The sequence below is a fragment of the Nyctereutes procyonoides genome, unplaced genomic scaffold, assembly GCF_905146905.1.
Source record: "Nyctereutes procyonoides isolate TBG_1078 unplaced genomic scaffold, NYPRO_anot_genome, whole genome shotgun sequence".
Taxonomy (NCBI): domain Eukaryota; kingdom Metazoa; phylum Chordata; class Mammalia; order Carnivora; family Canidae; genus Nyctereutes; species Nyctereutes procyonoides.
The window spans coordinates 16,563,370-16,707,548 of record NW_026575147.1 but is presented as its reverse complement, the minus strand read 5'-3'; the positions used below and the strand labels follow the sequence as shown (position 1 = coordinate 16,707,548).

At 42.5% G+C, this 144,179-nt stretch overlaps 3 protein-coding genes and 1 long non-coding RNA gene across 9 annotated transcripts in view; 2 read left to right on the top strand and 2 right to left on the bottom strand.

The window, feature by feature from the left end:
• The window catches only part of ZNF697 (zinc finger protein 697), a 27,029-nt gene extending 13,000 nt beyond the window's left edge, over positions 1-14,029 (top strand). The window contains exons 1-3 of one of the 3 annotated variants that reach the window (XM_055312712.1): positions 5,506-5,765; positions 10,861-11,140; positions 12,537-14,029. In XM_055312712.1, the coding sequence (XP_055168687.1) occupies positions 10,897-11,140; positions 12,537-13,954 (1,662 nt within the window). In that variant the 5' untranslated portion in view covers positions 5,506-5,765; positions 10,861-10,896 and the 3' untranslated portion in view covers positions 13,955-14,029. Of the gene's footprint in view, positions 1-5,505; positions 5,766-10,860; positions 11,141-12,504 lie in introns of those variants that run through there. The other 2 variants (XM_055312713.1, XM_055312714.1) reach the window with 2 other exon arrangements.
• Positions 14,030-27,097: 13,068 nt separating this feature from the next.
• On the top strand, positions 27,098-139,281 carry LOC129501298 (uncharacterized). 2 transcript variants are annotated; one of them, XR_008662706.1, is made up of 6 exons: positions 27,098-27,159; positions 112,762-112,959; positions 114,577-114,651; positions 116,205-116,386; positions 137,441-137,666; positions 138,403-139,281. It is a non-coding gene; the product is annotated as an uncharacterized LOC129501298 (long non-coding RNA). The 2 variants fall into 2 exon arrangements; XR_008662705.1 differs by lacking the exon at positions 27,098-27,159 and adding an exon at positions 77,173-77,442.
• Positions 30,251-38,798, bottom strand: LOC129501295 (3 beta-hydroxysteroid dehydrogenase/Delta 5-->4-isomerase). The gene is made up of 4 exons (XM_055312304.1): positions 38,659-38,798; positions 38,314-38,533; positions 34,159-34,323; positions 30,251-31,473 (listed from the first exon to the last, which is right to left on the bottom strand). Exons 2-4 carry the CDS (start codon positions 38,456-38,458, stop codon positions 30,662-30,664), a joined length of 1,122 nt encoding a protein of 373 aa, XP_055168279.1. The 5' UTR covers positions 38,459-38,533; positions 38,659-38,798; the 3' UTR covers positions 30,251-30,661.
• Positions 62,054-86,082, bottom strand: HAO2 (hydroxyacid oxidase 2). Of its 3 annotated transcripts, none has more exons than XM_055312306.1 (8): positions 85,962-86,082; positions 76,808-76,955; positions 74,775-74,926; positions 72,469-72,752; positions 71,038-71,247; positions 66,951-67,109; positions 66,537-66,609; positions 62,054-62,740 (listed from the first exon to the last, which is right to left on the bottom strand). In XM_055312306.1, the coding sequence occupies exons 2-8, from the start codon at positions 76,936-76,938 to the stop codon at positions 62,685-62,687; spliced, it is 1,065 nt and encodes a 354-aa protein (XP_055168281.1). In that variant the 5' UTR covers positions 76,939-76,955; positions 85,962-86,082; the 3' UTR covers positions 62,054-62,684. The 3 variants fall into 3 exon arrangements, with proteins under 3 accessions (XP_055168281.1, XP_055168283.1, XP_055168284.1); XM_055312308.1 differs by having other exon boundaries at positions 66,537-66,606; positions 85,962-86,081; XM_055312309.1 differs by lacking the exon at positions 66,537-66,609.
• Positions 139,282-144,179: the final 4,898 nt, after the last annotated feature.

Sequence of the window (144,179 nt, the reverse complement as noted above, 5' to 3'; positions counted from 1 at the left end):
ATCCTTTAAAGACATCTTCGACCAAAAAAAAAAAAAAATCATGAGATAGTCTCATTATCTGTGGATAGTGTCTCTTCAGCAAAATTTAGCTTGTGGTTGGCCTGCTCCCACCACCTGGCCTGCTTCTGCATCACCTCCCACACAGAGAATGCAGAGCTGTTACAGCAGGAGCAAAAAGATGTAATAAAAAAGAGGGTGAATCTGAGAAATTGTATTTGTAGTAATAGGTCCTGTTGGGTGAGTATGGGTGGTACATTTTTTTACTTGCCATTAGGGGTGGTGAATCAGGGCTCCTTATATTGCAGAGTTCTAGGATACTCCCCGAACGCCCCTTTCACCTGGGTATTTCCAGGTTTTCAATTGCAGGCAGGATGACTTTGTGAACACTTTGAAGATTTGTTTGGAATGAGTTGGCGACTTTGGTCTGATTTTAGTTCTTTTTCCTTGGAGAAAAGGAGGATTAGCTAACAAAGCATTTTGTGTCCTTGGTAGGTAATGGCTTGATTAATGTGCTTTGACTCACTGCCCAAGTAAGCAGCTGATGGGAGCCATAAACCCATGGTTAAACTTGTATAAATTAGCTACATCCCAGAGAGGCTGTGTGTTAGAGGCTTGAAGAGCTACTTAAGGCCCTCTTAGTGCACCTGCCGTGTAACACAAGTGATTAGGAAGTGAAAAGCAGGTGAGCTAATATGATAGGGGGCCGCAAGTCATCAGTGTGTTTCAGCCAAGCGCCAACAGGCTGCGTGGGGATGAACAGAAAGCGGGTTGGAACAAAAGTTGTAATGTCCGTGTTTTAAGCTAGTGTCTGCCCCTAACTAGTACCTTCATAGGTAATTCACGTCACCTTTCTGAGTTTCTGTTACCTGATGCATCTGTAAAATAGGGTACTGGACCAGACCAGCAAACCAATCAGGCAGGTTGCCCTCTTGCTGCATCCCTCATTCTGCTCTAGCCCTTATTTGAAATTAACCAGTGTTTTTTATCTCCGCCTACCACCTGATTTTGGATCTACTGTCAGTATCTTCTCTTCCCCACCAACCCACCAAAAGATTTCGTGCTGCAATGGGCTCTTCTTATCCCTCTTCCCCAAAACCACTGAGGATTTCTGAAATACTCTGATAGGAACGTATCGTGCGTCCTCTGTAGGACTGGTTTACTGCAGGGTTTTCGTTTTGTTTGTGGGCCACGAATCCTTTCAGAGTCCAAGGGATAGCTGTGTGTCTCCTCATCAGAAAAAAGTTTCTGCAGACACATTTACATAAGATTTCAGAGAGTTCATGGACTCTGAAGGTCCTCAGGCTAAGAACCCACGCAAAAGAAAAATACCATTATTCTGTTTCTAAGCTTGTGTAGGACTGCTGATCTTTCCAGGAAATGCTGGAGGTAAAGGGGACAGAAGGAACCCAAAGGGCTTGAGCCTCATGAACGGCTTGGGAACCATGGTATGCAAACAGTGAATGAGCCTGGGACCCTACAGTCTTCTGGAGACAAGTGTGCCAGTTCCTGAATGAAAGCCGTGGCCTGTGACAAGTTCTGTACACCCTTTGCTAAAATCGATATCTGTGAGCTTTTTTCCAACCTAAAGTGGGAACACAATACCTTCTCCCTGTGCCCTTTGCAATGTGGTGTGAATAAATTTGGATGGCATTTCTGAGAAGGACACTGTCTAAATTTAAAAGTTCTCAGGGCTGGTAAAGTAGTTCTGTCTCTGCCAGAGTTCATCTCTTAGAGATCACTTTTTCATAAATCACTAGTGTATTAGCTTCCTTTTCACTGACACACACCCTGACATTTATCATGCCCTTACAAGATCATTCTGGGGATGACCAATTATTGACGTACTCAATCTGCTGGATACTCACATCATTTCGTCAGTTTGACTTTCCTGGGGATAAAGCATTCTTCTCACAGACTCATCAGGACCATGACGTCTCACCAGGTTTACTTCCTCTTAGTCTGGGGTGTAAAGTTGCTGAACTAATGGTGGAAATAAATAAGCACTGGCTGTGTGGCAAGATCCTTTTTTGAGTTCTCCAGAAATACAAAAGTAGATGAAAGTGGAAACAGTTTTCTGTTTCTATTTTGCATATCACAGCTATTCTTCTATCTCATAGAAAGAAAAAAAAAGTCTCAAAAGCATCAAAGTTCAGGTCCTTCAGTCTCTACCCCACTGCCTCTGCCCCCAATTCTCATGGGCTCTACTTGCTATTGAGCATTTTAATGAGTCCTGATTTGGCATACTTTGTAAAAGCAAGCTAATTCTTTTGTGGAAGTCACTGACCTTTTATTACAGTCTGTTCAGGATTTAAATGAATATAATCAACCTTCAGTTTCAAAACAAAAATGTATGTTTTCTATTTTAAGACCTTTTATTAGTAACTTTTTTAGCAAACAGGAAAGTAGGTAGAGTTGTATAGTAAAACCACATTCTCCACTCAGCTTCAGCAGTGTTCAGCAAATGGCCATCTTTTTTCATCTACCTCCCTGCTTACTCCCCTTTGTCCTGGAATTCCAGACATTTCATTTCAAATGAAGGAAATTCCAGATGTATCATTTCACCTAGAAATATTTCATTATGTATATACCTTAAAGACATAAGAACTCGTTGGAAATCTATTCCCCACACCAATGCCTTAAAAAATGAACAAGTTTCTTACTGTCAGGTACCTAATCAGCATTCACGATTTTCCAGTTGTCATATAATTTGTTTTTGTACTTTAGTTGAATTGGGTTTCAAATAAGGTCTGAAATTGATGTTGGTGGATCCATCTCAAGTTTTTTTGACATACAGTTTCCTTCCTTTCGATTTATCATTCTTGCTATTTTTATCATTGTTATTGATGTGTCTCCTGTAGTCCTCCTATAGTTCCTATGATCTGAGTTTTGCTGATAATGTTAGTTTTAAGGAAATAAGAGTAACACAAGCATGTCATTTTTAGAAAGGTGGTTTTCAGTGTATATAAATGTTTCACTTTGTGCTGGAAACAGTCTAGCTCTAGAGTTTACAATTTAATTAGGCAGGGAAACGGAAGCATCAGGAGACGTCTCTACATTTTTATCCCTGCTTTCTCTTTGTTGGAAGACACCTTGGCAGATTATATGCAGAGGTGTCACTTAGCTGCTGCTGAAATGAACTGGGCTGGAACACCAGCCATTCTTCAGCAACAATGCCAAACGGTTATTTTGGGCAGAGAATTGGAAGAGAAGTTTTGCCTGTTGAATCTGTAGTGGGAAATTGGGGTGACTGAATGTATGAATCAAACCCTTTGGTCCCAACACTCCTCGCTCCCGTTTGCTGTGGTGAGCATTCTCTTGAGGATTGTTCATTCCAGTGGAAATATGATCACAGAATCATTTGGGGGAAAACACTTCCTGAGGACACCTGGCCTCATCTGGCAACCTTACCAAGGATTTCCAGCATCAACTCTCCAGAATGAAGCTGTTTGTTAACAATTTCCATATCCCACATATACCTTCTGGGCATTCTGAGTTTGCTTTCTCTCTTGTCCTCAAGAGATTGTTAAATTGCATCTCTCTCTGCAATGGGAGTGTCTGCCTCCACACTTATATGTGTCTTTGAAGCTCTTCGGCTAAGATTAATTTTGAGTCTTCCCTGCTGTCCTTTTCAGTACATACGTACGTACCGCATTCAACTACTCATATATAAGAAGACGTTTTTAATGAGTAAATTTTGACTTATGATGGGATTATTGTAGACTTTTTTGTTGTGTGTAATGCTTAATTTTATGCATCAGTTTGGCTGGGCCAAGAGGTACACAAATACTTGATCTAACTTTCTGGGTGTTTCTGTGGCAGAGTTTTGGGATGAGATTAATATTGAAATTGGTAGACTTTGAGTAAAGCAGATTGCTCTCCATAATATGGGTGGGCCACATCCAATCAGTTGAAGGCCTAAATAGAACAAGACTGATTTCCCTAAGTTAGGAGGAATTCTCCAGCTGACAGCCCTTTGGATTGGAACTATAGTATCCACTTTTCTGCATCTCCAACCTGCTGGCCCACCCTGTAGATTTTGGACTTGTCAGTCTCCATAATCACATGGGCCAATCTTCCTATATGCACATCCCGTTGGTTTTGTTTCTCTGGAGAATGCTGACAAATGGTATGGGAGGAAAGAAAGGCAAGTAAGTATATGCCCTGGATTTATCTGGCTGGCTGTTTTTAAAGTGTGTTCTTTTTTTTTTAAGATTTTATTTATTCATAGAGATGGAGAGAGAGAGAGAGAGAGAGAGAGACAGGCAGAGAGAGAAGCAGGCTCCATGCAGAGAGCCTGACGTGGGACTCGATCCCGGGACTGCAGGATCATGCCCTGGGCTGCAGGCGGCACTAAACCGCTGCGCCACCGGGGCTGCCCCCAGTGGTGTGTTCTTTTAAAGAGATGGAAGGATCATTGGAGAGGCCATCAGTAAACTGAGATTCTGGCCATAACCCTTCTAGCAAGCTGTCTTTTGGTTTCTGACCTGCTCATTTTCCCTTTCTAAGCCTCACTTCCCTGTCGTAGAAGCAATTTGAGCTAAGGAATTTCCAACTTGATGAGTCCATGAAATAACAAATGTTGAACATGTGAGCCAGCTGCCAAAGAGGACTGCCCAAGTGCTAGATAAGAAAAAAAGTCGAGGATGTATAATAGGTAGTGGTGGTAGTACAATGCCAAGCACAGTGAAGGAAAAAAAATCATGAATGGAGGGGATGATACTCTGTGCATCAGGTGACATTCTAATCAGTTCAGTGTAGAACATGGATGAGTACATGCCTGTGTGAGAACCTGTAGCTTTTGTGCTTTTCCTTTAAGTTCAGGTGATCTTGCTTTGAGGGCACTTAGAATCTGTCTCTGAATTGCAGTAATTCTTATTTTTTTGCAGCAGGAGTAGGGTGGTGGTGAAGGCTTGACAGCTGTGACAAGCTGAGGCCCTCTGGCCAAACTGAGGGGCCCCAGCCTAACCAACAGACAGGAAATGCCTGACCCCAAGGACATTTGTGCTATTCTTGACCAAAGAGATTGGAAGGCGTCTCAGGCTAGCTCTGGCCAATGGGATTGTAAATGGATTTTTCTGTTGCCTTGGTTGAGCCTTTCTATTCCTTCAACTTGGGCTTTCCCCTCCAGGTAAAAAAGCAGTAACCACAAGGAGGAAACCATACTATTTTAGCTTCTCCTATCTGGTGAGTACTCAGTACTTAGCTGCAGCAATCTTTTGGCTTTTTGTGGGAAATTAATGTTCACCTCCTGTGGCAGCCTGCCACTTGGGAAGTTGGCATTTTGGGTCAGACAGTCTGGGTGTGTGACCGGGGAAGTCAGCTGCCCCCTTTGGATGGAGACACATTCTCCTTGATCACTGGAGGCATCCAAATATGGTAAGAGACAAATATGGTGAGGTAGATTTCTTTGCCCTTGGGGTTCTTTATGACCACAGGCTCACCATGAGGAGGCAGGACCCTGATGGCCATATCCCCAGAGAGGCTAGCGCTAGCTGACTGTTTACACAGTTGGTGCTGAGGACTGACAAATGATTAACCCCCTGGAATCCCTGATTAGCCCCCAGTTATGGTCATGAGTTCAGCCTTTTGAACTGCAGCCTTAAATTGTTTTTCCAGCATTCTCCCCAGTCGGGTGTCTCTGCCTGGCCTGTGCTATGGAAACCCTCCCCAGGGAGCAAGTGGTGTGCAGGGGGCGTGGGAAGTGAAGCCTGGAGGCCTCAGACCAGCTTCAGGGGAGGCGGGGAGGCTGGCCTGCCCATGCTGAGGTAAGGAAGGCACCCTTGAGAGGACAGGGAGACAGGAAAGGCACTGCAGCCTGGAGGAGGTGGAGTGGGAGCCACTCCTGGCCCTCTGCCTGGCCACTTCCTTCCCCTGACATGACAGCCTCGCCGGCCTGGCTCTCGGCCACCTGGCAGTGGCCATGGCACATGACTCCCCCACCAGCTCAGCGTGCTGGCCAGGAGCTGGGCGGTGGGGGGGGGGGGGAGGTCTGCATGGGGCCAGGGCCCTCTGCCTGCCCAAGGCCCTGGGTGGGCCTCGCTCTGCTTCCTGGGCTCCCCAGGCTCAGCATGTCCTGGCCAGCACCCCCTTCCCGGGCAGCAATGCCAAGGCAAGGGGTTAGGACATGCTGGCCAGACTCCTTACTATACCTCGGAGCGGAGCTATGTTACCGGGAGCTCAGATGAGGTGCATCACCCAGTGGGAGATCATCTCACAGCAGGGGCCTGGGAGCACCTCTTGCTACTTCACCCACCCTGGCCAGAGGTAGCATGACCGTGTGGGGTCCTGTGCCAGATGCCCTGGAGAAAGATGGCCAGTGCTTTATCTTTCAGGAAGGTGAGGGAGAGGTGAGGCACGCTTATCTGCCCCAGCCTGCTCCGAGGAAGTGCTGTTGACTCCATAAAGTGGCGGGGCTCTGGCTTTTGGAAAGGGCTAGGTTTTGCAAAGAGCTGGAGAGGGGGCCACTGTGAAAATGTGCCAATAAATTCTAACTCGGGCTTCACTTTCTCTTCCCTCATCTCATTTCCTCTCTCTCTCACCCCCATATCTCCTTCCAACATACTTTATCCCATTTACTTCCACTCTGTGGCATTATCTTTAAATTGATCTGACTAATCTTTCAACTGGGGTCAAATTTATCTAGAAGGCACTTGAGCATTTTCCTAGTGACTTCATAGGGTAATGAACATTACTCTTTTTGAATTAGGTGGGCATGGGGTAGGAGGAAAGGACATGAAAAATATTGCAGATTCTAGAATGGTCTTGGCAAAGTTGACAGATCCCACCCTGAAATCACCTGCACCCAAGAGAAAGCTGTGGTGGTGATGGCGGGCATTTGGGATGTCAGCAACTTGCTGTGCAAGTTGAGTAAACAAGCTGCAGCTGAAAATGTCTAATGACACTGACAGTGATGCCTCCTTGAATTAACTCTCTCCTGCATGTCATATGACAAGCTAGAAGAGGACTCAGGTACATTTAGACCTAACCTCCTCATTGAACAGAACCCCAAAGGAGGCAAGTACTCAAAAGTTACACAGCACAGGGCTCTGCTGGCCAAAAACATGGGCTCTTCCCCATCTCTGCTAGTTCAGTGATTAGAACTAGACCCAGAATTAATCTGGTCCACCTGACTGCTCCCACCATTACCTGTTTGGTTTACTTCCTGCCTTATACTTCTCTTTCTTCTGTGGCGATGTGCAGGGGGCTGTCCCTTACAGTACAGCCAGGGTTTCTTGTACATACACCTCATTCAGCTTGCTTATGCTTTTTGAATACAGGATGTATTATCAACATCTCTGAACCAATATGGAACTGCATCTTCTTCCCTTACCCTAAGTCCCTTCCCTGGTTCTTGTGTCCACAGGGCAGGACTGTTGGTTGTAGAACCTTAATAGCCAGGCCACAGGAAGCTCTGCTCGTTCTTGCCACAAGCCATTCTTGGTGAATATAGTGTGACCTTCAATTTAGGAGGGTATGTGTGCATGTACATAGTTTTTTAAGTCAAGAAGTTGGCTTAAGTTTCATAATATTATAACTACTGCTTATTGTGTCTCTACTGTATGCCTGCTACTTTTACAAATCTTATAGGATATAAGGAACAAATCTTATAGGCAGTAGCATACTTGTTTCTATTGATGCAGAATCTGAAGATGAGCCAGGTTTAGTACCTTGCACACAGTAAAGTAGCTGACAGAGCAGAGGATTTGAACCTAGGTCAGTGTAGCCGCAAATCTATCACAGTGCCCTGCCACCCAGTCATTATCCAGCCCTAGCCTTACCGAAAAAAACATGTTGCTAGTTTTTATTCTGAGAATGAATGGGCAAGAAGTTGGCACAAATGTGCTTACAGATCTACTGACTGACACTTCAGTTATACCACACTGTTTAGATAACGTTTTTGAAAATTAAGTCTTCCATAGATTGAGATAAGCACAACATCTGCCCTTGTCTTTTTGTTGTTTCTAAAATAATTGTAGTTTTTTTCTTCAATGTATCCTATCACATTAAAAACAAAGTTGGCTTTTTTTTTTCCTGATAAAAATATATCTTTATTATAGAAAATATAGATGTTCACCAAAAGGAAAAGTGATTCCAAGCAGCATACTAGCTTTGGGCTAAGAATGTGGACAGTGGAGCTGTAGTGTAGGGGTTTGAATCCCCACTGTGTTACTAATGATTTGTAGGACCTTGAGCTAGTTACAACTCTGAAGTGGAAAATAATACCCTTCATCATTGAGTTGTTTAGGTTAAATGATGCAAAACCATTAGAAGTGACCAAGAGATATTTAACACTTCAATAATGTTCTGATTTTTCTCTCTGAACCGGTATATACATGTGTAAATATATATGTGTGTGCGCATGTATATATCTACAAAGTATGCATATAGTAATAAATAAAATGAGATAAAAAAAAACAGCTAGTTTTTATCTAACAATATATCATGACTGCCTTTCCTTACTTCTAAATAGCCTTCCCTGTTCCCTGATAGCTGCCTGCTACCTCATGCTGTGATGGCGTGAATGGAACTGAATCTATATTGTGGGGCATGTAGATTTCCAGGTTTGCTCTAACATGGTGCACTTTTAAATAAATCTGAGTAGATGTTGTGCCCACGAGTGGTGTCCCTCTGGGTGACAGGAGCTTCCCACTCTTTTTAGAGCATACCTAATCCTCCCTCCTCTCAGGTGAATGAGGTTCTGCGCATGTTCCCTTTGGGAGCTCAGAACCTTCTGAGCTGTGAACTTTCATACTCCAGCCTCAACTGGGGAACTTGGCCTTGGCCTCTTTTCCTTTCTCCCCTTAAATCTATAAAAGCTATGTTTCTTGGTTTAATATCTCTGGTATGAATTCTCTCTTGGCCCCTGAGAAATCACAAGTCAGAAAGTACTGTTGCTATGCCTCAGGTACTAAGAAAGTGCTGTGTCCTTTTTAAAAGGGATTAGAGGTGAAACCCTAAGCTTCTCTGCTTTCCAGGGTGGACCCCTAATGCCCACCCTTCTGTGTGGAGAGCTATAGTCATTTCTGTGCCATTCCAGGACCACAACTGGCCATTTTAGTTTTATGAATTTCTGGTGACACACTTATTTGATTATTTTATTGATGTAGAATTCTACATGCTGGCCTTAGATTAGGTCCCCCATAGGCTTCCACCTCTTCTTTGCTTTCAGCCATTAGCAAACCAGTAGGTCACATGTTTGAAAATCCTACTCTTGCTTCTCCACACCTGGCCTTCTGGGGTGTGTTATAGATGCAGACTCAAGGGATGTACTTTCTATGGCTTCTGAGTACCAGAAGGCTGAGATTTATGGGTAGAAGTGATTTAGGGTCAATAGTCTCTTGTGTAATACTCCTCTTAAAAAGTTTATAGCTTTAATGAGATTTTTCTCATCCCGAGTCTTTGAAACCTGTCATTTTAATCTATGTATATTCTAAGGAAACTGAGTTCCAGGACTCTGTTGACCCAATAGCCACAGACACAGGCATTTTCTTATAATGTTTAAGGGATAAGCTTCATTTTTCATTCTAATCTGGGGAATAGATTTTCATCTCTGAGAAAGGGTACAATATGCTATTTAGGGTAATGTGTCTGCCGAAATTATGGTGGTGCTGGTATGTCTGAGATGTGCTGGAATGTCATCGGGACTTAAAAAGAGAAATAATGTGTATTCCATATGGGAAAGAGAAATGACACATGCATTCCATGTTTGTAAAACTCAGGATCAATTCCTCTTTACAGTGTTTTCCAAAGCCCATTTTAATGTTTCCTCTGACATCCTTCCTGGGAGAAGGGTTAATAAGTATCATTGTCCTCCTGGCACTGAGGAGGACACTGAGACAGTGAGAGGCGAACTGACTTGCCTTAAGCCCTGGAGTAAGGCTGGCAGGAGTCTGCAGAGCCAGGGCTGCCCTGGGGAAAGTCCTCTCAACAGAGGCAGGGAAAGCTCCCAGACAAGGAGAGAACATCTTGCTCAGCTGTATTGGTGTAAGTCCTGTTTGGGGGCTGCTGAGGCAGAGAGTACTGGACATTTCAAAGTCTTAGTTCAAGATCCTTAACCAATAATCTGCTTTGCTGCCTTGAGCTAAGCTGTAAGAATGATGGATGGCAGAAGTCGATTATTTTTGGCTCAACTGCTCAGTCTTGGCAAGGGGCCTTTACATGTAAATATGACCTCTACAAAAGGTTTAGGAATCTGAGGTCATTTTCTTCCTACAATTCACATGTTGGCCTCTTCTGCAGAGGGGTTACCAGTTATGTGGGGGTCACGTTCCTCTTCAGGGTTCCCTACAATTAAAGGATATAGTAAGGCCAAATATGTAGTAAGGCTAAAGTGATGACTTCTATCATAGAGGATCCCTGCATCCTCTTCCACCCCCAGCAGACCTGCTAAAGCTTGAATTCTTTTCACTCACTGCTTGCAGGAAGGCAGCAGGTGCTCATTGGTTTAATCCCCACCTTACCGCTTACAAGTTAGTCTAAGGCTATAGGGGTCTTCTTTTTGAACTTTGCGGTTTTCTCAGCTGAAAAATGGGAACAGCCACACTAAGGCTAAAAAGTCATGGTAATAGAAGAATCCACTTCAGAGATGGAAGCAGATTAAACTGTATCCAATCCTGGGAGACTTGGCATGTGGTCTCAGAATGAGTTGCCACTGTTCCCACACCACCCAGACCAGCCTCTTTTGTGCTTGGTTCTGTGCATCTTAAAATGTGGGGTGTAGCAGCGATTTGTCATCTGAGGCTTGGAACTCTACACATTTTCTAGGACTGTGCCACTGATTTTCATGGAAATCGAGGCCAGATATGGTGAGGACATGAGGCCAAACTGACCTGACCTTTATCTGTGTTTTGTCTGGAACAGGGGTCCCGGTCATCTCCCTTGTCCAGTTCTTCCTGGATGGAACAAGAAAATAAACAGGGTGTGTATGAAGCCCAGGACTCAGAAGACAAAGGGATGGGCTCTGATTTTGAGAACTCTGAAGACAGGGAACGGAACCCAGAAGAAAGAGGAATGGGCTCTAATCCACAGGATGCAGACAAGAGAGAAGACCACCCAGAGCAGGAGCTGGGCTCCAACCCACAGGATGAAGCTCTAGGAAGGGACCCAGAGGAGAGGGAACTGGTGTCTGACATCTGCCCAGGTGAGGAAAAGCTGTCATTTTCATTGGAAGTTGCCCCACTCAATTATTTCTAGCTCCTCTAGAGTTAGAACCAGCCTCAGCATTCTTTGTGGGAGAGCCTTCTAGTGGAGACCATTAAGCGGATTCTGTATCACCTTAAGCCTGAGAAACATCCTTTTCTTCAGTCCAGTCTGAAGTGGGCTCTTCTGGTAAGCATGGGTGCAGAGGGTAACTCACTAGCGCAGCACTTTACAGCATATAGAACACTGCTATACATTAACAGTCTCACAACAACACAAGAGGAGACACGGCTCGTGTATCAGAACCTACCTCATCAGGTTGTTGGGGGAGTTCAGATGAGTTGCTGCAGGTGAAGACTTAGCATAGTACTGAGCAAACAAAGTCTCCAGGTGTTTACAGTTACAGTCATCATCTCTGCGGATAAGTAAGCTCAGTGGTAAGTGACCTGCCCTGGTTCATGCGAATAATGCCCAAAGTGCTCAAATCTTCTGCTAAACCCCTTGCTATTCCTGACCTGGAAAGAGGAAGTGCTGGTCCTCCACCTACTTCCTTGGTTCCATCTCCCGGCATTCATTGCTTTATACTGCTCTGTGCATGACTTGGGGACAGAAAAGAGCTGAAATACCTTATGGCCAAGACTATGAGGTACATTTCTTCCCCCCATGACATGTCCCAGACTTCCTGCTGCTCTCCCCTGCAGTGCACACAAGCGCCTGGTCTTTCACGTTTTCTTAACGTTCTGGAGTGCCCTCTGCTTGGAATCAAGCAGCCAGAGAGAGACAGGTGTGTGTTCTGGGATGGTCTCTGAGTTGTGATCACCAGCTCTAGGTCCTGTGCTCAGTCCCCCTGCCCGACTTGCAGAGTGAAGCCCCTAAGTTGGGATGTGTTTGGTTTGTTGTCCTACCCCAACAAATTATATTCTAAAAATCAGCCTGTTACCTGGTTAGGACAGGTGGTCTTGTCTTTGCGGCCAGGGCCTTGAAAGGCATTGGTAGCTGTTAGAGTGAGCTAATCTCTTCCAAGATCCCACAAAGTCCCACCTGGCCCATTTTAAGCTGTCAGGCCTGCGGGTGGCTCTGTGGAGCAGAGCCTCGGTACAGTGGGTGGGGCTTGGACCTCGAGATAGTTGCTAGAAGAACTGGCCGGCCAAGGGGGCAGGTGAGTGGGCTTCGCGCAGGTTTCAGAGCACAGTGTCCTGTAGGCCTTCCCCAGGAGGCACCCGGTGGAAAAGAGGCTAGAATCGTGGGGGCCTCGGAGAGAGAGAGGTTGGGAGTAGGAGGTGTGTGGGGGGGGGACTACTCCGTGCTCCATACTCTTAACTGAGACTGGCTTCCTCTGGGTTTTCCCCTTTGAACACCACGTAGAGTCACCCCCACTGCCGCCTTTGCTGTTGCAGATGGGCTGCTGAGCGAGGAAGAAGGGGCTGTTCTCCGCGAGGAGGATTACCCGTCCGGCGTAGCTGAGGTGGCGATGTTCCCGGGACTGGGACTGTCGGAGTCGGAAAGCCTTTCCCGGAGCCCCCGGGAAGAAGAGGAGAGCGCTGGCGAGAATCGGCTCGACGAGGAGGCGCAGCAGCCGCCCCCTCCCATGCTTCCCTGGAGGCGGCACCTCTCCCTGGGGAGTCGGCACCGGAGCGACAAGCCCGCCCAGCGCCGCTTCCGCCGCCTCCACCATCCCGTGGCCGTGGACCTCGGGGAGCTCGACAGCCTGATGGCCAGCATCATGGACGCGCCCACCATCTGCCCCGACTGCGGGGAGAGCTTCAGCCCGGGCGCTGCTTTCCTGCAGCACCAGCGCATCCACCGCCTGGCCGAGGCCGCCGCCGCCGCCAGCCTGGAGCCCTTCGGCTTGGCGGGCGAGTGCGGCGGGGTGGTGGGGCTGGTGGGCGTGGGCGTGGGCGTGGCGGGGGGCCTGGGCGCGGGGCCCGCGCTGGCCCAGCCCGCGCGCGAGAAGCCCTTCCGCTGCGGCGAGTGTGGCAAGGGCTTCAGCCGCAACACCTACCTGACCAACCACCTGCGCCTGCACACGGGCGAGCGGCCCAACCTGTGCGCCGACTGCGGCAAGAGCTTCAGCTGGCGCGCCGACCTGCTCAAGCACCGGCGCCTGCACACGGGCGAGAAGCCCTACCCGTGCCCCGAGTGTGGCGAGGCCTTCAGCCTCAGCTCGCACCTGCTGAGCCACCGGCGCGCGCACGCGGCGGCCAGCGGCGCGGGGGCGGCGGCGCTGCGGCCCTTCGCCTGCGGCGAGTGCGGCAAGGGCTTCGTGCGCCGCTCGCACCTGGCCAACCACCAGCGCATCCACACGGGCGAGAAGCCGCACGGCTGCGGCGAGTGCGGCAAGCGCTTCAGCTGGCGCTCGGACCTGGTGAAGCACCAGCGTGTGCACACGGGCGAGAAGCCCTACATGTGCTCCGAGTGCGGCGAGACCTTCAGCGTCAGCTCGCACCTCTTCACGCACAAGCGCACGCACTCGGGCGAGCGGCCCTACGTGTGCCGCGAGTGCGGCAAGGGCTTCGGGCGCAACTCGCACCTGGTGAACCACCTGCGCGTGCACACCGGCGAGAAGCCCTTCCACTGCGGCCAGTGCGAGAAGCGCTTCAGCGACTTCTCGACGCTCACGCAGCACCAGCGCACGCACACGGGCGAGAAGCCCTACACGTGCATCGAGTGCGGCAAGAGCTTCATCCAGAGCTCGCACCTGATCCGCCACCGCCGCATCCACACCGGCAACAAGCCGCACAAGTGCACGGGCTGCGGCAAGGGCTTCCGCTACAAAACGCACCTGGCGCAGCACCAGAAGCTGCATCTGTGCTAGGGCTGGGCCGCTGGGGGGCTGCCCTCGGGGAGCATGTGGGGGAGTAGACGTCCTGGGACTAGACTGTGTAGAAGGAAATGGGTGTGGGGCGGGAGGGACAATCTGAGTAACCGGGGAGTCTCTTGGTGTTAGGGGGTCTCGAAGGGGAGGGTGGAGTAAGTATTGCTCTTTAGGGATGTGATCATTTGCCTGCCTCCTTCCCCAACGAGGACATGCATGCTTGGGACACAGTGCCTGAGCGGTGACTTCTTCAGATAACGCACACAGCAGGGCGTGAAGAGCGGGTGGGAGTGCAGGCATTTTGAGGACCTTGAAGAAGGGGAGTTGGGGGGATAGGGGAGTGAACAGGATGGCAGGCGATAGAGTAGTGGGGCTCTGAGGGCCTGTGGGAATCAGGGAAGGGGAGGACGTGGTTATGGGGTAAAATAAAAGGCAGGTATGAATAGTTCAGTCCTGGTCTCACCAACTGTTAAGCCACTGTTCGCCCTGTCCCCCCACATCGGCTGCAGTCTCATGAAAAGTAGAGGAACCTTGTCGATCCTATTGGAGAGGATATTTTGTATATTCTTCCCTTCCTTTCTCTGAGCCACAGTTCGCTGCTATTTTGAGGCATCCAGGGGAAACTGGGCATGAAAGCTTACACACTGATCTCAAGGGCAAAACTGAAGTTTAGACACTCATTCATAACTAGTTTTTAAGGTCACCTGGGAAATCTTGGTCCTGCCCCCTGGTTCTTTGCTACTTCCTTTAAAGTAGTCTAGCTTCATGCTGGGTGAAGGTGGTCTATGTGGATGTCAGGGGTTAGGGGTGTGCGAAGCCCAGTATTTCAGGTCTCCCTTGTGATCTTCTAAGTGCAGGGAAATGAAACAATCCTAGCTATGTGTGACTTTTCGCTTTCCCAGAACAGCACGATGCTTGTTTCCAGTGAATCTCAGATCAGCAACAGTTGCCCCAGTGACCTGCTACAAAAGTCAACTAGCTCAGAGTTTTGCCAGCCTTATGTGAGAAATCCAGGAGAGCAAATGTTCACATGTTGGGGTACAAGGCTTCTTTGTCTCATCTGCCTTCACTCTGTATCCAGTGCACCCCTCCCCCTTGGTAGTAACGGGGGAGATCTGGAGATCGACAAACAGCCACTGTCATCCACGTTGTAATGGACTTTTGGTCTGAGTAGAAATAAATGTCTTTTACTTACACGGGGAGGCACAGTAGAAAGCTCAAGGCTTTGCACAAGGAAGGCACGAGCAGGGAGAGGTGTAAGTGCAAAATTGCCAAATAGCACAAGCAATGAATGTTTTCTGGTCGTTCTATAAATGCCAAAATAGCACTTTTATATTTGTAAAGTGCTTTATGATTTTTAATGATTGTTAGTTGTTTCTCACATCTTTGTGAAGTTAGATCAGTATTATGACCCCTATCATAGGGAAGACTTGGCGACAGGAGTACAGTAGGCTGTTCTTGAAGAGAGGCAGATGACCGTGTGGGTAGGTACGGTCTGACCTTTTGTGCTCTCCAGCTCAGCTGCTAGAAAGACTTACCTGTCATGATTTATATAATAAAGACACTGAAGATTCTAATGCTTCATGGAAAACTTAAGGCTAGTCTAGAAAGGCCAAAGATGTCCTTGTTGACAAAGCTGGTCTTTGTCATGTATTTAGGGTGTCTTAGGTTTGTTCTGTCTAGTAGAGGGCTGTAGTTAGACGACTCTTGTACAGGTTTCAGTCACCTATGCTGAAAATCCCTCCCCTAGGTTAGCCTTTAGAAGTTAGAGTTGTGGAAAGCAGTCTTGTTTCCTTCACTAGTGATTGTTAGTTGCTCTGTACTTTTCATGGAAGCATCTTCACAAACTGTTGGACACACTCGAAGGAAAAGAAGAAAAACTGCAAGATTGTTTTTATAGTTCTAGCGAACTTTTTCTGTGGATGCTGGTAATTTATACTTGATCAGTTGTATTTTAGCAAAGAACCTCTTTGGGGACTGTAGGAAAGCATGTTTTTGTCCTTATAAAAACACCTTCAAAAAAAAAATCCCGAGAATTCTGGGCTTGTATAATATAGCCTGTTGATCTTGCCCTCTTAATCAGTTTATTATTATTTGCAAATGCAAATAGATTTTCAAAAGATAGATAATTTTGCAAGATACTAATTATTTTCTTTTAGTTGAGTAATATGAACAAAGTAAACATCCATTATTTATTCTCTTTCCTCTGAATACTAAGTATTTAGGACTCTTTTGAAAATAATATAACCAGTTTGTAGGTAATCCTATTCCTTTGTGTTTGTTTGTTTTTTTTTTGTTATGCACATCTACCTCTTCCAGCCGTTTTAAGTTCTCTCCAGTCTGTGCCTATGAAATCTCATCCAACTTTTGATTGTTCATGGATTAATTATCCACTTTATGGGTTATGTGGCCTTTTGCTGTCATTGTACTCTGTTGTACAGTCTCATCTGCATCAGCTATGTTACATATGGGCAGCTTTCAAGAGACAGTTCAGCAGGGAAAGGGGATTGAAGCTTATATAGAATAATTTGGTGGCAGTGGAAATCTTTGGATTTCATTGACCTCTCTTCTTTCAAGTACGAGAGATAAGAGAGTCAGCCACCACCTCAGTATCCCTTTTATGAGCAAATCCCTTAGCAGAAGAAAACAGTCCAATCACCAACAGCCCCACTCTCATGGTGCATTTAAAATGTGATTCCATTTTTCTTACAATTCTTCAGGGAACATAGCTGCATTAAGTGAATTTAAATGCAGTCAGGAGGTCATTTCTTATATCTAGTTTGAAAGTAATAGGGTTTTTTTTTTTTCCAGCAAACTCTATTAACCGTGGTTCACCCTTCAAAATGTTCATTTGAAGATTCCATCCATCAGCTCATTAATGATGGTGGAGGCAAGTGTATCATTTGTTTCCTGGAATTTGGTCAGGTGCAGGCTGCTCTTTCCTTAGCAAAACCTGGAGCAGTTTCGGTAGGTTAAATGGCTTGATTAAATCTTGAGCTCTGAGTTGGAAAGAGAAGATGAGAAGTTAACCCCTTGAGCCATGTGGTCTCTTCAGGATCAAGAGGCTGTACATGTGTGAAAAAGTACGGACTAAGAACCTGTGTTCATAGACAATCCGAACTGTGTTTCTGAAGTTTGTGCACATTTTCCTTCACTGTAATATTATTTTACAGCTGTTTGTTAAAATAGTGAATAATTTAATGGTTTTAAAAGTAACAGGTTTTGTGTGTGTACTTGTATATGTGAGAATTGCCTTATTTTCAGATTGTTTTATTTAATGATGGTTCCTTGGACAGCGTTCTAATGTTCAGCAACCATGGAATATTTGTCATTAAATCCATATCAGTCTTTTTCCATGTTATTCTTTCTTCTTTGTCATCCATTTAATATAACTGAGATCAGTATATGGAAGCTATTGTCTCGTAGAACAGGGGTCAGCAAACTAATCTAACCTGTCTCTTTTGGCAAGTAAAATGTTTTGGATTACAGTCATATCCATACAACCGTACTTACATTTTGTCTGTGGCTGCTTTTGCTCTGCACAGCAAGGCTGAGTCTTTGTGATAGAGGTTATATGGTCCACAGTCCTAAGATATTTACTCTCTGGATCTCTGCAAACAACATTTGCTGACTCCTGTGTTAAAAATGTTCAGGTGGATCCTAGATCATCCTGGAACTGGCTAGTATCTAAATAACTTTGCCCATTTTAACCAATACTTCTGCAGGAATGTAGCTTTAGGATATTGGGAATGTGTTAATGCTATGCCACTCATATTGATTTCTTCATTCCTTATATGAACCTTACATGAGTCTGTGGGGCATTTTGATAGCAGGCAGGGGAAAGTTGATATGGGGAAGGGAGGCATTAAATCTATTTTAAAAAGATATATTCCTGAATCACATAACAAAGCATTTTCTTTCCCTCAGCTCTCAGAAATGTAACTTAACAGCTACTGATAACACTGAATGGAACTTATCAGCTAGACTGGCCTTTTACTTAAAATACTTTTTAGCTGGTCTCTGCCCCACCTCGTAGAAACAAGATAGCAGTTTGTAAGGAAGGGATTCAGATTCACAAGAAATAGAAAACACAAAGCATGAAAAGCACTTTGTTTCCTTGTAATGATCACAACTACCTCCCTGCGTGAATATCCACCAGCCCTTTCCTGCCTGGCAGGGCCAGGTCTTGGAAGGAGGCACCCAGTTGTGGGATTACAACATTCTTCCCTAAGCCTGACTATTCTGGTTTAAAGCAACCACCAGTCTAGTTCCTGGTCCCTAGGAAAACTGTTAAACCAAGTATTTGGAGCATTTGTTCAGTGCTCTGTGGGGACATAGTAGTGAACCTGGACTTCTGGGCTCTGCTGGGAAGGGATGCTGAGCTGAACTTGCTGTTAGAGCAGGGCTCTGCCCGAGTTGAGGTGGCAAAGATGTATCTGGTCAACTTGGAATTCTTTGGGCTGAATTAGTTTAAGATCAAGATTTTGTAATTTAATCTTACCTACAGAGTAGAATTACCTGGAGAGCTTTAAAAACAACCCCTCCCCTCCAAAAAAAAAAAAACAAAAAAAAAACAAAACAAACAAACAAAAACTCCCTCAGGGCACCAGGGCAGTTAAGTGTCCAACTCTTGATTTCAGCTTAGGTCACGATATCAGGGTGGTGAGATAGAGCCCAACATTGGCTCTGCGCTGGGAGTAGAACCTACATAAGATTTTCTCTCTGTCCCTCTGTCCCTTCCTGTCCCTAAAACAACAACAGCAAACCTGACAACAACCAGAAAATTGTTCCAGACATTGGCTGGCTGATCTGGGGTGAAGTCCAAGTACCTATAATTTTACGTAGACCTCCTAGGCAACTTTAATGTGTAACCAGGATTGAAAAGTCTATAGAATCAATCAGGCTTGCTTTCTTGGGGATTGCAGTAAGTAAAGCTGATGAGCCTCATATCCTCTCCTCTATCAGGGAGTACGGAGGCAAAGGGCATTGTCATATGCAGCAGGCTTTGCTGCCTGTCCACTCCTGCTAGGCCTACCTTTCACGTACATCTTCCCCACATAGATAATAAGGGCCAGAAGAAGTGCCTGTATTCGCCCTTCATCAGATAATGCCAGATGGGCGTCACTGGCTGCTGCTGGCCTCTCTTTATCTTTGCGGGTCATAGACTGCCTGCCTTCCCTTCTTTCTGATCTTCATTCTGTCTCAGTTCACTTAACAAAGCAAAATTCCATGCATTACTCCTTTTCTGAGCTGCCCTTGGCAATAGAGTTGTTTCCTGAATTTTGCTCCTGGAGGGAAAAAGGAGGAGCTCACCCATCGGGTCTCCAGCTTGAACAGACTAGCGTTGGGCTCTTCTCTCTCCTTGTCAGAGCCTCAGGTGTCTGCAGACTTCAGTTCCTTGCTGCCCGCCTGTGTTTTCAAGGTCTCTGCTCACCCAAAGCCCGTTCCAGGGGTTTTCAATTTCAAGGCTCAGATTTCAATTTCCAACTGGGACCCAGATGACTGTTCCCAGACTTGTCTGCATCCACCAGGTGACCGGCCTCATCACAGCAACATAGATGCTGAGTTCTGGAAACCAAAGAGTTGGGTGGCAAGATGTTTCCTGTACCAAGCCACCATGTGCTTAGGAAAGCTTAAAAAAGGCATCAGTGTGTATGCAGTTCTCGAGCTGGCCTCCGCACATCTATATTTGGAGAGATTTTGTGCTAAGTGAAAGGACTCAACAGTCCTGGGCCTCACCAGTTGCTGGAAACTGGGGATTCCCTGGAAGTAGTTTGATGTCATCATTTATTCACAGAAGCAGCTCCCCTGAGATGCCTTCCCTGACCCATGAGGTCTGGAGTGGTTCTTCTGCAGAGATGTTCCCATGAGGTCCTGGACACATTTCCTGTGTATGGGAGGCCTCCCCGGTACCCGGAGGCTGTGGCTCGTTAAAAGCAGAGACCCCGAGATCAGGCTGAGTGCCCATGTGCTGGGAGTGGTGCTTGATGCTGGGGCTATAGGTATGAGTGGGAGAGGCTCATGTGTTCTAGTGCTCCAGAACAGAGAAGGGGAAGACTGGCTTTGTTCTCTGCCTAACACCAACCCCAGCTTCCTTAGGGTGAATTATTTTGCAAACTTGAAGTGTGACTTTTGGGATTTGGCTCCTAGTGGGGGAATTAAGAACTTCATGATACCAAGGCATCAGGTGTTAATACCTGGGTAAGATGGTGCCTCCGGCAAAGACTCAGGGTAAAGCAGACTCTCTGCTGAAGACTAGTGGCAGGGTCACTGCAGCTACAAATCAGGCAGCGTCCATTTTATCGGACTCTGGTGGGTGGAGGAAAGAGGCAGTGTGACCTTGGAGAGGCTAGTGAAGGAAAGGGCCGCTAAGGGACCTGGCCAGACATTTCTTTCAGGTCTAGTGTTAGCAGGTGCCTGCGTAAAGCCGGAACTTTGATACACAAGGACCACCTCCAGGCTTCCACTGAAGTGTCTCTACTCCTGTCTGGTTTAGTGTCAATGGATACAGTAGGGGTCATGGACATGACTTCATAGTCAGAAGGCTGCTGGACTGAGAGAGCTGCTGCTTAACGTTGTGGCGGTCTAGGCTGGGCACCCACAGATGGACTTGATCTTGGCCATGTCTGTCTAGTGGAAGGATGCAGGTGTGAGGTGTGGGGAGATCAAGCAAAATCACAAATGTGAAGGTTTAGGGGCTGTACAAATGTTAGGAAATAAGACAGTTGCAGCATGGTTGTCTCGTTTGCTAGCTCCTGGGGGTCTAGAAGGAAGAGAAAAGCAGTTGCTTGCATGCAGGACTGCATCCTCTCAGATTTCCAGCTCCTGAGGCAGGGGGATGAAGGGATGGGAGACAGTGGCCTTCACTCCTTTCCTGGGGTTCAGAAGAAGAATGGAGGGACCGATCCTACCGTCCTTTGAGGGACAAGTGCAGGACAGAACACTGACATTCACTGGCTGTGGTCTTGAGCAAGGCTCAGATTTCTCTGCGTCTGTTTTCCTATTCAAGCAACACTATCTCTATGGACTCTCCCCAATCTAGTGTCTAGTGGTGGTCAGAGAGCTTAAAACCTACTTGGAAACATCCATAGCTCAGCACAAGAATGACAGGAAAGTTTTTCAAAGTCTGCATTAGGTCCTGTGGCTCAGCGGTTCCTGGACTGCCCAGGAGGGCTCCTGCTTGGTCTGGCCTTGGTCGTCCACAACTGGGAGAGATATTGTGCCCTGTACAGACGAAGAGCCAGATGGCAGCAGAGCTGGGGCAGGGCTAGGGAGCCATTCTGTCAGCTTTGGCTTTGCACAGAGAAATGCATACCTGGAGGACGGTGTTATGGTGAAGGTTAACTGCAGAAGGATAGTGGGGCCAGAGGTGGTGCGACCCCTTACGGTTGCCCAGTGTCATTGCGATGGGCCTTAGAAATGGGCCACAGAAATGGCAGGTAAAGAAACAGATCCAGGAGAGTAAAGAGAGTTGCACAATGTTGAAAAGGGCCAAACTGAAAGAGAACCAGGTGTTAACTCTTCTTTGCAGAAATGGAAGCTTCTAAAGAGAGAGAATAAAAAAGAGAGAGAGAGAGAGAATAGTCTCTTCTCTTTTGCCCTCGTCTTCCCACTGCCTAGCCCTCCCTTGCTCTGACTACCTTTGTTTCTGTCCTGGGAAATGCCTGCATGTGTCTGCTCCTGCAAGACCAGCATTCCAGCAGCTGAGGAGGGCTGTGTAGGTCCACAGAAGGCTCAGGCAACTAGTGTGTGGGTTAAGCCTGCCCTCTGCCCCCTGCCCTCTGCCCTCTTTCCAAATGTTCTCTTTTACCCCCCCCCCTTTTTTTTTCTTTAGCAAATACGTTGGGAGGGCAGCCTCCTGGCTTTGTACCTTCTCGGTCTCCAGGAGACTGTGCCTCTGCTACTCAATCCGAGCGTCCTGTTCTCAGGCCAAGCTCAGGGCAGCAAATACAATGCCACCAGTTACAGGTGGGTTTAGAGTCTAGCCTTGCCTTGCTTAGGAGACCTCGTACTTGGACAGCCTTTATTCTGCTCCCTACAATTCCATTTATTCTGGTCCAGTCTTCCTTTTCTTTTTTCTTTTCCCTTCTCTTTTCTTTTTCTTTTCAGATTTATTATTTATTTTAGAGAGACAGAGAGAGTGTGTGAACAGGAGAAGGGCAGAGGGAGAGGGAGAGAGAATCCCAAACAGCCTCCCCACTGAGCACAGAGCCAGATGTGGGACTCAATCCCAGGACCCTGAGAGCATGACCTTAGCCAAAAATCAAGAGCCAGCTGCTTAACCCACTGAGCCACCCAGGCGCTCCCAGAATCTCTTTAAGAACATCATCTCCAAAAAAAAAAAAAAAAAAAAGAACATCATCTCCCTTCCTCACTTCTTAAATATCGACTGAGTGCTTGCTCTGGGCCAGATGTGGGAATACAGCTGTGTGCAGGTTGTCAGCAGAAGGGCCTCGTGGTGCCTTCCAGAGTCCACAGTCCAGTTAGGGAGACAGACAAGTTAATAACCAACCACCTGGACTGTGCCAGGTGCCTAGTGGAGAGACGCACTTCACCCTCCCTGGAAGACTGGAGACCTTCTAGGGGAGGTACAGCCTAAAGCATGAGGACAGTTGGCTGTGGGAAGGGTGCCAGGAAACAGGAATGTGTTGCAGGCAGGAGCGGCCATGGAGGAAGTGTGGTGCGGCTGGATTGTGTTCAGGTGGGGGTTTAAGATGTGTCAGAAGCTACAAAAAAATCCCCCCACCCTGGATGTGCTGTGCTTCTCAAACTCTATGTTGCCTGGCGCCGGGTGCCCCTGCTATAAACTTCCCTCTTTTCTTTACCATGGGGATTCTAGTGTATTCTTGAGTGGTGGAGTGAGAGGTCTGCACTCTAGCCTGGCTCTGCTCCTGATTTATTGGTGACCTTGTGAAAGTCACCTCAGTTTCCTCAGTTGTGAAATGAGGAAGGGAAGGAGCCCTTAGCTAAAAACTGGAGTCTAGAGTCCATTTTAGCTCTAGAATTTGAACTCCACAAACACTTTGATGGGTCCTGGAGGGAACAAGGAACCTCCCCTGTTGACCTGTTGATTAGGAGGGAGTTGTTCTGTCTACTGATGAAATAAATTCTCATAATGAGGACTAGCTGTTTAATTTCCAAGGCTTGGTGCAAAATCAAATGTGGGGCCCCATGGCGGAGAGTAAGCTACGCATAGGGCCCTTGTAACTACACAAGCCACATGCCCTTGAAGCCACCCTGCTCATAATTGAGCTAGTGACTTTACAAACTCCAGCTGGTGCAAGGAGGAATTTAGATCCTGGTGTATGAAAAGGATATTCCTACCTCATTCCTACCTCAATAAGGCCAGGATCCATGCTAAGATGACGACAGGGCCAGCAGCCCACGTGCCCACCCACTGTCGCCAACACCTATTTTGGAAGAAAGGCTGACTTTGCTTGTGTAGGTTCTTCCGTTTCTCAAGGAAAGACTGTACTCTTAATTAGCGGGGAGCCTCAGGTTTCTAGAACAGACTGGTGACTGTTCCAGAGTTTGCAATTGACCCCAGGGTCCCCTGCCCCTGGGGAGACAGTGGCCAACCCACTTTTTGTTAGTCCTCCCCCCCCTCCACTCCATCATAATGAAGCTCTTTCATGCCTCGAAACTCCAGCTCCTGTCCCTGCTCCTTAACCTTGTGTGGGATCCCATGATAAAGGATGACTCCCTGCAAACTTCCTTCAGAGTCCCTTGATGCTTTAAGAAGCACTGTTAAGTAACCACTTTAATCACTTAAGGAATGGGAGATTTTCTCCTCTTTCTTTCTTTCTTTCTTTCTTTCTTTCTTTCTTTCTTTCTTCTTTCTTTCTTTCTTTCTTTCTTTCTTTCTTTCTTTCTTCTTTCTTATGAGATTTTCTTCTGAATTCAGTTTTTAAGAATAAAATGTCCTTATTTTTGTAGTATAAAAACTCTCTGGGCATTACATTGTTTCATATTGTACATCTGATTTCCAGTCCCTTTAAAAATCTTACCAGTTATGTTCTGCCTTCATAAATGTCTTTCACTCTCCCATTTCTTTCACTTACTCTTCATACAGTGCAGATGGACCACTCCTCTTTCTTCCCCACACTCCCAGCTTCTTCAGGTTCATTGATTTCTTGACATTATCTTTAAATTCCTTCTTGCTTTGTCATTTCTTCTGCTTCCCTGATTCCCTTCCCTCCCCATCTCAGCAATTCAGTTTGTTTGTATTTTGTCTGCCTATCTATCCATCGATCCATCTATCCACTCAACCACTCATCCATCCACCTGTCAGTCCACTGTCCATCTGTGTGCCTGCTTTGTGTCAGGCCCAGGCCCAGGTGCTAGGGACACAGAAATGAAATGGTGAGTTGCTGCCCTCAAAGACAGTATTGTGGAGGAGGGCAGAGTATAAATAGTTACTTGCATTTAGATAGGCGCAAGGGGCACAGATGATAAAATGGAAGCTTTGGATGGTGAATAAGTACTTGGGAAGGGTGTGCTGGCAGGAACGATGGACAAGGTCTGGGCAGGAGGGACCTTACTTTAGTACAGGAATACATAAAAGCATAATGTTTGCAGGAAGTACCAAACCCTGGCCTATCATTAGAGCATAAGGTTGGGGAATCTGGAGATAGGGGAGGAATTGGTGACAATTTAGTCCAGAGAGGTGGATAGGCAGGGGCTAGACCTTGAAGGGTTTTATCTGTTATCCTAAGATACTCAGGGCTATCCTAAGGGTCCTGGATGGTTTTTAGGTAGGGGGTGACCTGGTCAGATTAGATGTTGGGTGGACAATTCTGGCAACAAGGATGAGAGCAGATTTCATGGGTGACTCTCTGAGGCCGGGAGGGCCTGGCAAGAGACAAAGACAGCCTGAATCAGGCTGTGTCACACTCACCAGGCACTTTGGAGGTGAAGTGGATAGAACGGGTTGATAGGCTGGAGGGAGAGTGGGCAAAGGACTTCCAGGTTTCTGGCTTGAGAGAGTAGGTGCATGGGGTGCTGTGACCCTACTCATAGTATCCATTCTGCCTCAGGCTAGCCCCAGTTGCCCTTTGCATCCCATTGTGTTAACACTACATAAATCAAGTCTTTATTTCTTGCTGAGGTTCTTGAAGTATCTTCTTAATCTCTTCTAATCCATCCTACATATTGGTGCCAAAGTAATCTTCCAGGAACAGGTTTCGCAGTGTACATTGAATAATTTCCAAGTTCTTTAGCCTGACTCTTAATATTCATTGCTAGTGGGGACATGGAGACATGCTCTTTGTCCAGGATAATTTTCCATGGAAGGTGGGATATATTACATATGTAAATTAGCTAAATGTTAAACCTTCTTTAGAAGGGGAACTGAACTTGTGCTCTGAGGGGAAAGAAGGAAGGAGGCAAAGTATCTCCTAGAGGTGACCCAAGGTGACCCTGGTCTTTTTCCATCATATCTTTCCAGATGTGTCTTCCATTCTCCCCTGCATCTATGCTCTCTGGTCTGTCTACACTGCCTGAAAAGGACTCCCCCTTTCCCACCTCTCCATCTTCACCGACGTCCTCACCTCTGCCTGGTGAGGTCATACATTTCCTCCCATTTCAACCTGTTGAAATCCTACCCATCTTTCAATATTCAGCCCAAATGCAAATGCTTTATTGAGTCTCCTACCCCGATGGGATCCTCCAGAGGCACACTGCCTTTCTAATGGCCTTTGTACACTTTACTTATATTGTGCTTGCCATGTCTCACATTTTACCACCCCCACTAGCCTGGGAACAAAGATGGAACACTGGAAGCCTTAGTTGTGGGATCTAGCCCACAGACCTTTTTCATTAGTTTTCACTTTTTTTTAAAACATCAAAATTAGGGACGCCTGGGTGGCTCAGGGGTTGAGCATCTGCCTTTGGCTCAGGGCATGATCCTGGAATCCCGGGATTGAGTCCCAAGTCGGGCTCCCTGCATGGAGTCTGCTTCTCTTTCTGCCTGTGTCTCTGTCTCTCTCTGTGTCTCTCATGAGTAAATAAAATCTTTAAAAAATTAATTTATTCAAAAAATTACAACCAACATCAAACATACAAGAAAAGTACAGAATATACTATAATATATACTCAGGACCTATCAACAAGAATGAGCACCTTGTGCTACCCACTCTTTTAAGACATAAAATATTACACATACGATTGCAGCACTAGCCCACACATTCCCAGAGCTGATCTTCACACTGTTTTCAAAATTTAGAGTTAGGTGCCAATATTTAGCAATCAAGAGACTTCACGTAAATTCAGGAAGGTTTTGGTTTCCTTGGGAGTCAAAAGATCTGGTGACTCGGGGTGCATCTCAGGCTTGAATCAGCCAGGGCTCTGCAGCTGCCGCCTCCCAGGAGCAGAGTGTGGTGTCTTGCACACCACAGTCTCCACCACTCCCCAAGGCCTCTGGGCTCTAGCGCATCTCACTTATAACACAAGTGACTGGCTTCCGCAGGTGTGTGAGTTTCACATCTTCATGCAGGCCCCTTGAAGTCAAAAAGCTTCTTTTATTCCTAGATCTGAACCACTAACTCGCTGGATGACCTCGAGTAAATTCTTCTCTGTATTTCCATTTCCTCAGATGTCAAATTAGGGTAATAGGAGTACCTGCTCTTGAGTGTCCAAGGATTATTCTATAAAGTGTGTAAAGCAATACCTGGCATATCATTCTGCCACCAGTGGTCCATGACCTTTTGCTCAAAACTCAAAAGGTAGATGTGTTTTGAAGTTCAGATTTCTTTTAGATTTTAATAAGGTAATATCATATGTTACATAACACACTCGCCCTGGAGGATCTGGCCCAGCACTTGGTAATTGCACACGTTGAAATATCTTCCAATAAAAGCATGGATATTCACATGAACTGTGATACAGATTGGCTCACCATCCTCAAGTGAGCTTCCTGGGTGTCAGAGTATAATCTGAAACCAGTTCCTACCATGGGAGGGCAGGGAGAGACCCAAGAGGCCACTCCGGTTAGTAGGTGACAGTTGTAATAAGTAAAGGGAACCTACTTATAAGACTTGTTTTGGGTGGTTCCAAGAGGAATGGATCCTTGCACCTCCCTGCCAGTTCTTAAAAGTTTATAAAGAGGCCTTCACTGGGTTGGGTCACATATACCATGCAGGTGTTCTCAAGACTACATCATTATCTCAAGGCTGAGTCCTTTGGAGCAGCCTCTGGGAATGGGAAAGGTAAGAGGGCCTGCATTCCAAGGACAGGGGAGGGGATTAGAGGCCTTGGAGAGCCCTGGACCAGCTTGAGGGTCAATCGATGGTTACATCACTTCTATGACCTGCCCCATAACTTCATCAATTTCAGGGTGGGCCAGGCTGGTTGGAGCTGTCAGGATGTCCTGGGTGAGGAGGCCCATCCTCACCCCAGAGGTATGTTGCCCTTGTATCCTACTTCAGCTCTTTCTTGGATATTTTGACTTCCCAATGAGAGGGAAAATTGTGAGGCCCGTTTGTGTTATTACTTTTCGTCTGTATGTTGATAAAGAAATTGAGAATTCTGTATGCAGGGTGAAAGGCAAGATTTCTGGTCCTGCTGGCCTTCCTGTCCACCTCACCCCTTCTCACCCCTTCAGGCCTCCTGCCACCTTTCTGGGGGCCCTTCACTCAGCCATTCACCTGCCTGCCTGCTCCACTTCCACCTTGGCCCTGAGGCCAGCTTCATTGTCCCATTTGACACCCTAGGCTATCTAATCCCCCTAGGGTAAATCCTTCCCTCCTGACAGGCCAGCCTCCTCACTCCCCTTCAGCCTCCTTCTCTCTCACCTCCACACTTCACCCTCTCCTTCCCACCACTGCTCAGATCCCTCACCTGCCTGGACCACCTCACTTTCCAACTCAAGGCCCCTCTGCCCTTAAAGGCCTAGCTGAGGCCCCCCTGCTCTGCGGGCCCTCCCCCCCCCCACGCACCGGGTGAGCTCCATTCCCTGGACTCACCCTTATGGCTTACCGGATGGCTGAGCACTTACATGTGCTTTCTTTCTTTTTTTTTTTTTAAATTTTTTTTTAATTTACTTATGATAGTCACAGAGAGAGAGAGAGAGAGAGAGAGAGAGGTAGAGACACAGGCAGAGGAAGAAGCAGGCTCCATGCACCGGGAGCCCGACGTGGGACTCGATCCCGGGTCTCCAGGATCGCACCCTGGGCCAAAGACAGGCGCCAAACCGCTGCGCCACCCAGGGATCCCATACATGTGCTTTCTTTCATTCACTCATTCACTGGACTCTGTCCTGCACCTGGGAGGGGGGGAGGAGGGGGCCAGGAGAGAAAAGGGAGGAGAAAGGGGTAAAGGGAGAGGGGAGGGCAAAGGAAAGGAGGAGAGGAGGGAAGGGGAAGAGTGGGATGGGAGAGGGAAGTGGGAGGGAGAGGAAGGAAGGGAGAGGAAGGGGAAGGAAAGGAGAAAAGGGAGACAGAAGGACAGGGGGAGGGAAGGGGAGGGACGGAGAAGGAGGAGAGATGAGGGAAGAGGAGGGCAGGGGGCTTCTGTGCATAACTCTAAAGGCCTGAAGGCCTCAGTCTTGTGCCCAATGTAAGTAAAGAGGGGCCAACTTCACGGGCCCAAATATTCCGAGGCCTGTCTGCTTATTCAGCTAGACTGCCAGTTGCCCAGAACCCCTCTCTGTGCTTCTGCTCACACTGCCCATGCTGGCTCTCTGGCCAACATGCTCCTTCCCTTCCCTATGAGATTGCCCTGGTGGGTTCATAGGTATGGAATCTCACTAGGCTAAAAACTCAGCTGAGTGGCCCTTGTCCTGGATCCCACCACCCTTCTTCCTTTGCTTGGCTCCTGGCAAAAACACATAAAGCAGTGTGCACCTTACAGGTGCTGGCCAGCTGCTGTCTCTGGTGGTCTGTGGGGGCACGGGGGGCGGGGAGGGCAGAATGGAGTGTTTCATTCATCCACTGGGCCTGCTCCACTTGGATGCCCCCTGCTGATCCTCTGGCCCTTAGGTTTTGGTGACAGAAACCTTCACCCCCACCAGAATGTTTTTTTTCCCCCTTTCTCCTTAGAATGAAAGCCTAAAATATCTCCTTTGTGGGAATCAAATTGAACTGAATTCAGAATTCAGTTCAATTTGAACTGGGTGAGAAAGAAGCCATGTGAATGTTAGGTGTGACTCTGGCCATGGCTCAGGTTCATAAAGGCAGGCAACAGCCTGGTCTGGAGACAGACAGCTATCACCTCCCACACTCTGAGCCCCACTACCACCTCCTCACCACTTCAGGCCACACAGTCTTTGCCAGCCCTGGCACTGTTTCTTTTGACTCTTGGTCCTCTGTTCAGTTGATGACTATGTCATCCTTTAAGTCCCTAAACCTGCCTCGCTTGACCCCCTCTCCTGAGAGGGACAGAGAAGGACCACAGGTCAATGATGAAGGGGAAAGGAAAGGACAGAGGCTAAGGAAATAGAGGGATAAAGCTTCATCCCAGCAGGCAGTGTCAGGGAGAGTTGGGGAGAGGAGGAAAGAGTAGGGAGGAGTTGATTCTGAAGGTGTGGGGTAGTAGACCTCTAACCTCTTGCACTGGGTAGGAGCCAAAGTTTTAGGGGGGTTCATACTTGTCCCCTTTACTTTCCATGGTGTGGTTTCATTGTGTGTTTTGAAAGGTTAAATACAGGCTGTGGATTGCCAGGGTGGCCCAGGTGTGTCCCAGGGGCCTTTTAAGGACCCTGGCTTTGGCAGTAAAGGCTGGTTACATCTCTGCATCTCCTTCCCCTGCCCAGGTCATCTTGCAAGGGCTTGCAGACCCTCCCAGATGCCCCTCAGGGGTTCTTCTGGGTCCTAGGGAGTCTCGGCACAGGGCTGGAGGTGACCCAGAAGGAGGTGACTCAAAGCAGCCAGGCTCTCCCAAGGAGCAGCACACCACCACATGCTGGTGCGGTCTTGCACTGCTGACAAACCCCTCTGTCCCACCCCCATTGTGTTGTAAATTTAGGCAGTTCCAGCTGCAAGATTCGGTGCAGGCATAGGGGCTTTCAAGTCAGTCTACCTGGGCTAAATGTCCCGGTCACTTAGCAGTTAGTGGCAACTGATGATCAAGTTTCCTATCAATAAAAGGCAGTGATAATCCCTACCTCAGAGGTTTCTGGAGAGGGTTAAATGAAGTGATATTTGCCTGAAACATAGCAGGTGCTTAGTCGTGATCCCCTTTCCAGACACTTCTGTCCACCTCCATTCCACACTGCTTTTCTAAATAGGAAATAATGATTCCTAGAACTGGATGGGGAAAGGAGGAAGGTATGTGTTCACATCAACCACAGCATCCTCCAGATTAGGCATTAAAATATTTATTACTCTTTTCCTTGAGCTGTATGCAGGAATAGGAATTTGTAAAAGATAAGAAATGCTTTGCACGTGACAAAGGAAATGGAGCTCATAGGCAGAACTCTACAAGAAAGAGGCCCGAATAACTCAGGACCAGCAGCTGCAGCTTTCGTACCAGCAGCTACAGCAAATCTCCTTGTATGTCCTGTGGAGTGTGGGGAAGACAGAAAAGTTCCAGGTGGGCCAGGGGCTGAAAATGTTCCTGGTAGTAGGAGAAAAATAGGAAGGTGGCCATCTTGGAAAAGGAACACAGTAGGACCTGGGCTTGTGCCCTTGTTTCTTTCTATGAAACCAGAGGGCATGAACTTGATAGACTTCTCCCAACAACATCTAGGTCTACATCCTTGCCATCCTCAGATCAGTGAGTCTTTGTTTTTAGGGTCTCCTTGTGCTGTTTCACCAGCGAACCAACCCACTCCGTGGTCTTCTGCTTGGCTTCCTCCCAGCTGAAGAGTGGCTTATACCCCAGATCTCGCTGAGCTTTCTTATAGGAGAAGGTAAATACGCTATTTGACAAGGTCACCATGTGGCGGTTGAAGGGGGGTTGATATTTATAAATCGGACTGAGCAGGAAGCTCACTATTTCCAGCAGGAAGGCAAGCCAGTATTCCAGAGATATGGGAAGGCTCATTCTGGAATCAAGGGAGAAGCCCCATTCCTTGCTCAAATTGTAATTGAGGTCGTCATAGCTTTGATGAGGAGTGTCATCTGAAATGTAATAGAACTGTCCTTGGACACTTGGGGCCTTCTTGGGGTCCTGTAGGGCCCTCAAGGCCAGAATGTGAGCCCAGGCCACATTGCCAACATAGACAGGGTTGACTATGGAGAACTTGCTGTGATGTGTCAGGATGCCATTGTTCCTCAGAGCTTTGTATATATAGTTATAAAGGAATATGCTTCCTTCCCCATAGATATACATGGGCCTTAAAGCACAAGTATGCAAAGTGCCACCATTTTTAAGAGCCCACCCATTAGCAGCTAGCACAGCCTTCTCTGCAAGCTTTTTGCTGTATGGGTAGGGAGCAGACCATGTTGATTCAAGATGCTCTTCTTCGTGGGCATTCTGGATGATGTCCCTGTAGGAGTTGGGCCCAGCCACCTCTATGGTGCTGGTATAGATGAAGATCGGCACACTAGCCTGGGCACAGGCTTCCAACAGGAGCTGAGTACCTGCCCATGAGGAGCACACTGTCAGTGTCAACAAATAACCCAAGGGGCCAACCATGCCCACAGGCCATGTCCACCCCTTCCCCTTCAGTGAGGTGGTTACTGCAGATCAGAAGTGCATTCCTCTGTGTCTCCAGCTAAGATCTGACTATGCAATAGCCATGGGAAAAATGCAAAAATGAGAAGAAATCGACATCTAAGTTCTAGAAAGCAAGAATTTCTAGGCTTTCAGATTTCCTGGACTTGTGTGTATATTTTTAATTTTGGAAAAGGACAGAGGGTTGCAATTTCATATCTTGCTGAGTGGAGAGATTAAAAAATTATCACTTATCCCTACCACCTCATTAAAAACAGGTTATTTTAAATTAAAAAAAAATTCGGAGGTCATACTCTCAGAATATGGACTGGAATTTTACCTAGTCTTGATTGAGCGTTCCCATAAAGACCACTCCTAATTCTGGCTGTTACTCCTCTTACCCAGCTCTGAAAAGTGGGGGTGACAAACCTTCCTTTTGGTTAGTATTCTGGAGCCTGGCTCTGGCCTTCTAGATGGGAGTTTGGTGGAGAACCCGAAGGAGGAGTGTGCCCTCTGGTGGTTAACACCTATAACGGGAGGATCTCTCAGAATCCCAGCTCTGGGAGGTAATGCAAAGCGCCTTCCCCGTAAGAAAGAAAGAATAACCCGGGCAAAACATTCTCTCTCTCTCTCTCTCTCTCTCTCTCTCTCTCTCTCTCTCTCTCTCTCTCTCTCTCTCTCAAAAAATCCCTTTTAAAGGCTTTGTGCAATTTGATTTTCGGGAGAGACAGCCTCGTTAAAAAAATACCAAATCTAGAGGCTGAGACTATTTGGCATTAATTTTCCTGCAGAGGCGGAAATAATCATTATTTGAAGTATCTTCGAAACCTGGAAATGACATTAGTTTTAATTAACTGATGGCTCTAACACTTCTCAGTGATGTCAAATCCCCTGTTGTTGGGGGTCCCGGAGAGCAGGAATTAGCCAAGGGGCCAAAATGGAAAATTTGGTTAATCTAGTACCCTCCTTGAAGTGTGGGAATGGTGAGGGTATGGCTAAGCAGAAGCTAGAAAGGGTCTTTTTTGAGATGGTGCTACGTTAGGCTGGAGACCCTGAGGCAATGAGTTGCTTCAGAAAGGGAGCCTCTGGGGATGCCTGGGTGGCTCAGCAGTTGAGCATCTGCCTTTGGCTCAGGGCCTGATCCCAGAGTCCCAGGATCCAATCCCACATCGGCTTCCTGCATGGAGCCTGCTTCTCCCTCTGCCTGTGTCTCTGCCTCTGTGTGTGTGTCTCATGAGATATTTTAAAGATTTAAATAAAATCTTAAAGAAAAGAAAAGGAAAGGGAAGAAAAGAAAGAAAGAAAAGAAGAAAGAAAAGAAAAGAAAAGAAAAGAAAAGGAAAGAAAAGAAAAGAAAAGAAAAGAAAGAAAAAAGAAAAGGAACCTCTGAGTAGACTAATGACTAACTTTGTAAAGCAGGGCCATGGAAGCCAGATGGGAGTGGGGGTTGGGGTTCTGTGGTCCTAGAGAGACTGGCCTCCAGGGCTCAGAAGGATGACTTTACATTCCTAGCTAATAAGGGATTTAAGCTAATCCATTAAATGAATGTGTCTAGATTTAAAGTAGATTGAAAAGCCGCAATCCAGAAAGAGCCACCAGGCACTTATGGATGAGGCTCTAAGGAGGGTGTACCTTGGGCACCTAGCTATAAAGTACCCTTTTTTAAAAAAAATATTTTATTTATTTATTCATGATAGACAGAGAGAGAGAGAGAGAGAGAGGCAGAGACACAGGCAGAAGGAGAAGCAGGCTCCATGCAGGGAGCCTGACGCGGGACTCGATCCCGGGACTCCAGGATTGTGCCCTGTGCCAAAGGCAGGTGCCAAACCACTGAGCCACCCAGGGATCCCCTAAAGTATCCTTTAATAGCAAAGCCAGCGGTGAGCTGAAGAAGTACTCTATGGATAAAGGGAAGCTATTATCATTAAGGAGATATCATGGGAAGGCATGTCCTGGGTAATTCTGTCCTATCAGACTGCTGTGAGCTAGCTTTGCTGGTTTCTTGAGAGGAATCTTCCTTTGATGTGAGTGGGAAGGTGCTAGATGTTCTTATTATGCTTGGAGATCCCTCATAGAAGTCCTACCTGAGGGAAACTGGCTGGGAGCTGTGGCCCTTCACTCCCAGGCCACAGCTGGGACATGGGTCTATGGGACACTTTTCCTTACAGGACTCAGTTCTTGGCCTTACTGTATGACCACCAACTTAGAGGCACTTAGAAAGGCTAAAATGATGACCAGGGAGGCACTTGTAAGGCCTGGTTCTAGCCCAGGGGAGGCAGGAGGTAGTTGGAGATAGTCGGATAGTTGGATTGGAGTCGACGCTTGACTGGAACCTCAGTAAAAAGAGCTTTTGTGGCTTTTGCAGACACACAGGTATGGGTTTAAATTCTAGCTTTCCTACTCAGGGAGACTTGGACAAGTTACTCAGCTTTGCTCAGTCCTAGTTTCCTCATCTAAAAAACTGAGGATCACAGCCTGGAAGCTCTCAGTAGTGATAAGAAAAAGCTGGAGCAGGTTCAGCGGTGTTCAGTGATGGGGGCTTCTCCATTCCTGTTCTATTTTCTGAGCCTCATTTGCCCACCTCACTCCATATCCTCCCTGGGATACTATACCCTTCAGATTGACATTCATGATGGTCTCTCGGTGAATGACATTCATGACGTCAATGACAGAGGCGGTGTGAATGACAACTGAGGTGCCCTGGCAGGCTCTCTTCAGGCACTGCTCATCCAGAATGTCTCCTTCCACCATGGTCAGCTTGGTCTTGCTCTGGAGCTCTGTGTGAACATAAGTCAGGTCATGGGAAGGCTTTATGGATCTGGAAGTTTCCTGATAAAAGTGCCGTTTACCCAGATCTTCAAAGACATGTACACTAGGAGGAGGGTGGGGGTGGGGAGACCAATCCATGGAAGGAACAAGTAAACAAAAACACAGAGACCGGTATGTGTAGCATTTATTGGGAAAGAGCAAACATCCATTTATACTCCATTTTATTCAGAAGAAGAAGAGGAGGAGGAGGAGGAGAAGAATTATTTGTACAGTGAGGAGTCAAGTATGCCTGGGATAAAAATTGTGTTTTTTGGGGGATAAAAATTGTTAAAGACATTCATAAGAAGCTCATAACATTTATTAAGGATAGTCGGGTGATTATGAAGAATGGGTATAAGAGGAAAGAATTTGAATTTAATTCTGTAGGGAGTGAAGAATCATGTATGGATTTGGAACAAGAAGAGAAACAGAGTTGTGGTGCAGGAAGCTAACCCTGGCTGCAGTGCATAAAATGGATCCATGTGGTACATCTAAGAGAAAGCAAAGCAATCGAGAGATTACTCAGAATGTCTGCACCAAAGTTCAGAGGAGGAGGATGGAACAGGGCCTCCCACAGCAGGAGGAGGGAAGGGGAGGGATACACAGGCTCAACTTTGCAGACCTTACCCACACATGCCCTGGTTCTTATTGGAGATAGGCTGAGAGGAAGAGGAGGAGTCCATGTCAGCCCAGATATTTCCTGCTTAGCTGACCAGAAGGATAGTGGAGCCAGTAACAGGGAATTTGGGATGGGCCCAAATGAGAGGTTAACTGAAAAAAAAACCCTTATTAGATATCATCTAAAGCAGACAGTAATGCTGAAAATGAGTGACGGGCACTGAGGGGGGCACTTGACGGGATGAACACTGGGTGTTATTCTGTATGTTGGTAAATTGAACACCAATAAAAAATAAATTTATTATAAAAAAAATGCTGAAAATGAGTCAGCCACCAAGGGACTAACATTCTGGCCACCTAGCCAAGGGCCTTAGGACCTTTAGCTCCTCTGAAATCCACCGGAAGTGGCACTGCCAGTCACACCATCGCCTCAAACTAGCCTGTGAACTCAACATGGTGCTACATACAGTTTGGATTAATACCCTACACATATTTTGTGCTTTCTACTTTGCACACTCCTTTCACAGTTTTCTGGTTTTTCTTTCACAGCTATCTCATGACATAGGTATTCAGATTTCCGCTATACAGGCAAAGAAGCTGAGGCAGAGACAGGTTAAAGGGCAGGTCTAAGTCACACTTCCAGTGAAGACCCAAACCTGCCTCCTGCCTTGGAGCTTTGTTCTCTCTCCCCTGTCACCCAAGTGCAGGACTAGTGCTTTAATTATCTGAGGCAGATTAAGGATAAGTCTGTGTATTTAAAGGATAAGACAATTTAACTGAAATCGGAGGCCAGAGAACAGTGAGAGAGAAATTCAGAGTGAAAAATTCAGGGCTGGGAAATTTCCTTCCTGGACTACAACTTGGAAGAACCATCTGTTTTCCCTAAGCCTCTGCCAAGTTTGCTCTGTCCTGGGCTCCTTCCCGTTGTTGGGCAACTCCAAGAATGCCCCCAAATGGGAGAAAGGTAGGGGAAAGCTGCTGGGAATCAGTAGGATTTTCTCGGATTTTGTCTCCACCTCTGCCTTTTCCCCTCCTTTCTTCTGTGTCTTCTTTGCTGCAGGCTTCAGCAGACAGGCTGGGAGGAACTGATCTGCTAAGCAGTGAGAAGTCCAAAGCCAAGGGAGGAAAGGACTCTCAACCTATTAGTTTGCAGGGGTGTAAAGAGACCAGCAGAGGGCATTGCTGGTGTCTTGGCAGTGGAAGCATAGCTCCCTCCCTCTCGGAGGCTCTGCGGACTTGATGAGGATTTTTCATAGCCTGAATATACAGTGGCTTGCTTATGTGGTGTGGGCTGCATTGTAAGGAAGCCCAAAGAGAAGCTACCAGACAAGTTAGTGGCTAAGAGCACAGCCGCTGCAGTTAGATCTTCTGGGTTCAGGTCCAGCTTTGCCATTTTTCAGCTGTGAGACCTTGAACAAGTTAGCCTTTGCTATGGTATGAGTGTTTATGTCCCCTAGATTCAATGTTGAAATCCTAATGCCAATGTGATGGAGTTAGGAGATAGGGCCTTTGGAAGGTGATTAAGTCATAAGGGTTCAGCCTTCATGAAGGGGATCAGTATTCTTATTAAAGAGATCCCAGAGACATCCTTCACCTCTTGCACTATGTGAGGACACAGAAAGAAGGCACAGGCTCTGAACTAGATAAAGAGAGCTCTCACCAGAGCATGACCCTGCTTTGCCCTTGGATTTCTATGCCCCAGAACTGTGAGAAATAAAATTTCTGATGAGTTTAAGCCACCCAGCCTGTGGTATATTGTTGCAGCAGCCTTGACAGACTAAGACACCTTTCTGCGCCTGTTTTCTCATCATTAAGAAGAGGAGGACAATATTACCTATTCCACAGGGATGTTATGAGGAGCAAATGAGTTGACATGCAAAGAACACTTAGCACAGTGCCTGCACAGAAAGACCACTGAAAGGATTCTCCACTGTGATATTTACAGAGGCCCCTATCCATCCCTGACATCACCTGACTTGTCACACTGGGGAACCGTTCTTCTAGGTTGAACATTGCCTTTTTGTGAGCATCAACTGTCAGACTGTAAGTATTTTGAGCCATAAGGATTACAAACAGATGAAATTGCTCATATGTGTTCATGTGTGTTCATCAAAGACACCATTGAAGCAGAAGGTAGAGAAAATAGGACATTTGAGATATTCAGAGTACAGGAAAGAGGATAAGAGTGATGGGTGCAGTCCTGGAGGGTGGGAGGCAGTAGGGGACTCTCAGTGGGGAGGCGGAGTCTTCTGGGCATCCTGGGGCCTGATGTTGACACCCAGTTCAGAGGGGTTGGGAGGGGGACAAGGATTGCTTTGGGTCACACAGAGGGGAAGTGGGAGAGACTGAAGACTCACTTTGCCAAGAGGCAGCCCTGGAGCCATATGACTGAGACATCTGTGATGAAGCTCTACTCTGAACCCTACAGTTCATTAACTGGAGGGCCTCAGCACGTCACATTACCTGTGTGTACCTCAATTTCCTCATTGTCCTGTTGGGTGAGATCCCTTTCCTACCTTCTTTACAGGGTTGTTTTGAGGATCCAGGGATGAAACAGGTTTTATAAATCTCGCTTTTGCATTTGCACCAGGGATAGCATTCTGGGGACACAGCAGAGCAGTGAGCTGCTACAGCAGACTCTACAGCCACCATTCTCACGGTGATGAATAGAGACAAATAGGAAAAAGAGATGTGCAGCGACGCCACATGAGGAATCCGCACTCCAGAGCCTCAAATTCTGTCTCTGGCTCCCTCCCACGCTGTACAGTGCCCTCTCCATCTCCCTCCCACCACCCCCACCCCATCTCTCTCTCTCTCTCTTTCACACACACACACACACACACACACACACACACACACACAGCTTCACCTTCACTTTCTTTTGTTTCACCTTCACTGGAGATGCTAAATGAAGCCACAGAAAGACCAGGGCAATCAAGAGAGGCAGGGAGCCACTGGTAGGGTCTTCAGGTTAATGGTGTTTGCTTGCCCTTTGCAGATGTTGCACAGCAACTTCCAAGTCCACAATCTTCAGGACATTAGAGTTGTTGACAAGGTAGAGATGTATGATTTTATAAATGAGAAGAAGAGATCCAGAGGCCAAAATGGGTGGCCTAAGGTCATCCTCTATAGTTCTGGATCAGGGTCAGATACCCAGTCTCCTGACAGTCCTGTATCGCTTATACTACACGACCTGTGATTTCCTTTCTGATGACTTTGGACTTGGGATTAGACTTGATTTGGCTACAATTTTTCTTGATTTGCTAGACAAGAATTCCTTTCCCCATACCTGTACAGGGGTTAAGATGGAGCTACCCATCCATGAACTCAATTTCACTTACTAGAAAATTCCTCCAGCAGTTCTGGTCTGAAGGCTTTGTCCAGTGCCCGGATCTCCTGCAGCTCCTTCTCCTCTGCCAACAAGTGAACAATCCGCTGACCCAGAAACCCTCCTGCACCTGTCACTAGGCAGCTCCATCCAGCCATGGTCAAATCTGGGTCCCAAGAAGTACTCTCCCGGAACCAGAAAAACTGGAGAGCAATTTAGATTACAGGGTGACCCTGGAGAAAGCCAGAAAGAGAGGTCAAGTGGTTGCAGGCTTACAAAAACCATTTTGTTCCCTCCCCTCTACTTTGCAAAACTTGAATGCCCGGGAATAATTGAAAGAAAATGAGAATGCTCTAACCTGTTAGATTGTCAGAAGCTAGCTGAAAGAGCTGAGGTTCTGGTATCCTTATCTCCTGAAGGCAGGACTGGAGTTTTATGCACTCTTGTTTCTGGCTCAGCCTCTTCACCTTGAACTCTTACCACATACTCATTGCTCACGCCTTCTCCAGGTTCCCTCCTCCCTCAAAAGTGGTGACCTTTAACATATCTTTCATTCCTCCAAAGCACAGGAAGCAAGTTTCAGGGCCACAGTGAGATAACAGCTTGGTTCTCCCTGCAACAAGACATCCGGCAGTCAGTGCCAGCTGTCTGGGATCCATAATCTGTGGATTTAAATGAAAAGAAGAAATCTGCCAGCATGATGTGCAATTTTGCCTTGTAAAATAAATACTTTGGGGGGGGGAACCAATATATAATCCATGATCTCCTTTTTTGGAGTGCCATTTGAAATGTTACTGTCTTGCAAGGTGTACACATTTGCACTGGTGACAGCTCCAGTCACCAAGTTCTATGGGAAGTGACTTTCTTTCCAAACCCATATATCCAGAACCTCAATTTTGATATTCCCTTGGAGAGCTCTGGATTTGTGGAGGAAGATAAGCATTGAAGAGAAGCTCTCTGGTGATAACTGTTTAGTTCTATGGCTTGGATAATGAGAAGAGGAATGTGTAGTTGTGGCCACAGTGGATCTTATGGACATTTGCACTCATCCACATTTTGGTTGCAAAATCACTCTCAGCAGAATCCTGAACTAAGGATGCTGTGGATGCTTCTGAAGCCTGTACCCCAAAGGTACCCAAATACTACCACCATAAGCTCCTCAAGACATTGCCTTTTTCCTACTTTAAAAAAATGAAGTGTGATTTACATCATTCAAACATCCAGATCTTAAGTGTTATTCAATGAACCTTGACAATCATGTATAATATTGTGATTACAGACACCCCAGACAACATATAGAACATTTCTTTCACCTCAAAAAGTTCTTCCCCACCCCTCAATCTATCCTAGAAGCATTGATTTTCTGATTTTTAGTTTCAATAGATGCTCTTCTATTTTTTTCTCCTAAAGTCTTTATGGTTCCAGATATACATTTAAATATAGAACCCATATGATTCTGTGCGGATTACAGAAAAATTTACTGTTGTATTTTTCTGTTGTCTTTTTTTTCTTTCACCAGCTTCTTTTACTTATTGGCCTTCTTTTATTTGCCTTGGGTTCAAACTGGTCTTGCTTTTCAAGGTTCTTAGAATTAAACCTTAGGTTATTGATTTTATCCCTTTTCCTTTTGTGACTATTGATACTTCGAGCTGTAAATGCCTCTCTAAGCAGTAGGTTAGCCACATCCAACAATTTTGTTGTAGCGGATTTTTACCATCATTCAGAGTAAAAATATTTTCTAATTTACCTGTGATTTCCTCTTTAACATGTGAGTTTTTCCAAAGTATATTGTTCAATTTCTAAAATTGGGGATTTTCTAAATATCTTGTTGTTATTGACTTCTAATTCAATACTTTTGTGGTCAGAGCATATACTCTGTATGATTTTGACTCTTAGATATTTACAGAGACTTGTTTTGAAGTCCAGCATATGGTCCTGGTGAAAACACCATATGCACTCGAAAAGAATGTTTTCTTTAGTTGTTCGGAAAAATGCCCTTCAAAGATTGGGTTTGACACCCTCCCCTGGGTCTCTCTTTCTCCTTGTGTTGTGGACATTCTCCTCTTCCCACTTAACACCTGACTCCTTGTGCTGCAAACACACTTGCCTGGAGAAGTTTGACTGTAGTCATTGAGTTATAGTGGCTTGTTCTCTGAAGCTGTCACACTAGCTAAAGGGCCTTGGTCTTGCTGAAACCTGTGAAGCCCTACCTGAGGCCACCAAGGTGCATCACACAGCTTTGCCTGCTAGAGTAATGCTGAAGTGAACCACACACATCCCCTACCCCCTTCAGGACTGCGGTGTTCATTCCCCTAGGTGTTGGGAATGTTGGAGGCTGGCAGAATTCAACTACTGTCTGCCTGGGAATCGCTTTCAGCCAAAGAGCCAATAGAACAAGAGTTTAGAGTCTCTGAGTGGAACCAATAACTAGGTTCTATAGAAAATGAGAAATAAATGAAAGGCAAGGCAGATAGGGCTACATATCACGTTTCTTTTTTTTCCAAACATCTTTATTGAGATATAATTTACATGCCATAAAATCCACTTACACAGAACAAATAGGAGGAACACTTTCTTATAGAGGAAAAAGGGAAGCTGGGATGCTTTATAAACAGAAAGTCCATTGGAGTGAACCGCCATTTTGAAGTATAATAACTTTTCATTGATTCGGCTGCGATAGTCTCATTGGCGGAGGAGGAAAGCCTTTGGGGGTAGTAAAGTGGTATCTACCTGCATCTCCTGTTGGGTCTGCAATTGACAATGAGTGTTTGGGCATAAAAGCTCCCTCTACTGGTCTACTGACTCCATCCTAAATGAAATTTTAAAAATTGATTCCCACAGAAACATTTTGTCCAGTCTGTGGCTTTTCGTTTTCTTAGTAACGTCTTTTGAAACACAAAGATTTTTAATTTTTATGAAATCCCACTTGAAAATTCTTTTCTTTGAGGGTGCCTGGGTGGCTCAGTTGATTAAGTGTGGGACTTTGTTCTGCCTGAGGTCATGATCTCCTGAGTCATGAGATCAAACCCTGCACTGGGTCACGTTCAGCAGAGAGTCTATTTGAAGATTCTCTCTCTGTACCCTTCCCCCTGCTCTCACATGCACTCCTTATCTCTAAAATCAATAAATCTTTTAAAAACATGTTTTTCTTTTATCACTCATGTTTTTGTCCAACCCAAGGTCATAAAGATTTTCACCTGTTTTCTTCCAAGAGGTGTATAGTTTTAGCCTTGACATTTAGGTCTATGATCCATTTTGAGGGAATTTTTGCATGTGGTGTGACTTAACAGTTTATATTTGTATGGCCAATTGATTTTGACAAAGGTGCCAAGAAAAATTCAACAGGGGAAAATGATTTTTTTTTTTAAAGCAAATGGTGCTGGGATAGCTGGAGAGTCTATGTGTTCAGGGAAGATCAGGGCACATTTTATAAAGTGTGGCCTCTCTGGGTCACTGCCAGTTGACATCAGAGTTTGAGAAGAATTCCCCAATATGCCATAGCATGGGCTAATTAATATACTGTATTAGGAAAACTCTCAAAGGCCAAGGGTTGGCAAAGAAATAGAAGGCATGATTTCTCCACCCTTCCATTCTACACTGATGTATAAATAGTGCACAGTGTGAGTCTGCATTCCAGTGTAGGGACACTAGCCTCTATTATTCTATGTTTGTATCATACAAACACAGAGAGCAGCTTTATCAGTGAAGAAACACACATGATGTTGGTCCCAGACAGTCTGGGTTTGGAGGGCCGGATGTTTATAAAAGTTGTAAGGAAAAATCAGTTTCCCAACACCTGGAGTCAGTGGAGCTCATGAGATATATTTCCCTCTTTTGGGGGAAGAAAGCCACTGTTTCCATAGGGAGCCATTCCGGTTATAGTCTGTGATGCTGGGAAGAGTGGATCCCTCTTCTTGGCTACCTTGCTAAACTCCTGGATCACTTTAGGACAATTATACTTCTTACGCCATCTAGAGAGGTAAGTTTGGGAAATGGAAGCACACAATAATTTTTAAAGTCACAGGATTAGATGAAATATAGGGTGAGAGTATTTATGGATAAAAGGAAAAGCCTCAGGGCTAAATCCTGGGACAGACATAACATTTAGAGGTTGAACAGAGGAGGAGGAGCCAGTTAAGGAGTTTGAGCAGGAGCAGTGTGAGGCGGGAGGAAAACTGAGAGAATGCTACTATGAAAGTCAAGTGAAGAAAGTATTTCAAGAAGTGTGGTAGACTGTGTTGAATGTTGCTGGGGCATCAAATGCAATGTTGAAAAAAATCGACCTTTGGTTTTGGCAACATGTAGTTCATAATTAACTTGTTAAGAGCAATGTCCACGAAAAGTTGTGTTGAAAGTCCCACTGGAAAGTTTTGCATTGAGTCCAAAAGAAGTTAAGAGAGTGATGACAAAAAACCCAACAAACAAACAAAAAATTCACCTGTTCAAGGAGTTGCACCATGAAGATCCCACTAGAAACATGTTAAAGCCAGTGGAGTCAATACTTTGTTGTTGTGGTTGTCACACTGTTTTCGAAATGGGATGCTCCCTTTATTACTGAATCCTTAACAGCTAGCACAGAGCATGGCACATGGTAGATGTTTAAAAATTGTTGAATGTTTGACTGAATGAAGTGTCTATATCTTATACATCCTCATATTCCCATAAGAAATAGCACATTATCTGATGCATTATAGGAGCTTAATTAATGTTTGCTGAATGAATGAATATATGAACAATCAAGGTCTCCAATGTCTTAATGCTTTTGAAACTCTTATGGAGTAACACATAAAAAGAAATAGAAGAGAGCAGTAACCACACAATTAAGTGTACAAGAAAACTTCCCATATTAATGGAACTCCCCATATTTGCCTGCCTCTCCAGCCTTGAAGGCAGCAATTTTCCCTGTAATCTCTCTTATCTTGGATGATGACATCCAAGCTCCTTATATGTGGAACCCATATGTATTATCTCATTTCATTTTCAAAATAAACTTTATCTTTAGAAGATTTTTAAGTTCACAGAAAAATTGAGCAGAAAGTACAAAGAATTCCCATGTATACATGCACAGCCTGGCCCATTATCATCATCCTGCACCAGAGTGGTCTATTTGTTACAATTAATGAAGCTACATATTATGTTATCATTGAAAGTCCATAGCTTACATTAGAGTTCGCTCTTGGTGTTGTCCATTATATGGCTTATGACAAACACATAATGACATGCTTCTACTATTACAGTATCATATAGAAGAGTTTCACTGCCCTAAAAGCTCTTTGTGTTCCACCTACTCATCCCTTCCTCTCCTCTAAACACTTGGCAACCACTGATTATTTTTTTAACTACTGTGTTTATAGTTTTGCCTTTCCCAGAATGTTATATCATTGGAATAATATAGTAGGCACCTTTTGGATTGGCTTCTCTCACTTAGTTATTGTTTGACTGTGGAGTTGTGAATTCATTTCTGGGTTCTCTATTACATTCCGTTGATCTATGTGTCTGTTTTTGTGTCAGTCCCATACTGTCTTGATGACTACAGCTTTGTAATAGAGCTTGAAGTCTGGAATTGTGATGCCACCAGCTTTGGTTTTCTTTTTCAATATTCCTTTGGTTATTCAGGGTCTTTTCTGATTCCATACAAATTCTAGGATCATTTGTTCCAGCTCTGTGAAAAAAGTTGATGGTATTTTGATAGGGATTGCATTGAATGTATAGATTCAATGTATAGATTGTTCTAGATAGTATAGACATTTTAACAATATGTGTTCTTCCAATCAATGAGCATGAAATAATTTGCATTTTTTGTGTGTCTTCCTCAGTTTCTTTCATGAGTGTTCTATAGTTTTATGTGTACAGATCCTTTGCCTCTCTGGTTAGGTTTGTTCCTAGATATCTTATGGTTTTTAGTGCAATTTTAAGTGGAATGGACTCCTTAATTTCTCTTTCTTCTGTCTCATTGTTAGTGTGTAGAAATGCAACTGATTTCTGTGCATTGATTTTGTATCCTGCCACATTGGATATTAAAACACCCTTGCAACCCAGGAATAAATCCCACTTGGTCATGGTGAATAATCCTTTTAATGTACTTTTGGATCCTATCAGCTAGTATATAGGTGAGAATTTTGGCATCCATGTTCATCAGAGATATTGATCTGTACTTTCCTTTTGGATGAGGTTTTTGTTTGGCTTTGAGATCAAGGTAATTCTGGCCTTATATAAAGAGTTTGGAAGTTTTCCTTCTGTTTCTCTTTTCTGAAACAGCTTTAGAAGAATAGGTATCAATTCTTTAAATGTTTGGTAGAATTCCCCTGGGGAGCCATCAGGCCCTGGACTCTTGTCTGTTGGGAGATTTTTTTTTTATTACTGCTTCAATTTCCTTGCTGGTTATGGATGCTCAGATTTTCTATTACTTCCTATTTCAGTTTTGGTAGTTTATATGTCTCTAGAAATACGTTCATTTCTTCCAGATAGCCTAATTTGTTGGCATATAGTTTCTATATGCAATAATAATTGTTTGTATTTCTTTGTGTTGTGATCTCTCCTCTCTCACTCTTGATTTTATTGATTTGAGTCCTTTCTCTTTTCTTTTTGATAAGTCTAGCCAGAGGTTTATCAATCTTATTAATTATTTCAAAGAACCAGCTTCAAGTTTTGTTGATCTGTTCTGCTGTTCTTTTGGTTTCTATTTCATTGATTTCTGCTCTAATCTTTATTAATTCTCTTCTCCTGCAGGGTTTAGTTTTTATTTGCTGTTCTTTTTCCAGTTCCTTTAGGTATAAGGTTAGGCTGTCTAGACCTTTCTTATTTCTTGAGAAAGTCTTGTATTGCTATATACTTCCTTCTTATGACCACCTTTACTGCATCCCAAAGGTTTTGAACAGTTGTGTTTTCATTTTATTTGTTTTCATGAATTTTTAAAAATTCATCTCTAACTTCCTGATTGACCCATTCATCTTTTAGCAGGATGCTCTTTAACCTCCACAGGTTTGAGTTTCTTCCAAATTTCTTCTTGCGATTGAGTTCAAGTTTCAAAGCATTGTGGTCTGAAAATATGCAGGGAATGATCCCAGCATTTGGGAGACTGCATATGGATGAGTCTTGCTTTTTTATCCAATCTGATAACCTACATCTTTTGGCTGGGGCATTTAGCCCATTTATATTCAGAGTAACTAGTGAATGATATGAATCTAACGCCCTCATAATACCTGTAAAGTTACAGTTTCTGTATATCGTCTCTGTTCCTTTCTGGTTTATGTTACTTTTGGGCTTTCTCTTCACTTAGGATCCCCTTTAGTACTTCTTGTAGGGCTGTTTTAGTGATCACACATTCTTTTAGGTTCTGTTTGTCCTGGAAGCTTTCTATCTCTTCTTCTATTTTGAGTGACAGCATTGCTGGATAAATTATTCTCAGCTGCATATTTTTCTCATTTAGCGCCCTGAATATATCACTCCAGGCCTTTCTGAGCTGCCAGGTCTCTCTACATGAGTCTGCTGCCAGTCTAATGTTTCTACCCTTGTACGTTACAGACTTCTTGTCCCAAGATGCTTTCAGGATTTTTTCTTTGTCTCTGAGATTTGCAAGTTTCACTATTATATATTGAAGTGTTGACCTATTTTTATTGATTTTGAAGGGTATTCTCTGTGCCACCTGGACTTGAATGCCTGTGTCCTTCCCCAGATTAGGGAAGTTCTCTGCTATAATTTGCCTCAATATACCTCTGCCCTCCGTCTTCTTCTGGGATCCCAGTTATTCTGATATTGTTTCACTTTATGGTATCACTTATCTCTTGAATTCTCCCTTCATGATCCAGTAGTTGTTTATCTCTCTTTTTCTCAGGTACTTTATTCTCCATTGTTTTGTCTTCTATATCACTAATTCTCTTTTCTGCCTCATTTACCCTAGCAGTTAGAGCCTCCACTTTAAAAAAAAGATTTTATTCATTTATTCATGAGAGAGAGGCAGAGACATAGGCAGAGGGAGAAGAAGGCCCCTTGCAGGGAGCCCAATGTGGGATTTGTTCCTGGGAACCCTGGATCACGCCCTGAGCCAAAGACAGACGCTCAATCACTGAGTCACCCATGCGTTCCTAGAGCCTCCATTTTTTATTGCAGTTCATTAATAGACTTTTTGATTTTGACTTGATTAGATATTATAGTTCTTTTATTCCTCCAAGGGATTCTTTAGTGTCTTCTATGCTTCTTTCAAACCCAGCTAGTATCTTTGTAATCTTTATTCTGAACTCTAGACCTGACATCTTACTTATATCCATACTGATTAGGTCTCTGGCTGTCAATTCTGCCTCTTGTTCTCTTTTCTGAGGTGAGTTTTTCCATCTTGTCATTCTGTCCAGAGAAGAATAGATGAACAAGAGAACAAAATACTAAAGTAGCAACAACCCCAGAGAAATATACACTAATCAAATCAGAAGATTCCAACCAAATATATATATATAATATATACATATATAAAATACATATAATTTATAATTATTATATTTATATTATATTATTATATATAATAATTTATATAAATATAAATATATTTATATGTGTATATATGTATATATATTTAAAAAATAAGTGAGAATATAATCAGACAAGTGAACAAAACAGAGCAACACACTGGATCCTGTGTATTTTGGTCTGTTTGTTAGAAACTAGATTCCAAAATTTTAAAGAAAGAAAAACATGTATGTATAAAAATAAAATTAAGTACAATGAAAGGATAGAATGTAACTGTAAAAATGAAAATTTAAAGACAAAAATTTTAAAAATAGGAAGGAATATAAACAGACAGGTGAACAGAACAGAGCAATACACTATATCATGGGTGTATTGGGTCTGTTAGAAGAAACTATCTCTCAAAATTGTAAAGAAAGAAAAACTTACATATACACAAAAATAAAATTAAATACATTGAAAAGATAGAATGTAACTGTAAAGATGAACATTTAAAAGACTTTTTAAAAGAGAAAGTAAAAGAAAGAAAAAAAAACGAGAGAATATGATCAGATAGGTGAAAAGAACAAGGCTATACAGTACATTTTGGGTGTATTTTGGTCTATTTGTGAGAAGAAACTGCATCCCAAAATTGTAAAGAATGAAAAACTTACATACATACAAAAATAAAATTAAATGCAATTAAAGGATAGAATGTAGTTAAAAATGAAAATTAAAAAAGAATTAAAAAAGAGTTGATAAAATAAATTGTTTGAAAAAGGAAAGAGAAAAAAAATAAAATGGAAAGACTAAAGAATCATGGGGGAAAAAATCCATGACTTCTATATACTATTTTCCCCTAGCTCTGGAGTTTTGCCATTTTGTGTGATCAGTAAACTTGGTCTTACCAGATATTTTTGCTGCTCTTCTGAGGGAGGGGCCTTTTGCACTGATTCTCAGGTGTCTTTGCCCGGGCTGGAACTGCACCATCCTTGTCCGGGCCAGGTGAAGTAAGCACCTCCAGATTGCTCTATGTGGCTTTTGTTCCCTGAAGGCTTTCCACACAGGTTTAGAGGATGAGAATGAAATGGTGGCCTCTCAATCTCCAGCCCCAGAGCTGAAAGCTCGGGCCCCCCACCCCTCAGTGCACCCTAAAGGAAAAGCAGTCAGTCACTCCTGTTTCCCTGATCTCCATCTGCCCTCCATGTTCACCCAGCCTGCAACGACCTTTTTCTACCTCCGCCCTGCCACCCTGCTTCCAGGCTCCAAACACTGCAGAATCCTAGGGCATGCTCCTGTGCTGCTCCTCCTGGGGGAGCCAGCAGGAGTCTCCCTGTGCTTCTGCCACTTACTGATCCCCTGCTGGGAGAGCGGTTACCCAACCAAGCACTGGTTCACAGGTTACCAGAACCCAGAGTTGAGAGCCCCCTGCTAGGCTCCGCGATTACAGCCAGCATCCCCACTCCCTTGCCTGGGAACTCTGCCCTACTCAGGCACTCCCAGTCTTCTTGTAGGCCCAGAATCTTGAGACCACACTGTCTCACCTAGTATTCCACTCCCACTTTGCCACCTGAGCACCGTTCAGGCTGGGGGGGTCCCTAACTGGAACAGACTTCTAAAAGTTCTGATTTTGTGCTCTGCTGCTCTATCATTTTCAGGTGGCTGGCTTAGAAAGGCACCTTTCCCTGAAGTTTCTCTTTCCATCTATTTCCTGGGATTCAATTCTTCGCACCTCCTACCTTGCAGAAAGTGGTCACTTTTCTATTTATAGAGTTGCAGCAATTCTTTTCCTAGCTCTTCAGTTGAGTTCACAAGTGTTCAGAATAGTACAGTAACTATCTAGCTGAATTCCTGCAACCAGACAAAACTAAGATCTCCTACTCCTCTGGCATCTTGGAATTCTTTTCCCATAGCTTGACTATGACAAATAATGCTGCAGTAAACATAGAGATGCATGTATCTCTCCAAATTAGTGTTTTTATTTTCTTTGGGTTAATAGTATCTCGCCATTTACTTGTGTTGTCTTCAATTCTTTCATCATTCTTTCTTACAGTTTTCAGAGTACAAGTCTTTCATTGCCTTGATTAAATTTATTCCTAGGTATTTTATTCTTTTTGGTGCAATTGTAAATAAGACTTTTTTCTTAATTTCCCTTTCTGCTATTTTGTTATTGGTGTACTTAAATGCAGAGATTTCTGTATATTGATTTTGTATCCTCCAACTTTACTGAATTCATTTATTAGCCATGATAGTTTTTTTTTCTTGGTAGAGTCTTTAGGGCTTTTTATATATGCTTTCATGTCATCTGCAAATAGTGACAGTCTTACTTCTTCCTTACCACTTCGGATGACTTTTGTTCTTTTCTTGTCTGATTTCTGTGGCTGGGACTTCCAGTATTACGATGAATAAAAGTGGTAAGAGTAGACATTCTTGTTTTGTTCCTTATCTTAGAGGAAAAACTGAAAGCTTTTCAACATTGAATATATTGTCAGCTCTGAGTTTCTCTATATGGCTTTTATTATGTTGCAGTATGTTCCTTCTATACCCACTTTGTTGTTTTTATTGTAAATGATGTTGAATGTTTTCAAATGTTTTTTTCTGCATCTATTGAGATAATCATATGATTTTATCTTTTATTTTACTAATATGATGTATCACTTTGATTGATTTGTGTATATTGAACCTTGTTTCCACTCCTGGAATAAATCCCTCTTGATCATGGTGGATGATTATTTTAGAGCTGATGTCCAGTCGCATGTGCACCCACTCCACTACTCCTAGGAAATGGTGGAGAGTCTCTGCTTTCCAGTCTTCAGAAGGTTTCCCAAATGGAGAGCAGTCACCCAATTGGGTTCTGGCTCATGGTCTATGGTGAACCAAGTTGAGAGTCCCCTCACGGGCCCACTGAACCCAACAGTTTCCCCACTCCACTGCTTGGGAACTCCACTGCTTGGGAACTCCACTGGCTCAGACACTCCTATTAATTCTGTGATGCCAGGGATGTTGAGACCCACCTAGAATTCTATTTCACTACCTGAGCACCTTTCGGGCAGCAGTGTCTCTCACTGGAGCAGATTTCTAAGGGTTTCAATTTTTCCCCATAGGGCTATTTCATTTTCCAGTAGCCACCTTATGGAGGCTCACCATGCCTCACCGTGCCATTTATCTTATGTTATCTCCCCTCAGATTCACTTCTCTGCAACTCCTACCTTGCAAAAACTGATCACTTTTTTACTTGTAGAGTTCCAGATATTCTTTTCTTATATCCCAGGTTGAATTTATGGGTGTTCAGAATACTTTGATAGTTATCTAGCTAAATTCAAGGGACCAGGTGAAATGAGTTCCCCCACTCTTCCATCATCTTTCCTCTGTCCAGTCTCATGTATTTTTAAATTCAGTTTGCTAACACTTTGTTGAAGATTTTTTTTTGCATCTATGCTTACCAGGGATATTGGTCTGTAATTTTCTTTTTTTGTAGTGTCTTTGTCTGGTTTTAGTATCAAGATAATAGAATGAATTTGGAAGTATTCCTTCCTCTTCTCTTTTTTTGAATAGTTTGAGAAGGAGGATATTAACTCTTCTTTATACGTTTGGTAGAATTTACCTGTGAAACCATCTGATCCTGGACTTTTGTTTTTTTTGGAGTTTTTTGATTACTGATTCAATTTTGTTAGTAATCAGTTCATTCAGATTTTCTATTTATTTTTGATTCAGTTTTGGAAGATTATATGTTTCTAAGAATTTATGCATTTTTCTAAGTTGTCCAATTTGTTAGTATATAATTTTCACTTTTTCTTAAAATCCTTTATATTACTATGGTGTTGGTTGTGACTTCTCCTCTTTCATTATTGATTTTATTTATTTGGGTCTTTTCTTTTGTTCTTGATGATTCAAGGTAAAGTTATCAACTTTATTTTTTTCAAAAAACCGGCTCCTAGTTTTATTGATTCTTTCTATTTTTCGTTGATATTATTTTTTTAGAGGGGTGAAGGGGCATAGGGAGAAAGAGAGAGAGAATTCCAAGTAGGCTCCATGCCTAGCACAGAGCCCAACATGGGGCTTGATCTCACAACCCTAAGACCATGATCTGAGCCAAAATCAAGAGTCAGACACTTAACTGACTGAGCCACCCAGGTACCCCTAGTTTTTATTCTATTTATTTCTACTCTTACATGTATTATTTCCTTCCTTCTAGTAACTTTGGGCTTTGTTTGCTCTTCTTTTTCTATTTCCTTTAGATGTTAGGTTAGATAATTTGAGATTTTTCTTGTTTCATTAGCTAGGCCTGTATCACTGTAATCTTCCCTCTTAGAACTGCTTTTGCTGTGCCCCAAAGATTTTGGAATGTTGTATTTCCATTTTCATTTGTCTCAAGGTATTTTGAAATTTTCTCTTTGATTTCTTTATTCACCCATTGGTTTGTTTAGTAAATGTTTGGCTTCTGTGTGTTTGCATTTCTGTTCATTCTTTCTTATAGTTAATATCTAGCTTTATACCACTGTGACTAGAAAAGATGCTTGACATGATTTCAGCCTTTTAAAATTTATTGAGACTGGTTTTGTGGCCTGACATGTGATCTATCGATCCTGAACAATGTTCCATACATTTGAAAATAATGTGTATTCTGCTATTTTTGGATGGAAATTTCTGTATATCTGTTAGGTCCATCTGGTCTAATGCATTGTTCAAAGCCACTATTTTCTTATTGACTTTCTGATTGGACAACTGTTTCCTTATTGATTTTCTGTCTAAATTATCTATCCATTGATGTAAGTAGGTATTAGAGTCCCCTCCTACTATTATTATATTGCTGTCAGTTTCTCCCTTTATGTCTGTTAATATTTGTTTTATATATTTAGGTGCTCCCATGTTGGATGCATAGATATTTACAATTGTTATATCTTCTTGGTAGATTGAGCCTTTTATTGTTATATACTGCCCTTTTTTTTCTTGTTACAGTCTGTTTTATTTAATTAATTAATTAGGTTTTAAATATTTTATTTATTTATTCATGAGAGTAACAGAGAGAGAGGCAGAGACATAGGCAGAGGGAGAAGCAGGCTCCCTGCAGGGAGCTGGACATGAGACTCGATCCCAGGTCTCCAGGATCACGCCCTGAACAGAAGACAGATACTCAAACACTGAGCCACCCAGGCATCCCAGTTACAGTCTGTTTTAAACTCTATTTTGTCTAAGTATTGCTAACCCAGGGTTTTGTTTTGTTTGTTTTGCTCCCATTTGCATGGAATATCTTGTGCCATCCCTTTGCTTTTAGTCAGTATGTGCCCTTAGCTCTGAAGTGAATCTCTTGTAGGCAGCACATAGATAGGTCTTTTTAAAATTCATTTAGTCACCCTATAGGTTTTGATTAAGGCATCTACATTTAAAGTAGTTATTGACAGGTATGTATTGTCTTTTTGTTCATTGTTTTATAATTTTATAATTTGTTGTGGTTTTTCTGTTTCTTTATTGTTCTCTTCCCTTGTGATTTGATGGCTTTATTTAGTGTTATACTGCCATTTCTTTCTCTTTCGTGTGTGTGTGTGTGTGTATCTATTATAGGTTTTTGGTTTGTGGTTACCATGAAGTTCACATATGACACCCTATGTATATAACAGCTTATTTTAAGTTGATGTTTGCTTAAGTTCTCAAATGCATCTAAAGGCACCACATTTTTACTCCCCACTCCTTGTTATATATATATATATATATATATATATATATATATATATATATATATATAATGACATATTCTACATCTTATTATTTTGTGTATCTCTTGACTAATTGCTATGGATATAACTGATTTTACTACTTTTGTGTCTTAACCTTCATACTAGCTTTGTAAGTGATTGATCTATTACTATATGTTTGCTTTTACCAGTGAAATTTTTTTCCCTTCATAATTTTCCTACTTCTAGTCATGGCCTTTTCTTTTCCACTTAAAAAGTCACTTTAATATTTCTTATAGGGTGCTTTCATGGTGATAAGGTCCTTTAACTTTTGTTTGTTTTCAAAAACACTTTCTCTCTCTTTTAATTCTGAATGATAACCTTACCAGGTACAATATTCTTGGTTATAGATTTTTTCCTTTCAACATTTTGAATATATAATGCCACTTTCTTCTAGCTTGCAAAGTTTCTCTTTAAAGATCAGCACATAGTCTTATGGGGTTTCCCTTGTACATAACTGTTTGCTTTTCTCTTGCAACTTTTAAGATTATCTTTTTATTTCTAGGTTTGACATTTTAATTATTATATATCTTGGTGTGGACCTCTTTGGCTTTATCTTGTTTCTGTGCTTCCATGACTTTCCTGGTCTGTTTCCTTCTCCAGTTTAGGGCAGTTTTCAGCTATTATTTCTTCATATAGGTTTTCTGCCCTTTTAGCTCTCTCTTATTCTCTGGAAACTTTATAACATGGATGTTAGCATGTTTGATATTGTCATAGAAATCCCTTAACCTATCTTCATTTTTTAAATTTTGCTGTTAAACTTGGTTGCTTTTTTTTACCCTGTCTTCCCCATCACTGATCCATTCTTTTGCATCCTGTAATCTGTTATTGATTCTTTCTAGCATATTTTTCATTCCAATTATTGTATTCTTCAGCTCTGACTAGTCCTTTTTAATATTCTCTGTCATTTTGTTAAAGTTCTCACAGACTTTATCCACTCTTCTCTCAAGTTTGGTGAGCATTTTATGGCTATTACTTTGAACTCTTTATCAGGCAGATTGCTTCTCTTTACTTCAGTGATCTTTTTCTGTGGTTTTATTTTGTTATTTTGGAATATATTATGTGGAACATATCTGTCTTCTCATTTTATCTGCCTTTCTATGTTTGTTTCTATGTATTAGGCAGGTCAGCTGTATCTCTTGATCTTGAAAGTAATGGTCTTATGTAGAAGGCCATCCTATGGTGCCCTGTAGTGTAATACTCCTGGTCACCAGAACCAGCTTTCCCCTTGTGGACTGCACATGATGTCCAGTTATGACTGAGCTATGACTACTACAAGTACACTGGTGGGTGCGCCAGCCCTCAACCTAGGTGTCTGCAATGACTTTCTGCAACTGCTGTGGGTGTACTGCTGGCAGGCCTTGCTCCCGAGGTGACTAGCTACTGCAACCAGCTGGTGCATGGGATAGCTAAATCCTCCTTGGGGCAGGATATGCTTTGGAGAGGGCAGTTATTCTGGCCAGAGTTGCCTACTGGGTATGGTGGGGCAATAGTCACTTTGGGAGGATGCTAGTCCTTACCTAACCTGACTTGGTGTGACAGAATGGGAGCTAATTTGGAGGGGCATGTGCCAGGGTATGTGGGTTGGGTGGGATGAGTCCACAAAGGAACACTAGGGTGGAACAAGTGGTGCTAGTAATTAGACAGGGAATGTCAGAATTGCCTCCTACAATCATCTGGCATCTGGACTGAGAGAGGGCAAGAAAAATGGCACCCACCAGTACTTTGGTTCCCAGAGAAATTTCCTGCAGATCTTTGACCCTCTGGCACACATCCTAAAATTGGTCAGTAGATCTCCTTCATGCTTAACCCAGGCACTTTTCAAACTACAGTTCTGTGCTGGGTCTTGGGCTGAGTGATAAAGTGTACTGGCTTTTTAAGGGTGAAGGTTCAGTTTCTTATTGCTTTCCTGCTCTCCAGGAGTTAAACTTTACTGATATCCAAAGCCAAAAGCTATGGAGACTTGTCTTCCCAGTAGGGTTCCCAGGGCCAGGATGCCCAGTGTGGGGTTTAATCTTCTTGCTCCTCCTACTTGTGATGTCCCTCCTACTCATGGGTCACTGCACTGGGACTTTGGTATCAGATGGTGTCTCTGTCCCTTTTATCCTTCTCAATGTGGCATTTCCTTTATGACTTTAGCTGTGGAAGATCTGTTCCTCCAGTCTTCAGATATTTTCAGAGTGATTTGAAATACATGTAGTTGTTGCTTTGGTGTTTCCATAGGAGGAAGTGAGTTCAGGATCCTCCTTTTAATCATGTAGGTTTCTAGTAGATAACATTTAGTTGGGCCTTGTTTTTTTTATTCACTCTGACAATCTCTGTTTTTTAATTGGTTTAGACTGTTTTTGTTTAGGTGTAGTATTGATAGTAGTTGGACTAATATCTACCATATTACAAGAAACAGCAAGTGTTGGCAAGGATGTGGACAGAAGCAAACCATGGTGTGCTGTTGGTGGAACAGTAATCTTGGTGCAGCCACTATGGAAAATGGTATGGAGATCTCTCAAAAAATTAAAAGTAGAACTACCATATGATTCAGCAATTCCACTTCTGGGTATTTATCTAAAAAAAATGAAGGGATGCCTGGGTGGCTCAGAGGTTTAGTGCCTGTTTTCGGCCCAGAGTGTGACTACAGGGAGTCACGGGATCGGGTCCCGAGTTGGACTCCCTATATGGAGCCTGCTTCTCCCTCTGCCTGTGTCTCTGCCTCTCTCTCTCTCTCTCTCTCTCTCTCTCTCTCTCTCTCATGAATAAATAAATAAATAAAATCTTTAAAAATAAAATAATAATAAAGGAAATGAAAACATTATCTTAAAAAGATATATGTGTCCCATGTTCACACAGTTATTTACAATAGCCAATATGGGGAAGCAACTTGAATGTCCACTGATGGATAAAGACATTGTGATACACACACACACACACACAGTAATATTATTCAGCCACAAAAAGAAGGAAATCTTGCCATTTGTAATACCAGGGATGGACCTCAAAGACATCATCTAAGTGAAATAAGATAGATAGATAGAGACAAAATATTATACATGGAATCTAAAAAACAAAAACAAAACAACTGAGCTCATAGATACTGAGAACAGATTGATGATTGCCAGAGGTGGAGAAATGGGTGAGGAGGTCAACAGGTTAAAAAAAAATATTATACATGGAATCTAAAAAACAAAAACAAAACAACTGAGCTCATAGATACCGAGAACAGATTGATGATTGCCAGAGGTGGAGAAATGGGTGAGGAGGTCAACAGGTTAAAAAAAAAAAAGAATTGAAGAATCAAAGCTATAAAAAGAAGATCAATAGTACTACAGCATATGGAAAGAAGTAAAGGCTCCTAGGTGGGAACCAGTATGGAGAATTAGTTTAAGGAACTAAACCATGCAAGCATGGTTGAAATGTCAGAGCATGGATAGAGTGGAGTTAGATGAGGTTGCAGAGGTGAGCTGGAGCCAAAGCATGCATAGACTTGAGAGAAATTCATGACAATAACTTTGGTTTTCTCCTAAGAGCAGAGTGAAGCCCAAAAAGGAATTTAGTCATGCAGGGGCATGATGAGAATTGCATTCTTAAAAGATCACTCTGGGAGCTTTATGGAGAAAAGGTTAGATTATATAAAAAGACTCAGAGAAACCCATTAGGAAAGGACTTTGAAATTCTAAAAGAAAGGATGGTAAAACTCACTAAAATCATGGTATGGAGTTAGAAGATAATGGACTCATGAGAAATAAAAGGGAACATCGCGTTACTCTCTTTGCAGACGACGTTCCAGGCACACATACCATGGTCCATCTGAGTACAGCCACTGTCTAATGTATGATACCCTGAATGTCCATAATTAGTTGTTAATAAGTAGAACTTTCTGGTTCAAATTCACACTCCACATTCCACGCTATGCTCAGTGGATTTCATAAGAGGCAGGAGAAAAACAGTTTGTGATATGTCACAATATGTAAACTTTGCCTCCTGGAACTGGCAAATGATAGCTATAGGAGGAATGTTGGCTGCCAGCAGGCCACAAGTGTAAGGGGAAAAACTTGCTCCCCATAGGCCCTTGTTTAAAAGCCTTCCAAACCTGGAGTCTTAATTAACCTGCCAAAGCAGCCCTTCCTCCCGCCCCATTGAAAGGACTGTTAAGTAAATAAATGGGTCAATGAATCATAATTTTCTATAAACAGTTCTATGAATTGTAAAATGTCCTTAAAAGAATGCATTAACCTTTTAAAATGCAGTACCCATAGCTCAACACAATGCCCCATGTAATAATCCTCTAAATGACAATAATAAAAGGAAGATGGTAGGGATTATCTTGTATTAGAAGGATACCAGATAGGCAAGAAGGGAAAGAGTAAGAGAACAAATGTTTTATGCATTATGCTTAATATTTGATATCATTTGTTGTTGGTCTAAATTGGGTTGCAAACCATAACCTGCAAACTAAGTCCAGCCCATTATCTGCTTTTTGTGAGTAAAGTTTTTTTGGAACACAGCCACAGCCATTTGTTTATGAGCTATGGCTTCTTTCATGCTATAGCAACAGAGTTAAATAGACACAAAACTGTATGACTCACAAAGCCTAAGATATTTACCACGTCTAGTCTGGTGATGAACCCATCAAGGACACTTTCCACATCTGTTAGTGTTTCTTGCATTTCTTTTTTATAATTTACATCTCCCTGCCTAAATAACCTATCTGTTCTTGTGTATTGTCTACTTCGACCATTAGAGCTCTTAATAATCAGAGTTGTTTCAAATTCCTGGTCTGATAGTTCCAACATCACTGCCATATATGAGACTTGTTCTGTCTCTTTGAATGGTATCTTTTGTCTTTAGTATACCTTGAAAATTTTTTATTTATTTATTTATTTTTTTTAAAAGATTTTATTTATTTATTCATGATAGTTACACACAGAGAGAGAGAGAGGCAGAGACACAGGCAGAGGGAGAAGTAGGCTCCATGCAGGGAGCCCGACATGGGATTCTATCCCAGGTCTCCAGGATTGCGTCCTGGGCCAAAGGCAGGCGCCAAACCACTGCGCCACCCAGGGATCCCCGAAAATTTTTTATTTAAAACCAGATATGATGTAATGGGTAAAAGGAACTTTGGTAAATTGGCTGGTAGTGATATAGTGGTAAGGTTTATGTGTGGGGAAGTGTTCTATAGTTCTATGATTATGTCTCAGTCTTTGATGAGCCTGTGTCCCTGGACTGTGACATTTACCAGTGTTGCTCAGTCCCCCACCTTCCCCTTTATGTGGGACAGGGTGACTACAGTGGGCTGGAGTTGGGTATTTTGTACGTCCTGGGTGGGTCAGTTAGGCTCTGATAAAACCTTAGCAGGTTAGGGTCAGGTAAAATGGTTTCTCTTGAGGTTAGCCTTATTGAGAACAGAATGCTCTGGTGTATTTCAAAAGGGTTACTTTTCCCTCCTTCTGCTGGAAGCTCTAGGGAATTTTTCTCCGATATTCATTGTGAGAACCTGGTAGAGTTCCTAGAGGTAGAACAAAAGTATGGGGATGGGGACCTCCTAATGAGTCGGCCCCCATTTTAACTTTCAGACCTGCCTACACAGAGCTTCCAGCATCTCATCAATTACAGTTTAAGTGTTCCAACCCTGATGCTGGTTTTTATAGAAGTTTCTTCTCAGGGAAGTTGTACTTCTGTGTATTTGCCTGTCTCTCCAGTTTTGGGGACAGTCATTTTCCCTCTGACCTCACTGTTCTGAAGTATATAGAGGAACTGTTGATTTTTCAGTTTGTTCAGGTTTTTACTTTGCTGGGATGGACTGGTGACTTCCAAGCTACTTACAACTTGGATTGGGAATCAGAAGTCCCCCAGATAATTTATTTTCACAGTGAGAATCCAAGTAGATTAGTATTATTATCTAATAGATAAAGTAAAGATGTTTTGAGTCTTGCCAAACATCTTCAGGACAGTGGAGCCAGAGTCTGAGTCCAAGCACCCTGTTCATGGGATAACTCCAAAGCTGATTCTCTTTATCAGAACACAATGCTTATCTATTAGATACACAGTATTCTGTTCAATTGTTGAAAAATTTCCAGTGGAGAAGCTTTCTTTACCCATCCATTCTAATGTAGGGCACTTTTAAGGATCAAGAGGTCCCTTCTGAGATTTAATATGCATCTCTTCAGGTGACAGTAGAAATTCCTCTGTCCAAATTTGTGAGGTAATGAGAACAGCCTTTTGGCACTATCTTTATAATATCTGCACATTTCCCTTGGAATCTTGGACCTAGCTTTCTAAGTCCAGAAGGAAAAGCAACTTTAAAAATAGCACACATATGTGTGTACGGTTATTACCAAGATAGATATGTACAGGACAACCTGTGCTAGATTCTCTTATAAAGTAAGCTAACTCCATTATCTGTAGACCAGATTTCCTTAATGCCATATGCTATTGTATTTGCTTCATTCTTATCCCAAATCAATCTGAAATGACAGAGTTAAGTCCCCAGCTAGTGATTCAGGGTTGAAGAGATGACCTGGCTATCAGCATCAAGCCCCACTGTATTTGATACCATTAGGGTGACAGGAGTGTGAGGGCTGAGGAATAGGCCGGAGAAGAGCAAAATATACTCTGGGTGAGTATAGTTCTTTCATGAGTCTTCCCAGAGCCTGCCCACCATTAGAGTTCATGTTCTTGGGGTCCTTGAGTAGCAGAATATTTTTCAGACTTTAATCTCTTCAGTTGGCTTAGCTTTTGAATTTTTTTATTTTTAATTTATTTATTTATGATAGAGAGAGAGAGAGAGAGAGAGAGAAAGAGAGAGAGAGAGAGAGAGGCAGAGACACAGGCAGAGGGAGAAACAGGCTCCATGCCCCGGGAGCCCGATGTGGGATTCGATCCCGGGTCTCCAGGATGGCGCCCTGGGCCAAAGGCAGGCGCCAAACTGCTGTGCCACCCAGGGATCCCTGGCTTATCTTTTGGTACATTATTGAAAAAGCCTACATCTATCCAGTAGGGTTATATAATATGGTTGAAATAAAGATTTCTCTCATTTTCTGGCAAAGGAGTGGTATGGTCTATTTTAATTTGTTTCCAGAGTCCTCAAATCTCTTGTTTCAAAACTCTTTTTTTTTTGCTACTGCTCTTGGAGGTACTTCTTTTGGAGTGTGCTACCCAAAAAGACATTATTTGATGAGCCAGAAGATCCTGTAGCATCATAAGTCCTGAACACAAATATTTTAGGCTTTTGTTTGCTCCTCTGTTCTTTCATGTCTTTGGCACTGGCCCTGTGAACTAACGTAATAAAGTTTTCCAAGATCAATTGTAGTAATAATTGAGTTAGGCTACACCTAACAGGATCACATCTGCCCTTTATCCATTCTTGATCCTGTGAAACCTCCATCTTTTTCAAGGCACATGTTGCTACTCCAGTCAGTGTGATAAGGGTCATCTCCAGACCCATGATCATGTAGGCCTCCTGCCCCATAGTGCAACTACAACTGCTATATCAGCCAGGCAGTTGCACCTAGACGTGGCACTTCCTTAGTGTGTCCCTAAACTTTCAGCCCAAGCATTCCATCCATGCTACCAAATTAAGACCCTTCCTTGGCTTCAAACTGACCATCAGCACACAAGTGCATGAACCAATTGAACTTTTAACTGAATAAAAAGTTAGAGTCTAACACAAGGATTCCAATCAATTACCCTTTTTCATCAACCCATTAATGACATCTAAATCAGTGTTCTGAGCCTCTTTTCAAAGACTATGATTCAGTAAAGAATCTACTACTCTTCTAAGTAAGTACTCTAACTACACTTGACTTACTTTTCTTTTTTATCTGTTGGTCTATCTTGTCCTGTTTGATAGTATGATTTTTATTGAGGAATATTTTATATGGATAGCTCTTCTGCTGAGAGTACAAATTCCTATAGTTATTTCATAGAGATATAAGGGATATGCAAAACATATCATCCACTAACTATTTCATTTATTACTGATTTGCCCTTTATGATCTTTTATTCTGAGAAAAATCAAAGGGATTGGTGATTTGGAAGTCTGGGTGTTCACTTCCCCTGATTCTGTTCAGAGTACAGCCCAGTCCAGATAAGCAGGACTACCTAATCCTGCCATGCTTTATTTTCTAACTATGCAACAGCTAGAGCATTAGGAGTTATGAGCAGGGAGGCTGCCATAGGACCATTCTCTCTTTCAGTGTTTTCCATGCCACCTGATGTTCCCTTGACCAGGCCTTTGGGTGTGTGGGAGAAGTTGGGCAAAAGCGAGACTGTGCTATGGTATGAGTTCCTTCAGAAAAATGTCCAGCCCATGAATGATGTTTCCTGGCTTAGACAGTGACCTATTCAGCTTGGTTCTGTCTAACTTGCTGATTTTCCTCAGGAGCTGTTATCATTCCCCAGATGTAACAGTGGAGTTTGATCCAGCTTTGTCTTTTTGAATGAATTCATTTAACAAATATTTACTCAAAGCCTTGGCATGAGCTTTGAGTAGCATTGGGCATGGTTTGGGACTCAGAATGTCATGATGAGCAAGAGTAATCAAAGTCTCTTTGCAGCTACAGATGAGTAATAAACACATGAACAAAGAATAAGTTAATCACAGATTGTGGTGAGTGCTAGGAGGGGAAAGCCAGGGTGGCATGGGTCAAAGGGAGCCTGTTTCTAAATAGGGTGGTCAGGGAAATCTCAACTTACTGGGGAGGTGACAAGCTGTGATATAAAGCTCAAGAAAGAGCCAGCCATGAGAAAAGGATGGAGAAGGATATTTTATGTAGAAGGAAGAGCAAGTGTAAAAGTCCAGAGGCAGGAAAGAGTTTTGCTTGTTTTTGCTTGTTTAAGGAATAAGAAGGAGGCAGAATGGTTGGGGCATGGTGAGTGAAGGAAAGAGTAGGGAAGAAATGAGCTGGAAGGGTCTGTAAGAACCAGACATGCGGTGCCCAGGGAAGAGATAGGGATCAATTTGGATTTCCACTAAATGGAATGGGAAGCCACAGAAGGCTTTAAACTAATGGGACAGAGGATTTGCTTGTACTTGAAAAATAATCTCTCTGGTTGTTGTATAAAGAACACAATGTAAAAAGGAGTAAGTAAGAACACGGGAAAATGAGCTCGAGGCTATTTATGATGTTGATTTCTGTCCCCCAACTTTCTTGTTGTCTACAATGTCAGATCTTATTCAGTGGGATTCCGCTGCTTCAGAAGTCTATTTAAGCTGACTACTGGTCTGGGAAGTTTTTACTCGGATAAGGCATCTATTCATTTTCCCATTTTTCCTTTCATCCATTTATCTCTAGTCTATCCATCCATCCATCCATCCATCACTTATCCATCCATCCATTGATCCATACATTCTACAGTTATTCATCAATATGCTGCTAAATGCCAAGCCCAGTACCAAGCATACAGTTTCCTGCCTGAAGCCATGTACAGTCTATTTGTGGATAGAGGAATGCAAATAAATAAATAACAACATATTATAATAAAGGTTATTAGAGTGAAAAGTACAATAGGAAGCACCTAGCAAGTAGCCACGATAAGAATAGGTGACTTTTGAAGGTCTTGAAAAATGAATAGAAATTTGCCAGTAAAAGCTACTTTTTCTTAAACTTTTACTGGGTGCTAAGCAATATACTTTAAATTTTACACACATTATCTCACTTAGTCTTTCTCTCAACCTAACAGGCTAGGTAGTATCATTCCCATTTACAGAGAGGTTGAAAAATGTTCCCATTGCACAACTTGTCAGTACCCGCCCTGACTGTTAAACCATGTCTGTATGCTCCAAAGTCCATGTTTTTAACTATATTATTTCTCTGTTATCTACAGATAGGAGTGTTATTTTGGTGGGATAATATCTCATACATGTAGCTCTTCTATGCAGAGTGTAAATCCCCATAGTTTGGTTCATAGAGATACTGATATGCAAAAAAAATTAATTCACTATCTATTTCAGTCATTATTGTTCCACCTTTTTAACAATTCTTTCCGAGGAGGAATTCAAGCAAGTGCATATAAAAAGCAGTTATAGGCAAAAAGGAGCATATCAAATTTGAGGAAAAGGAGGCGTTTGGAGGGCCTGAAGCACAAGGTATGGAGTGGTGGAAGGTCCGGGGATGAGCCTCTGGATAGGACAGAGCCAAGGCAGGAGGCATCACACACCATGCTATGAGTTTGTCTTCCTCCTGTGGGCAACCTCAGCAGTCTGGTCATTAGCCCTCTTTCTTTACAACCTGGAGAACTGGATCAAGTCCTGATTGATCTCAGCAACCGACCGGCAACCTAAAAGAACAATGTGGTTAACGAGCTTATTTCTCTAAAACCCCAATGACCTACCCCATCATGGGTAATGGGATGATCCAATGGGAACAGGCCTGCCTTGATCTCTGTGCTCACCCCGGGAAACCATTATGGACACCAGAATCACATGAAAAATGTGATTCTGATTGCCTTGAGAATTACTTTGTGAGCCTGTGCCCATGTCCTCTTTCAACACAGCCATGTCAAAATGGCATAGTAAAAACATAGAAACACTATTTTAGCATTTTAGAAATAAATTCATATGTGCCATAGATACACTTGACCTTTATCTGAGCACTGATAAGCTTCAAGGATATAGGAAGTACATGTCAGAGAGAAATATGAGTCAGGAATAAGAGATGGGATGGGTACTTCATATTGCGGTTGCCTTCCAAGGGAAAGTTCTGCAAAATTTAACACTTTAGTAAAGGATCTGAATTAAAGTGCAAAATTAGAACTGTAGCTGAGATGAGACACAGGGATTGAAGAGAGTGATGTCGGATCAGAAGCGTGAAAATTAGAGAGGGTGACAAAACTTGAGAGATTCCTAACTCTGGGAAACGAGCAAGGGGTAATGGGAGGGGAGGTGGGCAGGGTGATGGGGTGACTGGGTGATGGGCACTGAGGGGGGCACTTGACAGGATGAGCACTGAGTGTTATACTATATGTTGGCAAATTGAACTCCAATAAATAAAAAAAAGGAAGGGGAAAGAGGGAGTAGTATGTTGGTACAGACTGGAGAGTTGTGGCCTTGAGTGGACAGGAAATCCCGGTGATGATAAGGCAGAAAACTTGAATGCCAGGATGTGTAAGGTTTAATTGAAGTTTTTTCCCACATGTATGATGTGTGTAACTTCACCTCCCAAAACACAACTTTAGCAAAAAGTATTATTTGTGAAAATAAAATTAATGAAAGGGGGGTTTTTCCTCTCTAAAAATCATGCCTCTGTTGATTATAGTGGACAGAGATGGCAGGCATGGGATACATAAATAACCCACAAACAACTCATTCGGCAGAAGCAGGAACTTGGTGCCAGAGGTGGCTCTCCTCAGAATGGGCAGTGGGGTCTTAAGAGCTTTGGGTTTCCCCAGAGGGGAGAACAGTGGGCAGGCAGACCTATTCAAGTACAGAGATGCGAAAGTATGATCTTTGGTTATATATTGTAATACAAATAATATTTAAATGATGTAAAAATGTCTCAATAGTTGTAACAAAGTCATGTTATGACTTCATTTTAATACAGTTTGACACATAAGCCTTGGAAATGCTTCAGTGCTTACTCAACTCTCATCAATTGGTTTCTGGGTCTTATACAATACCAAGGACACTGCCCTACACTTGGCAGAGGCTCAGTAAAAGTGAGGGAGAATGCATAATCATGATTTTCTTCCACTCTTTCATTGCTATAAATTAGGAGGATATTTACACTAAAATCTTTTGGCTACTCTAAAGTGAAGTAGGTAATTCCAAACAATAAACCTCAAGAAGGTTCATATACTTTTTAATTCAGCCTCCTCCCCTTGTGAAGAATGAGATCTCAGTGAGGTCCATGCAGCCTTGTGTTGGTATGATTTACGTGCGGACATTTTTCAAGAGAGATCATGATTTTAACCTTTCTATAATTTCAGCAATTGGTGTCATGGTGAGAAAAACATGACTTTTAAGCTTATTTTGCTTTCAGAGGGTCATAAAGGAAAAATATCACACATCTCCAAGGGAATCAGGTGAGAGAAATCACATCAACTGATTCCTCTTGGGTGCTGATTTTGTGTCAGGTACCTTATGTGCATTGTGTGCAGAAGAGCTAAGGGATGCAGAATCTCAGGGCTTTCACACTATGATTTTGCACCTTAGTGAGTTCCACCAAAAGCACAAGCCCCTGCCTCAGCTCCCTTCTTCCCAAGGACCAGCCTGGGGGTCTACCCAGGGGAGAGACTCTTATGCAGAGGATGCCAACAGATACCCTTCTGCTTGAGTTTTCTATTCTTTCTCTTCCTCCCTCTTCCCTGTCCCATGTTTGGTTGTGATTACTAATTTTTATATAGACATTTAAAACAATACATTCTCATTGTAGTACAGTTAGAAGGAGGGGAGTATAAATTGTCAGCCTTAGAAGTGCTCTCAATTCCGTTTTTTTCTCTTGCCCCTTTTAAAAAAGGATGCTCTCCTCTTTATTTCAGAAGATTTTTCCAGCCACCATTTCCACCCCAGTGACTGTTAAGTGTAAACTTTTGATAGAATAAAAAAGCTTTGTTATTGTTAATTCCTCCAACAGGCTTCTGTTAAAATAAGATCAGACATCGTTTCACAAAGATAGGAGAAAATATTTGGGGGATCAGAAGTCACCTCAACCTCCTGGAATCTGCAGAAGCTCATGGGTCTTCTCGTCCTTCACTCTCCTCCTTCTCAGGGTCAAAACACACCACTATGATATCTGTTTGCCCTTGTGCCCTCCATTCCCTCATGAAAGGGCCTTGGTAACACCAGGTCACTTACTGACTTATCTTCATAGGCTCTGAAGAGTATGACTCTGGTCCAAAGCTGAAAAGTATGACTCTGGTCCTCATCCTCCATAACTTGATATATTCCTCCCTCTTCTTTTCTTTAATTAATTTGCTCTGTGGGAAGGAGGCTGGTACTGGCAGTAATGCTGATCTAAGTTTTGTAACTTGTATTACTCAACCCCAAAAGGTTCAATCTGTAGTCCCAATGGACACTACTAATATAACTTGGACACTGAGTACAAGACACTTGTCCAAATATCAGACCAAAATCAGACTTGAGAAGAACCAGGACATCTTGCCTTTGTGCCTGGCACATGACTGATGCACTGTAATATTTATGGAAATAAGTCAACGGCATGTAAATGGTCTTGATTTCACATCAGAGCTCTTGATTCATTATTTCCTTACTTCTGGAGAAGTATTATCAGATTTTAGAATTGAGGAGTGAATGGAAGTCTTATTCATCTTGTCTGAGCTTTCACATAGTGATCAGTTAGATCTATAGCAGACAAAGACAATCAAAGACAGAGTCATTTGGCCATTGGCATTTTGGTAGGGTAATTCTTTTCTATGAGACAGCTCCAGGCACGTTAGGACATTTAGTGTCCCTAGCCCCTGAGCACTAACTACCAGCATTATACACCCTACAGTTGTTGGCCTACTAGAAAAAAATAAATTCAAATTCTAAACCAAATCTTCCTCAAGAGGGCAGTCATCCATGATCTTAGTTGAGAACTACTATTTTATGGATCACTGGGATCCCAGGCTTTGCTAAAAACTTACAAATGTTTATGAGCACTACTTTACGATAACTTTATCTTTGACTGAAATCCACCTGCATGTAACTTTTAGACATTTACGTTTCTCTGGCTGTGGTTACACAAGACGGCACTTCTCCTTCTCCCCGCCTTCTCTCCTCCTGTTGTGTCTATCTCCCCAGTTCCTCCATGCCTCCTCCTTGACATAATTTCTCAATTCCTCACAGTCCATGAATATGAAAAAGTGACACACAGAGCCACACCCAACAAGCCTGGTGTGTGATCTGAACACAGAAGAGTATAAGGGGACACTCTTTCCTATAATCTGAAATTACATTTGATTTTGTAGCAAAGGTGTTGCATTTTGAGTCTGTGTTCAATTCTTTGTCTGGGGCATCTTTTTCTTTCTCTCTATTCTAGGCTGGGCTGGGAGAAACTAGCTAGAAGGAGGAGCCGCCACTCCTGTGCCCTCATGCCTTCAGGTCTAAATCAGGAAAAGGACTATAAAAACTTACCTGTCAGGGCCATGGAAGTGTGGAACTCATTTTTTATAATGTTCAAAACTTCCTCAACGCCATATTCACCCTGCTTCCAACATGCGGGATGGGGAGAGACAAAAAGAAGTGTGAGGGAACATTCTGCCCATGTGCTGAGTATCAGTTCTAGGTGTGTTCACAGCTGCAGTGGGGAGGATGGCAATGTCTGTAAAATTGGAACAATGTCAGGAAGACAGGGAAGCAAAGAGGAAAAGATGGGGGTGAGCATGCCTGAGAATGTGCAACATGCTACAGAGATGCAGGCAAGGAGTAGCTGTCCCTCAGGAATCTGTGGCACCTCAAAAAATGGCTCAGCTTGGATGGTAAGCCACAGTAAAGTGTGGGGAAAAAGTGAGAAGCACAGTATCTTGATTTTCACTTTACCACTCTCACCTTATAGGCAAGACCCCAGAGGATTGGTCTCCCCAGAAACACACACTTAGCCCCAAGGGCCAGAGCCTTGAGCACGTCATTGCCAGTTCGGATACCACCATCCAGGTATACTTCCATTTTCCCTTTCACAGCAGCCACCACTTCTGCCAAGGCATCAATCTGAGAACGAGACACATGTGGCTTGAGGGATTACCATTTTCACTCTCAGGGATCATGGGACACAGGTGCCCCTCAGTGTGGGTTAGGAATAGGAAGTCCGAGTGTGGATGACATCTACTGGTTTCTTCCCCTCCCCTACCAGAGCAGTGCAGCTAGGTTCCCAAGCCCCAGGGACTTTCTGCAGGCTCCCTCTGACAGAGTGTGACTTTCTGCCCTGACAGAGTGTGACTTCTCTCTGATTCACTTATTCAGCTGTCTACAGCTTGGAAGAAACTCTTGGTTCCTCCTCATATCCTAAAGGGGATATTTTCCATTAACGGTATTCACTTTAGTGTTCTTTTTAAAGTACATTTTGACTTTTGGTTTTCTCCTATCTTCTCTGTTTCTAGGGTGGCACAGCTAGGAATGTTCTCCATTGCTAAGGCACTGAGTCTTTTTTGGCAAGTGTCTGGATCACAGCCCACCTTGTGTAACCGGGCTGCATGTTGTTCCTTACACACCACACTTGAACCACCTGTTCTTGACTTCTGTGTGTGTTATCAAAGACATAGGTTGGGAATGGAAGCAGCAGTGCTGTTGAAGTAGGGTTGAAGACTCTGAAAGGTAAAACAAAAGCTGCTTATAACTTAGCCTGGTGTTTCCCAGGCTTTGTCTCTCACCTTGTGTCCTCAGTTCTAGGCTCTGTAGTTACCAGGCTGTGCCAATCCATGGTGCCCCAGACTGAGCTGCACTCCTGAGCACCTCCAAGTCTAAGAGGAGGGGTGACAGCAGAGTCTGGGAGGAGAGTCCTTGAGGGTAGAGTTCTGGAACTGCCACAGAGCTCCTGTTCTATGGCTCTTGGACTGTAGAGGAGGAGAAACTAGCCCCAGGGAACTTCTGCTGCCCAAGGAATCAATGGGAATTCTACCTCAATGAGATCCTTTGGATTACTGAGCAGAATATTAAATAAGGAAGGAAAGAAGTTTGTACTCTAATTTACAAGTGGAGAAGAATTGAATACATTTAAAACTGACATTGATAACTGGTGATAATGCATGTCCAAATAAGGGGACATTATTTTATATAATATATAAAATAATATATATTTTATATATTTTTATAGCCCCAGCATGGTATTATTTGGAATATTTCAATGATTTTGGGAAAAAGAAATAAACATATCTGTACAAACTCTTCCAGTGAGCTGTACTGGACAATGGAGCTGATGGAATTTGAGAAACAGAACAGGGAGTGAATTTTGGCCTAGGGTACAATACTTTAGAGTTTCTTTCGATAGGTCATGATAGGACATTCATTAGAGCCTTCAGGAGACAACAGACAGCTTTGACCCTTTTCCCAGGTCCAAGGAAGAAATACAAGAAGTGCTAGATTTGGAAACTTCTAAAGATGGGAACTTCAAAGAGTCATACTTCTCACAGGGAGGGGCTTGGGGTGGAAAGAGTGAGGTGCTTACCTCAGGCACAAAATTTAAGGAGTGCCAAAACGCTCAGATAGATAACATTTGAATGCAATATTTAAGAATAAAATGGCACACTTTGACCTGTGAGCTGGAGGGCTTGTTTTTATAAATAAAGTTTTATTGGATCTGGGGCCACGATGACAGTAAGATGAGTGGAGGCAGGCTATGCAGGCACAGGGACATATACTATCTTTATTTAAAATGTTGATATTTTGTTGGCCATGGATTTTTTGCATTAATTTAAACTTTTTAAATAGTACATTAAACTATTATTTATCTTACTAGGTTTTTTCTGGCACCTTCTCAAATTTTGAGCCAGAGGTACCTCATCAGCTTTGCATTAATCTCAGCACTGTCCCTGGATGACCTTGGGTTTGGTTGTTAAGTCAGATGGCTTGGGAGAATTACGTATTGATCAGCATGATAGGGAAGGAGAAATTCTCTCTTGGCTCCTGCTTTTGCTAACAGTCATTCTCTACTGAGGAAAAGCAATAGGGAACAATTACTTAGCTTTTCTTTCCAACTATTACTCAGTCCTTCCCCAAAGGGAGCAAGACTAGCTAAACTGATTCATGAGAGAGACACTATCGTATAATGTTTTATTAGAGTTGTTTCGAAAGTCAACATTCTACTCTATTTGTTGCTTGCTGGTGATGGGCCCTTTTTTGTTTTCTGTTCCTACCTGAAAGCACAATTGGGACTACTTGGGACCTGCTATAATCTTTTGCACTCTGTTCTGCCCATTTCTGGATGTGTGGGAGGTGACCGATGGCATCCTTTCAGGAGTTGGATGAGAGAGCTAGCATGTGCTCTGCAGATCTACTTTCTCCTGGATTCATAGGTCAAAATTTGGGGGATGGGAAGTAGGAGGTCTAACTGTTCTCTTTAGTCAGTTCTTATGAAAAGCTCTGGTAAACAGTGTCCCTTACTCTCCAAGCAGGCTTGTTATTCTGTGCCTGTTCTCTGTCAGTGAGAACCTGGTGGGGAGAAGGGGGCGAGTGATTAGCACCTTAAACCTCCAAGCTTCACAAGCCTTGAAATGTACAAACCTGCTGATACAGCTTCTCCATTTCCTGGAATTCATCTTAAAGAAGTAATTGAGAGTGTGTTAAAAATTTAAGGATGATCACTGACGCATTATTTAAAATCGTGAAGACTTGTAAGTCTTCAGATATTCAACAGTAGGCAGTTGATTATATAAATTGTGCATTCATACAATACACCATTAAAGGTGGGAGCAGCATATATACTGAAGTGAAATTATGATCTTAGTGTATTGATAAAGTGAAAAGAGAGAAATTACAAAATAGTATGTGGCTTTTTAAAGTGTCATCTTTGCATTAAGAAATTGATAAAAAAAAAAATCCTAAAATATTGTCATTAATGATAGTGATGAAATTAGGGGTGATTTTTTATCTTCTTCTTTTTGTATATGTACATTTTATAACTTATCTGCAGTGAACATGTCTTACATACATAATAAAAATAACTTAAAAGAGGAAAAAACCCACTTCCTTTTTTTTTTTTAAGATTTATTGATTTTTATTTTGAGAGAGACAGCATGGGTGTGCATGAATGGGAGGGGCAGTAGGACAGTGAGAAAGAATCCCAAGCAGACTCTGTGGGGAGAGTGAAGCCTGCCATGGGGTTCGATCCCACAACCCCAAAATCATACCCAGGTGGAAACCAGGAATCAGAAGTCCAACCCACTGCATCACCCAGGTGCCCCCTTCCCACACTTCCCTTTCTTAGAATGGAATCAAGTAACAATAGAAGAATCTCCTGAAAAATATAAGCTATATATATCCATGAAAATAAATCAACAATTCCCATTTAAAGATTCTTTTCTTGCCTGCCTCCTCTTCATCTATAATGGACATAAATTCAAAAGATGGGGAGAAAATCATAGACTGTCAAAAATTTTTAGAAAAAGATTCATACGGCATTTTTTAGTTTTACTGTGAAAGATGGTTATTTATTAGTTTAAGTGAGGCTCTATTCCTTCCCAGGATGCATCATATGAGAAAATATGTCATTATACTCCATGCACACAGGCAATCTTTTAGCTAAATACTTCTTCCAGAAGGCAGGAGACCTCAATGCCTTTGGAACATCTCTCCTATTGACTTATACCTTAACCACTTATTAACTGTGTGAACTTGGACAAATTATTTAACTTCTCTAAGCTGCAGGATCCCCATCTGTAAAAGAGTAATAATTATACCCATCTTACAGACAGTTGTGAGGTTTAGAGATGATGTATACATGAAGCTTATAAAAATAACCTGGCATATACTAGGCTGTTAATGATTAAAAGTCCTTGCAATTCACAGGAATATACCAGCATATGTGGTAAGGGAGAGGGGAGTGTAGGCCAACCTGCAATCTGCACAGAGTACCTTGCTGTAGACACACACACACACACACACACACACACACACACACACCCTCTGAAGTTACCCTACTTACAGACGCAAGAACATCATCAAGCTGCCTCCCACCATGGTTGGAAACAATGATGCCATGGACATTGTGCTTCACAGCTAACTCTGCATCCTCTTTTGTCAAGATCCCTTTAAGGATGATGGGCAATCGAGTTATGCTCTGAAGCCAGGAGAGATCGTTCCAGCAGAAGGATGCATCAATGGGAAACATCTGGAAATAAGGCATTGGATTTCTCTGTGGGGAAGAAAAAAGAATCTTAGACTTGAGCTCCTTTAGGATTGTTTGATACATTTCAAAATGAGACACATTCAGATAGTCATCCTTCATAAGCCTTAAAAGAAGAGTAACGAAATCAACAACTTCCAGCCATCCTTTGCTTAACAAAATTTGTGCAAAAGAATCACTATTTTAATTTCTTATTCATTAACCATTAATTGTGTCCCTGCTCAATAACTATGCCAGAATCTGGGGACACAAAGACAAGACACAGTCCCTACTTTAAAGGAACTGAGTTTAGTAAGTGAAGGGGATAAATGAAAGTATTTATAGGCTGATGTAAACTGTTATGCTTGAGATATACACAAGGTCATAAGAATTAAGAAATACTTTGATAATCCTGAACCAGATACTACCTTATAGTTAACCTTGGCTCATAATTTGAATCAAATATCCCATAAATCCCAATGTGTCCCTGTAATCTGAGATAAGGATTCCAGAAAACTTCAAGGCTAATTTGTGGTTAATGGGTAGAACGGTTGAGTCACTTGGCTGGGTATCACAGCTGCTCATTGACTGAAAAGGCTGGTATAATTATCTCTAATGTAGTCAAGGGACTCCAATGTTATCACTACTTTCTTGCTCAGGGGCACTCCATCCCATCTGACTGTAGGGTTTTAATGGGGAAATGGCCTTTGCAGTCATCTATTTCAGAGGTTCCAAACAAGTGTGCTGCAGATCCAGGGAGTTCTAAGTGTAGAGAGATACTGACTCTCAGTTCTCAAAGTAGGGTGGGGCCTGAGCTGGTTATACTCCTTGGGCCAGTTACCTTGTCTGTGAGCATCTTCAGGAGGTCAGTTTACCTAAATATGCCATCCAAAATTATCATTTTCTAAGTGTCCCATAGTGTAGAAAATGTTGGAAGAACATGCTTAATTTACTCTCCTACTGCATGAAAAAATCCTTTTCATAGCTTTCCTATTTCCTAGCACCCAGCCCTGGCCAGAACACTTCTGGTGACAGGTTGGGTGCCTCCAGGAGTGAGGATATTTTGTGTTCTATTCTGTTCATCTGGAAGCTCTGGACAGCAGGAATCAGCTCAGCTTTTTGAACTATGGCATCTGCAGTATCTGCCAAGAGCAAGCACTCTGAACTTTTGTGGAAATAGAGAAAGGAGGAAGGAGGAGAGGAAATTTGCCTCCTGTTATGCTTGCCCATTGGATCTGGTATTTTTCCTACCTCTTTAGGTGAGCGAAGGTCTTTCAGCAATAAGTTCATCTTTAAGTCCAGTTGGTTTTGAATGTCCTGTCTCCTGTTGCCAAGTTTGGGTACATCCACAGTGATGACCAGAGCTTTGAAACCCAGGGATTCAACTTTCTGGACCAGCTGTTTGTTGAGCTGCTTGTCTGACTGCATATAGAGTTGGAACCACCTGAGGCCCCTGGGAGCAGTAGCAACAATGTCTTCAAGGGCACAGCTGGCATAGGTGCTGGTGATGTAGCAGATCCCAGCTGCTTGGGCAGCTACAAAGCAAACAGCAAAACTCAGTTTGGATGGAGAGCAGGGTTCTGGACTAGGGTGACTAGAGTCTGGGCCACCTCTGATCAGTTTACCCTGTGAGTGAAGATAAAGCTTGACTCCATTCTGCTTCTCATTAGGGTAGGAGGCATAGGGGGCATTCAGTCAGCCTGGGAGGCTGTCCCCATATATAGCCTGTCTTCTAGACCCTGTTAAGATTCCTAGCTAGAGGGGTCATTTAGTACCCAGAGTGATTTTGGACATGGTGCAGCTTCCAGATGGGAGAATGGGCTGCGCATGAACTTGTAAATGATGCAGAAGGGAACTAGAGAACAAAGGGTGAGGAAATGTAATGTCAGTGGAGAAGGCTGATCTTTGTACTGAAGAAAGCATAATATCTGAGTTATCTTTGTACTGAAGAAGGCATAATATCTGGGTTAGAAGAATGCTAGTTCTACTCCTCCTTAGCTGTGTGCCTTGAGTACCATTTTCTTCATCTGTAAAATGGAGAGAAATAATACTACCTCTCTTATAGGGTTGCGGAAAATTAAACAGGATACTAGATATGGAAGCATTTCTATGTATTTTATTTATTTATTATTATTATGTTTTAAGTAAGGCTAGGTATGGAGCTCATGACCCTGAGATCAAGACCAGAGCTGATATTAGGAGTCAATCTTAACCAACTGAGCCACCCACACACCCCTGGAAGCATTTTTTTTTAAGATTTTATTTATTTATTTACTCATGAGTGACACAAAGAGAGAGACAGAGACATAGACAGAGGGAGAAGAAGGCTCCTCAGCAGGGAGCCCGATAGGAGATTGCATTCCTGGACCCAGGATCATGCCCTGAGCTGAAGGCAGACGCTCAAATGCTGAACCACCCAGGCATCCCTCTGGAAGCATTTTTAAAATTACTATGTGATGTGCTGTACAAATGCTTGGTGATAACGAGGTTGGCCAGGATGGTGGTGATGATGATGTTGACATTGCTGCATATTTCTCATTTCCTACTGTGATCATTGTTTTCTGTAGGATTCTCCAGTAGGCTAATGTCACTACCATTTCACAACCCTTGGGTACAGAATCTGACCTAATCAGGATTTAATATTTTCAATTCCTAACATCAACAGGAGATACCACATTCTTTTGCCCCACTACAAAAACAACACCACACATTCAACCATGAAGATTTAGTAAAGCAGTCATAGTCCTACAGAATATTCATGTTTCAGTCTAACCAGACTTGGCTCCTAACCAGACAGATGTCACTTCCAGCTCTAGAATCCTTGGATTCATTGCTTCCTATATCACAGGGTCAAAGTAAAAGATCCTTGGGAAGCCCTGGGCAATGTGCAAATAAAATATTTCCTAGGTTTGGCCTATATAGTAAAGATTATAAAGGGAGTCACAAGACTGTTTTCAGCCTCATCCCTCCCCTCTTCCTTCTCTTCTTTTTCGGTCAAGTGGGATGAGAGAAGAGAATAAGGAACTACTAGGAAGGAGACATACTCAATAAGAAAATTTTTGTCATATAAAATGACAAAGTCAGTCAAGGAGAAGGGAAATGCAACTTTGAGCAGGAGCACTGCCAGGGCCTTTGTTAGGACCTCATGTTATGACTCTCTCCTCATCCTAAATTCAGAGACTCACCATTTACTCACCATTTACTCACCAGGCCTGGCCCAAGAAGGCGTTCAAAGAGAGCCCTATCTTGAAGCCATGCTGAGAATCCCTTTCTCCACAGACTGAGTGGCCTGCAACCCTCCTTCAAAGGATAGCTTGCTTAATTTAATTTAATTTCCACATCTATTCATCTGTAGCCGCCCTCTCTAACCATTCATTATGTTGGAAAGGGATGTTTTCTCAATCTTAGAGGAGATGTTATGGGAACATCCCTCCTTAATTCTGACCAGATTGATGTCCCTAAGCTCCTTCTAGAAGAAATCCTGCTACTGCTCTGACGGATATCCGCACAGTTCAGGGCCCCAGAGAAGAGAGCCTCAAGGTGTGGCTGGGTCATACCTCTGGCTGTGCTCATTTCTCCATCTGGCCAGACAAGGCAGTGGAAACCTGTGGGTGAGATGCAAATGGGGGCAGTAATCTCCTCCCCTTGGACTGTGGTCCGGGTGTCCACCTCTTGCACATCCTTCAGGTACCGGGGACGGAGGCGGATTCTGTGCTCAGAAACAAAGATTCTTCTATTAGTGAGGTTACTCTCAGCATGTAGTGCTGTCTGGTGCTGAGGCCTCCAGATTCTGGTGCAGGTCTACACCAGACTGGTGCCAAGAAGCCTCTGGTGGGGTTGGTTGGCTGATTGGGCCACGCAGACCAACTTTCAGAAAGCATTTCCCAATACTCTGACTCACATTAACAACAGTTTCTCTAACCCCCAGTGCATGTGTCCTCCACATTGCTTCCAGGTTTGCTCTCTCACAGGTCTGTGTCTTTGAGTTTTGTTTGCCTTCCTGAACAGACTCTTAGCACTTGGATGCTATGATTCACTTACCATAACAAGGATTAGAAAAGAAAAGAATAGGGCGGCCTGGGTGGCTCAGCGGTTTAGCGCTGCCTTCAGCCCGGGGCCTGATCCTGAAGACCTGGGGATCCAGTCCCCTGTCGGGGTCCCTGCATGGAGCCTGCTTTTCCCTCTGCCTATGTATCTCCCTCCCTCCCTCCCTCTCTCTCTCTCTGTCTCTCATGAATAAATAAACGAATTTTTTTAAAAAAAGAAAAAAGAATAAGCAGGAAGGAGTTCTAGGCTCTTCCCTCATGAGTTAGAAACAAGTCTCTATAAAGAAAAGGCCACTGAAAGAGGACAAATTCCAGAGAATGATCATGGTGGGGGTTTGTTTTGTTTTATTTGTTTTTGTGTTTTGCTAGAGGCTAACTCATTTGAAGATTTGACTTAACCATTGCTTTAGAAAAAAGGAAATTCACAAATAATAAATATATAAAACACACTTTAAGTCCAATAAATACTTAGGCTCAGGTCCAAAAATGTTTGTTTTTCACAAAATGTTATTATTCCTGCACACAAATTGTAAAAAAGTTTTGCTAGAAATACTGATAGTACAAACGTAGGTAAGATACAAACTTCATCATGAAGACAAAGTGAGATAAAGTGAGTAAGGGGCCTCATAGAGTGCTAAACAAGTATGAAAATGCAGAATATGTTGTTCACCTTGTATTCCATTTTTCAATTTTCTCCTGACCTTCCTATTATGGGGGGAGAGCAAATTTTTTCTGTAAAAGGCCAGATAGCAAACATTTTAGGCTTAATGGGCCATGTAGTCTGTCACGGTTATTCAGATTTGCTGTTGGAATGCAAAAGCAGCCATAGAGACATGTTAAATGACTGAGCATGGCTGGTTCTAATAAAACTTTATCTATAGATGCTGAAATTTGAATTTCAAATAATTTTTATGTATAACAAATTACCATTCTTCTTTTGATTTTTTTTCAACTGTTTAAAAATGGAAAACAGAAATTCTTAGCTTGTGGACCATCCAAAAACAGGTGGAGGGCCCGATGTAGCCTGTGGGCTGTTTACTACTCTATGCTCTACCTGCTGCTGTTCTAGACCAGCTCTTCTCCTTTGAAGTCAACTTCCTGTCACCCCTAAGACCCTTTGGGTCTCCATATTTCCTGTGTTCCCTCTCTCGACATACATTACCTCCTTTAAGTCAGAGGTTTAGGAACTCGGGAGATTTAGACCTACCCAGCTGGCTTTTTCTCCCAGCCCAGGTAACTGGCAACCTTGGACTCTTATATTATCTTGTCAGGTGGCAAAGTTGCTGGGATGCAGAGGGAGGATGACTTGTGCTAGTTCCACAGAGGCACTAAGATAAGTTCTTTGTCCATTCATCCTCTCCCCAGCCACCTGCCCCTCCCCTCAAAATCCCCTAAAACCCGAAACAGTAACAACAAAGACCATTAATATATCTTGAGTATTCTGTGCTCTTTGGAGGCAGAGAGCAGAGCTACTACATTCCAAAGACCTCTCACACAGTGCACCTTAGTTTAACAATAGAAAGGATACAGGAGACCAGACAGACTTTTTAAATGCTGTGATGTTGTCATCCCGGGTGAAACATTCATCAGCTCCTCCTTCAATATAATCCCAAGTTGACTTAGACAGATGCTTCTGGGCATAAGCCTGAAAGTCTGTCAAACACACCAAGGGCATTTCTGGAATTTCTGGACCTTCAAAGGAAAAACCAAAACCAAACAAACAGGACACTGAGAATACGTCAGATATAGAGGAGAACGTAAATGTGGGGGCTGTGGCTTGAAGCTATTTGGATTCAACATTAATTTCCCTGTAGTCTTTATCCCAATGGAAGTACTGCCAAAGGTGCTAAAACCACACTTCCATTCTCCCACCCTCATCCCCAAATGCTGATTATCTGGTCTTCTAAAATATCCTCATGTCTGTACCCACAGCTCTACACCCACTGCCTCAGATCCATTTGAGGTCCTAGCACCTCTTATAAGATTATTACAGAAGCTTCTTATCTTTGTCTCTCAGCTTTCAGATTCACTCTCTATCTTGTCTCCCTCCAGCTCCTGGGATCCTTCTGAAATATAAGTCTGATCAAATGCCCATGTGATGGCATTCACAGCTTTCCTGGACCAGCTCCTGTCTTATCAGCTTCATTCCGGGTAGCTATTCCTTGTCATTTGAGTCACTGTGAGTATTTTCTGAACATGCCCAAGGGTTTTCCTAGCTCTCTATGTTTTTGGAAGGATATCCATGAGGCTGGAAAAATTGTAACTGAACTGATGCCATTACCCGGGAGCTCCTGGGAATCTCTGGATGAATGAATTGCTTGGGGCCCTGGTTGACATCAGGGAGAAGCTATTTTTGACTCCTTGGCTGAGTCATTGAACATGTTCATCTTAAGACCAAGTGACCTCCATATGTGACCTCCATTCATCCTCACCTCCAATTTAAGTAAACCTGGAGCTTGGAGCTTCTAAACACCCACCCTCCACCCCCTGCTGCCTAAAGAGGAAAGAGGGCATGGTTTGAGGATAGATCCCTCTGGTAGGGGCAAGTGCAGTGGGAACTCTAGCTGCAGAGATACTAAAGGCACTGGTCGCAGTCAGGTACAGTATGTGGATCTCCCACATGAGAAGATTCCAGCAGGAAAGGCTGAGAAATCTGTAGTCCATAGTCCTGGGCACCTCCCTGGCAGCTGGCACTGGAGTAAAAATTAGCCAAAGGCTGTGAGTAAAAATGAAATGACTTTTAAGTCATTGACTGAGGGACAGAGATAATAGGCCCCAGAAACTAGGGCTTCAAATGTGAATGGGGAGGCTCCTCTAATGGACAAAGGGGCCAAGGAAACCAGGTGAAATGTGAAGTGGTGGGGATCTTGGAAAGGGTAGGGATGGGGTAGAACTGGTGGAGGCAGCCAGGGCCATACTAGAATTTAATCAGGTCAAACAAAGAAGTAACCCCAAATACCTACCCAAGAGGTTAAGCAGAAAGAAGTTATGACAGGCAGAAAACAGAGCCCTTGGGATGTGCAGTGAGGAATTTGGAGCATAGCCACCGTGCTTTTTATAGACAATGCTCTTTGTCAGTGAATGGGAAAGGAGTTATTGAGGTGCTGAATTGAGTTTGACAAGGTAAAACAACCAAGTCTAATTTATCTCTTTCTCGCCCAACCCTTCAAAGTCTCAGTGACTCTGGTCGAATAAATTAATCATTGTATTTATCCATCTGCATTGCCATCACTGATTTAAACCTCTGTGTGCATAAAAGAGTTAACATAGCAGGCTCTAGGCCTGCTTTCAAAGTTGGACCTTGGTTGGAGTCTGGGAACTTGGACTTCAAAAGGGTTCCCACTATTCCCTGATAAGAATAGCATGGCTCACTATGTCTGAATTGATTGCACAAACAACCTGGTTTATGCTGAACATCTGCTTTCCCTCTGAGGGTCTAGAATTTTGGCATGGGTTCAGCAGAGAGTGTCAATATGACCACCCCGCAACAAAAAGCCTTGGGCAATGAGTCTCTAAAATGAGCTTCTCTAGTGGCCAATGCTTCAAACGTGTTGTCACAACTCATGGCTGGAGGAATTAAGTGCATCTTGCATAATTCCACTGGGAGAGAACTCTTGGAAGTTTTTATAGCTATTTCCCCTCTGGATTTTGCCCTTTGTGAGCCTTTTCCCTTTGCTAATTTTGCTTCTCATTCTTTCTCTGTAATTAATCATAGCCTTAACTACATGCTGTGTGCTATGAGTCCTCCTAGTAAATCACTGAATTGGGACCCCAACATGCTTTGTATCCCCATCACTGTATGTGACAGTGAGGTGCTGTTCATGAATGTTCATTATTTGAATTTAACATTCTCCTGTTTCGTCATCTCTGCCTTATTAGATGAGAATTCTCCACCAGGTTTCTACTCCTAAGGTCTCAACAAATCTCCATATCCTATACATTGCACATTCACAGAAATGATGTTCTGCAGATTTCTGGCACAAGACCTCAATAACACTTAAGTCTAGTCCAAGAGAAATGGCTCAGACTCACTCAGAATTACTTGCCTGGAATAGTGGGAATTATAGCATCTGGAAACTGCTTGGAAATAAAGAAATAGCTCAGCATCTTTGTATATACCAAACACTTCATTATCACATTTCTATTTACAATTTCTTTTTCTCTCTACTATTTCCTTTCTACTTCCCTGTGAAGCAGAGAAGGTATTAGTGTCTTCATTTTGCATTTGGAAAGAATGAGGCCTAGGATATGGACTAACTTGTGAAATATCAGGCAGTAAATTATGACCGGGGAAGGCTCAGACTCCTGTATTCTGGTAGCCCCTAAAGATAGACATTCTGTTTTTTCAATTTCATGGTGCAGAGAAAAATAGTTGGTTCACATAAATTACTCATTTTATTAACTTTAAAAGAATTTCTCAGGATGAAAATATAATTATAATGCATTTTTGTCTTTTCATAGCTTAATAAAGTACTGAGCCCATTATTTTTATCAGAGGTCCAATATGAGACCTCTAGTTGACCAGAAGGACAAATCCATTGTTCAAAGCTTTCCCCACATTTGGAAGGGACACTTAACACTATGTTTTTATGTATCTCAGTTTGATCCATACCAGACTTAAAGCCACCAGGAATTCAAGAGAGGATCCAAATTATCAAGCGGTTTTCTTGTATTCCCATTTTATTTGATCTCAACTGCAGTGTTTTTTTCTTTTTTTCTCCTCTATCCCAACTACCCAAGATGAAGAGAAAGTGGAGAAAAGGATAGAAAGGGTAAAAGTCTCTTGTGAGAACTTTAGCTCATTGTAGGTGATTTAATTTATTCAGGCTTTTTGTCTCCTGGTTAAAAAAAATGGTGAAATATAACTAGCATATATGGGTGATAAAAAAAAAAAGCCCAAACATAAGAGCAAGGACATTCAGTAGTACCTGTTGCTCATGATTGGAAGTTCAAGCAGTTTTCCCTGATGGGGAAAGAAAGAATGACATAGACTATGATCAGTAGGCATTTCAAGGGCAGACCTTTTCTTCAAGATTGCCATTTGATATAATGCAGTTAGGCTAGATAAACAAGTTGTCTGTCTTTGAAGATTTTAGATGACTCATAATTCATGTTGGTGTTACTTTAGGAATCTGGTTTATCCAGAGCTTCTATTTGTGTGAGAAACCCCTAGGTGTTCTGTAAGAAATCTCAGGGTGGAAATCCCAGGGCAGGTCATTGAGATACAAGGGGAGCAAAGGCTGCTTCTAAGAACCCAGCTCCAGGTGCAAATGTTTGATGATGAAAGGTGGTGTCCTTCAAGACCCTCTGACCTGGTCCCCTGGGAACTTATGCCAAGTTTCTCAATGAAGTGGTAGAGATAACATCAAGGCTATACTTGGGGGACCTTATCCGAGGGATTACACTATTCAAGGTTGGCTGAAAGTGCTTTAATCACTGTATATGAGATGACAGCCTCAAGGAGAGTAGTTGCAAAGCCTACAGCCATTACCATAGCAACGGTAGCCCTGGGAGAGGAGACACCGGAGCACAAGGAGGCCCTGGCCCATGTGTGGTGGTAGAGGGAGGGGGGTCCCAGGGCTGGGACCACAGTCAGTGTCAGGACCAGAGAAGACATGAACCAGCAATGCCCTGACTGAGGCACATAAGCTCCCAGGGAGTCTTCCAAATGGGGAGGAAAGGTCAGGGTAAAGGAGCTGGATTTCTAGGAACATCTGGTCAGATATCAGAGTGTCCGTAACATTGAGGGTTACATTTATATGGGAGCAGTGAGGGAACAAGGGGCCCAGTGTGGGTCTGTCAGCCACTAGCCTAGTCAAATCACTTCTGGCCTTTCTCCTGAGCCCTCACAAGATATGAATGGAGGACTCAGGACCCCTTCCAGGCTACGATGGACATTTTAAAAATTTTTATTCTGTTTTGTGTAATAATCATCTTTCCTCTTCAGCCTCCACTCCTCAACTACTCCCATTAAATGATTTTTCTTTTCAATAATTCAACTTCTCTTGACCTATAGTCATGTTCTACCATGAGGAGTAGGATGTTCCAGTTCTTCAGAACCTCTTCTGCAAGGATGATGAGGAATGACTCGTGTCTACCCCAGAAGCTTTGTTTATCACAAGTTGAAGTTTTTGAGGCTCTGAGGCGAAGTACATTTATATTAAGGATATACTCACCCTGAAACTATTGTGACCTGATTAGGTCATTAGCCACCCACTGCCCTACCTCCCCAGGCCACAAGACTACAGATCCTGCCTGGTAAGGATTAGAAGACAATTAGAGCTGTGAGGGACTTCAGAAAGAGGAAAAGATGTGTGCAAACCTATACCATAGCACAATTTAAAATGAACTTAGGTCTTCCGTCTCCACATTCAGTGCTCTTGCTGACATATTGGGTGACTCTAGCATTTTCCTCTGGATAACTGGGCAATGGTACCTGGATTCACTTCTCTTTGAGGACTAGCTTCTCAGCATAAACCCAAGGCTTCCAGAGGTTCTTGGCTGACTCAGTCAGTGGAGCATGTGACTCTTGATCTTGGGGTTGGGAGTTCGAGTCCCACATTGGGTGTAGAGATTACTTAATAAAATCTTAAAAAAAAAATCCTAAGGTTTCCAGAGACTTACCTACACTGGATTTCATCATTCCACTTTCTCCTCTACTCCTGACCCAACTTGGTTAGCCAATATCAGCCAGAAGGGCTGAAGTTAGAGGTATTGCATAAACTGGACTAGGGGACTGGTCAGTGGACTGATGATGGCAGCAGACTGACAGGCAACCTGCTTTGGAGAAGTTCCTGACACTTATTAATTATATGAGCATAGGCAAAGCTATTTCCTCTCCCTGGGCCTCAGCTTCTCATTTGAAAACTATAGGTTTTTATAGATTTTCCTTTTAATCTCTACCGGATTTGAAGCCACCAGAAACTAAAGCCACTAGAAATTGAGGTCTTTGGTGTCTTCACATGCTTGGCTGGCCAGTAAACACAAAGACCTCATTTATATGCAGCCGTGTTGACGTTCTAGTCAACCACTTACTTCGTGGCGGTAAAGTACAGAACAGGGAACCAGCACAGCCTTTGGGCTTATTTCCTAACACCAAGTGACTGGGTACTCACAACCTTCCTTCTCTCTCACTCCTCAACTTTGAGGCCTCTCTTTCTTTAAGTTGCTCTGGCCCTGTGGCGCCACCTTATGGCTTCAGTGGGGAACTGTTAGACCAGTCACAGCACCGCTTCCCTTCTACAAGAGGATGTGGGCTCTCACTCAACCTGGGTTCCCTACTCCCAGACCCCGGGGAGTCCATTTTACTACATATGTATGCCTTTTCCTCCTTTCTCCATTTATCCAAACCATTGGCTGATTTTTCTTTTTCTGAGAATCCTTCTCACGAATTCTTCTCTTTGCCTGATCTTTCCCATTTCTTTCCCTTTACTGTTTGGAAACCAGAGATAACTCCATTGTGGAAGATGAGATATAGTCTCTTGGATTAAGAACAAAAAAGTAAAAAAAAAAAAAAACAAAGAAATTTTAAAAATTTGAAGTCACATTAGATGTGGTAAAGAACCTTCAAAGTCTTTGAAAACACCCTCAGAGGCACCTTAAGTAAAGAACCTTAAGGGAGGATTCTCTGAATTCTGTCTTCCTCAAATTAAGCCTGCTTTTCCTCATCGCCATTATTTATGAAAAATAAAAGAAACTACGCATTCTATGCGTAGGTTCTATGAAAAATCCTTGGGAGGACTGAACCATATAGCCTTCTTCAAATGAGAAGCTGAAGCCCAGGGAGAGGAAATAGCTTTGCCTATGCTCATATAATTAATAAGTACGTAATTTTCTTTGTTTTCAGTTTCAGCCTAAGACTAGCAATGCAACAGCGTTGCTTTATACTCATTTGCATTGCAAATAAGCCAATTTTCTGCTACTTTGTGAACCAAATGGGTATTTCCAGTGACCTGGGAACCCAACCACTATTTTAATAGCATTCTTTCAATGGGAAAATATGTGTTGAGTTCCAAACAAATGACTTTCAAGTAGAGTTTTGGAGCACGGCCATGTTGTGTTTTGTTTTTCATTTGCTTTTTATTGAAGTTCAATCTGCCAACGTATAGTATACACCCTGTGCTCATCCCATCAAGCGCCCTCTTCAGTGCAGAGCACAGCCATGTTGTAAATTATGTGCTTTCTATGAGATTGTGGGAGACTGTTTGGGCATACTGGGAGATATTGATCCAAGTGCTCATATGGTGTTTTGAAAGTTTGGGGATTTTCTAATTCTATTGGCCAGTGGAATAATTTGAATACAAAAAGAACCTTGGAGATGGCATGATGGCTTCTTGATGATAAAATGACAGTAACATTGCAACCATTTATCAAGTGCTGTATGTTGTGCCATGCACCATGTAGATTGTTTTATGTGCATTAATATTTCAACCCTTATAATAATTCCCATTTCACAGATGAGAAATCTGAAGCTTAATACTTTGCCCAGCATCACACATTGGTAATATGTTTTGACTTCTATGGCCTGGCTCTTAAGCATCATGAAAAAAAGCAAATGTGTATAGCCAAGTATGTTTTTTTTTTCCAAGTATGGTTTATAGAATGAGAGAGTTGGCATTTAAATGCCATAGGCTTATGTAGCTTTGCCCGACAAGTTCCCTCAAGAAGATGTAACTCAATAAGAAAGCAAGAAAATTTCATTATTTGGCTGGCCATGAACAATAACCAGTTAAGCAATCTTAGCAATCTAAAAGCATTCTTACATATATTATTCCATTACATGCCCACAATAACCCAGTGAGATAGTGATCAGAGGGTAGATATACAACAGTCTCACTTTATGGATGAAAACGTTCAAACCCAGAGAATTCAGGTGATTTATGCTCACACAATAAGAATAGCAAAGCCTGACCAGAAATCCTTCTGACTTGCTCTGGATATAGTTGAGCTGGTATGGAGTAGTAATGGTGTATTAGGAGACAGTCAGGTCTCTGTCTCATGGGATTGGGAGAGCTGCATATAGCAAGCGTGGCCAATTCCCAGACAATCTAGGCTATTGAGGAAGGTGTCCTGGACGGAGATCATCATTCCTGCCTCTTCGTTTGCTTAAACAGATGAACTGTGCAAAACAGACATCAGAAACTACACAAATGTTCAGAACAAGCTCCAAACTCTATTCTTTTTACAATTGGCTTTAGATCTTGTAGGTGCATTTCTGTCTGATAGTGGTAGTCCTTAGGAGGAGGTAGCAGGAGAGAAACGAAAAAAGGCAGGGCTGTTGGAAATGGGGAAAACCAGCTATGAAATGGAGCTCTGTCCCTTTTTGCCTTCCTCCTAGCACATCTCACTATGGCAATGACTCTAGACTGTATTTCTGAAGGTCATTGCTTTCAGCAGCTAATGATGTTCCCTACATCCTTAATAGCTGAGGGAGTCCATGGAGGAAGATAGACTTTTGTAAGTTTTGCAACTTGGCCTACTTGGGCTCAAACCTCAGTCTGCTACCTGGTTCTCAGTCGCCATGGTTCTATGAAAAAGTAATTTGTGAAAGAAGAATCTTAAGGCCTATCCCCTAGAATCCTTGGGAGGACTGAACCATATAGTCTATGTAAAGTTCCTAGAACATTGCCTTGTGTAGAGTAGTCCTCAATAAATGGTAGCTTCATGTACATTATTCCCCTTGTTGATGACATTTGCATTCTCATCAGAGTCTCTGGAGGTTGGAAGTTGCTTCAATTTTGTGATAGCATAATTTAGGCCCTGTGTCAGGTTTACTCATTAGTTTATCTAAAATTTGTCAAGTATACACTGTCAGCCAGGAAGGCAGAAACTTTTACTACTCATCATATGCTCCATGACATCTCCCAGTTGCTATGAGATGGCAGGGCTCTGCGACTAGTTCTGGCCAGTGGGCAAGGAGTGAAGTAACATGTGTTAAATCCTGGGCCAGGAATTTAAGAACTGATGTGTAGCCCTTGATCTTTCTCTTCTTTTGGATACAATAATCCGGAGGCCATTATCCCCTGAAGGCATAGCTACAAGATAAAGGCAGCTTTGGTCTCTGAATTATCATTTGGACAGGAGAGGCCCTGGAGATCAGCTGATTTTGTATGAGCCAGAAATGAATATTTATGTATTAACTCACTGAGATCTCAGGGTTTATTCTCTACTACAGCACAACCAAACCTAACTACTATATATATCTAGGCATTGTGCTGAACAATAGAAATTTTTAAAAATTTTTTCAGGATGTCAATCTCTACTCTCAAGAAGCTTACAGTCAAAGAAGACAGATTTCAATAGCTTATTCTCTGTTAGTTGCTATGGCATAGAGTATAACAGGAATCCTTTCCTTAGGGAAGGTATCTGGGGATTTTGGAATATTCCAATTGTTTCTCAAGTAATGTCAATAGATGATATTCTACTCCATCTAGTTTAGACAAGCTCCAATTCTCAGCTATCCATAAAATGAGGAAGTGATTATCTTATTGTAGTTTCTGAAGCAGAGCCTTCCTTTGCTAGTTCCCTCAGTGTCCCTTGGTCTGTCTCTATACAGCCCCTTTTGGCCACATCTCTCACCTTGAAAACTTACAACCAGCATCTATAATGCTCACACAATCTCTGGCCTCTCTTCTAGACCTCCTGCCACTTCATCTGCTTCCCCCATTCCAAGCTCTCAAATGACACTCAGCAACAAACCTGATATTAGCGTCTTCCAGTCTCTGGGGAGAGTGGTGTTCAGAGGCAGCTGTTGAAAGCCCGGCTCACTGCTGGATGTGGTAGGAAACGTAGGTCATTGTCCACAACTCCATGAGTTCAGAAGAGGTTCAAGGCAATAAGTTAATTTTCCAGCTTGGAAGTAAATGAGCAACTAGGCCAGAGCAAGGTTAATCTTGAAATGAACCTTGTGGGTTTTGCAAAGTCACCTCAAATTTAAGTGAGTTCATTACAAAATTAAGCTTCAAAATAAAATAGTAGTGGGACACCTGGGTGGCTCAGCAGTTGAGTGTCTGCCTTTGGTTCAGGGCGTGATCCTGGACCGAGTCCCGCATCAGGCTTCCTGCATGGAGCCTGCTTCTCCCTCTGCCTATGTCTCTGCCTCTCTCTCTGTATGTCTCTTGTGAATAAATAAATAAAATCTTTAGAATAAATAAATAAAAAATACAATAAAATAGTTGCTTGTTTGCTCCCAAGCCATACATGTTCCCATTTCGTTAAAGATGGTTTCAGGAAGGGAGAAAGTGATTTCAGGTGGAGAATTACAAAAGCCTCTGTGTTGTAAAAGAAAGGCTTATCTGGGGAGGTTCACTGATGGTCAAGGATTAAGGCATAACTTGTCCAGATCCTTCCCTCTGTGCCCGTCCCCAGCTCTTGTCACATCCCCTTAGCAGTATAACAGCAATTAACATTTATTAATTGTTTATAATGTGCCTGACATATTGCCGGCATTATTTTACTCAATCCTTACTGCAACGATATGGGCATATATTATTTTCCCCATTTTTTTCAGGAGAGAAAATGAGTTATTGAACTTGTCCTTTCTTCCCTAAGGAGGAGAGCTGGGATTTGACTCTAGCATGCAGCCACCATTCAGTGGCATGTGGAAATTGTAGGCAGTTCTGCTGACCATGGTAGTGGGATCTGTCTGTCTTCTGGATCTGTGGTTAGAGCAAAAAATCACTTTCCTGCTATTTGTTATGCCTTCCCCCACTGGCTCCTCTATACTGCATTTGCTTGGAAAGTAACTGCTATCTGTTGTATTACCACTAGATAGCAGCATTACTTCAGAAATGCTTTTCAAAGACTCCATAATCTGGGATCCGGAAATCCCATAGGAGTTTTCACTCCAGGATCAACCTGTAGGTCATGCCCACAGTCAGCTCCCTCAACACCAGCCTGCTCACTGTCCCCTGACCCAGACTTTCCATTGCCATTTCCCAATCTTGGATCATGCCCCTCCCTTCCAGGGGACTTTAGTGTAGTGGTTAGGAACACAGACACTGGAGCATAATGCCTAAGCTGAAATCTATGGCCACTTACTTAATTTTTCTGTATTACAGTTTCCTATGACATCTCTCACACTTTAATGAGAAGTAAATTAATTAATGCTTTTAAAGGTCTGGTAATATATACAACATATAGACCTCATAACTAGATTCATAGTTTGAATTTAGTTGAAAGTAGATTCTCAAGTTTGAATCTAATACAGTGTTTTGGGGACATTTTAACCTGATCATTTTGCTAAGGAGCATCCTTTCTTCCAAGGTGACACACTGTCATGTCGATCTTCACTGCTTTAGCCCAAGTACAATTATCTGAGTGGAGGCTCGAGGGCCACCTGTGAGATGATGCAGGATCCTGTCAACAGCCCATTGATGGAAGAGCCACTGGCATCTAGGAGAGGGGTTGTATCTTTTGGAAGGTTTATGTTGATCAAGGACTAAGCATTACACACATATGAGTTTGGTGGAGGGATGGTTAGAGCAGGAAAGTTTCTTCTATTGAGAAAGCAATAATGTCTTCCCTAAAGTCACCTCGTACTGTGACATCCCCTTGTGGAGACTACCAGGGTAAGTCACAGCTGACCTGTGACAAGGTGTGTAAAGTGTCTGGCACTGTGCTCATTACTAGCAAGTGCCCAACTAATGATAGTATTATCCTCAATAATAGCAACAATAATAACATTCACAGAATATTTATTATGTGCCAATGTTCTAAGGTATCAATTCATGAGATAGGGATCATCTTTATTCTTCTCTTACCGATGAGGAAACCAAGGCACACAGAGGTAAAATAAGTTGCCCAAGATCACATAGGTAACAGGCAGCAGAGCCAGGATTCAAAGGTAGGCAATCTGGCACCAGAGTTTACTCTATCAACTATTATGCTATTACTTAATTCAAAGATAGTAGCTCACAGGGGACCAGAGGAGAAAGAGACAGTTTCTGGCTGGGGTGACCAAGGAAGTGGGTAATCTGAGTAAACAGGTGTTTCAACTTTCCTTTAACATCCATTCAAATCTATTTTCTGCTCCTGACCCCAGTCCTTGGGCCTGAAGTTGAACCCATTGGTCCTGCTCTAACATAAATGCTCATAACATAACATTTAGCTGAAGCCCCAGACCTACTGAACCCAGAGCCTGTTAGGATTGGGGATGAGTAGTCTGGCTAGTAAGGGACTCTTAGAGACTACCTGTGTCTTCAGGAAAAGGTTCACACCTCACTGGCTAACTTTTGCCTCTGCTTGCACCAAAACACATTGTTTTTGTGCCTTTACCTAGTACTTGCTATTCCTTCTTTCTGGAATATTCTCATTAATCCTACTCATTCTGAAGACTGAGTTCTACTGTCTATTCATCCATGAAGCCTTCCCCAGTGCTGCCAGGCAGAGCTGGCAGTAGTGTGTGAAACTGGTCACACTCTGCTCCACTTGGTCCATTATGGTCATGGCTTTTGCAGGATTTTGAGGTCCTTGAGGCCAGAAACCATGTTGTATTCACTTTTGAATCCCACTTCCCAGCACAGGTCCTGGCACATGGTAGGCACAGGATGATTACTTGTTGTAGAATTCGGAAACAGATATTACAACCTGAATTCTCAAAGAAACAAGAATAGTACGCAGCCATCATCATTTGTTCCCATTTTTACCCACTCCACCCTCCTCTTTTTCCTTTCTACTACAGGTCCCACTGGAAGAGTATGGCCAATTTAATGCAAAGGTCAGGATATCTTTAGTTTCTGGACTGCTGACTGAGATTCACATTTCTGAACTTGCAACGACCTCAGTGTACCCAGGGGCCGAATTCCAAATGAGCACATCAGATCCTATTGATATAATCAGCTTCTAATTACATCCTAAGCTTCTGATCGGTCCCCCAGCCCCTTGCCCACATACACCATACCACTGGAGTCTGCCATTGTGAATGCTGGATGAGCTACATTGGGTTCAAATGGACTAATTAGGCCTGCCATGCCACTCTGGATAAGAGGAGTTTTTAGTGCCCCTGGAAAGCACCTGCCTGAAACTGCCCTTCTTTCCCCTTGATACATTGAATTTGCAAGTCCTCTTTCCCTAAAAGCATTCTGTGTGTGCTCAAGGTTCATTCCTTGAAGTAGGGAAATTGAAGCTCTGTGAACATGCTGCCTGACTGTTCTTATACTTTGCTGAGAGGGGACAGCAAGCATTTGTTGTCCTTCAAAACTGATCCACAAGCTGGATCTATTTCCGAGAATCATGGGTTGATTATAATTTTAAACATTAAGCTAAAGTTATACCCTATTGCTCCAGGCCCCCACCCAATTATTTCCACTAAGAATTCATTATAAGATTCTTGATCACTTAAAGCCTGAGGCATGAGAAAAGAAGGGCAAGAGAAGGCAGGAGCAGAAATACACACAGTTGCCTAAACAGTCTTAGGTTTCTTTCTTTCTTTTTTTTATTTTTGGTTGTGGTATAATTTACACATAATAAAACAAACTCATTTTAAATGTACAGTTTGATGAATTTTGACAAAACTGGTATAACCACTGACACAATCAAGATGTTGGATATTTTCATCACCGCAGAAAATTTCCTGTTTCTTCCCAGTCAATGCCCTCTCACCCACAGCAATGAACTCTGCTCTGATTTCTGTCACTGTGGCTTAGTTTGGCCTGTTCAAGAACTTTATTAGAATCCATTGAATGATTATTTATGTATGTTTATCTTCTTTCACTCAACAAAATGCTTTTGAGATTCACCTGTGTTGTTGCTTGTATGAGTAGTTTGTTCTTTTTTCATTGCTTAGTGTTTTTTATTATGTTAGCATAACTCAAATTTGTTTATCCATTACCCTGCAGGTGGGCATTTGGGTTGTTACCAGTTATTATGAGTAGAAGTGGGGGTTATTATGAATAGAAGCATTATAAACACTTCTATACAATTTCTTTTTAAGAAAAGATTAGATTTTTAAGTAATCTCTACATGCAAATGGAGATTGAACTCACAACCCAAGATCAAGAGTTGCATGCTCCTCCAACTGAGCCAGCCAGGTACCCCCACTATACAATTCTTTTTGTGAACGTGTTTTCATTTCTCTTGGATAGATGCCCAAAAGTAAAACTGCTGAGTAACAGAGTAGGTATATGTTTAACTTTTTAAGGAAAACTTCTTCCAAGTGTTTGTACCATTTCACATTCCCAACCCCAGAGTACAAAATTTTCAATTCTTTGGCTTTGCCTATGTTTGTTCTGTGAGCACATAGTCAACACTTGGAACAGTTCTAGGAACCATAACACTTGTTCTTAAAGATAGATTTCTGAGTGTTCTATCCCCAAGAGATGCTTCATACTTGAGTACCCTTGTTAGGAAAACGGTTTTCCACTCACTGGGACCTTAGACACAGCAGGCAAAATTAGGAAGGATGTCCAAGGAACAATAAAGGAGAAAGGCAATACAGCTCAGCCCACCATGAAGGATCAAACCCAACAACCAATTTGATGACAGATGTTCAAGTCAGATCACTCTCAAATTGAAGAGTGCCTTTGCAACAAGTCACTACCCATTCCTGAGCAATCAGAGAAATTTATTTGCTGTCCATTAGCTAATTGTTCCCATACTCAGCACAGATCTTAACTAAATGCCCTAAATGACATTTAAATTTCTGGTGTGTTATGAAACAGCTGATAATTTACCATGCTCATATCCTGCCAGTAGAGCTGACTTTAATTTTCCTTAAGATTGTGGCTGATTTCTGAGATCCCTAAAAATAAAGTGAAGTAAAGATCACAAGATAATATATAAATATAAAATCACAAGATCACAAGATAATATATAAATATATAGTAATATATTATATATATAATATATAAATACTGTGGAAGATACAGACTTTGCAGTCAGGATAGGGACATGGCATGCCAGCTGCGTGGCATTTGGCAAGTCACGTCACTTCTCTTGGCATCAGGTCACACAAAACTGTAGTGGGAACAATAATTCGTATTTCTACCCACCTTCCTGCTACAGTGGGTGTGAGATTCAAATGAGATACAGCTCCATTCAAATCCTGACTCTACTGCATCCTACCAAAAGCTTGACTGTGCTACTTACTCAACTTTCCAAATTTGGGTTTTCACCCCTGTAAAGTGAAGGTAACAAGTGAATACCTTGCAAGGTTGTTACAAGAATCAAGTAATGTATGTAAAACACCTGTCACAGTGGGTGGTCAGTAAATGGGAGCCTCACTATTAAGCAGGCTACTGGTTTGAGACCCACAAGGGTGCCCTTAACTAGATGACAGTTTTTTCAAATGGTAGAGCCACTCAGTTGACAACCCACACTTGTTGAACTAGACACAAGGTCTGCTGATAAAGTTCACAAGATGACAGCAAAAGTACCTGGGCTGTGACATGTGACCCAGATCACATGCGGCCACCCTCTTTTCAATATTAAATAGTTGGCCTGTTATTATTTATTGGAGTATAAGGTTTAATTCTAGTGTCACCTGTATTTTTGCTCTTTTACTTTCCTGTGCTTCTTGTAGAGTGTGGCTTCTAATATTCTTACTTCTCTTAAATTCACAATCATGTTACCTAGGTGCGGATGTGACCCAATTATATGTTCTAGTTTGTTCATGTGTGAATATATACATATTGATACACATTTATAAAAGTCACATACTATGTTTTCAACTTTATGTTATAGTTAGGACATTATATTGATTTTTATAATAATGTGCATAAGTAGGTATATTACCTATAAAGTTAATTAGAGGATGGTAAAGGGGAGCAAAAACTAAATATATATTACAAAAAGGGGGCGTTGGATCTGAGGCTGTTGAGAACCAATGCTGTGGGTGCTGAGAGAATTGGAGTGACATCTTTTCATTCCTATGGCTTCTCTTTTTGCTGGCAAGCAAGCACTCTGGTTAGAGCAGGGTGTGGCAAATGTGAACCCTACAGCATAGAGTGAGTTCTGGATAGGACCCTCCCTTTGTGAGCACCAAGTACTTTTGTATGCCAGCTGTTTCCCTGTCTTTCCACTAGATGCCAGCAGCATCCCAGGACTCTGGATTGGAGTTTCCAAAAGCCCCACAAGGAATGTTGTTCCAGTTCCAAGCACACTACTATCCTCTGGAGTTGGATGGCTGCTCATAGTATCTTGATTGCTTGATTCCCTACCTGTTCTGGTTTCAGAATAACAGGGTCAAGTTTAGATACAGCAACATATCAAGCGAGAAAGTGAGGGTAACCACGATGGGATTGCAGCATCTATGCCAATGGCCTTGCTGACCCAACCTGCCCACACCCACCCACAGAGTACATCTGCTGGAGACTGACCGTAAATATTTACCTTTCATTAAACATGTCATCGCTGCCATTCACTCAGAGTCTCAAGCACCCTCCCAGAAGCCAGGGGCTGAAGCTAGGTGAGGGAGAACAGTGAATCTGTAGTTCTTTCTAACTGCTGGAAAACAGTCTTCTCCATTCTGTTCCCATCCAGAACCTGGGATAAGACTCAGTCCATGCTGAGACCCATCTTAGTTTTGAGTTTTGCTGAACAGAATAAAAAAAGAATGAGTACTTTCTAGATCTCTTTGGGTTTCTAAGGATGTGGTAATAGTATGGAGAGACACACAGAAAGACACAGACAAATGATATAGAGGAGTGTCGCCCAATAGAACTTTAGGATTCCTATAGGAATCACTAGCCAGGTAAATTGAACACCAATAAAAATTAATTTATAATAATAAAAAAAAAAAAAAAAAAAAAAAAAAGGAATCACTAGCCACATGTGGCTACTGAGCACTTGAAATGTGCCTGGTGTGACTGAGGAACTGAATTTTAAATTTTATTCAATATTAATTAATTAAAATTTAAATAGCCATATGTGACTGGTGGCTACAGTATTGAGCAGGTAGATATAGAATATGAGACAAAGGCAAAATCATAGGCCTCCAAAGTATCAAGTGCCAAGTTGGATGTATATATGCACATGTGTATGTATTATATAAAATACATATGTAACTCACATATTTGTGATTTACATGTAATTTAAATATATGAAAATGAGAACCAGACCTTCAGAGAGGTAGTTGAAGTTGGGTCTGGAACTAAAAGCTTCAGTGAAGATTGGGAATGGATGGGTGGACAACGGGGGAAGGAGAATTTGCCATAAGAGATCATAAGATGAGTCAACTAATTGGGGCCAGGGGTCTCCTAAGACACAGAAATTAAAAGGAGTCCAAAGGAGTCCCTTTCTACCAGAAAGAGAGAAATTGAGATGTGAGTGCCAGAGGAGGAACAAAAGGAAGTGACTGAAGAAAGACAACTGAGGTTTTCAAGGCCCCTTCTCTCCATAAGGACTGTAGATTTCAGCATAAAGGGGAGGAGCAAGCATACAGCAAAAGGAGCTGGCTGGAGGCAAACAGTCCAGGAAAGGAAGGGGAACAAGGTTCTCTGCCTGGTAGGAAGGTGGGAAGGTGGAGGCAGCTTGGGTGAGTGGAAGTGGCAGCATGAAGGTGTTCACTTCTTTAGGCCATGAGCGAGGTGGAAGACATGTGGAACTGGGCAACATGAGGAATTTTCAAAGACTATTGAGATCTACTGGTTTAATACATCCACCATTAAGTTAAAAATTCCCGTTAAATTAAAATTTCCTTTTAATTATAGTTATTTGAATAATTTTTACTAGCAGAGTAAGCAAGGCAGTCAGACCATGCCAATTCCAAATATATGAGATACTTTGGGAGAAGATCTATCAGTGTGTTCAGAGAAATGTCAAATGGATTGTGCCTTTGAGCTCCAGAACATTTTGTGGAGGTCTCATGGGTTTTGCAGCTGAGGAAACTGAAGCTCAGAAAGGATAAGAAGCTTATTCAAGGGTACATAGAAAGAGATAGACCTCAGTTTTATACCAAGATCTTAGTACTTTGTGTTTAGTGTTCAAAATTAGTGGAATTAAACATGTTCTAAATACCCTGAGTCTCTTGCTTATAACGACCCAATAGACAAATGATTGGAGAACAAGGAAATGGAATTAAGATCTTATAGACATTAGGTTTTTTTCTTTTGTTTTTTTTTTTGTTGTTTATTAAGGCATAATTGACATACAATATTTATAGACATTGTTTTTTATAACCCCTTGTATACCTTAACTTTTAGATACCAAATAATTTTTCTTCCTAGGTTTTGTTTTATATTTAATTATTTTTATTGGTGTATAACATTATATAAGTTTCAGGTATATGATACTATAATTTGATATATGTGTACACTACAAAGTGATCACCATAAGTATAGTTACCATCCATCCTCATATAATTCAGCCTCTTCATCCATTTCACTTCCCCCAATCTCCTTTTCCTGATAACCATCAATCTGTTCTTTGCATCTTTGAGTTTGTATTTGTTTTGTTTGTTCATGTGTTTTGTTTTTTAGATTCCACATATAAGTGAGATCATACAGTATTTGGACCAACTTATTTTGCTTAGGTCCATCCATATTGTTACAAATGGCAAGATTTCCTTCTTTTTTAATGGCTAATATTCCATTATGTATGTATACATTTCTTTATCCATTCATCCATTAATGGACACTTAGATTGTTTCCATATCTCGGCTGTAGTAAATAATGGGGCAGTGAACATTGGGGTGCATATATCTTTTTGAATTCGTGTTTTCATATTCTTCAGATAAATACTCAGAAGTAGAATAGGTGCATCATATGGTATTTCTATTCTTAATTTTTTGAGGAATCTCTATATTGTTTTCCATATTGGCTGCACCATATTACATTCCCATCAATGGTATTTAAGGGTTCTCTTTTCTCCATAACCTCTCCAACACTCATTTCTTGTCTTTTTGATAATAGCCCTTTTAATAGGTGTGAGGTGATAGCTCATTGTGATTTTGATCTGCATTTCTGTGATAATTAGTGATGTTGAACATCTTTTCATGCTCCTGTTGGCCATCCACACATGTTTTCTTTGGAAAAAATTGTATTCAGATCATCTGCCCATTTTTTATTCAGATTTGTTTGTTTTTGTTATTGAGTTGTATGAGTTCTTTATATATTTTGAATATTACCCCTTAATTGGATATATGATTTGCAAATATCTTCTCTCATTTAGTAGTTTGGCCTTTTGTTTTGTTGATATTTTCCTTCACTGTGCAGAAGCTTTTTAGTTTGTTATAGTCTCATTAAAAAAATTTTGCTTTTGTTTCCTTTGTCTTTGGAGTCAGATCCAAAAACATTGCTCAGACCAATGTCAAGGAGCTTAGCAATTAAGTTTCCTTCTACAAATTTTTAAAAAGATTTTTTAAAAAATGTATTTTTACTCATGAGAGACACAGGGAGAGAGGCAGAGACATAGGCAGAGAGAGAAGCAGGCTCACAGTGGGGAGCCTGATGTATGACTCAATCCCAGGATCCCTAGCCAAAGGCAGACACTCAACCACTGAGCCACCCAAGTGCCCTCTACCTTCTACAAATTTTATGGTTTGAGTATTTGACCAAAATTTATGGTTCAAGTCTTTAATCCATTTTGAGTTAATTTTTATGCATGGTGTGTATGGATAGTGGTCTAGTTTCATTCTTTTGCATGTAGCTATCCAGTTTTCTCAATATCATTTACTGAAGAAATTGTCCTTTCCCCATTGTATATTTTTCACTCCTTTTTTTGATTTAGTTAACTGCATTTGTGTGGGTTTTTTTCTGGGTCTGTATTCTATTCCAATGATATATATGTGCCTGTTTTTATGTCAATGCCAATGTTTTGATTACTGTAGCTTCACAGTATATTTTGAAATCAGGGACCATGATGCTTCTAGCTTTGTTCTCTCTGCAAATTGCTTTTTCTATTTGGGACATTTTGCAGCTCCATAGAAATTTTACGATTATTTGTTCTAATTCTGTGAAGAATGCCAATGGGATATTAATAGCTGCATTGAATCTGTAGATTGCTTTGGGTAGTACAGACAGTTTAACAATGTTTTCTAATCCATAAACATGGAAGATCATTCCACTTATTTGTTTATTCTTCAATTTCTTTCATCAGTGTTTTGTAGTTTTCAGTGTAGACATCTTTTATCTCCTTAGGTTAAATTTGTTCCTAGATATTTTAGTCTTTTTGATCCCATTGTACATGGGGTTGTTTTCTTTTTTCTTTTTTTTTTAAGATTTTATTTATTTACTTATGAGAGACACACAGAGAGAGAGGCAGAGACATAGGCATAGGGAGAAGCAGGCTTCATGCAAGGAGCCCGATGCAGAACTGGGTTCCGGGACTCCAGGATCACACCCAGGCCGAAGGGAGGCACTAAACCACTGAGCCACCCAGGGATCCCCAATGGGATTGTTTTCTTAATTTCTCTTTCTGATAGTTCATTACTAGTGTATGGAAATAAAACAAATTTCTGTATTTTGATTTTGTATCCTGCAACTTTACTGAATTCATTTGTTAGTTCTAATCATTTTTTGGTAGTCTTTAGAATTTTCTATGTATAGTATCACGTCATTTGCAGATATTGACTGTTTTACTTCTTCCTTTCTGATTTAGATGACTTTATTCTTTTTCTTGCCTAATTGCTATGGATAAGACTTCCAATACTATGTTAAATAAAAGTGTTAAGAGTGGGCATTCTTGTCTTGTTCCTGATCTTAGAGGAGAAGCTCAGCTTTCCACCATCGAGTATGATGTTAGCTGTGGGTTTGTCATGTATGGCCTTTATTATATTAAGGAACATTCCTTCTATACCCACTTTGTTGAGAGTTCTTTTCATAAATGGATGTTGAGTTTTGTCAAATGCATTTTCTGCATGTATGGAGATGATCATATGGTTTTTGTCTCTCATTGTGTTAATATGGTATATCATGTTAATCAGTTTGTGGGTATTGAAATGTCCTTGCATCTCTAGAATAAATCCCACTTGATTACAGCATATTATTCTTTTAATGTATTGTGGACTTTAGTTTGCTAATATTTTTGTTGAAGATTTTTCCATCTATATTCATCAGGGATATTGGCCTGTAATTTTCTTTTTTTGTGTTCTTTTCTTGTCTGGTTTTGATATCAGGGCAATGTTGGCCTTGTAAACTGAGTTTTGGAAACATTTCCTCCTCTTTAATTTTTTGGAAGAGTTTGAGAAGGATAGGTATTAAATCTTTGAATGTTTGTTAGAATTCACCAGTGAAGCCATCTGGTCCTGGACTTTGGTTTTTTGAGATGTTTTTTATTACTGTTTCAATCTCATTACTAATAATCAGTCTATTCAGATTTTCTATTTTTTCCTGATTCAGTCTTGGAAGATTGTGTGTTTCTAGGAATTTATCCTTTTCTTCTAGATTGTCCAATTTATTTGGCATATAATTGTTTGTAGTAGTTTGCTTGTAGTAGTCTCTTATGATCCTTTGTATTTCTGTGATACCAATTGTAACTTTACCTCTTTCATTTCTGATTTTATTTATTTAAGCCCTTTCTTTTCATGGTGAGTCTCGTTAAGTTTGTCAATTTTGCTTTTCAGAGACAAGCTTTATCTTTTCAGAGAAACAGCTCTTAGTTTCATTGACTTTTTTATTGTCTTTTAGTCTCTATTTCATTTATGTCCACTCTGATCTTTATTATTTCCTTTCTCCTGTTAACTTTGAGCTTTGTGTGTTCTTCTCTTTTTTGTTTCTCTTAGGTGTATAGTTAGATTGCTTGAGGTATTTTGTGTTTGTTGAGATAGGCCTGTATTGCCATAAACTTCCCACTTAAAACCGCTTTTGCTGTATCCCATACTTTTTGCACTGTTGAATTTCCATTTTCATTTGTTTTTGAGTATATTAGAAATTTCTCCTTTTATTATTTTTTTTCTTGACCTACTGGTTGGTCAGTAGGTTATTGTTTAATATTCACATATTTGCCACTTTTCCCAGTTTTCTTTCTGTAATTGATTTCTGGTTTTATACCATTGTGGTCAGAAATGATGCTTGATATGATTTCAATCTTCTTTAATTTATTGGGTTGTGTTTTATGACCTAACATGTAATCTATCCTGGAGAGTGTTCTATGTACAGTTGAGAAGAATGTATACTCTGCTACTTTGGGATGAAATTTTCTGTATATATCTATTAAGTCTATCTGGTCTAATATGTCAGATAGCTGATGCTTCCTTTTTTATTTTCTGTCTAGATTATCTATCTATTGATGAAAGTAGGGTATTAAGGTCCCCTATTATTATTGTATTGCTGTCAATTTCTCCCTTTAGTCTGTTATTATTTACCTTATATATTTAGGTGCTTCTACGTTGGATGCATAAATATTTATAAGTGTTATATATACTTTCTGGATTGACTTTTTTGATCATTATGTAATGCCCTTCTTTATTTTTATAGTCTTTGTTTTAAAGTTTATTTTGTTTGATATAATTATTTTTTAAAGATTTTGTTTATTTATTCATGACAGAGAAAGAGAGAGAGGCAGAGACACAGGCAGAGGGAGAAGCAGGCTCCACGCAAGGAGCCTGATGTGGCTCTTGATCCAAGGACCCTGAGATTGCTCCCTGAGCTGAAGGCAGACACTCAACCACTGAGCCACACAGGCATCCTGTTAGACATAATTATTGCTACACCAGCTTTCTTTTCATTTCCATTGCATAGAAAATCTTTTTCTATCCCTTTACTTCTAGTCTGTGCATGTCCTTAGATCTGAAGCAAGTCTATTGTAGGCAACATACAGGTTGGTCTTATTTTTTTAATCCATGTAGCTACTCTATGTCTTTTGACTGAAGAATTTAGTTCATTCACATTTCATGTAATTTTTGATAGGCATGTGCTTATTGCCATTTTGTCTGTTTTTTAGTTGTTATTGTAGCTCCTCTCTATTCCTTTCCTCTTCTCTTGCTCTCTTCCCTTGTAGTTTGGTGATTTCCTTTAGTGTTATGTTTAGCTTTCTTTCTTACTGTCTTTTGTTTATCTACTATGGATTTTTGCTTTGTAGCGACCATGAGGTTCACATATAAAATCATATATATATATATATGTTATATATATATAGTAGTCTATTTTAGGGTGATAGCATCTTAAGTTTGAATGCATTCCAAAAATCTCTACTTTTTACCCTTCCCACCACGTGTTTTGTTTTTGATGTGATATTTTATATCTTTTTATTTTGTTTATCTTTTAAATACAGTTAATTTTACCACTCTTGTTTTTAATTTTCTTAGTAGCTTTATAAGTGGTTCAATCCACTGCCTTTGTTATATATTCACCGTTACCAATGAGATTTTTACTTTCATGTATTTCCTTGTTATTAGTTAGTGCCTTTTCTTTTCAACTTAAACAAGTCATTTTAACATTTCTAAGGCTGGTTTAGTTGTGATGAGCAAGTTTAATTTTTGCTTTTCTGGAAAACTCTCTCCTTTAAAAAAAAAGATTTTATTTATTGATTTAGGAAAGACACAAAGAGAGAGAGAGGCAGAGACATAGGCAGAGGAAGAAGCAGGTTCCATGCAAGGAGCCCGATATGGGACTCAGTCCCGGAACTCCAGGATCACACCCTGAGCTGAAGGTAGGGAGCTCAACCACTGAGCCACCCAGACATCCCAATTTTTTAAAAAGATTTTATTTATCTATCTATTCCTCCCTCTTTTAATTCTGAGTGATAACTTTGCCAGATAGAATATTCTTGACTGGAAGTTTTTTCCTTTCAGCACTTTGAATATATCATGCCAATTCCTTCTGGCCTGCAAACTTTTCGCTAAAAAATAAACTGGTAGTCTTATGGGGGAGGAGGGTGTATACCTTTGGCCACTTCTAATATTCTCTATCTTCAACTTTTGATATTTTAATTATAATATGTCTTAGTGTAGATCTTTTGGGTTCATCTTATTGGACCTTTCTGTGCTTCTTAGAGCTAAATGTCTGCTTTCCTGCCCAAGTTAGGGAAGTTTTTAGCCATTATTTTTCAAGTAAGATTTCTATCTCTTCTTTTTCTTCTAGGACCTGTATAATGCAGATATTATTCTGCCTGAAGTTGTCCCCTAGGTCCCTTAAGCAGTCTCTACTTTTAAAAATTCTTTTTTTTTTTTTCTGCCTTGGTTGGGTGATTTCCACTGCCCTGGTCACTAATCCATTCTTCTACTTCATCCAACAGCAATCTACTGTTGAACTGCTGTACCATAGGTTTAGTTTAGCAATTATATTCTTCAGCTCTGCGATTTCTGTTTGATACTCTCCTATGTTTTCTTTCTCTTTGTTGAAGTTCTGACTGTGTTTATTCTTTCTTCTCCTGAGTTGAGTGAGCATGATTATGGCCATTACTTTGAACTTTATCAGTTTGATTACTTATTTCTGTTTCATTAAGGTCTATTTTTCTGAAGTTTTGTCTTGTTTTCATTTGGAGCATATTTTTCTGTCTACTTATTTTGCTTGACTCTCTGTTTGTAGTAGGCAAAACAACTATCTCTCCTAGTCTTGAAGGAGTGGACTTATGTAGGAGATGAAATGTATCATTCAACCTTTTCCTAGCTTTTGTTTGTTTCTTGGACCTTTGTGATGTCTAAGTAGCCTTATTTGTCCTTGATAAATCCCAGTTGTTGAGGAGGTGACAAGACATGTCAGTGTTCCAAAGGGAGGGATTACAAACAGTGCCCAGCTTCAGGCTAATTGTAACCCAGATTCTCAGGCAGCAGCTTTTAAAGTATGCAAATAAGTGCTATCCTGTGGGTTGTCAATTATAGACCATGCTGACCTCCAGACTAGGAGATCTGGAGGTGTTCCCTCGGTGACAGTTGCAAAACACATGGCTTTAGATGTGCATAGGCTCCTTTTGGGAGGTATCAGTGAGCTTTAGCGAGGCCAAGGGAGAGTGTATTTCTACCTATGTTCCCTGGGAGTACCTCTGTAGTCTCTGGTTGTGTGGGAAACCTGAAACTGACCCTCAGGCTGAGCTCTTGGACAAGCTCTTCTTTTTCACATGAAGAGTGGGGGTGTGTTAGAGTCTGCTGTTTGTGCAGTGTTCAGGGAGTGGTAGCCTACAAAAAACTGTCTCTCTGATTGTTTCAGACCCATGGAACCCAGAAATGCAATTGCCCTGGCCACCAGGTCATGTGCTCGCGGGCATCTCTGTGGGTTGCATGTGCCTCCTAGCTGTGGCCTGCTCTGCCACAGCTGCAATGCATGGGAGAGGGGACCTCAGCTGCTTCCTGTGGCAGAGCAAGCAGTAGCTATGGTACATGGGGGCTGGGCACTACCACTGGAGCTAGCAGGCTGTGGAGTCAGGGTGTGAGGAATACAAAATTGTACCTACCAGTGCCCAAGTCCCTGGAGAATGTCCCAACAGATCTCTGTCTGTCTTGCAGATACTTTCAGATAAGCAAATGAGTCCCTTTGCATAGGTGCCTTTCAAACTTTCTTTTGTACTGGGCACCTAGGTGAATGAGTCTGTTCAAGAGCCCTTTAAGAGCATATTTTCTGTTTCCTATCATCCTGTGATACTCTTGGAAGTAAGCCCTACTGGTTTCCAAGGCTAGACACTTAGAGGCTTATCTCTCTGGTGTGGATCCCTAGGATTAAGGTGCCTCATGTGGGACACAAATCCCTCACTCCTCAGAGATGAACTCTGTATCATGAGATCTCTCCCAACTTTGGGTGGCTGTGCCTGGGGTAGGGTTTCTTGCAAAACTATGTCTCCACCTTGTTTATCTGTCTTACTGTAGTTCTTTTATCCTTTGTTGCGAAGACACTGTTCGACTTTATTTCGGGTCCTTTTCTGAGGGAAGTGTCACATACGTATCTGTAGATTTGTTGTGTTCTTGGGATGAGATGATTTCAGAATCCTTCTACACTGCCATCTTGTACCTTCCCTTCCCTCTTGGTTTTAAATATTAGTAGTAGAGGATACTTTTGAGCTGTCAGTCTCTGAGTCATGGGCCCAGTACCTTCCACGCTCCATTCTACAGCATGGCTATTTATTGAGTGATAATGATGATGTTAATTAAATAGTAATATCCCAACCATTGATAGTCTCATACTCCAATTAGGAAGGTGCGGCTATAGCCCCTGCCTGACCAAACTATTATTATCAGTGAAACTAGTGAAACAGAACTATTATCAGTGAAACAGAACTATTAACAGTGAAACTGCTTTGGCTTTAAGGAGGAGGTTGCTCAAGTTGAAGCAAAAGAACATGGAGTATCTTAAGGTGCCCTATTCATTCAACAGGTATGTCCTGGATGTCTTTGTGTGGCATGCATTGTTGCAGGTGTCATCTACACTCTTGTCATTCTAGTGCTCAGAGTCTAGAATTCTAGTGTGTTCAGAGCTCCTGGGAATTTCAAACTCATTCACTTGATGTTTAGGATTCTTCCATGATCAGCCTTCACTTGCTTGAGGACTGCCATATCTCTTCTGGCTGGTTTGGCATTGCTACCTGGCCCTGTGGCCACCCCTGATTGCTTCCTATGCATCCTTCTCAAAGCTATGCACTGACACACCCTAGAAAGTGCAGGACCACTATTTCATCATGGGTGTATGTGTATGAAACTGTCTTATATGTAGAATTCTTCTCTGATATCTGGTGGCTCTGGCTGTGGCAAAGCCTTTGAGAATCCAGATTTAGAAAATTCTACGAGATCTATTGAAACTATTCAAGCAACATGAATTGCTATAAATTCTGTAAGTAGCTAACAGGAAAAATTATATTGAATAATTACTAGTTTGGTAAATTGATCATTTAACAAATTAATGATTTGACAGAACTGATTTTTTGGCTCATTTGTTTTCAGTGTTTTTTGTGAATTTCTTTTTGCTTGCTAGTTTTGCTTCCCTGTTCCTAGGAAGCAATGAGGCAGTGTAGAAGAATCCTGAACTAGAGGAGAATCAGTTTAGAATTACGATGATGTGTAAAGAGTCAAATAAACCAAAGACAGTGGGATTCAACTTCACAAAGGGGCATGTTTTACCTGTCCTCCTCCTCATTTCTTTCCACTTCTTCCTCTGTTGCATGTCTGCCCTGTTTATGGACCCCTTAGTATGCACAGTGAGTTTATCTCTGAGTCCCTACAACACTCACACCATTGCCTTGAGCAGAATAGTGTCTGTTGACACTATTTATGATGGAGAACTTTCTTTTGGGATCCATTCTTACCTAAGGAATCCAGGCTGAAAGTTTTATTTTGGTGTAGATGACATAAGGGACATAAGGGGCTTAGGTAAAATGGCTGAATCATTATCAGTCTTTTTTTCCAGAAGGCATTAATGGAAGAGGAAAAGGGATTTGAGAAGGCAGACATATGGCTTCTCTTCTCTTCTCTTAATTAACATATGGCAGTTAATTTTACAGACTCTCTATCTGGTTCCACATTCTGGAAGATAATCCCAAAGTTCCTGCTTTGTTTGTTTGTTTGTTTATCATGAAAAATGAGGCTGAACTCAAAATGGGTCAGGATCTCACATAACAAGTAAATGGGGAATGAGAACTAGAATGCTTGGTATTTGGACCTGTTGGGGGTAGGGGGTGAGAGATCTAATGCTTATCTTTTTTCTTTTTCTTTATTATGGAAATCACAAAGTCAGATAAAAATCCTTGATTCTGCTTTTTCCCACTGAAGATTTATGAGATTATCCTAGTGGTTGCTTGCTGGAGAGCTACAAGGAGAAATATTAGTTTTATATACTGATATAACATCCACAATTCCACATGAAAATGAATTTAGGGACCACCAAACCTGGACAGGCTGCAAAGCTGTACAGAGTCCTGATGAATGAATAGAACCACATTATAAGGTTCTCCAGAGAGTGAGGCAAAAAGAATGGATTGTCTTTCCGAAATATACCAGCAAGAATGCAAGTCTTAATTAACAAAGCCCAAGGTTGATTTTTTTTGCTGCCTTTTCTCTAAAAGACAAATAATAAGAAATGAATGAGGTTGAAAGCAAATGAGAACCATATTTGGAAAGCAAAGCATACTCAAACTTTTGGCTGAGCTGGTTGCAAAGAGCTAAAGTTCTTTAATCATCTTACTAGAGATGTAGCCAAAAAATGCAACTTGAATCTCTTTCTCTCATACACACACACACACACACACACACACACACACACGTCCACACCATACCCTCCCACTTTTTCACTGTAGATGAATCAAGATGGTGGAGACAGAATATGATGAGAACCATTCCTACTCTCCATCTACTTTATAAAAGCCTTTGGCAATTGGTAATCTTTGCTGCCATAGTTTGGGTAATCCATCTATCAATTTTTATTCTTTAAACATTCATTGTACAGCATGAATTGGCTGCAAGGAGCTAATAAACAGCTGGAATAGGTATTGTACTATGAATACTCAGAGAATGGCAAGTTATTTAAGATCCAGAGTCTTCTAACAGATGATTTTTCTAGAAGAAGATGAAACATTTTGGGCCTAAAAGAACATTACTACATTTGAAGGTGGGAATGGGATGGGAAATGACAAGTTTACTAGAATTAAAATAGTGTCTTATTAGCTAACAAATTGATGAAACACAGAGGGTTTTCCTGTGTCAGACAGAGTTAGCCAGGCCCACTTTATACAGAAGTAAAATGGTGTGATTTCAGGATGGTTCAGTAGACACTCCATTTTCAGAGTAGTTCAGGGTTTGTTCAAGGTTTGAAACGTTACTACTGTCTTTGTTAACATAGAGACAGAAGACATCAATCTGGCTTTATGGATGTGGGGGAAGATATGGGCTTTTCTAACGAAATCTAACTTAGATTGATATCGGATAAATCTGGTGTACTGTAAGAACATTTTTACTCAACTCGTGATGTTTCTGTTTGTTAAGGGGAGCTCATTTAGCGTAACTCCTCGTCTTTTTCAGTCCATTACTCATACTTCCCCAAGAGGGGATGGAGTATCTTAACTGACTAATATATCTGGGCATGCTCAGGTCAGTTCCACCCATGTTCCTCCTGGGAATGAGTTGCTCACACAGAGGAAGCATTCTATTCTGCTCTTCTAGTGGAGGGATCATTTTTCTCATTGGGGTCCAGTGTTGGCGGATCTATTCAGCTAACAGACAGCTACATCCTCCAAACCTGGCCCCTATTAGAAACAAAGGGTATTTTTATCTCCATTTGCCAGTTAATTTTTACAGAACATGGACAGAAAAGAGGATGCTGTGTATTGGGTCCCCTCAGACACCCCAGCATGTTTTTGAAAAGATTTATTTATTTATTTACTTACTTACTTATACTTATTTGGGGTGGGAGGGCAGAAGGAGAGGGGAAAAAATCCTAAGCAGGCTCCCCAATGAGCATGGAGTGTCATACGGGACTAGATCCCACCACCATGAGGATCACGACCTGAGCTAAAACCAAGATTCGGACACTCCACCAATTGAGCCACCCAGGCACCCCACCTAGCACAGTTTACATGTCCAGGAATGTAAATGGAAAACTCAAACATTTTCATTCTGATCCTGGCTCTGTCTTTCCTTAGGTGTTTGAAATTGGGCAGATATATAAGCTTTCAATGCTTCAGTTTTCTTGCATGTGAAACTAGTTCATAAGATCATTACCTTATAATTATATGTGTAATTAGATGCCACTCCAAGACTTATGTTTATATATTACAGTATACTGTCAGAGGGTTTTTTCCAGCCAAAGAAGCTTTCAGAATTCTGTATAGGCAGATACTGAGGAATCTCTGTTAGTTACATAATGGATGGCTGATCAGGTTATAATTTTCTGAGCAAAGGATATATTGGATTTTTCTGGATTTTGAGCCTTTTTAAAACTGCTTATCTCCTTGGAAAGGGAAACTCTGGCAAGGATCTAGAATTATTTGCAAAAGGATCTCAGGGGCCTTCTGAGAAGGCAAGGCCTGAGATCTCAACTCAGTGCCCCAAGGTTCAAAGCTATAGTGATCCACCAGAGATGGATCAGATTAGCCCTAACCAAGACCAGGGATAGGGAAGATTTGTGAAGTCCCTAAAAATGAAATTATATTGAGGAAAGAGGACTGAGATTGACGGCCTGACCTCAACACAAAGCCATGGGTCTGTTAACAAGGACCATACTAATTCTATATAACAACCACAAAATATTGGTGGAAAAACCAATAAGCACCATTTAGGTCTGGAGTCTGCTGGCTGAGTAGGGGTTAATGATCTATGCTGGGCTCAGCTTCATGGTTCTGTTGACCTCCACTAGGCTTGTACAAGTACATATTGGTTTGTTGGAGCTTAGCTAACCTAGACTGACCTTGGTTGGGGTGGCTCAACTCACTTCCATGAGTGAAAATACATGAGACTTCTTATGGCCTAGTCTTAAAATTGGCACACTGACACTTGATGGTTTTTTATTGGCCAAGGCAAGTCACAAAGACAAATCCAAAGTTAAGAGCCTCGGTGTCCATCGAAAGATGAATGGACAAAGAAGACATGGTTTATGTATATAATGGAATATTCCTCAGCCATTAGAAATGACAAATGCCCACCATTTGCTTCAATGTGGATAGAACTGGAGGGTATTATGCTGAGTGAAGTAAGTCAATCGGAGAAGGACAAACATTATATGTTCTCATTCATTTGGGGAATATAAATAATAGTGAAAGGGAATAGAAGGGAAGGGAGAAGAAATGGGTAGGAAATATCAGAAAGGGAGACAGAACATAAAGACTCCTAACTCTGGGAAACGAACTAGGGGTGGTGGAAGGGGAGGAGGGCGGGGGGTGGGGGTGAATGGGTGACGGGCACTGAGGGGGGCACTTGACGAGATGAGCACTGGGTGTTATTCTGTAAGTTGGTAAATTGAACACCAATAAAAATAAATTTATTATTAAAAAAAAAAACAAAGTTAAGAGGCAGGGAAATATACCCTGCCCTTTAGTGGAGAAAGTTCCTAAGATACATGGCAAAGGACATGGAAGTAGGGAGGGGTGGGGAATTGGGACAAATGATGCTGTCTATCAGTGTTGGGGAGTGGTTTGGACACAGACTGGTAAGGTTCATATTTGGGGAACCTCCAGGCATAGCACTCAGCCACCGATGTTTGTGTGGTAGAGATGGACTGGTGAACAAGGCAATGTGAGCTCAAAAGAGTTGCAATCTTTGCATGGAGGATTATAGTGACCTCGGCAAGGTCTTCACAGAATTAGAACTCAAGGGTAGCTGTGAAGTCATGAAGGGCGACCAGTGACTATGGTGTGTGCTAGTTCTTCTTTCCAGAAAATAATTACAAAACTCTTTGCAACTGTGTAACCTCCTGGAATTTTTGTGGGTGAGATATTGGGGGAAGGATTTAAAAATAAGATTATGGGCTCTCCAATAACACAACATGCAAGAAATTTTGGAAAACTAATAGATATATGGCCATAAATGTACTCTTAATTGATGACATAGATAATTTCATGCACAAAGGAAAACCACTCACAAATGGATCCACTTCATCTGTCCCACCATGCTCCTCTTTTTCCCTTCCTTTTCCTATTTTCTTCCTAATTTTCCAAAATCTATAGTTACAGATATTCAGGAAGGTATCATGATTCCTATTTGGAAAATGGTCAGTGTTATAGGTGAGAGGAATTAGAAATATCATTGTGTTTCTTCCCCTTCCTAATATCAGTTTTAGCATAATCCTCCTGACATCCCATAGTCAGGTATGTGATGAAAAATCCAATCCAGAAGGTTTCATTCGAACAGGGCAACCATTTTGTTTCCTGTTCTTCATTCAGATGAAGAATGTGCTCTTCCTACAAGACCATGAGCAATCTGACAGGAAACCAGTGGTGCTGGCTGGTTATGTATCTAGAGGAGAACAGACATTTGTTAGGAAACGATAGTCTCCTGCCCTCCCTTACGCCAGTACATGTGGTCTTCCTGTATACCTCTTTCATACCCCACAGTGTCCAAAGTCTGGGGTTAATGGGCAACATTTTTAATCAGCAAAGAAAGAACTTCAGGTCCATCAGGACTTTGAAGGGGTCTGCAACTCAAAAGTTTACTGGTCTTGTTTGCTTATGAGGGCACGAGGCCATCCCAGCCCATACTAACTGCTCAACCCTGTTAAAGGAAAGGTCGCTCTGTTGCCCAATTAGAGTCTGGGTCTCAGAAGTCAGTGCTTTATGAATAATTATAAAGAAGAGATGTGGAAGGAATTCAATGGTTTGTGAGTATCAGTGTGCTGATAGGACACAGAGATTGGAATAATATATCATAAAAATCATGAACTTCAGGTTTATTATTTTAATTATATTTGTTACATAAGTAACAATATAGTCACAGAGTTTAAAATTCAAAGGTGAAAATGTTATCCTGGATAAACTCTTCCCTCCAATCCCAAACATCACAGAGTTGTTATAATTAAATGAAATGATATGTATAAAGTACTTTGTATAATATTAACTCTCAATAACCATAAACTAAAGATAATAATGTAAGCTATTTATTTCACAAAACACAGATGCAGGTGGGCAAAAAAAATTACCTTTCTTTATTTTTCTTGTTTCAAGCCTATTTTTCTTGTTTTCAAGCCTTGTTTCAAGGATTCAAGCCTTGTTTCAAGACTCTATCTTGAGTCCTCATTCAAATAGACACAGAAAAGTTAATGTAATTGTTTTTGGGTAAGCCCAGTTAAATTCAGTGATCTCACAGCCATCATGAGTTATAAGCAAGTCACAGTCAAGATTTCCTTCTCCCTCTTTCTTCTTATCCCCAGCTGGTCTTTGTTCCAGTAGGGAGAGGTCTGTCTAACCACTGACTGGCTGCTATCAAATTTGCCAATGTGGTGTTGTAGGCTAGGTACCTATGTATTCTCAGCTGTGGTTTGCCTTGGCACTCTGATGACCCGCTGCTTCAGATATGCCCTGTCCTGCATCCATCTAAGATACTCTCCTACATACCAGCAATCCTCTGAGATACAACTCCATCTTTCCAGAACATCAGTGGTCCTGTGCATGGACTACATGCTATGGTGTTCCCTCATGCTGATCCCGAGTCTCTAAAGGCTTGCTCTTTCCCAGATATCTTTTGTGTTTCACTCAGAAGCCTTGAGTATTTTCAGATGGCCATCCATTTCCCTTTAGGGATATAGAAAACCCAGGGTAGCATCTGGCTCCATTGTGTTTGGCTACTATTTCTACCCCACTGTTGATATATAACAATGGATTATGCTTGCAATCTCTCTGCACTTCATGCCGGTAGCAAGACATAGGTCTTCTCTATTCTCAGATCCCCAATTTAAAAAGGGATCCTTTGTATGCCCCTACTAGATACTCTCACACTTGTGATTTGACAGATTAGAAGGATGTACTACTTCTATGCTGCACCTAACCCTCCTATTTCTTCCTCAGATTTCCTCTCTCTACTCAGCTTAGAAGCTTAGAAGCCTTCCTCCGTTGGGTTGGAAATGGAGGAGGACACAGATGGAGGGAAGGCAGGAAAAAATGGGTGCTGCTTATTCACAGCATACTTTTTCTGTCTTATGCCTGGATAATTCTTTCTGAAGCTGAGGACTTTGGTGTCTTTGCTCCCTGTTTCTGCAGTATTTTGATGATGGAAGCTATTGAGGGTACAAATGAACAATATATGTGAGGATATGCTTGGAAGAACATGTCCATTACTACTCTATATATCATCCCATACTCAGCCTATCGCTGCCTGTGCATCTGATTGATGTTTGTCCAGTAGGGAGCATGCTGTCCAGTAGTCCTGAAGAGAAATTTTGTTTGCTCTAAAAGGTAACTGTGGATTAAGAAGAGCATTGGCTTTGATCTAAGATGACCTGGGTCAAGTCCAGACACTGCCTCTTCATTGTTAGGTGATCTTGAGCATGTAATCCCTTTGCACCAAGGCTTCCCTTTTTTTTTTAAAGATTTTTATTTATTCATGAGACACACACACACACACACACACACAGAGAGAGAGAGAGAGAGAGAGAGAGAGAGAGAGAGAGAGAGGCAGAGACACAGGCAGAGGGAGGAGCAGGCTCCTGAAGGGAGCCTGATGCGGGACTTGCTCCTGGGTCTCCAGGATTACACCCTGGGCTGAAGGTGGCGCTGAGCCACCCGGGCTGCCCAAGGCTTCCCATTTTTAAAAGAGACCATCCTTTTAAAAGGATCATAATACTTTCCTCCTAAGGTTGCTACAAAAATTGGCAGGTATAGTCTCTGAAAGTGGTTTAATATCTGTAAAGCCCATTAAAATCTCAACTACAGTTTCCCCAAATCCTCTACTCTGTTAAATTGTCTTATTATTAAAGGTCATCAAATGAAGTGGGAAGAGAAAAGTTAACTATCCTCCCAGACATCCTTGAGATTACTCAAGTGATCATGCTGAAACAATGGCTGATAATGACACCAACATAAGCAGGTAATTCACAAAAAGAATGGTCCTATGACTTTCTGGTGTTCAAAGCTAATATCGAGTAGGATTTCAACAGTACATAGCAGACCCTTAGACAAATTTGAAGAAACTTAGCTGTGATCTGATATTTGACAAAAATAATTTTATGCACTTGCTATGGATTTAACTGCATTCTGCCGAAATTCTTATGTTGAAGCCCTAACCCTCAGTATAATGGTTTTGGGAGATGATTAGGTATAGATGAGGTCATGAGTGTGTAATCTCTTTCTCTCTCTCATTCTCTCTCTCTCTTTCTGCCTTGTGAGGATACAATGAGAAAGCAGCCATCTACAAGCCAGGAAGAGAGATCTCACCAGAAACTGAACATGCTGGCACCTCAATCTCAGACTTTCAGACTCTAGAACTGTGAGAAAATAAATGTCTGTGGTTTAAGCCACCCCATATGTGGTATTTTGTTATAGTGGCCTGAACTGACTAATATAAATACCCTTATAAATTCTCTATTTCTCCATGGTTGGTTCCTTCCCATCTGCCCTAGGCAAAGTCTGTTTATAGAGCTTTCTGTCTGCTACATTAGAAAGGCAAGCAAACATTTATCCCTATCTGTACACGTTTTCATTTCCTCCACCATGGAACTAAAATCCATCAAATACTTCCCACAACTTTACACTCTTAAATCCGCCTTCAACCAATACAGTCATTTGTGAGCAAGCTTCTGCATTTTCTAGTATGCATATGGTAAAGAAGTATCTTTCTCTTTCTTTCTTTCTTTCTTTCTTTCTTTCTTTCTTTCTTTCTTTCTTTCTTTCTTTCTTTCTTTCCTTTCTTTTTCTTATCCAACCAGTTCTTCTCTTATCCTCTTTGGTAAGTTACAAATTCTTTGAAAACAGCAACAACATCATTCTTATTTTTGAATGATATGCAACTCCTAGGTCAGACCCACTTGGGCTTTCATGCTAGTCTTTCAGTTGTCATCCCATCACTTAGTAGTTACATGAGTTGTGTTTTTCCATAACCTCCCTGAGCCTCCCAGTTTTCTCATTCGTAAAGTAGAAAATGTACCTAACTCACAAGTTTTGTGTGATCTTTAAAGAAAGTGTGGGAAAGTCTTTAGCACCTGGCTTGATTCTCAGTATGCCCACGTGTGGAAAGTATTTCTGATTTACCACCCTCAAAATGCAGCCCCAGAGAAATTAAGCATCTACACTTCAGGCAGTGGCTGGTGAGAGGGAACGGGATTCTCCTAGGGGCTGGGAGGCTCTACGCCTCTGCAGACACGGACCTGGACAAAGTGGGAGGGCAGTCACCCCCAGGGGAACACTGGGGATCTCAGGGATACTCAAGGACTAGTGAGACCTTGAGTCTGGGAGATAATGAAAAGCTCAGCTTGAGGTCTTGAGCCAGTTCTACAAAGTCTCTTGAGTCCAAAAGAAAGTCACCCTCATATCAGAACTCTGCACTCTAGAGCCTGGGAGTCCCTCTCCTGCCCCTTACATCCTTCAAATCCAAGTTCTGGGCACCCAGGCAAGGGTCTCAGTGCTGGGGCGTGGTCATGAAAGAGGAAATGAAGACACAGATTCCTGAGAGAGAGAGGGAAAGAGAGAGAGAGAAAGCATGTATGTGCCAGGGGTAGAGTCTATACCCAATGCCTTTAGGAAAAAATGTAGGGAAACAACACCACAAATACCAGTGCCAGGTCCCAGGGAAGGAGAAGCATCCTGAAACGAGGAGCTTATTTGAAATTGGAGAGGAGTAGGAGCAGCTCTAGGATGAGGATAGGAGGCCCCGGCAGCTGCTGCAGGTAGCACTGCAACTTTTAGGTTTCCTGAGAGATCAGTTGGAGTGTGGGGGCACACATGCAGGAGATTAGGAGCTGAAATGTTATCTCTGTAGCCATCCTCATGCTGTTTCTCTAAGTGAAATTTCTTCTCATCTCAGTTCTTTTATAAAACTTCTACCCCTGCACATGGCAGGGATTAAAATTTTCTTGATATCAACAGAGAGTCATTGTGCATGGGGCTGGGATCCTCTTGGAGCCTCCATGGAAGACCTGCTTCACTTCAAATTACATTCAGAATAGCAAATAATTTTTAGAATACATTTAATAGGAGCAGGACACTCATTTTAGTGTCCTGGACATGGTCCAGGGGACTGCAATCTAACTTCTCCATTTCATATATTCGTGTTTCTAAAATTCCCCAGAAAGGTCATTCCTGGGTTACAAGGAATTGTGAAGCAGGAAATAAGAATTCATCTTCAGCCCCACCACCAACTCCTGTGCTTCTGGGTCCCTGAGCAAGCCTCTCTCCAGCCTCTGCTCTCAGTTATTCCATCTGGGAAATGGGAATAAAAAACTCCCACTTGAAAACATGAAGATAGATTAGAGATGATATTTTGAAGGTGAGTTCTCATCTAGGTAAGAGAATGCTGCATATTTCATGGATGCTCCCAGGGACAAAATCACACACATGTGAAAGCCATCTTCCCTCCCCTGTAATTGAGAAGAATTGTAGAACTTGAATTGGGCAATTCGTCATTCTAATGTTTGACAGGGTGTGGCTAGTAATCTAAAAAATTGATCATTCCCAGCTAACATCAACAAGGGGTAAATACTAGTGGAATCAGTTGGCCTTGGAAGGAGGCAATAAAACTCCCAATAAAATAGCTCACTAAACGCTAGCCTTGGCTCTGGCTGAGATCTCCACACTAGGGCCTTAAAGTCTGATGAGTTTTTGGTGTTACACTTGGCAGCAGCACCACCTCCAGGGCCAGCAGGCCTTATAAAACTGCCTTCCCTCCTTCACAAGCCTGCTCCTGCTCACCATGCAGGGAATGTGTGCTCTGCTGGTCAGCCCACTTTTATAGATGAGGCCAATGTGGCCCAAAGGAGGTTTATAATTTGCCTAATGGTTAAGATTTGGGGGAAGGTTGCCTAGATGTAGACAATCTCATTCTAGATCTCACCTCTTTAATCACTTAATTACAGGGTATATCGACCTATAGCTGCCATGGGGAGCAGGCTCCTGGAGAAGGTACATAGAGACTGTGCACCATGTCACTGTCCTCTCAGACCAGCTAGCTTCATTCACTCAGCTTCATAGATATCCCAGTGAAAGTTGGGACTGGTGTTTCTGTTTTCTAATGGGGAGGCTGAGATGCAGGGCAATCAGGTGTCTCACTCACTGGTACTAGGCTCTGTGTGGTAGAGCAGTGATCAGAAAGCAAGTCTGCTGGCCTCTGCCAGACAGCCTGAGTCTCTGCAGCCCGGCCATCTACACCAGAGACACCCATCAAAGACACTTCTCAGCCCTCCCATCAGCAGACTTTTTTGCCTAAAGGTGACCAGCTGATAAACAGCTGAGTGAGGGACCTCAAGCACCAGATATAATGCCAGAAAAGGAAGAGACTTTAAGGAATATTTGATCTGGCCCTTCATTTCACAAATGCAGAAACCAGGGCAACTTGCTCATGGTCCCAAACTACTTGGTGAAGTGTGAGAAGTGGAGCCCAGGCCATCCTACAAGACATTTCAGTGCTGGGCAGTGGCATGGATCCGACCAAGAGCCTCTTATTGCCCGCAGAACTTCTCTGGCCCTAAGGAGACCCTGTAGGACTGGGTGCCGCCTTTTCATGGCACCCTTGCGGCTGTCGGTGCACAAAAGGCAAGCCCTGCCACATGGGGCAAGGCACTCAGCCTTGGGGCTTCTCCTAGGCCTTGTGCATAAAAATGATCCTCAGCAAGCCGTCCCTCCTGACCATCCCCCTCCCACTCCTAGCCCGAAACTTAATTAATCATGTTTGCATCTGGATCCAGACAAGACAATAGCAGGGATGTGTTTTTGGTTAGGAACTGAAGCTGCATTCGCAAAGGAATGTTGATTAGTTAGTGGTTGGTATCATTTTTCATGCCTTTTTAAGTTACAAAAATTTTAATATCAAAGCATTTCTCCCTGCACCGCACATATCTATTTCTCATAAGTGCATTCTGCTGGCATAATTTTCTTTTCCTTCCTGCAGGCTCTGTTTATGAGATGATCCATCAGGTTGTCTCAGAGTCTCCATCCAGCCCTTCAGCAACCGGAGGCGTTCCAGGTGAGCCGTCAGCTACAGCCCACAGCCTCTGCCCATGTGGGAAGGGAAGGAGGAAGGCAGGCTTAAGGCCTGGGCCAATCAGGGAGTCAACAACCAGCCACTGCAGGGATGGCAGGCTCTCCTTGCAGCATGTCCTGGGTCAGACTGAGCCCTCATTATAAATCCTGCTGTTCCTTAGAACAGGGGCAGACCCCTAAAGGGAAGAAAACTTTCCCAACCTCCTGTTCTAGACCCATAGATGTTGAGGTCAATCAATTCAGTCTCCAATTCTGCACCAGGAAAATATCCTCGATCCGGGAAAATCTCCTAATGCAGGAAGCATGTCTTAATGTGTACAACATGCCCATATGTGTAGAACATGTCAAGTTGCAGATGATAAGTCATGGCAGTAAGTAATGTTGGAAATATGTGGCAGAGCCGGAAATCTGTCTGCCCCACCGGCCCTCAAGCTAGACTTCCCTTTCAAACAAAGGTGATGGAGGGGTCATGGAAGACGGTGAGGTACTCTTCCTTTTGTTCAGTGGCCTTTTCTGCTTAGTTCCAAACCTGGCTTAGGCATGATGAGTACAGTTGCAACAGTATTGATCCCAACAGGGCCAACAAGAATGAGATGTTCTAAGAAGCTCAGAGGCAGGCATACCCTCCATCTGTCTTGGAAACCATCAGTATCACGTGGCCACTAATTCCCCAGACGTCTCCAGTTCCAGGGGAGAGGAGAGGGCTGGTTACAGGAAAGAATCACTGCAGGGAAATCAGGAATTCAGGGTGTGTTAGGGGTGCATTGGTCCCCAAAGCAGTTTGTGTTTGCTATTTGAACCGATTTGTTAATAGTCCCAGATGCTTGCTCTCGCTACTGACTTTGGCAAAGAAGGTTGATTGTAGGATAGGATGATGAAACTGGTGGCTGACCTGGAGACTGAAGAGGACTCTGAATAACTAAACAGCAAATTCAAGTTCCCAGAAATAATTGATGAATTACCTCATTGTTTATTCAGAAAATAAAGTGCCAGCTGGGTGACGCAGGCTACACTGGTCCCACTTCACCGTGGGGTTCTGCTTGACTTGGCCTCATTCTTCCTCCCTCCACCCCCAGGACTTTTTCGGAGACGTGACCTTAGGGTTGGATAGGCACGAGGGTGCCTCGTGCTCTGAGGAAAGATTTTAGTATGTCCAAGTTTACACTCAGAGGTACACATGGTATAGAGCAGGAGACAAACCTGGCTTGCTGCCTATTTTGGTGAGTAGTTTTACTGGAACAGAGCTGTACCCATACTATGGTTGCTTTTATGCTACACTAACAGAGTCAAGAAGCTGCGACAGAGACCGTAAGGCCCTCAAATTCTAAAATATTTACCATCTGGCTTTTTACAGCAAAAGTTTGTCCGGGTATAAAAAATTTGCCATTTCCATGTAAAGAATCAGTGGTCCTATAGGGAGTGTCCTCAGATTTCCTGATTTTCTTCGCTGAGACCCAAACCACAGACTGACCTTATTAGAAAGTTCTTTTGTCTTTAATATTTTTAATCTTTGTGATTCCTGCCCCCTGGTGGAAGATGTCTAAAATATCAAGTGGTGGAGATAGAAAGCAAAGGAGGATAAATACCTTCAAATCCTTGACCCAACAATGTTGTGCAGAAACCAGAGAAAACCACAAGCTATCAGACTTCACAGAGCTGATGGGAGTTCAGCACTGTGACCCTGTTGAATGGTCATCTGTGAAACGCACAAAAATCAGGTAACTTGCACTCATTTATTTTATAATTTAAAAATACTTATGTACTGATTCATTGGTATTTACCACAGATAAAGGTCTGCAAAGCACGCACAAACAAAACAAAACCTTTCAGATATTGTGATAATCTAAAAATATCCTCTGGGGAAAACTAACTATTATGTAAATACTCATTCTTATTGTCATCTGGACAAAAACATAGATGTTTTTGTAGTACTGTTGGGACTTTTGGAGGCAAGTGAATACATGAACAACAGAGGGCAGAGGTGTTGGGTTTTTTGTATAGGGTACAGTCTGGATAACCACAGTCAGCCTTACTGGAAAGCCCACATCTCAAACATTCTACTCTATAAACTTGCTTTTCTGGGGAGGCTGAGGGGAACTTGGTGCCTTGGTAAGTACGGGTGATGACACGGTCCTGGGACTCCTCACAACTGGGTTCGTGAAGACTCTCCCAGGCCACTCTCCCAGATGCCTGTGTCCTCAAATCACACATAAAACCATTCCCTTGACTCCCTCCTGGACCCCAGATCTTTTCCCCATTCTTGTTGGAGTGCTAAGTGAGACTTTCAGAGTATCAAAGAATTTGCCAGAACTGAGTATGCCTTGGCACCTTCTCCTGGATCACTGTCTTCTTGGACTACATACACCATGGTTCAGGAGGGATGGGTTGGACAAAGATGAGGAGGGTCACTGTGTTCACACAACTCATGAGAGTCAAAGAAGAGGCACCGTAATAAATCTTCTGGGAAATTTTCCAAACTGACAGTGGGATCTGCAATGGAATGAAGGAACATTGTAAATTGCCACAGCTCCAGTTCAGCTCAGCCCAGAATTACAGATTTCACTGGGGGCTTGCTTGGTGACAAGCACATGTAGAGTGTTGAGTGTCAGGAAATCTGGGAGGAACAAGCTCCTGGCCTTGCTTTGGAGGCTCTCACTGGAGGCCACTGGCCTTGGCTTTGCCAGCTGAGGGGCATGAAGCCTGTGGCAGGAAAATCTGAGGCAACGCCAGGGCTCTGTCTGGAACATGTGGAAGCCCTGATTACCTGTTGTCCCTTACTCTTAAAGCCCCTTCCAACTCAAGGTTTAGAATTATCTCCTAACCCTCAATCTTGTAAGATGGGATTGTCATTAAAAACATGAGGGATGGGTCTAGACTTTCCAGATCGTTGCTCAGTGGGAATTACATTTCCCTCACAAGAGGCCTGTGAAAGAAGCAACCTTATTCCCACTTTACAAAAGGGGAAAGTAACTCAGAATGAGTAATTGATGAGCCCCAAATCACACAGGTTAGAAATGGCAGAGCTAGAAATCCTATAGCTCTGGACCATCAGTGTCTACAAAGAGCCCCAAGGGAGGCTTGGAAGGGGAAGACAGGCCACGGAAGGGCAGTTCAAGGGGGGAATCTTCCATAATATTGTGCAGTTGCCCTCCCACATAAAGGATCTCCAGAAGAGGGAGCCACTGGGGGCTAAAATTCACTCTGCGTTCTGTTCCTTTGGCCATGTGTCCTGGCAAGGTACTCAGCCCTCTGGAGAAGGTCCCCTTTCCTAATATGCACCAGAAGGGCACTGGGGGCTCGTGCTGGCCCTGCTTGTGGGTGGACATGTAGGGCGGGAGGGTGTGGAGAGGGATAGGTAGGTCCACCCCCTAGCTTGAGGGCGTGAGGAGAGCTGTGGACTGATCTTTTACATTTATCATAGCACAGCTTTTATTGTTGTGGCTTTACCTGCTTCCCTCATTCCTTTCCTTCCCTGAATACCTATACAAAGTCTATATGAAGCAGAATATTTGTTCATAAAATGTTTTTTTCCAAGACCAATGCAGAAGATAGAAAAGAGGGATGATGCGTGACAGGAGAAAGCATATTGCCAATTCAGACATTAAGAAAGATATTGCAAATACAATTTAGAATTAGCCTACTTCCAAATATCATAGTAGAGTGGAGTTCTAGGAAAGAATATCCAACAAATATTTCCTGAGTGTTGTGGGTCCAGTATTAAGCCTATACTCTAGCTTCAGACAGAACAATTAGTAATAAAAGCACTGGAATTGATCAAAATCACAAGTCCCTTTCACCAACTTGGGGTCCAAATGCAGTTTAATCTCTGATTTTTCAAGCCTCTCCCCCACGTACTCTGTGAACAGTGAATCCAGTGTTGTCTTCTTTCCTCCATCCTCACCCTGAATTGTTCAGGAATGCTGGGGACCTCCAGTTTAAAGATACAAGACCTGAAGTCTGGTCACTTGCTATTGCTGTTCATGTTGCTGCCCTTGATGATGCTTTTGAACTTGGAATTGCTGGTTTAGAAGCTAACTTGGGTCAGGCTGGTAGAATGTGGCCCACCATTGCTGTCCCGGTTATAGAGATTTTAGGTTCACATTCTTGTGTTCAGCCATCTGCCCCCCAAACACAACCACTGTGCCTAGCAGGTGGTTCTGGAAAAGCTTCCAGCATCAGCCATACCATGTCACATCATCACCAGACCTCCTCTGCAATTCTTTTGGTTATTGTACTGAGCTGGGGCTATGACCCCAGGTTTCCCTCTTTCTTAAGTTTAATTTTGTCTCTCTGGACCAAACATCCCTCTCTATCCACAGACCTTGGTTGGGAGTGCCCCAGTCCACTCTCTCAGGTCTTCCTGTGTTCAGATGTTGGGAGGCAGGAGTTGTCAGTCTTAGCATCTTATCTCCCAGAAAGTTCCTGTGCTTCTCCCCACCCTGCAACCCATTCAAATTGGAACATTCTGTAATGTTGCATTGGACTTGCCAATGTAGCCACTGGATATGCCATTGGATACATCTATCCATTGGATACACCTCCACTTTAGGACTTTGCATGCCAGAGGGTTTACAGACTTAGCAACCTCACCCTAGTAACATAAAGTTCTTTTATCTCCGAAGGTCAGAACATGGCAGGCCTCCATAACCAACGAGGGCCTTTAAATTACTCCCCCCACCCCCAGAAAAACTAAATCCTTCAGATGACCGAGAGTCTCTACTTCTAGATATAAGAAAAGGTAGATTTTTTTTATCGCGGCCTTAACAGAAGCCCTGTTACGTACACTGATATCATACTTCCGCCAATTGGGTGACAGAGCAATTAGAGAACAGGAAAATCCAGGCCAAGGGCTCCCAGCCTGTCTCCAACATTTCCCTGCTCCTTTCTGTGGCCAAGAGAGGCGGTGCTCACTGCTCCTTTGCTAGCTGTTTCCCACTAGCATCATCCTTCAGAGCTGGGTTGGCACTTTACCTCCTTTTTTTTTTTTTTTTTTAGATTTCATTTATTTATTCATGAGGGACACACAGAGAGAGGCAGAGACACAGGCAGAGGGAGAAGCGGGCTCCCTGCGGGGAGCCCCATGTGGGACTCCAGGGACCCCCGGATCGCGCCCTGAGCCAAAGGCAGACGCTCAACCGCTGAGCCACCCAGGCGTCCCGGCACTTTACCTCCTGAGTGAATCGCATCGAGCACGTTCAGTGTGGGTTATTATCGCAGACGAGGGAACCGATAGAGGGGAATTAGTCGCTTCCGCGGGGTGCCGCCATCTAATGGATTCCCATACACGCTGACTCCCAGCTCCGAGCCCCTAAGTCCCCAGCGCCAGATGTGATCCTAAGAGACGTCTCGCTGGTGCAAGAGCCAGGGTGCGCGGTGCCTCCAGGAGCCCCCACCCCAGCATCGAGCTGGGAGGGCGGTGCGGAGGGACCGCGACCCCCCGCCCCACCCCATCCGCGGCTAAAAATGAGGCCCGGGCCCCGGGCGAGCCTCCCCCGCGGCTGCCAGCCACAGAGAGAAGGCGCTGGCAAGAGCCCAGAGAGGATCCCCCACATGAAATATATCGCTTGCTGACACTTTTATGACCTGGGCCCGCTTACAACACACAGGCCGGTGCACAGCTCTGCGTTCCCTGCCCAGCTTGAGATCACATGCTCACCCTGCGGCTGCCACTTGGAGTCAGGAAAGCCCATATATTTCCCTCCTCAGATAGGCCTAGTGGTTCTAGTCAGGTGCAGAAAGCCAATAAATCACCAGCGAAGTCTCGGTGTATCTCTCGGTCAGGAGGCTTGTCATCTTCCCGGCCTTGATCCACATGAAAGCCGCCCGCGCGGGGGGCGGGCCCGGGCCGGGGCGGGGCGCCCACACCTGCAGGGGCGCGGCCGGCTCCGCGGGTGTCCAGGCGCCCAGCACCTCCTCCGCTCCCGCACGCGCCCCCCTTCGCTTTGATGTCCGCGGGCCCGGGATGGGGGGGCAGGCCTCCAGCCGGGGGGAGGGCGGCGGGGGGATGCCAGTATCCCCATCAAGTCCTCGTTGCCTTGCAGCTCCTCCGGGAGCGGGAGGACGGAGGGCAAGAAAGGCGCTTCCTGGGCGACCTCCCGTGGCACGAGGGAAGGCAGGGGACGGGGGCTCACGCCACGCTGCCCTGCCTTGACATCCATGCCTGACAGGGTGGCTTGGCGGAAAATACACAGCGGCAGGAGGGGCGGCCTTGGGTGCCAGTCCCTCCAGGCAGCGGGGCCTCTTGGGTCAAGTCGCTTTCTCGTGTGTGTCCCCTTTCTTCCGGAAAGCAGCGGCCTGGTCCTGCTACCGGAATCCACACATCCTTTATTCATATCCCACATCGCCACTTGCCTCCTTTGGAAGCTAGTACATTTGCTAATATTCTGTACTTTCAATTCCCTCGTGTGTCAGGAATACAAACGCCCTTGTCACAGAGCAGGTGTAGGAGTTAAATGAGGCACCAAGTGCAAACGGCTGCACCTGGTACCCTGTGTAGTAAAATCGTGTAAAGGTGATAGTTGCATTTTTATTATTCCCTCGTTTGTCGAATGTTGGTTTTGGACGAGATGCACTGTAGGACCAGGTGGCCTGCTCAGGCACCTGAGCCCCCACTTCTCATGCTTACAGTTATCATGAGGATCCAAAGGCCAGAGGTCTGGGAAGTCTGACTGCTCAGGTTGAGTGCCTCACTTCCTAGGCATTTGGAAGGCTCCTTCTATGTCCTCAGCCCATATGTGTGGGAGACCACTGGTCTCCCACTGACAGCCGGAGTATTGGGGGCTAAGGAGGGAACTGCTCTGAGCTAGTGGCCAGCTGTGCATCACAGACCAGACCGGTGGCCTTTTCTGGCCAGCCATGCCAACATGTTTGTTCAGGTACCACATTCACTATACAGAACAGTGAAAGCAGAGAGTTCCCTTAATGAGCCCTCTTTAATTTGACTTTTAAATTGCTTACTCAACAAATAGTTTAATATCATCTCCCATATGAAAGCCACCAAGAAAAACCTGTCACTTAACTACACTGGGCCTCAGTTTTGTTTTGTTTTGTTTTTTTCATTGTAGATTTTGGGAGCAGAAACGCCAATGTTTTTCAATAGGCAGTTATTGGTGTCTGGGGCCAGGACAGTCCTGCTTTTGGAAAACATTTAGCACCTGCACCTTAAGCCTTAGATGACAGCAGAATCTCCAGGCATGGGGTAATCACATATGCCCTCACATTTCCAGACACGCTGAGCTGATGATCACTGAATGATCCCATTTTCCTCCTTGTCCTAATACTATATCTATTTAGGGGTCCTGGTTCAGGTACTAACCAGGTACTGTGATTTTGGCCAACCAAGCTGCTTAATTTTTTAAAAAAAATCTGTTTTAATGGATCAACATATCCTATGCTGTCTGTGTCACAGAGCTATTGTGTAGATATAATTTTAAAAATGAATGTGAAAACATTTAAGTGGTCTCTGAGGGTGAGGTACTATGATTACTATGAGAAAATAATGATATTTCCTTATTAATAGGCTCTAGGTATTGCATGGATATCCATTTAATTCTAAAAGGATCCTTGAAGTAGGTTTTATTCTTTTCATTTTACATATGAAGAAAATGAAAAGAGTAGGTGATTTGCCCAAGGCCATGTGGCTAGACCTTGAACCCAGGCTGTCTGAACACAGAACTCATGCACTAAATAATGTCCTCTACTTCCTGTTCATGTGGATCAGAAAGAGCTTGTCCCAGATTAGCACATTCTCCATCCATGAGCAATTTACATAGGAAGCCAGTTTATGGGGTTATTGCTTTGAGAGATGGAATGAAATCATTAAGAAGACGTTAATAAGGGGTGGGTGGCTCAGTGGTTGAATGTCTGTGTTTGACTCAGGTCTCAATCCTGGGGTCCTGGAATCGAATCCTGCATCAGGCTCTCTGTGGGGAGTCTGCTTCTCCTTCTGCCTATGTCTCTGCCTCTCTGTGTCTTTCATGGATAAATAAATAAAATCTTAAAAAAAAAAAAAAGAAGAAGACCTACTTCAGAAGGTCTCACTCTTAGGTTACTCTGCTCTACTATTGCTATTAGTGTGACTCTCCAATTTTTGTCTCTCGTGCCCTCCCTGCTCCTTCTGTGAGAAGGCTCCTTATTGTCATTTTAATCTATTATACCCCACTACTTCCTTACAGCTCTTTGTTCCCGCTAACTACTGTACACACACACACACACACACACACACACACACACACCAGAATTTGAGTTGCCAGATTTACCAAATAAAAATACAGGATGCCCAGTTAAATTTCAATTACATACAAATAATGATTATTTTAAAATATAAGTATGTCCCACATGTTGCATAGGACATACTAATACTAAAAAATTATTCATTGTTTATGGGAAATTCATAATTAGTTGAGTGTCCTTTACTTTATCTGATAAGTCAAGTCTACCCAGAACCCAGCTTTCAAGTCCATCAGCATAGAGAAAAGCAGGCACCAGATGAGACAGAGGAAGAGACCACAGAACACAGAAGTCTTTGTCCTAGGGGCATTCTCAGTCTAGCTGAAAATACAGAAATCTCAAAAGACAGCTCTGAGACTCTTCTCTTGAGTCTTAAACCGGCAAGTCATGCTGAACCCCTTCCTCACCAGTGGCCTGACATCTACTTGTTCACCTTCCCATCCATCTCTCTGTTTCATATTCTCTCAGGTACTTTCACTTCCCTCCATCTCCAATTTGGTCCATTTTCTCAATAATCTGCATGTAAGGGACTGCAACAACCTCCTAATTTGGCTTCCTGTTTCCATTCTTGCTGCTGAATATTCTCTACCACACGGATACCAGAGCAGTCTCTGCATTCTTTCAAAATACCCTGTTTCCTCTGATGGTCATAGTAATTCATGTTCATTGTCGTAGTATCAGAAAACTCCACAGGAACAAAGAAAAACATTACAATCTTCCCTGGTTATTTTTCCACTCAAAATTTGTACCCGTTTCTCATTTTCTATACAATAAGATCCAAACTCCAAGATTGAGTAGTCCCAGATCCAAACTCCAAGATTGAGTAGTCCCAGACTACTGGCCTCACCTGACTCTTCTGACTCTTCCTGACACAATCTAGCTTGCACTCCAAACTCAAGCCATACAACAATCTTCTAGTTCCCTATGAAAGGAGCCATGCTCTTTGTCCAGGTCTTTGCAAAGCCTCTGTCTTCTTCCTTAACTGGCTTCTACTCTGCACTGGCAAACTCCTATTTGTACTTGAGAACGCATGTTACTTCCTTGACCTTTGCTTCCCAAGGCAGTCTTAGAAATAACCTCCTTAGTGATTCTATAGTCATCTATGATTTCATCTATGCTTTCACATTTCTTATAAATATCTTTCTTGTGGATTTCTTTAAAATAATGTGTTGAAATTGCTTACTTATATATTTATCATTCCATGTAAGCTGTGGGGTCCTTCAAAGTGGAAACCACATATCTCTGATGCCCAGCAAAGTGCCTGACAAAATTAGGAGTTCAATAAAATGCTTGTTAATCATTAAACTATTTAATTAATGGAGCACTTTCCTTTCCCACATGCTTCATGCATCCCACTGATGGCCTCATACAAATTGTTCTACCAATTAAATGCTGATTTAAATGCTGTTATTACTTGACACTTGCCAATACAAATAGATTATAAATGTTTGTAATCCTCCACAGTGGCTATTTCAGGGCTAGGCACAGATATTTGTTGAAAGACTGAAATATCTTCCCACGGACCTACTAGAGGGTGCAGCTCACAGTAAATGGTGGAAGGTCCCAGTGAGAGATTAGGCGTCTGGGTTCCAGGCTCTGCTTTTTCAAGCTGTATAAATTACCATGGCTCACCGCATCTTAGTGTCCTTCCTTGCCTAAAAAATGTGGAAGTGGGTTCAGGTGATTTCCTAGTCTTCTTCCTACTAATCTTTAAAGGGAAATGAGGGACATCTGGGTGGCTCAGTGGTTAGGCATCTGCTTATGGCTCAGGTCATGATCCCAGGGTCCCAGGATCGAATCCCACAGCGGGCTCCCCCCTGGAGCCTGCTTCTCCCTCTGTCTGTGTCTCTCATGAATAAATAAATAAAATATTTAAAAAAATAAATAAAGGGTAATGTGTGACTTGAATGTGTTAGCTATGATGACAAACATTCATAACTAAGTGCTGTAAATGAGTACTTTCATTTGATCCCTCAGAACATCTATGGATGACTACTGTTATCCCTGTTTTATAAGTGATGAAGTTAGCATAGAAGTTGAATGCCTTTCTCATTTATTCGGTGACAGGGTGTGTACTCAGTGAATTTGGTTGCAATCCTGGGTTCCTGCACAAATCATCTCTAAAGTTTCATTTCACTTTGGCATAGCCAGATCTCCAAACTCGTTAACATAGAAACATAGTCACCAGCCTCCATTAACCCTGTATTAGGCACTTAAGGCATCTAGGACCTGGTCTGCTGCAAGGGAGTTTCAGAGGTGACGTCACCAGAGTACAGTGAGAGGGACTTGGACCCAAAAACCACAAAACCTGAAGATGAGCCCTGGCTCTGTGCTGCACCAGCTGTGGGAATCTGGGCTCCTAAACTCAGTGGGTCTCAGTATTCTCCTCTTTGAAATGGTGACAAACCCAGTCCAGCCTCCTCCTCCTAACAGACAGCACTGTTCTGAGGATCAAAAGAACAAGAGTACGTGAGAGTGCCATACAAATATGAGTTATTATTATTTCCAGCTGGGGTTGTCTGGGACTACTTCAATGCGGGCATTATAAATGATTGATAAGACTTTATGTGGTATTTGTGCTTTAAGGGGAAACAAGTCTTAAGTCAAATGACTGAAACTCTGGTATGGAATGTTGGTTGCAGGGCCCTAGACAGAGGGATTTGGGCAAGTGAATGGCGGGGGGGGGGGGGGGAGCAGTTGGGCCCAAATCCAAAATACCACTCTTAAGCTAAAACTAAGTCTCTATGTTAAAGCTAAACTTAGATTCCAGGGTTAAGAATTGCTACTAAACATTGATTATTACTTATTTATTCACTGGACAGGTCAAAAAAAGTAATAATATCAGCAAATACTTATTCAAGTGCTTACCTCATATCAAGCATCATTCTAAGTTTTTATACATACATATTTTAATTATTAAATCAATCCAGTGAGATGAATATCTCTGGGGGAAATATGACTATCCTTCTTTTATGATTGAGGTTAATAATGCTCAAAGAAGATTAGAAGCTCTTCTAGGGTCACATAGCTAGGAAATGGTGGACCTCAGATTTAAACTCAGTCATTCTGACCCCACAGCCAGAAGGAACAGGAAGAGATAGAAGGGAGGGAGAAAAAGAAAGAAAGAAGTCTGGATACTGAGTACTCCTTCAGTAAATTATTCTGACACCTGGGGAAGGCAATTAGACAGAGATCCAGAACCAAATAATTTCCAAATGAAACATGTGCTTAGGGAGTCAGAGGAAAATCTTTGGGCCTATCCTTGCCATAGGCACAGTATGTCCATCTTCACCTCTATGGACTACAACGGAGCCACTATCACTGTGAGGAAAATGTAAACCAGGTGCTATAGAAGCACAGAGGAAGGGTGACAGTGAAGTCTGGGAAAGTCTTCTGGCAGAGGTGATGTCTTGGTGAATCTTCAAGACTTCAGAGGATCCAGCCAGACACAGATTTGGGGAAGGAAGCATGAAACCACATAGCATGGGTGGAGCTCCAGGTAAGTAGGTAGGATTACAAATATAAGGCAATGTGGGAGAAGTAAGATGGAAGGCTAGAGATTAGGTGGGTCTAGGTCATTTGTGCCAGGAAACTTCTGACAAACCAAGAAGCTCAGACTTTATTTTTCAGGTGAAGGAGAGCCATACGTGGTTTCAAGCAGAGTTAGACCTATGATTTAGATATTCTTGCTGGGCAGAGGGCAGAGCAGTTGATGGGGAGACGGTCAGATCACTACTCCAAGTAAGAGAGTGTGAGTACAATAACTAGGAAAGTCATAATAGAGCCACGAAAAGACTGAAATGATACTTAGGAGGTGTTTTTCAAAGCATTTGGTGACTGGATTGAGGTGGAGTGGCCAGCACTGATGGAGATCTCTGTTGACACCTGTGTCTTGACTTAATGGCTAGAGAGACATGGAGCCACTAACAAAGGTTTGGAGGGCTGAAGAGGAGAGATACTGAGAGCTGGGTTTGTCTGGCAGCATATTGGAAAAAAATAAATGCAAAACTTTGGGAAGTAGGGCTACAGATAGCCATTTGATTTCTTAAATTTATTGACTACTGTAGGTCAACATTAGGCTAGGTGCTAGACTTGGAAGTCAGGATAGGACAGGTTATATTGCTGTAACAAGTAACCCCAAATCCTAAGACAAAAAAGTTTATTTCTCAAACATCAAATATGTGCTGTTCAGTGGCTCTGAGGTTCCACATCTTCATCCACATGGACCCAGGTTGACATGTTGAAGCATCCCGTAACTTCAGCATCTAAGAATGGAAGTCCTCCTCAGTCACATGAGCAAGAGAAGAGAGAGACTAAAGAATCATATGTGGGTCTTTTATCCCCTTAGTTGGAAATGACATACATCCCATCTGCTTGCATTTCATTGCCAGATTTGGCTTTATAGGCCTACCCAACACCACGGGCTGGGAAATACAGAGGAGCTAATGTTATTCGTGGTAAGCATTAGTGGCTCTGCTGCATAAGGCATCAGAATTTAGGAAGGGAGTACATCTAGGAGAGAAAGGATGGAATCGATTAAGGTAGAGACCATAGAGTGAACGGAGAATGGTGAATGATAGAACCTTCTAGAAGTGACAGGTGATGGAGGAGGGGAGTCCAAGGAAGAGACTGAGAAGTGACATTGAAAAAGGTAATAACTAGGAGCCAATAACATTATTCAAGTCAAGGAAGTATATGGATAAGTCTGTGAGGAGGTCCAGGGAGGCAAATGTGGATAAAGACTGACATTTTTACTACATTTGGCAATCAAGAGGGATCTGGAGAACATTTCAGTAGATGTGTTTCTGTGGAGTGAGTATTTCTCCAGATTTGTTGTAGAAAACCCAGTAACTGAGGCCACAGGCCTGAAAGTCATGTTCTGAAAGTAATGGTGGCGATTCAGTTAGGGAGCCCCTCTTTAGCTCACAACATTATTTAAAATGCCTTAATAAACTTTCAACTGCTGATTATTTAGTTGGGTAAGATAAGACTTGTTAAAGTACAGACCAAGACTTGTGAAAGTACAGACCAGGGTAACTGCAAGCTGTGTAAAGTGTCAAACGAAAAAATATGTTGACCTCTTATTTACTAATATCCTTGTGTTGTGGCAATGTCAGAACTTGTGAAGTTCATCCAAAGTGCAGTTATTGCTAACTAATAATATTCCTTGGATTGCATTGGGAACTCACTTTTGTGGTTTCCTACTGCTCCAGGAGAAGAGAGTGTCTTTTTTTTTTTTTTTTTTTTTTTTTTGCTTGAGAAAACTGAGCTAAGAAATGAAATGAATAGTCGATATTTTAACCATACAGCTGTTGAGTGGTTCTGGGGGAAAGGAACATGGAAGAGACATTTGTTGAGTACCTGTTACCTGGTAGGTGATTCTAATACATAATTTTTCTTAATCTTCATAACCACGTAGTAAAAGGGATCTCTTTTCTCCTCATTTTATGGTAGTGGCAAAATCTGATAGAAGGCCTCGGTGTTCAGATTGTAGGGGCTCCATTTCATTTGCTACCAGCGAAGTGGACTCAGAAAGTGAGCCCCATGTCTGCTTCTCCCAGGATTGCTGTGAATTTCTCAGCCCCCATCAGTCCAAAGCTGCTAGGAGGCAGATGAAAGGCGTCATGGACCTGTGGACTGCCGCTATGCCTTCAGAGGGACTGACTTCCAGCTTTTAGCCACATGCATGAAAGAGGCTGTTTCCATCTGCTGACCTGTCAGGCTGCCCTTCTCTTGGGCTTCTTTCCTCCCTCCTTGGAGTTTCTTCAATAAAACATTTCACTCCCTTGAAAAGCATCTCCCCTGAGTGGCATGGGGAGGGCCCAATATGGTTCCATTTAGCTCTCCTGGGATGAGAAGGAGGCATCCTCGCCTTCACATAACTTTCCCAGCAAGTGGTATTTCTGTTTCCTCTCCCTCAAAAACTATGAACAAATAAATTCTGGTTAACACAGCATCCCAGCTCACAGATCTCCCAAATCCCATTCTACATTTCCTGCTTCACCATGCGTCTCAGGATCCTTAGATCCCGGATTCCCAGAGAACTGAAGACAGAAGTGACTGTGGAGCCGCCTTCTGGTCATGCTGTGAACTTCATCTTTCTTAGTAGCAGTTCAGGGAGGAAAATGTTGGGGTCTTTCTCTGCACCTCCTCTTCCCACCCTGAGAGAAGAGTCAACTTCTCCCAGGGTCCCCTGGAGTGCACAGACATAATTGACAAGCCCGTGTGTGAGGAAAGATTATCAGATTTTCAAATGGTATAAAAGAGAAGTTGTCTTCTGGCTGGACTCCCCTTTTCACATCTTCCCTCCCCACTCCACTGCCTGATACTGGGTCCTCTCCCTGGACCTGTTTTGCTCTTCTAGGCTGTTCCTTAACTTCACAAAAGTACTGATGAGAATCACCTGGAAGGTTCGAGAAAACAGAGATGGTTGAGCCCATCCTCAGAGTTTCTGATTTGTATTTCACTGAGAATTGGCATCTTGTCTCAAAACTGGACGCAAATTTGAGTCATTGTTAAAAAAAAAAAAAGGCATAGTGTGAGGGGCCTGGGTGGCTTGGTCAGTTAAGTGTCCGACTCTTGGTTTCGGCTCAGGTTACAATCTCACGGTTGCAATATTAAGCCCTGCATTGGACCCCCACTCTCAGCAGGAAGTCTACTTGAGAGTCTCTCTCTCCTTCCTCTGCTCCTCCCCGACTCTCACATGCATGTGTGCTCTCTCATTTCCTCTTCCTCTAGAATAAATCTTGAAAAAAAAATCCACAAAAACATAGTGTGTATGTGTGTTGGAGGTGATTCTGCAGACAAGTTACCACATTGGTAATTTGTAAGAACACCTCCTTCCCCAGAGGGATTCTGAAGAGCAATCAGGCTGAAGAGCTCTGTAAATTGGGACCAGGTCTTTAACTCCCAGAGGTTTTTAGATCCCTATAGTGGAATTTGAGAAACTTCCCCTCCTAACCTGTCTAGACCTTAAGAAATACATTCCTAAAGTTAAAATTTCAGGCACATGTGCAGAGTTGGGCCAGAGCTGGGTATTTTATCCAAAGAAGTCAACCTCCCCAGTATCCCTCATATTCTGCTGCCTTAAGCTGGAGTGGGTGACCCTCAAGGAACCCTAAAGACACTCAAATTCTAGCTCTGCCCCTTAATACTATGTGACATGGGCAAGCTATTTAGCTTTTCTAAATCTCAGTTTTCACATCTGTGAAATGGAGACAATAAGTACACCTATTACATAAAGTTATTATGAGGAATAAATGAAACAATCCAGGCTCTCACATATGTAATTCTACTAAAGACAAATGCTGTATTACCATTATGGTTATTATCACCAGCACTCATTTTATAACTCTTTGAATCAGCTATGGGGGAGCTAGTGGATTCTTGCCCTGACTCCAAGCCTGAGGAGACCCTCCTCTGTGAGTTGTAAGATATGTAGTCTTGGTGCCTACGAACCTTTCCAATTTTAATTTCAATTCCATAATTTGCTACTGGTCTGTGATCCATCCCAACCATGATCCTTGCCAGAATATCCATCACAATCCACAAACTCTACCTGCTCAAACCTAACACATGATCTTGGCCCATAATCTACCCTCACATCCTGTTGGACGTCTCTGTAGGAATGGCATCCCCCACTCAATTGCCTAAGCTAAAATGCTGGGACTCATTCTAGTCTCCTGCGTCTTGTTCCCTTCCCACCGCCCCTAACAAAAAGCCAACTAACCAACCAACCAACCAAACAAACAAACAATCACTTACTCGGTTCTTTCTATTAACTTTTAAATCAATCTTATGTGCATCTCCTCTACTGCTACCCCCAGTCAGGCTCTCACATCAGGACTATTTTAATTGTCTCTATTACTAATTCTTCTTTTCTCCCTCTCTGTCTCTCTCACTAATTCTTAGTTCTCTTATCCCATGCACCATGTTACTACTGGGGAGACACAAATATAATCATGCTGGTCCCTGCTCAGAACTCTCCAGTGGTTTTCTATCATCTCTCAGGTTGAACTGAGCTTGCAATACAGATACCTACAAGCAACACAAACTCATGGCAAGGACTTTTGGTAAAACAACATGCAATCAATGGTTTGTACTGTGATCTTTTTAAAACTCTGAGCAAACCAAACAAAATATCTCTTAGTTATGAAGTCCTCAGGCCACCAGTCTGAACCACTCCTCCTCTACCATGTAAATTCTAATTTCTTTGATATACCCTCAAGGCCTTTCCTGATGTGGATCTTGTTACCCATCTAACCTGGTCTCAGCTGCTCTCTCCTTGCACTTTATGCATGAGTAACTCTGAATTATTTGTAGCTTCCTGAATAGGTCATGTGCTCTTGCACCTCACGTTCTCGCTCATGCTATGCCCTATGCATAGCATGCTCTTCTTCTTGATATCCTGGCTAAGTCTAGTTTATATTTGACCATTCAGTTCAAAGGCTAGCTATACAACTTCCCCTATATTGAATACTTCTCCTTCTCTTACTCCTAATCTAACAATGACCATAGTGCACTGAAATTATTTATTTTCTTATCTATTTTCTCCACTACTCTCATAAACTTCTTAAATTTGGGGGCTGTCTTTTCATTTTAGTACCCCAGCTTTTAGCATGGCATCTGGCATATAGTCTAATGAACACACATATGGAAGAATGGCATTAACTAGGATTTCAAGTGCTTTCTGAATTTTAGGCACTGACCTAAACACTTTAAATGCATTATTTGAAAAAAAATAAATGTATTATTTGTTTTAATCTCTGTACTGAATGTACCAAAGATAAGAGGAAAGAGGCAAATCTAGGAAGGGTCCCCATGTAACATATGCATGGACTGTTCCCGAGATCTCCATGCTCAGCTGAAAGTGATAAAAATGTTATTAAAAATGACTAAGGTTAAAAAAAAATGACTAAGGTTTGGGGATCCCTGGGTGGCTCAGCGGTTTAGCTCCTGCTTTCGGCCCAGGGCATGATCCTGGAGGCCCAGGATCCAGTCCCATGTCGGGCTTCCTGCATGGAGTCTGCTTCTCCCTCTGCCTGTATCTCTGCCTCTCTCTCTCTCTCTCTCTCTCTCTCTCTGTCTCTCATGAATAAATAAATAAAATCTTTTTTTAAAATTTTTATTTATTTTATGATAGTCACACACAGAGAGAGAAAGAGGCAGAGACATAGGCAGAGGGAGAAGCAGGCTCCATGCACCGGGAGCCTGATGTGGGATTCGATCCGGGGTCTCCAGAATCACGCCCTGGGCCAAAGGCAGGCGCCAAACCGCTGTGCCACCCAGGGATCCCAATAAATAAAATCTTTAAAAAAAATGACTAAGGTTTGAGCATCAGGGATGCTCTATCCTACTATATTGTAATGATTTTTTTTGTATTCCTATAAGATAAGGAAGTCCTTGAGGACAAATACTGCAATTGCTGTCTCAGAATTCTCTGCACATGATATAATGCCTGGCACATAGTGGGACCTATGGAAATGTTAGGTAAATGAATGGACTGTCTCATGGATTTCTTACTACGTGAGTTTGGGAAGCTCTGAAATCCTTGCTACAGATCCCTGGCAAGCTCAGTAGTTTCTCCAACTTTTCCCTTCAGAAATGTGCTTGGTATCTTGAATATATAGGTTGTATATTTGACTATAATCATATGCTGTCTGTGAGATAAAGGGAAAAAGAGCAAGATTGGGTAGAAAATATAACATAAAAGATAGGAAGGGGTGCCTGGGCGGCTTAGTTGGTTAAGTGAATGACTCTTCATTTCGGCTCAGATCGTGATCTTAGGGTCATGAAATCTAGCCCCAAGTCAGGCTCCTCACTGGACATGGATGGAGCCTGCTGAGGATTCTCTCTGTTTCTCTCCCTCTGCTCCTCCCCCCTCTAAAAAATGATGGAAAGTAAAGTAACAGATAGTAATAAGGAAATTAAAAAAAAACATTTGTAGCTATCACTACATGATTTGAATATAAATCCTGAACACATTTGCCTTGTCAAAAAAATATACCTGCAATTAAGCTATATGGCCACCAGATGTCAGTAAAGTAATAACATGTCTCATCAAGATTTCTGAAACCCTGGAAACAGACTGCAGCTTTAGGCTCAATCTCCTTCATAATTTATAATTATGAAGCTCCCTTGTTACACTGATGGAAAACAGATTTTATTAAAATAGATAACATCAAGGAAACAAAGTAAAATCCAAAACATATAATACTTTTAAGGAAAACGTCAAAGTATCAAATTCTTCAACCATCTAAATGTATTTCTTGACTATCGTATGATAGCTAAAATTCCTAGCTCAAATTTCAACTGTTATAGTCCTTTTGACAATTTCAAACATTAGATAGAGATGTTAAGTTTAGTTCACTCACCTATTCAAAGTATTATCAATTTCTTTCTTCCCACTTATCCTGCCCACCCCCAACACACCCTTCACTCCATACACATAGCCACCTGTCACTCAGAGTTAGCAAAAGGAACTTCTGTGCAGGACACAATAAATGAATGTTACTTCTATCGCTGATTCTCATATATTCCCAGTGAATCTCTTTTAAGTATCTGTAAATTTCATCTTCTTTACATGAGGAAAATAAGTTCCCTCTCGGCCCTCCTCTATCTCAATTATGTTATACCAATATCTTCATGTTTTCATTTTTTGAAGCTATATAGTGCTGTATTTTATTCATAAGCTCTAGCTCAATGATTGTTTTTTTTTTTTTGTTTTAAGTTTTATTTATTCATGAGAGACAGAGAGAGGCAGAGATATAGGCAGAGGGAGAAGCAGGCTCCCTGTCTGGGGAGCCTGATGTGGGACTTGATCCCAGGACCTCGGGATCATGGCCTGAGCCAAAGGCAGATGCTCAACCACCAAGCCACCCAGGTGCCCAAGGATTGGCTTTATTAATCCCCCTGCAGCTGACAGTGAGGTGGTGGCCAGGTGTTGACCTCTGTTCCAGAAATCAATTTGAATCCTGGTTCTATCTCTTCTTTCTGCCTTTAGGAAAGGTTGTTTTGTTTTGTTTTTGTTTTTGTTTTGTTTTGTTTTGGAGTCTTAGGCAGTTTTGCCTTTGGGAAAGGTTAAGTGTGTCCTTCAGAATAGGAAAGGTTATGCTGCAGAACAAGCAGTTCCATATTTCAGTGGCTTAAAACAAGCGTATTTCTCACTCATGTTGCATGTCCAAATCAGGTTAGCAGAAAACGTCTGCTTAATCTAGCCACTCAGGAACGCATGTTGGTGGAGTCTCCTTCATATGCGCAGAGTAAGGTGTTTCAAAGTAATCCATAGTCATCTTAGTTAGTAACAAGCAGAGCCAGACGGTCTTCTCAATTAAATCCGCTGGTCCACCTCACATTTGCTCTCAACCCATGGTCCAGAGCTAATCATATGGACATGACTAACCTTAAGAGTGTGGGGAAGTGCAGTCCTCCATGTGTCCCAAAAGAGAGGGGAACTAACTACTGGTCAATAGTAGAAATACCTGCATGGTCTGCCTTAAATCTCTAAATATTTAGTGGTGATTTCTTAATACATGAAGAACATACCCATCCCCTTTCTAAGGAGACAACCTAGATACCTTATCAAGTGGGGCATTAAACTCAAAATCTATGGTCTCTGAACAGAGCTCAGATATGTTCCTTCATTATGATATCTTATATTGTAATTTCTACCTCAGACCTGGAAGCGGCATCTTGTGATCTCAAAAGTTATGAGCTAAAAAGATAAATGATCTCCCCCCACATCCACTCCCCAATTCACAGTGATAGAAGATGGAGGGACAGGATAACCACAATAAACACTCCTATTCAGAAAGAGGAAGAACAGAGACATGTAGAGGATACTGGTGGGCAGAAGTCCTGAATCCTGCCAGGTTAAGTTTTTGAGGCCCCTTTCCTTGGAGTAGAAAGTATTTTGACTAATCTCTGATTGTTCATGTTGAAAATGCTCCTTCATCCATTTTTCTCATCACTGTTGTGTCTGCCCTAAGAAGTTTTTCCTTTTCTTTTATCTTTTTTGACTATATCCAAAATACGTATTAGAGGATATGATGTCTTTGGGGGACATCAATAATTTTTCCTAGTCCACTTCCTACTATAGACGATTAGAGGCCTAGGTCTTAAGAATCATCCTCCCTTAGTGTGATTCCTTGGTCTCAAAACTCACTAAACCGAGACTCCCCGTGTATTGGATTTTGGTCAACTTTTTGTGCCACTAGCCACATCCTCCTATATTTACTTTCTCACCATCATTTCTATCTCTGGACTTAGTTCAAGTAATGCCACATTTTTATTTTCTTTCTTTGAGCACCTTTATTCAACTAAAAGGATTCACTGGGCATCTTCCCTTCACTGGATCTTCACTGTAAAACACTTTACTCCTCTGAGAGGTTTTAACAACTGTGTGTGATGACTATACACTCAATATGATCCTCCCTGAGAGGCTGAGATTTCATTAGCCTTTGCTGCTCACAGGATTTCTCATTGTTACATTTTTAGTTAAGAACTGAGAAGCAGCTGACTTTGCAATCCCACTAGTCCCTAAATTTTCAAATCCTCTCGGTTCTTTTTCATCCTTGCTTGCAAAGAAGCCAATTCTTTTCTGAGTGCATCTCTTTCTTATAATACCTTGCCAAATATAGGTAACTGAAACTGGCATTCACCACAGCACTCTGTCTTTCAACCTCTTTTCATAGATTTGTACATTAATTTGGTGCCTAACTGAAGGTGACAACTTTATCAGATGTTTTCCCATTAAATAAAATGAACTGCCAACTTTCCAGCCCCCAATATTAGTTTTCTCACCACCTAGCCCCAGGCCTGAAATGAATGTTATGTATTTTTTTTGTCACTTGGGTTTTTTGGTTGCCTGTTCTTCTTGCTGTTGTTAACAATAGTACCCTTCCTCCAGCTTCAATATCTATATCAATCAGAAGGGTCTAGGCTGTGCTTTGGCAAGAGGCAACCCTAGAACGTAAGCAGTTTGGAAAAACAGAGGTCAGTTGGACACTCACACTTGTATGTTCAACAAATTGGCAGGAAAGTTCTGCTCACTGTAATCCCCCAGGAACCCAGGCAGATGGGGCTCTGTAACTATACTCCCAACACAAGACAATCTCACACTGGCAACTAAATGCTGCAGCCTGGAAGAAACCCACAACACTTTCCCACTCGTTGGGGCCGAACTCATTGTCCAGGGCTAAGAATGTGGCCAGACTATGTTCAAAGAGTTATAGCCTTTACCCATTCAATGGTTTGATTTGGGGGTTTTTGTTTTTGTTTTAACTTTCTTAACCTCCATATATACAAAGCAGGCCACTAATGATAGTGTCTGTCCTACTACATGGCTTCTCTAGGCACTTAAGTTTACTGGTTTCTGAAAACAGCAAGGTGATATGATCTATTTGGGTTTTAGAGAAATTCCCTCTGATGTTAGTAAAGAGTAGGGATTGGAGGCTTAATGGGAAGTGGGTCACAGGATGGAGGCAAGGATACCAGCTAAGAAGCTGCTGTAGTAGTTCAGATGAGAGGTAGATAAGGAACATGAATCAATAGATTTGAACGTTATGAGGATCAGTCAAGATTGAGACAATGAATAGAACAGGAAAAGCCCAACTCATTAAAATAAATCCATCCGTGGGCTGACAGAAGAAGCTGATATTGGGGTGCCTGGGTGGCTCCATTGGTTAAGCTCCTGGCTTTGGCTCAGGTCATGATCCGTCCTTGGGATGGAGCCCCACATCAGGCTCCCTGCTGAGCAAGGAATCTGCTTCTCCCTCTGCCTGCTGCTCCTCCTGTTTGTGCTCTCTCTCTCTCTCTGCCAAATAAATAAATAAAATCTTAAAAAAGGAAGAAGAAGGAGCAGTCCCAGTGGTGCAGTGGTTTAGCGCCGACTGCAGCCCAGGGTGTGATCGCAGAGAGCTGGGATTGAGTCCCGCGTCAGGCTCCCTGCATGGGACCTGCTTCTCCCTCTGCCTGTCTCTCTCTCTCTCTCTTTCTCTCTCTCTCTCTGTGTCCCTCATGAATAAATAAATAAAATCTTTAAAAAAAAAGAGGAGGAGGAGGAGGAGGAGGAGGAGGAGGAGGAGGAGGAGGAGAAGAAGAAGAAGAAGAAGAAGAAGAAGAAGAAGAAGAAGAAATAATTCAGCAATGGTAAGGATATCATACTCTGAGTGGTGGCGCTCAGGCTAAACTGGGACCACCAACCCAGACAAAAGACTGTAGGGGGAATGTTTCAGAACTTGAAGGAGAACAGCCAACAACTGAATTCTTTCCTCAACTTCCTCCACTGAGCCTTGCTAACTGAGTTCTCATTTAAACAAATAGATTGTAACCCCAGCCCACTGAAACTTGCAGCTCTTCATAGTTGGGATTTCTATCCTAAATTTTCAGAAACAGATGCTGGGGTGTATTTTTTTCTCTCTTCTTATTCTTACACTATGGTTGTTTCATTTTCCTCTGAAGATCTCCTTTTGGGGTTGATGAAAATTCTGTGTTGAGAAAGGAGACCTTTTCCAGTTTCCAACCCAAATTTCTCTTCTGTCAAGTTCCTCAGGTTCCTGTAGAAGAGTTACTACCACAGAATCTTCAGACTTCGTTACCATGTTTGGTTAATGTCTGTTAATGATCTGGAGAGAGGTGATAACTGCATATTAATGAGGTTCACAAAGGAGCCAAATTGAAAGCTGTTGCAAGCTCCAGTGGTGGCAGCCATAAACCAGAGCTCCAGAGAGAACCGACTGACAACCGGGGACAATACATGTGGTGAAACCGGTATATATGATACTGACTCTTCAGAGGAAAGAAGCAGTTTAGGCATTTTTCTTAGAAGAAGAAACAGCATGGAAAGCAGCAGTCAATAGGTCTCCAGGATGAAATGAAAAAACGAATGCTCAGGTTGTAAGGACCTCAGTGTAACCGAGAGAGGAAGTTGAGAAGGATGTGGTAATCCATTGACCTCTACCTTACATTCTACCTGCCCACTCTGTGGTGGTCACATGACACAGGTCTGGCAAGTCAGTGATCCTAGAATATAGTTCTTGGTTCTGACATAGACTTGTAACTTGACTTAATCTAATGAAATTCATTCCTGGAATAATTCTTGTTACTGAAACTAGTGAAAAAATTAGAAGCTTTCTTCCTGAAAGGACCGCAGGTTATACACCTACGAGTTATTCAGGTAGTGATTGAAACTGCACAGAAAGAAGCAGAGTTGACAGTGAAGCTGGAGGTGGGGTTGAGGTGGGAGGGAGAGGGAGTGCTGGGTGAGAGAGAAAGAGAGAGAGAGAGAGAGAGAGAGAGAGAGAGAGAGAATATATGAGCTCTCCAGAACCAGCTATGCCTAAAACTATAACCCACTGAATTGTTTAGTTATTTGTATTAACAATCTTTTTCTTAAACTGAAGCCAGTTTCAATTGTCTTCTTTATTTGGAAGTAAAAGTGTACTTACTTACCCAAGATAGGTTTTTCAAACATATTGTTCTTTCTTTTATATCCTTTACTTTCTAGCCATACCGGATGACTGTAATTTCCAGAGTGTATTGGAAAAGTTATTCTGAGGACTCGCTCAGGCAGTCTCCTTCAATTGAAATGGAATAATACCCTTCCTGCTATATTTACTTGGAGAAGCCTTCCAAACCCCATGGTCCAGCTCAGACCATCTCTTTTTGGACATCCCTCCTGAATATTCAGTGGAATGTCATCTTTCCTTTCTTTGCTTTACCATATGAAGAGACTTCAAGACTTTAAAAGGAAGATCACAGTTGGAGGATTACAAGTATTTGATTTAAAGATTTACTATAAAATTACAGTAATGGTGTCAGTCAGGGTTCTCTTGAGAAACATATTGCTGTATATTAATGAGGTTCAGGGAGACATACCCGTACCTATATAGAATTATATGGAAGAGGACTGATTAATTTTACATGTATACATGTAATTTGTAATTTTTATATTTGTGAATTTATTATTTTTGTAATTTATAATTAATACATATAATTTTTTAAGGAATTGCCTCCTAGGATTATAAGGGCTAGCAAGTATGAAATGGTAGGGAAGGCTGGCAACTCAGGCAAGAGTTAATGTTGAGTCTTGAGGCAGAATTTCTACTCCAGAAAATGTGAGTTTGGGATCTTTAGAGCTTTCAAGTGATTGGATGAGACCCATCCACATTATTGTGGGTAATCTCCTTTACTTAAAGCCCACCTACGGTAGCTATTAACCACATCTACAAAATACTTTCCCCCAAAAATAATCTAAAACAAATACCTTTGCAGCAACACCTAGATTAGGGTTTGAGTATATAACTGAGTACTACCAAAGCCTAGCCAAACTGGCACATAAAACTAGCCATCACTCATGATCAAGACAATGTGATATTGACATAAAGACAAACAAAACAAATGAATTAATGGAATAGAATAGAGTCTGGAAACAGAAGTACACACAAATGGACAACTGATTTCAACCAAAGTGCATAGTACACAGTGGTGAAAAATAGTCTTTTATGCAGTAGGTGAATTGGCTCTCCATATGCAAAAAGTCGACTTTGAGCCCTCCCTCTCACCAGAAACAAAAATAAAGTCAAAGTGGATCACAAGCCTAAATGTAAATAAATCCTTTCACCATAAAATTTCTGGAAGAAATCATAGGAGAAAAACTTTATTACCTTGGGTTAGGCAAACATTTCTGAAATAAAAATACCAAAAGAACTATCCATAAAAGAACACATTGGTAAATTGGACTTGATCAAAATTTTAAAAGATGCAGAAAGAATAAGCCACAGACCATGAGTAAATATTTGCAAAGCACACATCTGATAAATGACTTGTATCCAGTATTTAGAAAGAAGTCTCAAAATTCAACAATAAGAAAACAAAGAACACAATTTAAAAATAGGCCAAAGATGTTAACATATATTTTCAAAGAAGATATTGAGATAACAGGTAAGCACATGAAAAGACACTTAACATTGTTTGTCCCTAAGGACTAACAATTAAGTTAAATTAAAACCACAATGAGATATTACTACATACCTATTAGATTGGCTGAAATAAAAGACTGATCATATGTAGTGTTGGCAAGGATGGTGAAGAATTGGAACTCTCCTATTGCTGGTGGGATGTAATATGGTCCAACCTGTAAGGAGGACAACTTGGGAGTTTTATAAAATGCGAAGCATATGCCTACCATGTGACACAAACATTCCACTCCTACATACTGACCCAGAAGATATGAAGACATTCGTCTATATAAGGGTTGTACATCTATGTTCATAGTCGCTTCATTTGTAATAGTCCCAAACTGAAAATAACCCAAATATTCATCAACAGGTGAATTGGTAAATGAACTGTGGTATATCCATAGAATGGAATGCTATTTGGGACACCTGGGTGGCTCAGCAGTCGGACCTCTGCCTTTGGCTCAGAGTGTAATCCTGGAGTCCCGGGATGGAGTCCCGTGTCGGGCTCCCTGCATGGAGCCTGCTTCTCCCTCTGCCTGTGTCTCTCATGAATAAATAAATAAAATCTTTAGAAAAAAAAATGGAATGCTATTTAGCAAAAAAAAAAAAAGGAATGAACTGTCAATATATGCTACAACATAAATGAATCTTATGCTGAATGAATGAAGCTAAATTTAAAAAAAAAGAGAGTACATCCTATCTGATTCCAGGTGCATAAAATTCTAAGAAATGCAAACCAATATACTATGACAGAAATCAGACTGATGTTTGCCTGGGGATGCAAGGAACAGTGAGAAGGAGGGATTACCAATGTTCATAGCAGCAATCTTCACAATAGGCAAACTGTGGAAGGAGCCTCGGTGTCCATCGAAAGATGAATGGATAAAGAAGATGTGGTCTATGTATACAATGGAATATTAGCCATTAGAAACGACGAATACCCACCATTTGCTTCGATGTGGATGGAACTGGAGGGTATTATGCTGAGTGAAGTAAGTCAGTCGGAGAAGGATAATCATCATATGGTTTCACTCATACAGGGAATATAAAAAATAGTGAAAGGGATTATAGGGGAAAGGAGAGAAAATGAGTGGGAAAAATTAGAGAGGGGGAGAAACCATGAGAGACTCCCAACTCTGGGAAACTAACAAAGGTTAGTGGAAGGGGAGTTGGGCGGGGGATGGAGTGACTGGGTGATGGGCACTGAGGGTGACACTCGACGGGAGGAGCATTGGGTGTTATACTATATGTTGACAAATCGAACTACAATAAAAAAAATATATTTAAAAAAAGAGAGAAGGGGCAGCCCGGTGGCTCAGCAGTTTAGCGCTGTCTTCAGTCTAGGGCATGATCCTGGAGACCCGCAATCGAGTCCCACGTCAGGCTCCCTGCATGGAGCCTACTTCTCCCTCTGCCTGTGTCTCTTCCTCTCTCTGTGTGTGTGTCTCTCGTGAATAAATAAATAAAATCTTTAAAAAATAAAAAATAAATAAAAAAATAAAAAGAGGAGGGATTACAAAGAAGTCAAGGAAATTTTGAGATGGGAGGTGAATATGTTCGTTACCTTAATTATGATGCCGAGTTCATGTATATATACATATGTCAAAACTTATCAAATTGTACACTTTAAATATGTGCAGTTTATTACATGCCAATTATACCTCAGTAACAATGTTAAATAAAAAGTCAGTGCAGGCTAATGACAGAGAATTTCAAACAAAATAACTAAAGCATTCCAGGAGCCAAAGTCTTATCTTTCTCATCTCCTCTGAGTTCTTAAGTGGAATTTGGAATCCCAAATTCTGACTATGCTACCTTGAACTTCTCTGAGTCCCATATTTATCATTTGTAAAATACTTTGCAAATGCTACTACCTACCTCAAAGAGGTTATCGTGAGAACCAAAAGTGATAATGCATGTAAAAGTGCTTTCCAAGCTACAGCACACTACACAAATGTTAGCTATTGGTTTGGTTGTTACATGCCATCTGCATACTATTCTTGCCCAATATATATGCGTCATGCCAGCTCAAGCCCTAATAGCCCATATATAAAGTGTAATTAATTGTACAAGTTACTCAAATAGCACTGAAACCCAGTATTCAGGGCATGACACATCCTAAATACATAACAGATTTTGGAACAAATCAGTTTCAGCCCAAACCAGAATGGAGGAAACAGACAGATGCCTTCACATATATGCCAAGCAAGTGAGACCCACCCAAACAGGGTGGGGTCCAGGGCAATGGAAGGCAGACAGAATGCAGGCCTTGTGTATTTCCTGCCAGGGGCTGTTACAGGGAGCATTGACCCCATAACATGGCTGGCCCTGATGTGCTGAGAAGCTCTCTGCTTTTAGAGCCAAGCTTACTTGGAAATTAACTGCCTTAATCTTGGCTGACCACACTAGTCAACCAGAATGATGGGGTTGCAGATCACTCTCATTTAGTTAAAGTTAAAGATGACAAAAACAGAATTAGGTAAATATTCTCCACGTCACCCTCCTTCCATTCTCCTCCCCAGAATTCTTATTTAACTGATCTTAAATCACAGCTGGTGCTTTCCCCATAATTTGAATTCATTTGCAGCTACTAGAATTTGTTTTCCCCAATCGTATCTAGGGATTTTGAACATGTGGGACCCAGTGTCTGAGCCTGGCTTTTCACTGCTGACCTAGGGAGGGAGGTTGGACTCCTGGGCTGGGCTGTATAGGATGCCCCACAAAAGTGGGGAAGCATTCCCTGGGGAACTGGCCTAAAAGGAGCATCTGGGAAATATAGCAGGAAGTTGGAGACACAACTGGGATGGGAGGAAGGATGGTGTGGTGGAAGCATGTGTGTGTGTGGAGGCAACAAGAGCTGAATTAAAGAGAATGGTGGGAAGAAGTCAGAAAACAAAGTGGCCTCAAAAGCTGGATGGCCAGTAGTAAGTGGCCAGAAACATAAGAGCCTTCTCCCCAACAGTGCATCAGATAAGGCTAGACCCTTGCTCAAGGCACTCCGCGCACCTCAGTAAGGGACCAAGTGCACCAGTCACTATGGCCTCTAGAAGCTCTGCAGCCCAGGTCTCTCTGGCTGGGAATCTTCTTATCCAACCCTTAGGCTGGGAGGAGTGGGCAGGCAGCTTGTGGAAACTCATGGGTATCTTTACACGCTCTGGGAAGAGACATCATTGTAGCAATTACTGCATACTGAAGGAACAGAACTTGGCCCCAGGGATCCCCTCTGCGATTGGAAATACTTCTCTCTGTCTTTCCAACTATTAATCCTCGTTCAACTGAGCAACACAGAGAACTTGGAATGCCAGAGCCTTGCCCAGAGTAGATTTTGTTTTCAGGTAGTCTTAAAGCCAGTGGAGGGGTTCCACTAGGACTTGGCTTTTCCATAAGGAGAGTGATGGTTTGAGGGGGAGGAGGGAAGGGCCAAAGCAAAAAACCAAACTCCTCTGTAGGTGCTTCAGAACTCATCATTAGGGATTTATTTGTCAGTGTTATGTTTGCTGTCCTTCTAGAAACTTCTTCTGGGATATTTTTGAGCCGAGTGAGTCACCAAGCCCCAGACCTCTCAGCGTAGATTCACTATGGTTAGAGAGTCCGACTGTAAGTCTGAATCACCAGAACTGCTGTCCTGTAGGAATGGGAACTGCTATGGGGGATGTAAGACATAGAAAACAGGACAGGGAAGCAAGAGCCAAAGACCAATCCCACTTCTGTTACCCCTTTGCTCAATGTCAGTGGTCTAGTGTCCACCTTCATTCATTGGAAGCTATTCTTGTTTGGTAAATGTGGTATCATTAAACTTCAGATAAAGAAGCACAGAGGAGAAGGATATTCACAGCCAGATGGGAGACACATTTTGTGATCACTGTTAAAGGGACAGATTTCAGGCTTTGGCAATTAAAAGTGCTTCCCTGGCCAAGGCACCACTGACAGGGCCTAGGCACCCTCAGCCAAGCCTGGCACACCTCCACTGTCAACAAACACCATTCCCCATGTTTCCACTGCACCTCAGCACCTCGAGCAAAGCCAGCCTGTCCGTGCAGGGGGCTGCTAGTTCTGCCAAATATCTGTGCACTGCTAGGGGACTGGCTAAGAAGCACAGCCCCAAAGAATTGCAATTTGCAATATAAAAAGCTTGAAGTCCTTCCAGATACTGGAGATTCCTTTTTGTCCCAGGCTGTGAAGGAGGCCTTTTTTTGAGCCAAACTCCATGCTAAATGAGTGAAAGCATGCTTCTATATCTGGGGCATGCATACCCGTGGGGACATGTGACAGATGGCTAGGTGGTACAGGGAACACCAGGATAATAATCTGCTTCTTCCTAAAG

Coding starts and splice junctions, on each gene's coding strand:
- LOC129501295 (XM_055312304.1), bottom strand. CDS start 38,458: ATGGCTGGATGGAGCTGCCTAGTGACAGGTGCAGGAGGGTTTCTGGGT. Junction 34,324..38,313: donor ACTGCTGGAGGAATTTTCTA/GTAAGTGAAATT, acceptor ATGTTCACACAG/AGCTCCAGAGCAAGACCAAG. Junction 31,474..34,158: donor CATGAATGTCAATCTGAAGG/GTATAGTATCCC, acceptor CCTCATGGGCAG/GTACTCAGCTCCTGTTGGAA.
- HAO2 (XM_055312306.1), bottom strand. CDS start 76,938: ATGCCCTTGGTGTGTTTGACAGACTTTCAGGCTTATGCCCAGAAGCAT. Junction 72,753..74,774: donor AGAAATGAGCACAGCCAGAG/GTATGACCCAGC, acceptor TTTGCTTTGTAG/CTGCCCAAGCAGCTGGGATC. Junction 67,110..71,037: donor TTGATGATGTTCTTGCGTCT/GTAAGTAGGGTA, acceptor TCTCGTTCTCAG/ATTGATGCCTTGGCAGAAGT.